The sequence below is a fragment of the Ascaphus truei genome, chromosome 9, assembly GCF_040206685.1.
Source record: "Ascaphus truei isolate aAscTru1 chromosome 9, aAscTru1.hap1, whole genome shotgun sequence".
Taxonomy (NCBI): Eukaryota; Metazoa; Chordata; class Amphibia; order Anura; family Ascaphidae; genus Ascaphus; species Ascaphus truei.
The window spans coordinates 26,599,911-26,743,669 of record NC_134491.1 but is presented as its reverse complement, the minus strand read 5'-3'; the positions used below and the strand labels follow the sequence as shown (position 1 = coordinate 26,743,669).

The following is a 143,759-nucleotide window of genomic DNA, read 5'->3' as shown; positions in this document are numbered from 1 at the left end:
GGGGGAGAGAGAGGAAGGTGGGGAGAGAGAGAGAGAGGGCGGGGGAAAGAGGAAGGGGGAGAGAAAGGAAGGGGAGGGAAGGAAAAGGTGGGAAGAGAAGAAGGGGTGAGAGAGTGGGAGGAGGGAGGTGAGGGTAGAGAGAGATGAGAGAGAGAGAGAGAGAGAGAGAGAGAGAGAGAGAGAGAGAGAGAGAGAGAGAGAGAGAGAGAGAGAGGAGAGAGAGAGAGAGAGAGAGAGAGAGAGAGGAAGGGGATGAGAGAGAGAGGAAGGGGGGAGAGAGAGAGGAAGGCGGTGAGAGAGAGGAATGGCGGGAGAGGGGGAGGAAGGGGAGGGTTGAGAGGACAGGGAGGGAGAGAGGAAAGGGGAGAGAGAGGAAAGGGGGAGGGAGGAAAGGGGGAGAGAGAGGAAGGGGGGAGAGAGAGGAAGGGGGAGAGGAAAGGGGGCGGAGAGAGGAAGGGGGGAGAGAGGAAAGGGGGGAGAGAGGAAAGGGGGGAGAGAGGAAAGGGGAGAGAGAGAGAGAGGAAAGGGGGGAGAGAGAGAGGAAGGGGGAGAGAGGGAGGGGGGAGAGAGGAAGGGGGGGGAGAGGAAGGCGGGAGAGAGGAAAGGGGGGGGGGGGAGAGAGGAAAGGGGGGAGAGAGGACAGGGGGGGAGAGAGGACAGGGGGAGAGAGCGGAAGGGGGGAGAGGAAAGGGGGCGGAGAGAGGAAAGGGGGAGAGAGAGGAAGGGGGGAGAGAGGAAGGGGGAAGAGAGGAAGGGGGGGAGAGAGAGGAAGGTGGGGGATGGAGAGAGAAGGCGGGGGGAGAGGAAGGGGGGAAAGAGAAAGGTGGGAGGAGAAGAAGGGGTGAGAGAGTGGGAGGTGAGGGGAGAGAGAGGGGGGGGAGAGAGAGAGAGAGAGAGGGAAGTGGGGGGAGAGAAGGTGGGTGGGGAGAGAGGGAGATGGGGAGGTGGTGGGGATGGAAGGAGTGGTATGGGGGGAGAGAGAGGACGGGGGGAGAGAGACATGGAGGTGGGGGGAGAGAGACATGGAGGTGGGGGGAGAGAGGGGGACGTGGGGGGCAGAGAGAGACATGGAGGTGGGGGGGAGAGAGAGGGGGACGTGGGGGGGCAGAGAGAGACGTGGAGGTGGGGGTGAGAGAGAGGGGGACGTGGAGGGGAGAGAGACGTGGAGGTGGAGGGGGGGGGGAAGAGAGGAGAGGTGATTTATGAATAATTTAATTCATACAGAAATAAGGATCCCCCAAATTCTCTGCTTCTCTTACCTCTGAATTTTTTGGGGGGGCTCTCCAGGTCCCCTGCGGCCGGCTCCACAACACACCTGTCATCTACCAACCTGTCGGTGAGAAAAGAGGTGGTCTGGTCAGTGAGGTGCTGGTCTTTGTCGTGGGAGATATATAGGATATAGATAAAGACTAAAGACATATACACATATACACACACATATACACATATACACATATACACACACATATACACACACATATACACACACATATACACATATACACACACATATGCACATATACACACACATATACACATATACACACACATATACACACACATATACACACACATATACACACACATATACACATATACACACACATAAGCACATATACACACACATATACACACACATATACACATATACACACACATATGCACATATACACACACATATACACACACATATGCACATATACACACACATATACACACACATATGCACATATACACACACATATACACACACATATACACATATACACACACATATACACACACATACACACACATATACACATATACACACACATATACACATATACACACACATATACACATATACACACACACACACACACACATATACACACACATATACATGCCCACACGTCTTCAAACTTCTCATAGCTAAACCAAATAAAAATACCACTTGTGGTGCATTTACATGTCTAGACAAATAAGAAAAATGCTGCACAACTCAAAATATAGACAAAAAAATGATAGTTACCGGTGCTCCAGTGTTTGTACGAAAGCCTGTGATCAGTCCTGAACAGATGATAATAGGAACAAAGGGCACAACGGGTTTAGAATATCCAAACTCATTTATTGAGCCAACACTGAGTTTGGATATTCTAAGTCCATTGTGCCCTTTGTTCCTTTCAGCATTTACATGTCTAACACAGGCCTGCATCCCTCACTTTCCCCATTATCTCTGAGCATACAATGCTTCTACTGCAGCCAGGGATTCTGGGTAACGACATGCAAAACAGCGCAGTGTCACTATTTACTTCTTATTCGTGTTAACTATAAAATCTGTAATGTAGTGCACTGGTGTGCGGGCGGGCGGGCACACGGCGCTGTGCGTGCACGTGGCGCGCACGTTTCATTTGTATGTTGCCAGCGGTTGACGTGCGCAGCTAGGGGACATGGCTCTGACGTCACAGCGTTAGGCCGCGCTGCGATTGGCTCGCGGCGCCATGTGACGCGGCAACAGCGCGAAAATACAATTTTCTTGTATTTTCTCTGGTCTGCCGCGCCGCTGCTCACGGCCGTGCGCAACGTCTTGACTGCATCAACGTCAGCCTCCCACAGTCAATTATCATTGACGCGCGCACGGTAACGCACGCGCACTATATTACAGACCTAAGAGTATGCCTGCCATAAGCTTATAGGGGTCCATGTTAAAATGGATAAGAAGCAACGAGTTATCCACTGTGAGTGCTCATTTGCATATCATTACCCAGAATCCCTGGCGGCAGTAGACGCATTGTATGCTAAGAGATAATGTGAATGGTAGGTTATATCTAAACCAGAAGCATATATATTAAAGCAATGTATACACACACACACACACACACACACACCTGGCCTTTTTATAAAGTGACTTGATGCCTCCTCTGCAATCCAGTTTAGATTGCTAGTTCTTTGGGTAAAGGATTTCTAATCCTACACACATTGTATGCCAAGGCCTAAACATGTAAATAAACACGCGTGCACCTGCATGTTTATTAAGGGACCGGTCTGGATAGGGCGTGATATCCATCTCCGCCCTGCAGCTGTACAGAAAGGCAGAGACTGTTAGGGGGAGGGAGGTTAATTCATCGGACAATCCTAAACATTGGAAGAACATCTCGTTAGCAGAAAGACCAGGAACTCTACGGGGCCTATTCAGGTAGCTTTGATAAGTGAGTTAACGCTTTCCAAGCGATTTTGCACGTGCAGCAATTGAGAAAGCTTCGATAATATGTCAAAATCGCTTGGAAATGGCTTAACAAGTGTTAGGACTCTGGCTAAGGCATACGGTAGCTCCAAAAATGCCGAAACGTGCATTTTTTTTGCCAGTAACTGCTATTCAAGTAGCTTCAATAGGTGCATCACACCTTAAATCCACACGTTCAGATCTCGCCACCCATCGGATTCGCGGTGTACATTGGAAGGAGACAAATGTATTGTTACTACATAGGATTGAAGCCGGGAGTCTCCGGTGCTGACCCGCATTAATTTCAGCTCCGGAAACCCCTTGCTTCATTCGTATGTAATAAAAATACATTTACAGCGGAGCTTCATTACCTTAGTAGCTAACCGCTAACGGTAACGAAGGCGTTAAATAGCAGTGACCGGTTTGTTGGTGGTAGAGGGGGTGGGTGAAGCTTGTAGTAGCCCAGGGTGGGTGGTTAGGCCTCCGGGAAGGGTTTTGGGAGGGGTTAATTACCTTACCGGTTAGGCCTTGACCCCGCTGCCTACTACAGCGTCCGCTGTGGCGGATGCTGCACGGACGAGAGCCCTCCCCTCAATGGCGCCGGGCCCGCTGCGAGGGGGGGCCGCAGCGCTGGGGCGAGAGCTGCTCCTGCTCTCAATGGAATTGAGAGCAGGGCTCGCGTCGAGCGATACGGCACGCCCCCGGCGGTTCAGCCAATGAGGGCGAACCTGCCGGGTGATGTCATGGCCGCGCCCCCGTCATTCCCCCACCACGCCCCCCCCGGTCTCTCTTCCTGCAGTGAGCTGCAGACCAGGTAATCGGCTGCACGCGCCGCCAATCTCGCGGGCGCGCGTTGCAGCGGAGATACCGGGGCCTTAGCCTTAGCCGCTAAGGTAATGTCCTGTTTTTAATATAAATGACATAGTATTGAAGCACGGGGTCTCAGGACCTGAAGCACATTCATTTCAGGTCTGGGGACCCCCTGCTTCCCGAGTTACAGGCCTCCGTATAGGGTGCCGTTATCTATTGCAAGTTTAATTCTCTTGCGTTGCGTTACCAGGAGATTTAAACTTGCAGGAGATACCGGCACCGCAAGGCCTGTAACTCGGGAAGCAGGGGGTCCCCGGACCTGAAATTAACGCGGTTCAGGTCCGGAGATCCCCTGCTTCCATACTATGTCATTTAAATTAAAATAAAAACAGCACTGTCGCCTGTAAGGGATGTGCAGGGAGATGCAGCTCTCTCTGTGCAGGGAGATCGCCTGTAAGAGATGTGCAGGGAGATTCAGCTCTCTCTCTGTGCAGGGAGATCGCCTGTAAGAGATGTGCAGGGAGATGCAGCTCTCTCTGTGCAGGGAGATCGTCGGTAAGAGATGTGCAGGGAGATGCAGCTCTCTCTGTGCAGGGAGATCGCCTGTAAGAGATGTGCAGGGAGATTCAGCTCTCTCTCTGTGCAGGGAGATCGCCTGTAAGAGATGTGCAGGGAGATGCAGCTCTCTCTGTGCAGGGAGATCGCCTGTAAGATATGTGCAGGGAGATGCAGCTCTCTCTGTGCAGGGAGATCGCCTGTAAGAGATGTGCAGGGAGATGCAGCTCTCTCTGTGCAGGGAGATCGCCTGTAAGAGATGTGCAGGGAGATTCAGCTCTCTCTCTGTGCAGGGAGATCGCCTGTAAGAGCTGTGCAGGGAGATGCCGCTCTCTCTGTGCAGGGAGATCGCCTGTAAGAGCTGTGCAGGGAGATTCAGCTCTCTCTCTGTGCAGGGAAATCGCCTGTAAGAGCTGTGCAGGGAGATTCAGCTCTCTCTCTGTGCAGGGAAATCGCCTGTAAGAGCTGTGCAGGGAGATGCAGCTCTCTCTGTGCAGGGAGATCGCCTGTAAGAGATGTGCTGGGAGATTCAGCTCTCTCTCTGTGCAGGGAAATCGCCTGTAAGAGATGTGCAGGGAGATGCAGCTCTCTCTGTGCAGGGAGATCGCCTGTAAGAGCTGTGCAGGGAGATTCAGCTCTCTCTCTGTGCAGGGAGATCGCCTGTAAGGCCACGTCCATAGAAGGACAGGCCCCGCTGAGCCGTGCGGACGCTCCGCGTTGAGCCCCTGCATCCTCAATGAGGATGCCTTGAGAGGGGGCTCACGCGAGCGTCCGCAGGCGTGCTGAGGCGCTGGATTTTTCAGCCGACAGCCAAAGCTGTTTCTCAGCGCGCTGTCGGCTGAAAACATCCAATCAGCGCGGAGCAGCGTCAACGTCACGGCGCCGTGACGTTTACGTCGGTGCGTCGCGGGCAATTGGCCCAGCGACGTCACTGCCCCGCCTCCCTCAGTCTCCCCCCGCCTCCGATCACGCCCGCTGGCTAACCCGATCGATATGGCAGTGATCTTATCGGAGCCACCTGTCTAGGCTGCTAAGAATTCAGTATTGCCACGGGCTAGGGGTGTCACCGTGACACAAACAGCAGGGGAGGTACGGTAAGGGACATGGCGTCTGCCAATCCCTGGTAGGGTGACATAGGGACACAGCTACAGTATGGGACATTGTAAGTGACTTCACCTAAGCTCATCCCTGGTTCCCTCTGGCAGTGACAAAAAAGGACATCTCTCCCGACCCCCTATCTTTCTCTGCAGGAGACAGGAATGTTGTTACCCTTCTGTGTGGGGCTTAATTCTAGAGAGATACACCCTATCATTATAGAGAGCAGCGTGTTTATTATCAGTACAGTATATAGAGATACACAGCATCAGTATACAGTGTAGCGTGATCATTATCGGCATAGATACTCTGTATCATTATACAGCACAGCATGCTCATTATCAATGAATAGAGATTCTCAGCATCGTTATACAGTGTGACATGTTCATTAACAGTGTAGTAGTGCAGATCCTTAGAATAATTATACAGTACGGCGTGTTCATTAACAAGGTATAGATACCCTTCATCATTATACAGCACAGCATGGTCATTATCAGTGTATAGAAGTACTCAGCATCATTATACAGCGCTGTATATACACCTGCAGTAGGTTGGTCCAGTTAAACAGGACTGACCTGTATCTCCAGGGGGGGAGGGAGGGAAAGACAATTGACCTGCAGGAGCATGGGAAGCACGTGGGGAGGAGTATATATCAGTCATCATAAGCCCTTGTCAATCCCCTGTGGGATGAAGGCCTCCCCAGTGGCCACCTGTAGGTATATAGGTGTACATAATATATATATATATATATATATATATATATATATATATATATATACACAGAGAGAGCAAATGGAAATATATATATATATAGGTATATTGAATTACACTACAGCACGTGCGCTCTCGCTTTTTGTTTTGCATGTGTATGTATAATATATATATATATTCACACAAATACGCCATCCCCTCTCTCTCCCATGGCTCCCAGCACCGCACCCTCTGCGCTTACTGTGCAGTGCGCTAACCAAACATTACCGGATTATTCAGTGTTTACTCAGTGTGCGCCCGCACTGCAGGGAGAACGTCTTACACCTAACCCCCCACCCCCACCCCCCATGCACGCATGCCAGCTAGCTATTTCTCTACTAATCCCACACATGAAGCCTCCTCTACTGACCCACCTAAACATACATAGTACCATTCACTATTCCTTACTGTGTCCCCCTTAAACACAGCATCTCTGCTATTCCTGTACTGACCCCCTCACCCACAGCAGCTGCTATTATTTTACTGACGCCATACACAAACACACACACACACACACACACACACACACACACACACACACACACACTACAGCCCTCTACTATTCCTCTACTGATCCCATACCTACACACTACGCCGTATTGCTATTCCTACCCCTCCCCCCAGCATTCTCTGTTCCTGTACTGACGCCCTCACACACAGGAGCTGCTATTACTCTACTGACCCCATACACTAGTCTCTGCTATTCCTCTACTGAGCCCACACACGCTCTGCACCACTGTAGTATTCTTCTAATGACCCCAGACACAGACTGAACACCTCTGCTATTCGTCTACTGACCGCACAAACGTATGCACAGCACCCTCTGCTATGCCTGTACTGACCCGCACACACCGTATCGGCTGATCTCTTTATATATATATATATATATACACACACACACACACACACACATAACCATACACATACACACATACTACAGCCCACTACTATTCGTCTACTGACCCCCCACACTGCACCTCTCTGCTCTTCCTCTAATGAACCCCCCACACACACAGATGTCACCACGCCTTGCTATTCCCCTACTGACCCCACAAAACATATGCATAGCACCCTCTGCAATTCCTGTACTGACACCGCTACTATTCCGGTGGTGACACTCACCCCAGGGTGCTGATGAAGCCGCACACTGTCCCCTCCGCATACAGAGATACGATGTCTCCAATGTGCAGAAAGCTCGACATCTCGTTCATTGTATCCAGCTTCTCTGGGGTCTTTACTTGCAAGGGTCCTGTGCGGGCGGATCACGTTGAGGGGTCTGTGCAGGGGGGAGCGGGCATCACTCTGACCCGCTCTGTCTCCTGTCTCGTTAGATCTGCCTCTTTCTGTTTCTGACTGCCTCGTGATATGTCACTTTCTGTCTCGGACTGTCTCGTTAGATCTGTCTCTGACTATTTTGTGATGTTTCTTTCTGTCTCGGACTGTCTCGTTAGATCTGCCTCTTTCTGTTTCTGACTGTCTCGTGATATGTCACTTTCTGTCTCGGACTGTCTCGTTAGATCTGTCTCTGACTATCTTGCAATAAGTCTCTTTCTGTCTCTGATCCGGTCTCCTTAGATCTGTCTCTTTTTGTCTCTGTCTAACTGTCTCGTTTTATCGACTTCTTTCTCTCTGACGGTCTTGTTATGTCTGTCTTGTTATGCCTATTTTTGTTTTTATATATATATATACATATATATATGTCTCTGATTCTCTGTTCCTCCGTCTCTTCTTTATTACTCTACTACTCTATCACTTTGTAGCAGTCTCAGTTTCTCAGTCTCTCAGTCTCACTCCACCTCTTTCCCCCTCTGATGGTGTCTCTGTCGCTCTGTCCCTTATCAGACTGTTCCACCTCCTCTCTCTTTTTTTACCTGTACATAACCAGGAAGTTTTCGTCAATGCAAATACAGTACTCATGTAATGCAGACACACCCCTGCACTCTAAGCGCACAGCACTCGTTAACTCATTCTGTCCCTGCAGACAGCCGTGCCCTTTCTATGTGCATATCCATGGGGTACTTGTGTGCGGGTGTGTGGGTGTTAGTTTGTGTGTAGATACATACATGTATCTGTGTGTATATATATATATATATATATATATTTTTTTTTTACATTTGCATATATATATAAATCTGTGTGTATATATATATATATATATATATATTTATATATATATATATATATATATATATATATCACTCCACTGACATCTGGAACTCGTCTCAATGCACAGGAGATGGAGGGATGTGCAAGGGAAGGAATTAGGCACTCACAGGTCTTATCACAGTACGGAAGATAATGTAGTCCCTGCTAAATGTTTTGGTTCTCACCTGAGCGTTTGTCAAGATTAAAGGGCCTATGTACTGACAAATGCAAGTGTTAAAAAGTAATACCACCTTCAGAAAATGTGAGTGCTGAGTGCAGAGGTCGTTATGTGACTTCAGACGTATGACACATGGTGTGGTTTCCAGAGAATTCGGACGCATTGCGTCATGTTAAACGCCTGTCTGATTGATGCAGTTTAAATGAAAACAGAACCATTTGTATTCTTTTATTTAGAACTAGTGTTAGAAAATATCAATGATTAGCACAATATTATTTATAACAGCCTTATTGTGAAAATAATACTTTTTTTTAACTTTTATAATTAAACAACTCTGCTGTGTGAAGTACATTTTGTTGTTGATATATATATAGCAACATTCTGCGCCACGTTGAATTTGGCGGGCAATTGACACAGAGACTAGGTCTGTACGCCAAGCGCCGACCGTGCAGCTCTCTGATGAAGGGGCCCTGACATGGCTCAGAAATGTTGGATACCTATGGATTAAATACCCTTTTTTCCCCATCTTCCTGTAGTGCTGTGCCTCCTTCCCTGGTCATTTGATTTTGGTGAAGTATCATACATATATATACAGTATATATACAGTATATATATATATATATATATATATATATACTGTGTATATATATGTATGTATATATGTATATATATATATATATATACATATATATATATATATATATATATATCATTAATGATCATCAAGGTGATCAAAATACCAGCACAGGGAGTAGAAGAAAAAAGTGTTTCATCCTGAAGAAGGTCCACCTGGGACCGAAACATCGGGATATGTCTGCATGATGGACTGAATAAACACCTTTTTCTTCTACTCCCTGTGCTGGTCTTTTGATCACCCTGGTGATCAATAATGACTTCTATTTTTTACCTTTCCCCTTTTTGTTACATGCATAGGAAGCAGGGGTCTCTGGAACTGAACTGAGTTAATTTCAGGTCTGGAGATCCCATTGGCTCCTTACCGAGGAAGAAAAAACTGTCACCCATCGCGGCTTTCCTATTGGCCAGTGGGAGGCATGGGATTTAAACCTCCAAGATGTACCGGCGGCAGCTTCCCTGCTAAGTATCTCGGGAAGCAGGGGTTTCCCCGGAGCTGAAATAAACCCATCTCCAGGGACCCCCTGCTTCCAATACATGCAGCTGCGGATTTTCAGATCAGACACCGCTAGGCAATTACCTGGTGCCGCCATCCGTACTCTTCGAAATCACAGCATCAAATGACGCTGCAACGTCACCAATTCAACGGCACACAGCGTCTTGTTGCCATAGCAACGCGACGTCATGTTACGTAGAGTTGCCATGGCAGCAAGGCGCCGTGTGCGTGTGATGTAGCGTCATTTGGCGCTGCAGAAAGAAGGCGGAGGCAGCAGGAAGGCGGAGGCGGCAGCAGGTAAGGAACTTCTCATCAGGCAGCGCGGCCGCTGTGTAAATTTTGCCGCCCTTGGCCCGGGCCTAATAGGAAATGCGCCACTGAACACGTTAAAACAAAAAAGGGGCGGGGGCCCAGAGGGAACTGCTACTTTAATTACCAGCCGAGCTTTGCCTTCAAATATCAGCATTTCCCAGCATCCTTTGCTAGCTACGGAATCAGAATTCCTGTACTCAACCAGACCTCCGCTCTGCATAATTTGTGCTGCTCGCTCTAAACCTGGTCTGTACGTGGAATTTATTTGACTGTGTATCAGTCTAGCCTAACAGTGTAGGCTGCGGCTATCGTGAACGCTGGAGAGGGCGCAAGCGTTCACTCAGCTTCCCCGCAGCCTGCAGCAGATGTGTGCCCTGCATGCAGAGGAGACGGGGAGGCGTGTCGGGGGAGGGGGGGGCGTGGCCGTGACATCTATGTGAACGCGCCGCGCGCGCCGTCATGATCACCATAACCGCAGCTTTATGCTTCCGTGGACCGAACACTACCTTCTATGCCTGCCCCAGGGTGTCACTCAAACAGCATTGTGGTGTTTCCAACGTGCCCATGCGCCTACCTCCAGTGCCCCTCTTCCAGATGCCTCTCCTCTATGCCTCCGTCCCCAGGTTTGAAGCAGCGGGTCTCAGGAGCTGAGCTACGTTAGCTTCAGCTCCGGAGACCCCCTGCTTTGCGAGATACTAAACTCCGTAGACCCGCCGGTATCTCTGCGCAGTTTAAAGCTCCCGCGTCACGTGCCAAAAGGCAGTCGCAATGGATGACGTTGCAGCTTCCTATTGGCCCACTGCACGCTGGACTTTTAAACCACCGTATTGCGATTCCAGCCCCTACCGGCAGCACCTTTTGGAGGTACGTATCTCGGGAAGCAGGGGGTACCCGGAGCTGAAATCAACATGTTTCAGCTCCGGAGACCCCCTGCTTCAAACCTATTAATAATGCTTAAAAAAAACCACACACAAAAAAAGTGTCGCCAAGAATGCCTCTTTAAGGGCTTTCCCACGCTTGCCGTACGTCGAGGACACTTGTGACAAGGTTTGTCGATTAGTGTCCTCCGCCGGCACTGTGCGCCCTCCCTCTGCTCTCCCACTGCTCTATGCTGCAGGGCTCTTTTCTTTGTCAGATAGTGACCTCTGCCGGTGCTGTGCAAAGCCCTTCCTTGGCCCGCCCACGGCCGCAGGCCTGCATTTGCTGTGCCCTATTTTAGTGTTACATCCCCTTACTATGACAGAGGAAGGGCTGTGCTGCGGCCACGGGTTCTCACCAGTTTCCTCCAGGAGTTTTCCCCCCTGTCCTGCGGTGCTGCTGCAGGCAAACAGTCAGGCAGAAACTCCGTATAAAAACACCCAGTCTGCACTCAGTACTGTATGTATAGTTTAGCATTATACCTGGTCAGAAAAGGACAGGAATCACAATGTAACAGTATAAATTGTGCAGTGTAATATAAAAATACAGAAAGGCCGGCACACCTGGGAAATCCTCAACGTTTCGAAATACAAACCTTTGTCAAGAGGAAATACAGTCTGCACTATATATATGTAACGGGTATTCCCCCACCCAATCGCATAGAGTGTATGTGAGGGGGAACCTATATGTTACCAGGTGTGGTGCAGTATACCTGTCAGGCCCACAGGAGGTCTGAGCCTCCGCTAGTGAGAGCCTGGGGTGAATCCTCTGGAACGATCTTCTAATTACAGCGCCTCCACCTGTGCAGGATTCTAGGAGTGTGGAATGCCCCCTACACAGGACCCACATATATGAACCACATACACCAAGGTATATATAACACAGGTTTACTATATGGGCAGATAAACCACAATACACATGCCTCAACAATATGACATCAACAGTACATAACTTCAGTATCACCCTGTAACACTACTAAACACAACTATCCACACACCTCGCAGGGCCTTAACCCCACCTCGTATTCCCAAAGTCCTTGTACCCAAAGTCCCAAGAGTCACACAACCCCACCCACGTGTGGGACAGCACTGCCCACTAAGATGAAGTGTATAGGTGGTGCACTTGGTGACTTGGATAATACCTGCCCAGTGCTCCTGCTACCGGGTGCGCAGGTGACCTTTACTTGGAATCCCTTGCTCCAGGAGATGATCCAAGATGCCTCGCCTCAATGGTGGGTGGCTCCCGCATGGAGTGATCCACCTTTATAATGTCTCTTATCCTTGCTAACACAGAGGATGTTATACCTTCACGCAATTCACCTTCACAGCAATTCACCTTCACAGCAATTGCCAGGATAGTTACGTTTCCTGGCTGGACCCTCCCTTGTCTAGGTTCTACAGGACCCTGTCCCTAGTCTAAGGGGAGTCCCTGTAGTAACCACAAGCTGAGGTGAGTAGGGCCTAGCTGGGGGCTAAGGGGAGACTTCTGGCCTAGTGCATGAGGCTACTTTCCTCCCTGCACAAACACACCCTCTCCTCTCTGTGTCCCAGCTCCTAACTGACAATCCCTGTCTGCTCACAACATTGTTGCAACTTTGCAGCATGAGAATCTGTCAGCCTTATTGGCTGTCTGGCTGCCTGTGACCAGGGTGAAAGTGCAGTCCCCAGAGGCTGCTGGGAATTGTAGTCCTTGGTGGCTCTCTTTAACATTGGGGCCGCGTGCGCGCTGTGTAATGGCCTCCGCCGCTGCTAACTGCGCATGTGCGAACTGGGGGATGTCCCTGACTATGGAGCGCCTCTTCTCACTCCCTGTAATGGCTGCCGTATTGCATCTGGAGCTATACTGCGCGTGCGCGAGCTTCCGCGCATGCGCGACCGCACACAAGATGGCGGCGCCCTGTAGCTGATGTCGCCGGGAGCCCCCGGTGACGCGATCACCCCTGCAACTGCCCTCACGCTGTCGCAGGTAAGAGAGAGAGAACCGAATGTCTGAGGAGCCAGAGGGGACCTGGCTACATATACATGCTGTTTTCCTACTTTGGGGGGAGGAGGGGCCTGACGTGAAATTTTGTACCGCTTATTTTTCCAGTGATTATTATCTTTGAGTGTACCACTACCCCTCTTTTGAGTATACTGCGTGCTGCTGTACGCTTTCCTGTCCTGCGTGCAGCCATACGCTTTCCTGTCCTGCGTGCTGCAGTACGCGCTCCTCTCCTGCGTGCAGCCATTCCCTCTCCTGTCCTGCGTGCTGCTGTACGCTTTCCTGTCCTGTGTGCAGCCATACGCTGTCCTGCCCTGCTTGCTGCCGCCCTTCTCCTTTCCTGCGTGCAGCCATACGCTCTCCTGTCCTGTGTGCAGCCATTCCCTCTCCTGTCCTGTGTGCTGCCATACACTCTCCTGTCCTGTGTGCTGCCATACACTCTCCTGTCCTGTGTGCTGCCATACACTCTCCTGTCCTGCGTGCAGCCATACGCTCTCCTGTCCTGCGTGCAGCCATACACTTTCCTGTCCTACGTGCAGCCATACACTTTCCTGTCCTGCGTGCAGCCATACGCTCTCCTGTCCTGTTTGCTGCCATACGCTCTCCTGTCCTACGTGCAGCCATACGCTCTCCTGCCCTGCGTGCTGCTGTACGCTCTCCTGTCCTGCGTGCTGCTGTACACTATGATGTCCTGCGTGCTGCTGTACACTATCATGTCCTGCGTGCTGCTGTAAACTCTCCTGCCCTGCGTGCTGCTGTAAACTCTCCTGCCCTGCGTGCTGCTGTAAACTCTCCTGTCCTGCGTGCTGCTGTACACTATCATGTCCTGCGTGCTGCTGTACACTCTCCTGCCCTGCGTGCTGCTGTACACTCTCCTGTCCTGCGTGCTGCTGTACACTATCATGTCCTGCGTGCTGCTGTACACTCTCCTGTCCTGCGTGCTGCTGTAAACTCTCCTGTCCTGCGTGCTGCTGTACGCTTTCCTGTCCTGCGTGCTGCTGTACACTATCATGTCCTGCGAGCTGCTGTACTCTCCTGCCCTGCGTGCTGCTGTAAACTCTCCTGTCCTGCGTGCTGCTGTACACTCTCCTGTCCTGCGTGCTGCTGTACACTCTCCTGTCCTGCGTGCTGCTGTACACTCTCCTGTCCTGCGTGCTGCTGTACACTCTCCTGCCCTGCGTGCTGCTGTACACTATCATGTCCTGCGTGCTGCTGTACACTCTCCTGTCCTGCGTGCTGCTGTACACTCTCCTGTCCTGCGTGCTGCTGTAAACTCTCCTGTCCTGCGTGCTGCTGTACACTCTCCTGTCCTGCGTGCTGCTGTACACTCTCCTGCCCTGCGTGCTGCTGTACACTATCATGTCCTGCGAGCTGCTGTACACTATCATGTCCTGCGTGCTGCTGTAAACTCTCCTGTCCTGCGTGCTGCTGTACACTCTCCTGTCCTGCGTGCTGCTGTACACTCTCCTGTCCTGCGTGCTGCTGTACACTCTCCTGTCCTGCGTGCTGCTGTACACTCTCCTGTCCTGCGTGCTGCTGTACACTATCATGTCCTGCGTGCTGCTGTACACTATCATGTCCTGCGTGCTGCTGTACACTCTCCTGCCCTGCGTGCTGCTGTACACTATCATGTCCTGCGTGCTGCTGTAAACTCTCCTGTCCTGCGTGCTGCTGTACTCTCCTGCCCTGCGTGCTGCTGTACACTCTCCTGTCCTGCGTGCTGCTGTACACTATCATGTCCTGCGTGCTGCTGTACACTATCATGTCCTGCGTGCTGCTGTACACTCTCCTGCCCTGCGTGCTGCTGTACACTATCATGTCCTGCGTGCTGCTGTACACTCTCCTGTCCTGCGTGCTGCTGTACACTCTCCTGTCCTGCGTGCTGCTGTACACTATCATGTCCTGCGTGCTGCTGTACACTATCATGTCCTGCGTGCTGCTGTAAACTCTCCTGTACTGCGTGCTGCTGTACACTCTCCTGCCCTGCGTGCTGCTGTAAACTCTCCTGCCCTGCGTGCTGCTGTAAACTCTCCTGTCCTGCGTGCTGCTGTACACTATCATGTCCTGCGTGCTGCTGTACACTATCATGTCCTGCGAGCTGCTGTACACTCTCCTGTCCTGCGAGCTGCTGTACACTATCATGTCCTGCGTGCTGCTGTACACTATCATGTCCTGCGTGCTGCTGTACACTCTCCTGTACTGCGTGCTGCTGTACACTATCATGTCCTGCGTGCTGCTGTACACTATCATGTCCTGCGTGCTGCTGTACACTCTCCTGCCCTGCGTGCTGCTGTACACTATCATGTCCTGCGTGCTGCTGTACACTATCATGTCCTGCGTGCTGCTGTACACTATCATGTCCTGCGTGCTGCTGTACACTCTCCTGTCCTGCGTGCTGCTGTACACTCTCCTGTAATGCTGTACACTCCCCTGTCCTGCGTTCAGCCATACGCTCTCCTGTCCTGAGTACTGCCGTATGTTCTCCTGTCCTGCTGTACACTCGCCTCTCCTGCGTTCTGCCTCCTGTCCTGTGTGCTGCTGTACACTCACCGATAATTGGAGGATATAACATTCTTTTGGCCTCTTACCATCTTCCCTACGCATTCTACTTCAGCAAACCCAAGTTGCTAACACAACCTATCGTCTCCTGCGTACTTGCGCAACATATGTGTTTCCATAATGTGTGTGTGTGTCTCTGCATCTCTCCCCACCCCGAACCTCTCTATACCTGCTGGATAAGTGAGACCTGGGTGGGTGGGGGAGGTATGGGCTCTGGAGGCACAGGGTGGGGGCACACAGAGGGAACGCAGAGAAAGAGAGGGGGGCACAGGGACAGAACACAGACAGAGGGGGGCACCACTAGCGGACACAGAGAAGGGGGCACTGGAAGGGAACACAGAGGGGGGAGGGGGAGTGCCAGGATGGGACACAGAGAGAGAAGGGGCACAGGGAGGAGACAGTGGGGTGGGGTGTACAGGAAGAGGTCACAGGGGCAATAAGGTACTCAGGATCTGGGTTACTTCAATAAGAGGTTACAAGGAGATCAGGCCAATAAACATAGATTTTTACTATATAACAAGAGCAGAGTGGACAGTTGGGAAGGGGGAGGGATTATGGTGGAGGATACCCCTGTGGGGGTGTCAGGTGCCCCTCAGCACTTGAATGTACTGGGGGCCGATACCTCCGGGTCCTCAGTAAAAGGCTGAATCTCAGTTGTATCTTCAAGAAACAGCACCTGGGAAAAGAGGGATAGTCTATATAAGAATACTCCTTTATAAGAACACCCCATCATAGGAACAACCCCTTTAAAATAACACTTCCCATCAGGGGCGTAGCTATAGCCCGAGCAAAGCCTGGGGGCCTGCGCTCTTCGGGGGCCCGCTGACAGGGGCGGAGAGCCGGGACATTTGGTCCAGCAGTTTAGCCGACCGACCACTGAAGTCAGGGCCCCCTTCCTCCTCCGGGCACAGCCGCTTGCCTGCGGTGACTTAGGCCTCGGTCCCGCTGCGCTCGGTGGCGCGGGCAGCCACACGCAAGTTCCCCACCAGCAGGGGAATCCTGCGGAGCCGGTCCCGGTCCCCCCTGGCGGCACAGCTTACTACACGCTGTGGCGCGTCAGCCGCTACGGGATACAAGAGAATGGTGATCCCTAGCGTTGACGCGTCACGTGGTGTGGCTGTGAGCCAATGGGGAGGGGAGGCTTCGGGAGGAGGAGAGGCTTCGGGGAGCGGGGAGGAGTGTATGTGTGTGTCTGAGTGCGTGCGTGCCTGTCTGTGTGTGTGTGTGTATGTGTGTGCCTGAGTGCGTGAGTGCCTGCCTCTGTCTGTGTGTGTGTGTGCCTGAGTGCGTGAGTGCCTGCCTCTGTCTGTGTGTGTGTGTGCCTGAGTGCGTGAGTGCCTGCCTCTGTCTGTGTGTGTGTGTGTGTTGCTTTACTTACCCGAGCCGTGGAGGGAGGGGGGGAGAGTAGCGGGTCCCTCCGCTCAAGCCACGCCCCCCCCCCGCTCAAACCTCCCACTCCCGCCCACCTCCCGCTCCCTACAGACCGCATATCGCGGTCTGTGTACGTCAGCGCCCCGCCTGTCTGTAGTGCGGGCGCGCTAACTCTGGGAGCGGGGCCTTAGCTTCAGTCAGTGCTCACAGCACAACATCAAAGCTGGATTGCGAGCTGGGGGGTTGCAGAGAGAGCAGGCAGCAGAGGCTGGGGGCAGAACTGAGGCAGAGAGCTGCACAGCTCTGCACGCTCCTGCTCTCTGTGACATCAGGGGGAGGTAGTTATTCTAATTTGTGTATTGTAAGGGGGTGAATTGTGTGTGTGGTCAGGTCGGAGGGGGAAATGAATGAGGATGGGAGGATTGAGGGATCTGGATTGAGTGTGGAGGGGGGCTTACTGCGTGATAGTAGACGGGGGGAGAGTGTGAAAAGAAAAAGGGGGGAGTGAGGGAGGGGGTTTAAGAGGGGGGAGAGAAATATGTGAGGAGGTGTAAAAGAGGGGGGGGGAGGCTTGCAGGGCCGCCAACACGCTAGGGGGGGGGGGGGGGGGGGGGAGCAATGGAAACTCATCAGTCTACAGAATATGTTCACTCATAATGGGACCCTGAAAAAAATGTTACCTGGGGGCCCACCCATGCTACGCCACTGCTGTTATAGGAACAACCCCTTTAAAAGAACACTTCCCATTGTAATGTAACCCCATCTGGGATGCGCTCTCACACTGCCTAGGGTGACCAGGTTTTGAAAATGAAAAACCGGGACACATAAAAACAATTATTAATACAACAGATGAAATTACTAAAAAAATAATATTATAATGATATTTATCTAACAGTGTCACCATTGATGCTGTATAAGGGCCGTTCTATACTGTGTGCGCGCGTGTATGTGCGAACGCGCGTGCACGTGCCGCATGCTTTCCGTGTATGCTGTGAGTGAAGGTACTGTGTGTGTATGTGTGTGTATGTGTGTGTGTGTATGTGTGTGTAGAGATTGTGAAATATGTATTAAATAATATTTTTAAAATAAAAAAAAAGTAATAAAAATATTTTTTATTTATTTAACTTTGACACACACACACACACACACACACACACACACACACACACACACACACACACACACACACACACACACACACACACACACATTACAGCGCCGGTAGCGGCGCAAAATCATTCATTTCCTCATCTTCTCCCTCGTCGGTCCGCTCCAAGCTCCCTGCCGTGTGCGCGGCCCTATTATAGAATGGCTGGCTATCCTCAGCCAACTAAAACTGCCGCACGCGCCCGCACTATAGAACCAGCCTTATTCATTCTACCTCTTCCCATTCCCTCTCTACCTCCCCCCCCCCCCATTTTCTCTCACCCCCCCAGTCTCTCCATTCCCTCCCCCCCCCCATTCTCTCTCTCCCTTCCGTCCCCCATTCTCTCTCGCCCTTCCGTCCCCCATTCTCTCTCGCCCTTCCGTCCCCCATTCTCCCTTCCCACCCCCCATTCTCTCCTTTTCCTACCCCTTCCCACCCAATCTCTCCCTTCCATCCCCCCATTCTCTCCCCATCCCCCCATTCTCTCCCTTCCCTCCCCCCATTTTCTTTCTCCCTCTGCTCCTCCATTTTCTCTCTCAATCCCCTCCTCTATTCTCTCTCCCCCTCCCTCGTCCATTCTCTCTACCCCCCATTCTCTCTCTGACCTGCACAGACTCACAGCCACTGACCTGCAAAGACAGACACAGACACAGACAGACCAGCACAGACACAGCCACTGATGCACAGACACACAGCCACTGACCTGCACACACCATACACAAAGACTAACCAACACACACACACGCTCTGAGGCACAGCCGCGGGGGGGGGGGGGGGGGTTGCGACTGTCTGGTCACCCTATGTCTGCAGGGTTTTCTGCACAGGGTCTAAAGTCCTGTGTGCTGGGATTTCTGCACAGGGCCAATAATCCTGTCTGCAAAGATTTCTGCACAGGGCCAATAGTCCTGTCTGCAGTGATTTCTGCACAGGGCCAATAGTCATGTCTGAGTCCCTCTCCCTCTCTCCCTCTCATCTTGACTGACAGCAGGCACCTCACTACCGACTCTCACTGCTGAGGCTCCGCTGACACTAACCCCGCCCCCACCCTCTGCAGCTGCAGTCAGACCGGCCTCCGCTCTGTTCCTGCTCTCCTCTCTGCCTGCATTCTTTGCTCTCTGCTGCCCCCCCTGCTCTGATGGCCAAAACCGGAACAGCCACACAAAAACGTGACATTTTAAAGAATGCGGGGCAGCCGGGACAGCCATTAAAAAAACGGGACTGTCCCGGCTAAACCGGGACATCTGGTCACCCTAACACTGCCCCCTGGCAGGTTTCTCTCCAATCTGGTCTGGACATGTAACTATGATGGACATGAGAGCAGCCAATAATAACGCCTGTGGAAGAGGAGGGACTCTGAGGGAGAGGAGCCTTTAGGAAGGGGGGCTGCTATGTTAGATAAGATCTGCGCAGAACTGAGTGCTATCAAGTCCGGTTGAGGTCTGCAGGGAGTGGATGTGGCAGCTGGAGAGAGAGCTGCAGATCCAGACATGGAGCGAGAGATGAAGCGCTGCTGGAGGGGACCCTCAACGGCTATAAAAGAACAGTGGTACTGAAGCTCCCTTTTCGAAGAACAGACCTGCAACAGGGTCAGTACACAACGAACTCCCACGGTGTGCCGGCACCATCACAAGCCAACATACCCAGGATTGGGTGGCTACTACACCCCTGACACTGACTCACACCAGCACAGCATTATTTAGGGATTGTACACTGTGTGTAGTGATCCTCATCTAAAGATCACAAGGTTCTAGCGTCAGTAAGGTGCAAGTAAACTAGTTATATTGTTCATACTGTGTCTGTGCTATTCCTGCTGTCTGACCGTAGGCCACATGTGGCTAAGTAAGTTATTAAGAGGGACTCAGGCCCCAGCCTTGGCTATAGTTATAAGTCTGAGAGCCAAAAGTAGAGCGTTTACAGTAAAACAACTCTTTATAAGAACACTTCCCATTATAATAACAAACCCTTTTTTAAGAACATTAATTTAAGAATACATTTGAAAGAACCGTTCCCATTATGAGAATACACTTCTTTATAAGAGCCTTCGATTTATAAGAACACCCCTCTTATAACAATACCCCATAACTAAGAACACTGCATTTATAACACCCCTCTGAAAAGAACGTTCTCCCTTTATAACAATACCCCCTATAAGGAAACCCACTTAAACTTCCCCTCTACTAAAGACACCCCAATAAAAATAACCCTCTAATAAAAAAAAAGTCTAATAAAAGCATCCCCTCTTATAACAAAAACATTTTGGACCCGGAGACCCCCTGCTTCCCGAGATATTTACTTCGGAAGGGGGTGCTGGTATCTGTGTGCAATTTAAATGTCACGTGGGCCAATAGGAAGCCGCAAGGGATGACATCACGGCTTCCTAGTAGGACGCGGGACATTTAAAGTCACCATATTGATAGCCCCGTCTGGGCTGCTACCGCCCGCCCCCCTCCCCTCTCGCCCCCCCCCCCCCCCCAGCCGCCAATCCAAGGTAAGTATCTCTGGAAGCAGGGGTCCCTGGAGCTGAAATCCAAGCTGTTCAGCTCCGGAGACCCCCTGCTTCAAACCCAATTTAAAAATAAATAGAAATAAAGTGTCGCCAGGAGTGCCTCTTTAAGAAATCAACCTTCAGAGGCACCAGATCTCATAAGCATATATCCTCAATAAGGACACTCGAGGTGAAAGGGCGTCCACATTATAGACTATCTCACCTCTCTGTCTGTAATACTCGTTTCTTCTAGCGTCTGCTCGCTCTTCCCTAGGGGCTCTCTCTGATTATTGTGTCCCACCCTCCACAGCCGGGCACTGCGGGGCATTTTTAGTGCGCTCCTCGCCTTCTGCTCCAGGAGTCCTGGGAACAAATACCATTAGGGTAACTCACCCTAACTCCATCCACTTCCCTGTATAACCGCTCCTTGTAACTCCTATTACCGCATATAACAGGTCCCTATAACTCGTCCTATTGCCTTATATAACAATCCCTATATCTCCTCCGACTGCCCCGTATAACACTCCCTATAACTCCTCCTATTGCCCCATATAACCGTTCCCTATAACTCCACCTATTGCCCCATATAACTGCTCCCTATAACTCCTCCTATTGCCCCATATACCCCCTCCCTATAACTCCTCCAGGATGGGCTGCAGGTGAGCTCCTGCAGGGGAGCCAGGATGGCCTTAGACCCAGGGGTTGGTGGCTGTGAGTTGGAGATGGAAGTAGGAGAGGCTGCAGGCTGCAGCAGTGGTGTAGGCCTTGGTGAGGCTGATTGCAAGGTACAGGAGAGTTTGGAGAGAAAGAAAAGAGCAGAACAGAATCTGCTTAGGAAAAAAGAGAAACGAGCTTTATTGAAGAAGTATAACAGGAAGGTAGAAGAATTGGAAATAGAAAATATTAAATTAAAGAGATGTCGTGGTCGTGAGAGACACGCGCAAGAAGCAAATAAATCATCTGCATGTTGAATTAACCCGGTTGGAGGTTGAGATTGCTAAAATAACAGGGGTTCCAGTCAGACAGAAATGTTCCCTTTTAAAAACTATTGAAATGCTAACCCACAGTGCTGAACAGGGTGCTGAGAAGGGCGCAGAGCGGGGCGCAGAGCAAAATGCTGAGCAGGGTGCAGAGCAAAGTGCAGAACAAGGCGCAGATTCATATTGTGGAAACGGAAGCCAAAACCCCATTAAATGCTCACAAGAAAAGATAAGTTTGGTGACGCCTACAAGAAGTGGGAGAGAAACTAGATCCCAGAACAAGTCTGCAAAGTCTAAAGATAAAACAGAGAATTTATCCCAGGAAAATTCTGATTCAGATCCTGACAGTTTAATTCCACCAACTGCCAAGAAAACCCCAAAGGGTAAAGTTGCAAAAAAAAAGAATGCAAAGGACCGGAAGCTAAAGGTTTCCACAGGAGAAGGTAACAGCCCTGTAATAGGGTCCAAAGACTTCAGGGAAGGGGACTCACCTCAGGGTGTATCAGACTGTGAGCAAGGATCTGTTCCAGAGCTTCCAGCATCCCAGGGGTTAATAGCAGAAGCAGCAGAAGATCTGATTAAAAGACCATTGCATGCAAAGAAAGCAGCAGACACCTGTGATGTGGGGTTATCTCAGACTCCCACGCTGGGAGAAGTTAAAGAAATTACAAAGAAATCTGGAGAGCAGCAAAGCAAGAACCTAGAAACGCTGAGAGGAGATCAGCTGGAAATGGAGTTTGTACCTGAGAGCAGTGAGCCAGAGATCCCATGCTCACATGGACTTACAGAACCACCCCCCTGCTTATTAGCTGGTCCTGGGATTCAGAACTCTGAGAGAGGAGAACAGCAGGTGGTAATTAGCAGCAATGGAGACTGCATTAACCCTGTAGTGCCTGGGAGTGAAGTTAAGGTTGTAGAGACTGAAAGTTCTGCTCCTATCCAAACAGTTCCTGATAGAGTGGCCCAATCAGAAGATGGGGTAAAGCAAAGTAATGGCATCAAGGTAACCCCAGTTCACACAGCACCCCCTTCAGCCTGGAGTGGGAGATCCTTTGTGAGCGCTGTGACCAGAAATGCACAACCTTTAAAAAGAAGGAACGTGGTAAAGTTGAGATATAAGGGCGCAGAGGAGATGAAGCCTGACAGGATTTTTGTATGAAAACATCTATTGAAAGAATCTTTGGGCTTCAGTGCAGATGACATTTACGCACTTATCCATGTTCCAGGTTCATGCGAATACGATGTCAGCTTTAAGAGACCTCAGGCTCTGGACTACTTCTGGACAAAATATGAGAGTCTTAAAAATTCAGAATTATGGAAGTCCTTTGCAGCTATTCCTGTGTCCAAACCGGAAACAAAGTCGGTAACAATTCTCTTCAGACACGAATCAGTCCCAATATCAGATATTCTGATATGGCTTGGTAGACAATGCGAAGTATTGGCTCCACCTACAAGAATTATGGACTCAGAAGAAATTTGGGTTGGAGGTTGGAAGGTGCAAGTCAGACTTTGGCGACATGCCAATGTTACAAAGCATTTGCCCAACTCCTTCTTCATAGGAAGAAAAAAAGGAAATTGTTTTTACTATGGGCAGCCAACCTTGTGCCATAGATGTGGTTCAGCCAGACATTTAAGCATGTCTTGTGATGTTCTAAAATGCAACTTGTGCCAGTCCTTGGGCCATGAGAGGGCAAGTTGTACAAACATCAGATGTAATTTATGCGATAAATTTAGACATTCATACACAAATTGCGCAGAAGCCTGGCATAATATTTCAAAAGTATGGGAGCAGGAAGTGGACTTCGAAGACAATGAAGCACTTTACGACCGGGCCCTGAAAGTTGCAGACAGAATATGTCTGGATCCACCTGCAGATGGGGTTGGTCTGGTTCAGCCTAGGGATGGTGCTTGCTTAGATCCTCCTGGGGACGGAGCTTGTCCTGGACCACCTGTGGATGCAGTTTGCCCAGATACTCTTACAGAAAAAGCAATTATTGTAAGTGTAAACAAGGCCCAGGAAATGTCAGAAGACCCCTTAGAAGGAACCTCCTCAAATCTACTCCCAGCAGGGGAACAATCTGGGGAATCAGATGATCCTACTTTGATGGAAACCCAAGTGAGGGAAAATAATAATAAAGAAAAAGAAAGTGAGCAGATTTGGGCACAGGGAAAAAAGAAAAGGAAGAAGAGCATGGTAAAAAAAACTTGTCCCGCTGGTAAAGTTCCTCAGGTAGCTATGAAAAACCGTTTTTCTGCTCTCAGAAAGGATTGGGGGTCAAGATCTGAGGACTCCGACGATGTAGAGGAACTTTCCTTATCCGAAGAGGAACATACTATGGATGTTTCCAGAGAGACAGACTCGGACATGATCCCACCTTCAGTGACCGTCAAGAGGTTTGGGTCATTGGGGGATAATGTGGGGAAAAAGAAAAAGTAATACCGTGTGGTTTTTATTTTGGTTTTTTTTGGGGGGGGGCGCTTAAAATGTTTGTTCATTAATTAATCCTTTAAAGGTAGCAGCTATTAATGTTATAGTTAAGGCTTTTATTTAGTTTCAATTAAAATGTGTATAAATGGAATGTGAAGTTGCTGTTGAGGAGAAAGGTGGAACAAATGCTGAGTTAATATTGATATAATATAAGTTTGTACATAATGTTACATAATGAGCAGTTTTTGTTTGAAATGGTTTTCTATGAAATGTAATGTTGGAAATTTTTTTCAATAAAAAGAGTTCCTCCTATTGCTCCATATAACTGCTCCCTATAACTCCTCCTATTGCCCCATATAACCGCTCCCTATAACTCCTCCTATTGCCCCATATAACTGCTCCCTATAACTCCTCCTATTGCCCCATATAACAGTTCCCTATAACTCCTCCTATTGCCCCATATAACCGCTCCCTATAAATCCTAACCCTTATAACCATACATATAACACCTATTTGCACAAAGCATCCTTATAAAATAGTAGGGGTTTCAACACTTTTAACATGACAACTGTTTCCCATTAACCTCTTCCCTGCCAAAGACCTGCACCGCCACTGAGATTCTTTGGCATTAATAGGGTGACATTGCCACCTGGGGCTGAAATCTAGTTATTGCATCTCATCAACTTCAGGGAGTGATGCTCTGCAGGGCTCTGGCAGGGCAGGAACTTGGGGGGCGCTCTATTCAGGTTGAATAGAGCGACGCTCTGTAGGTCATTACTCACCCACAGTGTCTGAGTAGGGGATGACAGTGAAGTCTTTGGAGTCCAAGACAGCTGAACTTTGCACTGCGAGCGATATAGTATCGGAGACCTGAGGGAGAGAAAGAGAAGGGGAGGAGGGAGGAGGAAGAGAGAACGGGAAGGAGAAAGAGAGAACGGGAAGGAGAAAGAGAGAATAAGGGGAGAGAACGAGAGGAAACATGGAAAAGGGTTAGAGAGACGAGAAGGAAGAGAGAGCGGTGAGTGTCAGACTTCTCTTCCTCTCTGTGGCCCTCCCTCTATATACAATTATATACACACACCCCAGAGCCTTGTATCCTTCGCTCATTGCACATGTTGAAGAGTTTATTCCAAGAAGACAATGACTTTCTTTCTACTCCGAACTGGGAGGAACCTGCAATAGAGAAGGGGCAATAAGGCACTCAGAAACTGGGTTACTGCAATAAGAGGTTACAGGGGCAATAAGGCACTCAGAACCTGGGTTACTACAATAAGAGGTTGCAGGGGCAATAAGGCACTCAGAACCTGGGTTACTGCAATAAGAGGTTGCAGGGGCAATAAGGCACTCAGAACCTGGGTTACTGCAATAAGAGGTTGCAGGGGCAATAAGGCACTCAGAACCTGGGTTACTACAATAAGATGTACAGGGGCAATAAAGCAGCCTGGAGCCCCTCAGCGACGGGGCACCTGGCCACAGGGGCAATGCTCCCTTCTACCCCCCCACCCCACCCCCCTTCACACCTTTGACGCGGCCAGACCGCACTCTGCTTTCCCTACCCCCTTCCTCACCACGTCAAGCTATGATGCGGGGGGGGGCTAAGCAGATTCAAGGGAGTGCAGGAGCGGGAAAGCAGTCCGCTCCCAGCCAAGAAGCTCCCGCCCCTTTGTTTTGTGCGATACCATGATGGTTGTGTGGTTATAGTGTTATATTGTTGTGTTGTACTTTGATGTCCCCTTTTCCAAAAATATAATAAAAATAAACAAATGAATAATAAAGGCAGAAATTGAAGCAAAGACTTTGATGTCTCGCATGGCTGAGGTGGGCACTCCATGTGGGCATGTGGTGCCTTCGTCACGGCGGCTGTTGGGGGGGTAAGTGCACGTTAACCTTGCCAGCGGGGGCTCTATGGTGCAGAAAAGCCCTGTGGTTGCTGGAGGTGGCGAGTGGGTACGGCTCATTTGTGCGTGATTCCCTCATGCCTAGTCTCACTAAACGGCTGGGCCGGTGGGGCGCACGGCTTGGTGGATCTTGTGGGCCATGGTTTGGGTACCATCGGCCTTTACCCGGGGAGGGAGCGCGCTGGCAGGGTTGGCACTTACCAGCGTTTATTATTTATGTAAATGTAAGTTGCATCTCCAGACCTTCGCTGTGTGTTTATTTATTTATATGCAAATAGTGGGGAGGGAGGGGGAGCTTCCTTCAGGGCTCTGTCAGGTACTCGGGGGCTGGGGTACTGCAATATGAGGTTACAGGGGCAATAAGGCACTCAGGGGCTGGGGTACTGCAATAAGAGGTTACAGGGGCAATAAGGCACTCAGGGGCTGGGGTACTGCAATAAGAGGTTACAGGGGCAATAAGGCACTCAGGGGCTGGGGTACTGCAATGAGGTTACAGGGGCAATAAGGCACTCAGGGGCTGGGGTACTGCAATAAGAGGTTGCAGGGGCAATAAGGCACACAGGGCCTGGGTTAATGCAATAAGATGGTACAGGGCAATAAGGCACTCACCACCTAGGTTACTTTAATAAGGCCTCGGCCATGTTACCTGCTGGCGTGCTGAGGCGCGCTGAGGCTCAGGGAAAGCGGGTGTTTTCCCTGGCCTTAGACAGCGCGCCGTCAGGGGGCGGGCCGGGGGTGGGCCAGTGACGTCACGGAGCTGGTTCACCCTCATTGGGCGAACCGCTCACGTGACTGGCCCTGCGCTCCGGCGAGCGCCAAATTTAAAATTCTGGTAAGACCTACGCTTCCGCGCGCTTGCGGAAGCGTAGGCGAGCCCCTACTAAAGCCGCTCTAATTGCGGCTTTAGGGGCTCAGTGCTGAGCGGGAGCGCGCCTCCGCTAGCAAGCAGCAACCATGGACGAGGCCTAAGAGGTTACGGGGGTAATAAGGCATTCGGGAGTTGGGTTATTGCAATAAGGCACTCAGGAGTTGGGTTACCTTCCAGCAGCCTCTCTTTCTCCTGTTCCTCAGATATATGGAGGGACCTCAGTGCAGTGCTGATCTCTGAGATTGCACCCCCTTCTCCTGGGGTCTCCTCTCCATCCAGCGCAGAGGCAGGCGTCCCCTCTTCTGACCCATCTGCTCCCCTGACAAAATAAAGAGTGTAACCCCTCCCCTGCCAGAGACCTGCAGAGAGTAACTCCATTAACCCATCCATTGCCAGAGATCTGCAGAATGTCATTCCCTTTCCTGCCAGGGACCCGCAGAACATCGCTCCCTTATCTCGTTCTCTGCCGGGGACCTGCAGAACATCGCTCCCTTATCTCGTTCTCTGCCGGGGACCTGCAGAACATCGCTACCTTATCTCCTTCCATTCCATTATCTGCAGAACATCTGTCCCTTATCTCCTATGCCAGTATCTGCAGAACATCGCTCCTTTATCTCCTTCCCTGCCAGAGACCTGCAGAACATCGCTCCCTTATCTCGTTCCCTGCCAGGGACTTGCAGACCATTGCTCCCTTATCTCCTTCCCTGCCTCGGACCTGCAGAACATCGCTCCCTTATCTCCTTCCCTGCCTGGGACCTACAGAACATCGCTCCCTTATCTCGTTCTCTGCCGGGGACCTGCAGAACATCGCTCCCTTATCTCGTTCTCTGCCGGGGACCTGCAGAACATCGCTCCTTTATCTCCTTCCCTGCCAGAGACCTGCAGAACATCGCTCCCTTATCTCGTTCCCTGCCAGGGACTTGCAGAACATCGCTCTCTTATCTCCTTCCATGCCAGTATCTGCAGAACATCACTCCCTTATCTCCTTCACTGCCAGGAACATCGCTCCCTTATCTCTTTCCCTGCCAGGGACCTGCAGAACATCGCTCCCTTATCTCCTTCCATGCCAGTATCTGCAGAACATCACTCCCTTATCTCCTTCACTGCCAGGAACATCGCTCCCTTATCTCGTTCCCTGCCACGAACCTGCAGAACATCGCTCCCTTATCTCGTTCCATGCCAGTGTCTGCAGAACATCACTCCCTTATCTCCTTCACTGCCAGGAACATCGCTCCCTTATCTCTTTCCCTGCCAGGGACCTGCAGAACATCGCTCCCTTATCTCGTTCCATGCCAGTATCTGCAGAACATCGCTCCCTTATCCCCTTCCATGCCAGTATCTGCAGAACATCGCTCCCTTATCTCCTTCCATGCAAGTATCTGCAGAACATCACTCCCTTATCTCATTCCCTGCCTGGGACCTGCAGAACATCACTCCCTTATCTCATTCATTGCCAGGGCACTGCAAAAAATTGCTCCCTTATCTCGTTCCATGCCAGTACCTGCAGAACATCGCTCCCTTATCCCCTTCCCTGCCTGGGACCGGCAGAACATCACTCCCTTATCTCATTCCCTGCCAGGGCTCTGCAAGGCTTTGTCTCATTAACCCCTTCCCAGCTAGGTTATACCAAGCACTGCTTCATTAACCCATCCCATGCCGGAGACCTACACAGTGTCGCTCCATTTACCACTCCCCTGCCTGGGCTCTGCAGAGCGTCGCTCCAGTAACTCCTTACCCTGTATTCTCTCCCTGGCTGGTGAGGGGCGAGGACAGGCTTTGGGGCGTCTCCTCTCTCGGAGAGCTCTCCTGCGCAACGGGGAAGTTTCCCCCTCTGCCCTTATTGCCTTGGGTGCTGGAGCGCAGGGTCAATCGTTGGGGGTGACCGTCCCCTCTCTCTGAGGGGACAGGGTCATATTTTGGGGGGTTCTTGCTCCCCTGCTGACCCGTATGCCCCAAAATCTCAATTAAATGTAGCATCTCCAGGAAGAGGGATGCGTCTGTTTCACTGTCTGTGTGTTGTCAGTAGCTCTGTGTCTCTCTCTCTTTCTCCACCTGTCTCTGTCTGTCTGTCTCGTCAGTTGATAAACTTCAGATTTAAACGGACACAAACTTCAACAGTTTGGAACCCCCTGAATATTCCATATGATGCTGTATGCAGGTATATGGTCAGTATACAATGCACTGCTCATGACATCCCGTTGTTATGGAAACGCGTCGCCACATGACGTCGGAACGCTGAAAGAGGCTGCTGCAAAAAGGTACGTGCCACACTCTTTACTTTTTACCGCACGAGCTCTGATCCCGGCGCCATCTTTAAATGTTCAGGTCCTGCGCAGCCTTGTCAATATCGAAGGACATTTAAAGATGGAGCAGCGGGTGCGGGACTCGGAGCGGCGGCGGCAGCAGCAGCAAAGGACATTGATGAGGACGCTTGCCCACGCGGGGACATTCACGGAGCAGCGACCCGCGATGGCGTGGCCGAGCACCCTCGTCAATGTTTCCTTGCTGCTGCCGCTGCTCCGAGTCCCGCGCCCGCTGCTCCGACGCGCCATCTTTAAACGTCCCTCGAGATTGACTCAGACATTTAAAGATGGCGCCGGGGTCGGAGTGCGCGTGGCAAAAAGTAAAGAATGTTGCACTTACCTTTTTGCAGCAGCCTCTTTCAGCGTCCCGACGTCATGTAGTGATGCGTTTCCATGACAACAGGACGTCATGTCAATAACGCCGCGACGCTGCAGGAGGAGAGGCCACACATTTTTACCCTGCTCAGTCCGGCCCTGTATGTGTATGTGTGTGTATATATATATATATATACTAGCTGAGAGCCCCGGCGTTGCCCGGGATGTTTGTGGTGTGGGTGTGGCATTTGGGTGGGGAGTGGTCCACGCGGCCCATGTGTGGTGGTAGTGCTGCTGTGGCTGTACTGATGGTGATTGTATCGGTGTGCTGATTTGGGAGGGTTTGGTGCTGATGTGGGGGTGCGGATGTGGGTGTGCCGATGGGGGAGGTGCAAAGGTGGCGATGTGTGGGTGCTGATGGTGTTGATGGGGGCTGGGAATGGTGGGGAGCCGAGAATGCCAGTGTGCTGGGGGGGCATGGGATACCGGTGTGCTGATGTGGTGGTGCTGGGGTGTGTGTGTGTATACATGTTTGTGTGTATACATTGTATGTGTGTGTGTGTATACATGTGTGTGTGTGTGTGTATGTGTACGTGTGTGTGTATACACGTGTGTGTGTATGTGTATACACGTGTGTGTGTATACACATGTGTGTGTGTATACACGTGTGTGTGTATACACGTGTGTGTGTATACATGTGTGTGTGTGTGTATACACGTGTGTGTGTATACACATGTGTGTGTATACACGTGTGTGTATACACATGTGTGTGTATACATTGTGTGTATGTATATATTGTGTGTGTGTATACGTGTGTGTGTATACACGTGTGTATACACGTGTATACACGTTTGTGTGTGTGTATACATGTTTGTGTGTATACATTGTATGTGTGTGTGTGTGTGTGTGTGTGTGTACATTTGTGTGTGTACACATGTTTGTGTGTGTATACACATGTGTGTGTATACACATGTGTGTGTGTGTGTATACATGTGTGTGTGTGTATACATGTGTGTGTATACACATGTGTGTACACATGTGTGTGTACACATGTGTGTGTGTGTACACATGTGTGTGTGTGTACACATGTGTGTGTGTACACATGTGTGTGTGTATACACATGTGTGTGTATACATGTGTGTGTGTATACATGTGTGTGTATACATGTGTGTGTGTGTATACATTATGTGTATGTATACCTGTGTGTATACGTGTGTGAGTGTATACGTGTGTGTGTATGTGTACATGTGTGTGTGTGTATGTCTCCATGTGTGTGTGTGTATGTCTCCATGTGTGTGTGTACGTGTACATGTGTGTGAGTATACGTGTACATGTGTGTGTGTGTACGTGTCTACGTGTACATGTGTGTGTGTGTGTGTGTGTACGTGTACATGTGTGTGTGTGTGTGTACGTGTCTACGTGTACATGTGTGTGTGTGTCTACGTGTACGTGTACGTGTGTCTACGTGCGTGTGTGTACGTGTGTGTGTGTGTACGTGTGTGTGTACGTGTGTGTGTGTGTGTGTGTACGTGTGTGTGTACGTGTGTGTCTACGTGTGTGTGTTTGTGTATACGTGTGTGTGTTTGTGTCTACGTGTGTGTGTTTGTGTATACGTGTGTGTGTGTATACGTGTGTGTGTATACGTGTGTGTGTGTATACGTGTGTGTGTGTCTACGTCTTTGTGTGTGTGTCTACGTGTGTGTGTGTCTACGTGTGTGTGTGTGTGTCTGTGTGTGTTTGTGTCCCTGTGTGTCCTTTGGCCCGTGACTCCGCCTCAGGGAAGGGGGGTGGGGGTGGGGGGGAGGTGGTGGGAAGGAGGGGGGTGGGGGGGAAGGGGAGGTGGGGGGGAGGTGGTGGGGAGGGGGGTGGGGGGGAAGGGGAGGTGGGGGGAGGTAGTGGGAAGGGGGGGGTGGGGGGGAGGTGGTGGGAAGGGGGGGGAGGTGGTGGGAAGGGGGGGGGGGGGGGAGGTGGTGGTAAGGGGGGGGAGGTGGTGGGGAGTTGGGAAGGGGGGTGGGGGAGGTGGGAAGGGGGGTGGAGGTGGTGGGAGGTTGTAAGGGGGGAGTGAAGGGAAGGTGGGGGTGGAGGGGAGGTGAAGGGGGGGGGGGGGTGGAGGGGAGGTGAAGGGGGGGGTGGATGGGGGGTGAAGGGGAGGTGAGGGGGGGGTGGAGGGGAGGTGAAGGGGGGGTGGAGGGGAGGTGAAGGGGGGGGTGGAGGGGGGGGTGGAGGGGAGGTGAAGGGGGGGTGGAGGGGAGGTGAAGGGGGGGTGGAGGGGGTGAAGGGGGGGTGGAGGGGGTGAAGGGGAGGTGGGGGGTGAAGGGGAGGTGGGGGGGTGAAGGGGAGGTGGGGGGGGGGGGTGAAGGGGAGGTGAAGGGGGGTGGAGGGGAGGTGAAGGGGGGGTGGAGGGGAGGTGAAGGGGGGTGGAGGGGAGGTGAAGGGAAGGGAAGTGGAGTGAGGGTGAGGGGAGGTGAGGTGAAGGGGGGTGAGGGGAGGTGAAGGGGGGTGAGGGGAGGTGAAGGGGGGTGAGGGGAGGTGAAGGCCGCTCCCTCACCCGTCCGGCCGCTCCCACGTGGATCTGAGGCGGGAGGCAGCTTGTTGTGGCCGCTCCCCCGCTGTGTCCCGGGCGCTCGCTCGCTCCGCTGACTGTAGCGGCGCCGGGGGGGGGGGGTGGAGGGGAGGTGATTTGAAGGGGGGTGAGGGGTGGGTGAAGGCCGCTCACTCACCCGTCCGGCCGCTCCCACGTGGAACTGAGGCGGGAGGCAGCTTGTTGTGGCTGCTCCCGCGCTGTGTCCCGGGCACTCGCTCCTCCGCTGACTGTAGCGGTGCCGGGGGGGGGGGGGGGGGTTTGAAAGCGCGGGAGACACGGGGAGAGGAGGAGGTGCGCGCGGGTGTGAAGGCTGATTTCAGGGAGGAAGAGGCGGAGGCTCCGGCGGGTATGTGAGCCCCCCCCCCCCGGGTTATACATGCTGCTAATGTACACCCCCCCCCTACTGTGTGTGTGTGTGTGTCCCTGTGTGTCCCTGTGTGTGTGTCCCTGTGTGTGTGTGTGTGTGTGTGTGTGTGTGTGTGTGTGTGTGTGTGTTTGTCCCTGTGTGTGTGTGTGTGTGTGTGTGTGTGTCCCTGTGTGTCCTTTGGGCCGTCACTCCGCCTCAGGCCAATGAGAGGTGTGCGGGGGCGGCCCAAGGGACCAATGAGATTTCCCCTAGGGACACCGGACATCCAGCAGGCAGGCAGGCAGGCATGCATGCAGGCAGGCAGGCAGGCATACAGTGCTTTCACTAATATAGTATAAGATATATATATAAATATATAATGCAAAGCAACAACCAGCACCCTGTATTAATGAAAAATCCAGATGCTAATCCCACAGGTAAGAATAATGGAGATATTACCAGATTAAGAGTCCAGTAATGAGGAGACAGCACACCAGGAATGATATTCAAAATGATTTTGTATTGTAGAAAAATACAGGCACCCCAGCCAACGTTTCGGTCTGCAGAGAGCGACCTTCTTCAGGGCGCTGAATATATGTATATATATATATTTTTTTTTTTTGCAAACCCAGTATAACTAGACTCACACGGATCAGACCCAAAAGGTTGAAACAGCTGTCTGTGAGTAGGTTTACTGGCTATGCACCTCTGTAACCCAGGCAGTGCAGAAAACCTGTGTAATGCGGCAGGTATAAGCTTACAGGGATCCAGGTTAGAATTGATTTGAAACAAAAGGTGAGCCTGTGTGGTCATTTGCATATAATTTCCCAGAATCCCTATGTTAGGAGATAATGAGGAAAAGCAGGGTTGCAGACCTGTCAAAGACATGTGAATGTGCTCACAAGTTATATCGGGGAAAGTAGAACAGTAATGTTTCTAAAGTAATAATAAAGACCAAGCCCCCCTGGTTATTATATTGTAGATAGGGACAGGACCCGTTAAGTTAAGATCCCTGAAAGAAGAAATGGAATCCAGAATAAGTAATATAAAGGAATATGGCATGCCATATTCCACTATATATATATATATATATTTATTTTTTTTAAATGCTACAAGTATTTTCTCATAGTACAGAACCGATTAAGAGATGAAAAAAAAACACCTAGGATATTGCTTGAACTGCAGCTTTAGAGTGCAACCCTCTAAACTATCAATACGTTAGTGAGCGATTATGAGGACGTTATCTGTGACACCACGTATAGGGCATAGCCGGCAGACGCTGACAATGCGTCTGACTTTTGGGTTTTAAATTCGTCGCATTTTTAATCTTTTTTCTGCCTAATATCTGCGGGGTATATTTACTAATGCAGAAAGTCAGAGACGCCATCATATTATAGATATTAACGTTACTGCAGCAATACTTGATATTATTCCCTTCCAACACCACTGTCTGCTTTCTTTACGAGTACACTGCTCCGTAATATACATGGTTTGCTACCAGTCTATTCAACTGATGTGCTACTATGTAACCATATGAGACATTTCAGACACAGTCCATTGGGGAGCTGTGAATCAAGACAATTTAGATACAAATGTACCAATGAGAGTATCTACTTCCCAGGCACAACTCACTCCCCCCTCTCACTATATCAGGACACAGGGATCCGTTGTTTGCGGGCACTATTGGGTACTGATTTAGAACTCCGCATAGTTACCTTCTACTATTCACACGATATTGAAGTAGCTTCTAACTATTTGACAGCAAAAGGAACTAATACCTGCGTGATACTAAACGCCAACAGCCCGCGTATCGCTGTTTAGATTGTGTACATCACATCCCCGCAATCAACTAGGGGTTAATAATACCCATTGTGCTAAAGCAGAACAGATAAATAACTATCGATAGGGTAATTTCCCTGTCCTAAACTGGGGAGACTGACAAGGGGATGCCCATATTACCGCAATCACTGGACACACTGACCGTGATGGTGTCTCCGACCACTGTACACAGGAATCCAAATCCAGCACTCAGGTGTTGCCACTGGAAATGGCTGCTGAATCCTAGGCAGCGTACTGTATTTACGATTCATCACTCTAAGCCCATTGTGACAGAAACCAGGGGATGGTAATAAATTCCGTATATAGGGCTCCCAGGATACTAGACAGTTTCTATCCTGTTTGGCCTGGGAGTGCAGCCTTATAATACATACACTCCATCCCACAGTTTGGCAAGCGCTGGAACTGAGGGATGAGAGATCCAGACCAGAGTTTGTCTGCTGCCTGATTTCTGTCACCTGTCATGCTAATTAGGAATCAGGTATGAAAGACTGATTTCCTGTTTGCTCTGGTCTCTCCACAAGAGCCAGGAGGCTGGAAGGCTGCTGAACTACAGAGGGGAGAAGCCTCTTCCCCAAACAGGTTCAATCTTTCTGTTCATTTGTGTAAGACTGCAAAAGTACCTTGTTTTGTTGTTGGGAGTGGAAAAGCCACTTCCAACCCTGAGTCAGGGATATCTAAGTTAAGTTATCGCTCAGGTGAGCAGCTTTTGTTTTGATCTGTTTTCTGTTGTATGCACTGTGGCAGTCTCAGTGCCTGGGACTGAATAAACCAGGCATAGCCTGTTTAAAGGAACAGTACGTGACGCCTCATCATTTTAACCTACCCTAAAAGACCGTGTTCTAAACAGTCCCGGACAAACGACGGAGCCCCGGAGTAAGCCGTTTGTCACATATGGTGGAGAATGCTGGTATGGTGGAAGATGGAAGACGTGGTGGGTGCGCTGGTACGCAATGTCGCTGCCCAGAAAGACGCGAATGAAACCCAGCAACAGCTGTTAATAGCCCAGCAAGAAACTAATGCAAACCAGCAGCAGACGAATGCAGCCCAGCAACAGCTGCTAATAGCCCAGCAAGAGATTAATGCCAACCAGCAACAGGCGAATGCAAACCAGCAAAAGACGAATGAAGCCCTGCAAAACGCGAATGCAAACCAGCAAGAGACAAACCGCTTGCTGAGAGAGGAGCAACAGCGGTTCGCTCAGGGCTTACAGCAGGAACTCGAGATCCTGAGGGGGACTATCAGTAACCTTCCACTGGCAGCGGCAGCCCCAGTTCCGAAAATGACCAGGGCAAGCCACTACCTTCAGAAGATGGGACCCTCGGATGATGTGGAAGCCTATCTTCTCACGTTTGAACGCACGGCACAGAGAGAGGGATGGCCAGAAGCTGAGTGGGCTGGTCTAATCGCACCCTTCCTAAGCGGCGAACCCCAGAAGGCTTACTTTGATCTAGAGCCAGCCGAAGCTAACGTCTATGCAAAATTGAAGTTCGAGATCCTCGCCCGCCTCGGCGTAACCACGGCTGTTCGAGCCCAAAGGTTTCACGCATGGTCCTTCACGATGGATAAAGCCACCCGAAGCCAGATGTATGACCTCATCCACCTCGCCCGGAAGTGGCTACAACCCGAGATCAACTCAGCCAGCCACATCGTGGAACGGTTGGTCATGGACCAGTTCTTGAGGAAACTTCCCTCTGCCTTACGCCGTTGGGTCAGTCGGAGTGACCCCCACAATGCGGATGAGCTTGTGGCCCTCGTAGAAAGGTACAATGCAGCAGAAGAGCACCCGCAACCCACAGTCGTGGAGCAACCCCACTACCCGAGGTTCCAGGACTCTTCCAGAGACGGTAAAAGGGTACCGGGGTTAAGGGGCGCTGAAGAGCGGCGACCCCCTTCACGCAGCACAAGCAACAGTGGTTCGCACACTAAGGGCAATAGCCAACATGGGGAGCCGGGAAAAGGCTCTAAGTGGGACACAGACTATGTACCTAAATGTGTAAATTGTCATGAGAGGGGCCACACAGCAAAAATCTGCCCACTAAATGATGAGCCCATGCAATGCAACAGCGTGGAACCTTATTCGCTGTTGTCCCAATGTATGGGCCCTAGCCCAGAGGACCCCTTGAATAACCATCTGTGGGCATTTGTAAAGGTTAATGGTAAGAGGGTTCGGGCACTTCTTGACTCTGGGAGCATGGTCACACTAGTGTCCGAATACCTCTTGCCCATTAAGAAGAAACAGGGAAACAGTTCACAAAGAGTGGCAATTTGTTGTATACATGGGGATAATCATGAATATTCCACTGTTGATGTTTTTTTTGAAACAGAGTTTGGTTCTTTAGATTTCAAGGTGGGTATTGTACCCAAACTGGCACATGATGTGTTAATAGGGACCGACTTTCCCCATTTTCTAAAAATGTGGTCCCCCGCTCAGAATAGCGCCCAGAGTTCAATAGCGGACCATAACGAAGTATTAGAAGAAACAAATCCTTTCCCTTTTTCAGAAATGGAGGTTGACGAGGGCCCAAATAAGAAGGGGGAAAAGGAGGAGTGCTGTAAAATTCCCTTCCCCATCACTACTTTGGTAGGGAATACCCCAAATCAAGATGTTGAGCAGACACTTACCACCCCAGAACCGGATAAGACCCTCGCTGACCTAGAGGTCAGTCCTGGGAGTTTTTAGAAGGCCCAGTGGGAGGACCCCACATTAGCGGTAGCAAGGGGAAATATACGGGATCAGAATAGTACTCCTGGCCAACCAGATAGGTCACTTGCTTACCCCTACTTCGAGGTAGAGAACGACCTAGTATATCGGGTTGATAAAAGGAAATCAGTTACAACTAAACAATTGTTGGTACCACAGACATTCCGTAACGTAGTATTACACCTCGCACATAGTCATCCATTGGGGGGACACCTAGGGGTGGAAAAGACAAAAGAAAAGGTTCTCCGAAGCTTCTATTGGCCTGGGGTTCTGGCAGAAATTACGAATTATTGTTCCTCATGCCCAGAATGTCAGATCACCGCCCCGTTCAAGGCGTACCGCAGCCCATTGGTACCCCTTCCCATAATAGAGGTACCATTTGACCGGATTGCTATGGATCTAGTAGGACCCCTAATAAAGTCTGCTAGGGGACATCAGCATATATTGGTAATATTAGATTATGCCACCCGATATCCGGAGGCAGTTCCCCTACGTAGCACCTCAGCTAAAAACATAGCAAAAGAGTTAGTAGTTCTGTTTTCCCGGGTCGGGATTCCTAAAGAGATTCTATCTGACCAGGGAACACCATTTATGTCCCAAGTAACGAAAGAGCTATGTAAACTCCTAAAAATCAAGCATCTCAGAACCTCAATCTATCATCCACAAACAGATGGTTTAGTGGAAAGGTTCAATAAAACCTTAAAGAGCATGTTACGGCGGGCGGTTGATAAAGATGGGAAAAACTGGGATTGTTTGTTACCGTACCTGTTATTTGCCATTAGGGAAGTTCCCCAATCATCCACTGGCTTCTCCCCGTTTGAACTATTGTATGGCCGACACCCAAGGGGCTTACTGGATATAGCCAAAGAGACTTGGGAACACGAGGTTACCCCTTACAGAAGTGTAATAGAGCATGTTGCCCAGATGCAGGACCGCATTGCTGCAGTCCTACCCATAGTGAGGGAACACATGGAGAAAGCTCAAGAAGCACAGAGGAATACATATAATAAGGGTGCTAGGGTCAGAATTTTTTCTCCAGGTGATAGGGTACTAGTTCTGGTTCCCACCGTGGAGAGTAAATTCCTTGCTAAATGGCATGGGCCATATGAGGTCTTGGAAAGAGTGGGAGAAGTAAATTATAAGGTAAGACAGCCAGGTAGGAGGAAACCTGAGCAAATTTACCATATAAACCTACTCAAGCCCTGGAAAGATAGAGAAGTCTTGTTAACCCTAGTACCCCCAGGTCCGTCAGAGAATCAAGAAACTGACCCAGAGGTTAGCATAGCTGAAACCCTGTCTGTTCATCAGAAACGAGAGGTTCAGAATTTAGTGAGAAGAAACAAAGAAATCTTCTCTATACGGCCAGGTAGAACTAGCGTAATTGAACATGACCTAGTCTCTGAACCGGGGGTCCGAGTTAACCTTAAACCGTACCGAATCCCAGAGGCCAAAAGAAAGGCTATAAGTTTAGAGGTTAAAAAAATGCTAAAACTAGGTGTAATTGAGGAATCCCAAAGTGGGTGGAACAGCCCTATAGTCTTAGTCCCAAAGCCAGATGGTACAACAAGGTTTTGTAATGACTACCGGAAACTAAACGCGGTGTCAAAATTTGATACTTATCCTATGCCCAGGGTAGATGAACTTGTAGAGAGACTGGGCAAAGCCCGATATCTCACAACCCTAGACCTAACAAAAGGGTACTGGCAGGTTCCCCTCACAGAAAGGGCAAAAGAAAAGACAGCCTTCTCAACCCCAGACGGCCTCTTTCAGTATAAGGTGTTGCCTTTTGGCTTACATGGAGCTCCCGCCACATTCCAAAGAATGATGGATAAAATTTTAAAACCACATGCTCGGTATGCTGCCGCCTACCTGGATGATGTGGTAATCCATAGTGAAGATTGGCAATCCCACCTTCCAAAGGTCCAAGCTGTGCTTGACGCAGTCCGGTCTGCTGGACTAACTGCTAACCCCGCTAAATGCACTATTGGTCTGGAGGAGGCCAAGTATCTGGGATATTCTATTGGCAGAGGTTTACTCAAACCCCAAACACTCAAAGTGGAGGCGATACAAAATTGGCCAAGGCCAGTTACAAAAAAACAAGTAAGGACCTTTTTGGGGTTAATTGGGTACTATAGAAGGTTTATTCCCAATTTTGCAACTAAGGCAACCCCACTAACTGACCTCACAAAAGCAAGAGGACCGCTAATGGTAAAGTGGTCCCCGGAAACCGAACAGGCCTTTAGAAGCCTGAAAGAAGCTCTCTGTGCCCAACCAGTGTTGGTCACACCTGACTTCTCCAAAGAGTTCGTAGTCCAAACCGACGCATCTGAGGTAGGGCTGGGGGCGGTACTCTCCCAGGAGTCTCAAGGTGAGGAGCACCCCATCCTTTATTTAAGTAGGAAACTAAATCCCCAGGAGAAAAATTACTCCATAGTAGAGAAAGAGTGTCTCGCAATAAAGTGGGCTGTAGAGACGCTCAAATACTATCTGTTGGGGAGAAAATTCCGGTTGGTCACAGATCATGCACCCCTTACCTGGATGTGTCAAAACAGGGAAAAGAATGCTAGAGTGACCAGGTGGTTCCTAAGCCTACAACCCTTTAAATTTTCTGTGGAACACAGGTCAGGGCACAAACATGGCAATGCTGACGGGTTGTCAAGGATGCACTCCCTAATATCCATGGTCGCTCATCCCTCGAGGTCTGAGCTGGGGGGGAGGATATGTGACAGAAACCAGGGGATGGTAATAAATTCCGTATATAGGGCTCCCAGGATACTAGACAGTTTCTATCCTGTTTGGCCTGGGAGTGCAGCCTTATAATACATACACTCCATCCCACAGTTTGGCAAGCGCTGGAACTGAGGGATGAGAGATCCAGACCAGAGTTTGTCTGCTGCCTGATTTCTGTCACCTGTCATGCTAATTAGGAATCAGGTATGAAAGACTGATTTCCTGTTTGCTCTGGTCTCTCCACAAGAGCCAGGAGGCTGGAAGGCTGCTGAACTACAGAGGGGAGAAGCCTCTTCCCCAAACAGGTTCAATCTTTCTGTTCATTTGTGTAAGACTGCAAAAGTACCTTGTTTTGTTGTTGGGAGTGGAAAAGCCACTTCCAACCCTGAGTCAGGGATATCTAAGTTAAGTTATCGCTCAGGTGAGCAGCTTTTGTTTTGATCTGTTTTCTGTTGTATGCACTGTGGCAGTCTCAGTGCCTGGGACTGAATAAACCAGGCATAGCCTGTTTAAAGGAACAGTACGTGACGCCTCATCATTTTAACCTACCCTAAAAGACCGTGTTCTAAACAGTCCCGGACAAACGACGGAGCCCCGGAGTAAGCCGTTTGTCACACCATATACACCTAGGAAAGAGATGTTGATGTAAAGCACAGCCACGAATTCCAAATCAGCATGGGACCGGAACAAATGATACAGGTGAACACTCCAATCTTGCAACAGGTCAGGTTTATTGCATGGTGGTGCAGCAAAAATAGGACTACACGAACGCACCTACGCGTTTCATGCACAAGGCACTTTATCAAGGCCTATCACCTTATCCGATGCTCCTCTCTTTCATCCCCCCTTACGGCCTGATCAGCTGCTACACAATGTCTTCCGTAACCAAAAGCAGCTCTAAAACAAGAAAATAACTTCCCAACGCGTTTCACTGAAGAAGTGCGCGCATGCGCATGAAACGCGTTGGAAAGTTATTTTCTTGTTTTAGAGCTGCTTTTGGTTACGGAGGACATTGTGTAGCAGCTGATCAGGCCATAAGGGGGGAGGAAAGAGAGGAGCATCGGTCTAGGAAACCCTGCGGTGTGTGACGTCACATCCGCCCGGAAGTTCCGCATTTGGTGCGACTCACCATCCACCCCTAACACGAGGGAACTCTTGGAAAGGAGCTCCGGTCACCATCTCTAAGGAGCATCGGTGCGATTTCCATCTGTACTGCCTGTTTACATCTATTGTCCTGTAAGTAGGGTTTCACTTTTACCCCTCTGGACCTCGGTGCTATTCCCTTTACTCTCCGGATACCCAGCATTTTTTGTTGTCATTAAATAGCTTTGTGTTAAGTTTATAGCCTTGCTAGTGTTGTATTGTTTGTGTGTCATATCTGTTGTGTGTTGTTAGTCCTGATGCCTTTGTCAACATTGATTGGCATACTGCACCATAATTTGTTTTGTTGTCTTTTTTCCACATATTGCACTGCTGTATGGTGAGAGTCGTCTGTTCACCCCTTCATTGCTTGTTCACCTAAGGACACTTTTGGGATTCTTCACTGAATGGTTTGGATTTTTATTTGATTGACATTTAATTAACGGACTTCCTAGTGGCCGGTAATCCTTTTTTTTCCATGTTCTGCTGTCTGACTGTACTGTCAGTATTTGCCAGGCTGCCTGTTTTTCATTGTTATTTATCTAAGTACATATTTATATTACTTTTTAACGTTGTTTTACACCGTCTTTTTTCGCCAATGCAACTACAACACACATCACTGTGAAATGCTCAAAGAACTATATTGGTCATCACTTGAGTCTAGGCGTAAAGTTCATCTCTCCTGTCTTGCCTTCAAATACTTTCTGGGTAAGCTACCTGTTTACCTGAACAAGCTCCCTTTACTGGGGGGGAGTGGTAATAGTTCTACCGTGGGAGATCACCTTCAGTTCCTGGAGCCTATGGCAGATGGAGTCCCTGCACTGCTAAAGAGATATGTGGGGTATGAACCCCAGAAGCCTTGTCCTGTGTCCACACTACCATCGGTGGACGTCTCAGCCCTCCTGTTACCAGCAGTTATATGCACCATACACGGTAGTAAAGGACAAAATTCACACCGGGTGGGGGAAATACCGTTACATTTGGAGGCGATGCTGAGATCTGTAACAGGACAGGCTAACAGCAAAACAAAGTTGGAAGTAACAAGGTACGCTTCCAGAACAAGTGCTAATGAAGGAGAGAGGCTAGGTATAGTGTCCAAGGGGAGCCCGGCATACCATAACCAGGGACCAATTTCCCCGCCATGGAATTATGACTTAGACTGCCCTATCAGGTGAATGATTTGGAGACAAGGGCTATTGCTCTTCTAAGTTGTCCTGAGGCGGGTAGTCGGCTTGCCTAAAGGGGGTTCTTTGGTTAACTGTCCCAGAAACCTTTGGAGAGGATCCGCGATACTGGCAGCCGAGTAGGGCGGCGTAAGAGTACTGCAGAGGGAGTATATTAGGAGGGGTGCCTGATGTACAAGGTGCCTGAACCTCCGCTAGAAGAAGCCCAGAGTACTACCAGCCATAGCCAAATCATGGAACCACAGAGTGCTTGGAATGGATTGTAATTGTGTGCAGCGTATCGAGATGGAGCTTTGCTAGCCTGGGGTACAACTTACTCTTGGTAGACTGCTAATCTATGTGCTGTGAGGACCCACGAGGAACGGATTCCTGTCGGAATCGCGGTCACTTTGTGGTCTGTGAAGGGATTGTGACCAACATGGAGGTTCCCTCTGTTCGGGAATGCGCCACGTGAGTTACATGAGCTAAAATGGTGGCTCCCGGCAAGGCTGGAGAGCGCACGTGTTGTCCGCAAACAGGCTGTACGTGAACTTTTTGCACAATCCTGCAGGGATCAGGCACGAAAGCCAGAACCCCACCCAAGCGATGTGACTGGCTCAGGGGGAGTCAGTCACGCCCTATCCACGTCACCGGGTGCCCCTCTAAACTCCACCAGAGGGAGGGGACATACCATCAGCCAATGCCTAAAGACTTTGGAGAATAAGGGAGGTACCGGATGTAGCGGACCGCACCCTCAGTTCTTCGGAGCCTGGCGAGTGAAAGGAGTGAGCTATCCTTTGCTCTTGTGTCCGTGTGTACAGAAAAGACTGAATATGTTTGGTTATATGGACTTTGACCACTACAGACTACCAGGAGGACTCTTGGTGGTAACAGTGGAAGGGAAGAGGTACCTTCGATGCCTCTGTCCCAAGTGCGACTTTCCAGGCGGCGAACTAGTCTGGGGAGCCCAGTATCCCCGCTGCGGAGCACGTTACCTGAAGCCCACGCTGCTGCGGCCTAAGGAATTCGCAGAGAAGGATGCGACCGACCCCAATACCTGGGTAGTCGATCTTGCTGCTACCAAGCAACAATCTACCTCAAGTATGGAGGCTTCGGAGGGCCTGTGCGGCCAAGATGAGACCCAAGGGGATCCGAGATTGCTGATGACTATCGAGCAGGCTGAGACGGAACCAGACCCGGTCCACGCAAAGGATCACCTTCAGTTCCTGGAGCCTACGGCAGATGGAGGCGCAGCACTGCTAAAGAGATATGTGGGGTATGAACCCCAGAAGCCTGGTCCTGTGTCCCCACAACCATCGGCAATCGATTCAGCTCTCCTGTTACCAGCAGGTATATGCACCATACACCGTAGTACTGAACAAATCTCCCGCCGGGTGGGGGTATCACCGTTACACATACATAGTAATAAAAGCAGCCGGCTGTACTGACAGCCGAAATGGCGGCTTATTTTTTGGCTACAATAAATCTTTTGAAAATCCAAAGTGCTGTAGTTCTTTTTTTTCTCTGAAATCTACAAAACGGAGAGTCTTCCCATACACTAGGCGCACCAGTATCACTATCCCGCCTTTGTTTTTTTTAATTGGTGTGGAACATTTCCAGTATTTTGTATTGTGCCCTCTGTTCCTGCTTCTTGTGACAGTCTCTCCAATGTCACTGTCCTGTCTCTTCCTGTGACAGTCCCTCCATCGTGTCACTGCTTTGCCTCCTCACCTCTGATGTTTCCTATGGCTGTCCCTCCACTGTGTCACTGATCTGTCTCTGTCCCCTCTGCTCCTTCCTGTGACTGTCACTCCGCTGTGTCACTGCTGTCTCTGTCCCCTCTGCGCCTTTCTGTGACTGTCCCTCCACTGTGTCACTGCTTTGTCCCCTCACCTCTGATGCTTCCTGTGACTGTCCCTCCACTGTGTCACTGATCTGTCTCTGTCCCCTCTGCTCTTTCCCTCCACTGTCACTGCTCTGCCCCTTCCTGTGACTGTCCTTCCGCTGTGTCACTGCTCTGTCTCTGTTTCTTCCTGTGACTGTCCCTCCGCTGTGTTATTGTCCCCTCTGCCCCTTCCTGTGACTGTCCCTCCGCTGTGTCACTGCTCTGTCTCTGTCCCCTCTGTCCCTTCCTGTGACTGTCCCTCCGCTGTGTCACTGCTCTGTCTCTGTCATTCTGCCCTTCCTGCTCCTCACTGTTTATTTTCTCTTTCACTTTCCCTTGTGTTTGTGGCTGCCGCTCCTCCTTGTCCCGTCTCTGTCATTGTCATCTGTCCGTGACCGGGCGCTGTCCCTGCATTGCCCTGCTGCTGCCAGCCATCTTTGGCTGTGAAGTGGTTAAGGTATTCGGCACAACCCCCTTGTCTGCCCCTGGGAGGGACCGAGGCGGATAACATTTCCTCATCACTTTGCTGAGCTCCAGCCTCGCGGCTCCCCTGACAGGGAGAGGAATCCCGAAGTGAGGGTGAGTGGGGATCGGGGAGAGGGGGATCGAGTGTCAGCTCTTGGGCTCAAACCGTGCGTGACCTGCAGAGTTTCGCGCCTTTAACCTCACCCCTGCCGGAGCCCTGCGGAGTCACGCGCCTTTAACCTCACCCCTGCCGGAGCCCTGCGGAGTCTCGCGCCTTTAACCTCACCCCTGCCGGAGCCCTGCGGAGTTTCGCGCCTTTAATCCCTGTCCCTAGCAGAGCGTCACTCCAATAATAACTCTCCCTGGGTGGAGCCCTGCAGCGCGTCGCTCCGTTAACCCCTTACCTGCCAGAGCATCGCGTCACTAGGTCACTTTAATGGACGATTTTCCCACCTTTTTTGGGGGTTAAGGAACCTTAAGTGAAATTCTGAGGAACCCCCAACCCTTTTGAATAGCAACTCTGCGATCATTGTAAATTCTTCTGTATTAGATACAATTTTCAAATGCCCTGAAAATGGCAGGAAATCTATTGGGGAGCCCGAGGGTTCCTAGAAACCTTGGCTGAAAAACACTAATCTAGGGCGGGGTTGAGCAAACTTTTTTCTTTGCGCCCCCCTGCCCGCGCACCCACCCCCTTCCCTCTTACCTTCTCTCCGGCATTGGCAGCGCCATTTGACGTCACAACGTCATGTGACGACGTGGTGTCATTTGCCAGCTGAGAGCAGGTAAGAGGGAGTTAGGCCACGTCCATAGAAGGACAAGCAGCGCTGAGCCGAGCCCCGGCATCCTCAATGAGGACGTCTTTAGAGGGCTCACGCGAGCGTCCGCAGGCGTGCTGAGGAGTTGGATTTTTCAGCCGACAGCCAAGCTGTTTTTCAGCGCGCTGTCGGCTGAAAACATCCAATCAGCGCGAAGCAGCGTCAACGTCACGGCGCCGTGACGTTGACGTCGGTGCGTCGCGGGCGATTGGGCCAGCGACGTCACTGCCCCGCCTCCCGATCGCGCACGCTGGCTCGTCTGCAAGTCCATGAAATCGCACAGGCTTCAGCAGGCGAGCCTCGGCGTCAGCGCGCCTCAGCACTGCTCCCCCTCTATGGACATGGCCTTAGAGGCTTCGCGCTCCCCTGGCATTTAATTTAAATGTTGTGGGGAAGAGCGCAGGGCCTCGGTAAGCGCCGCGCCCCCACCCACCCAGAAAATCTCTGGCGCCCCCTGATCAAGGGGATAGCACCTCCTAGATAGAGACCTGGCCAGTCTTAGCTGGGGGGAGTGGCTTAGGTAGGCTGTATGTAATAGGGTTAGATTTAGTTAATTAGGAATAATCAAACTGATCACAAACTGGATGGCAGGAGTTCTGACTGTTGGGTGCAGAGCCCACGTGGGGTTTGTCGGTCTACTGGGCCAAAGGACTCCCATAGACACGGGAAGAACAGGTTAGGTCTTAGACGAGGGACCATGAAAGCATAGACACCTACTTTGTCTGCTGGAGAAAGGGACCCATGTCCACCTCAAAGGTCAGTCATCTGCCTCTGGGAAGCCACTCCCCACAGAAGCCTGTGCTCCTGTGAAGTGGGTATCTGGGAACCAGGGAGAAGTTACTGTCTGCAGCCAATGTTCAATAAACATTATACAAAAGCGAAGCCCCATGCGTCCTCATTGTATGAGACCTTCTAATGCCACGCGACTTGAATCATCACTCGGTAGCACTGGAGGTAGTGACCGCACCCCAGCTCTCCGGGTAGAAGAAGGTCCCTGTGAGGACCGAAACGGTACATTGTATGGACCTCTAACTACACTTTTTTTCTTGCTACTTACCTGCGTGGTGCTGCATCTTTATCCAATCTAATCCCATTATATTTGTCACAGTTCCAGTTTTGGGTGATGTACTTTATTAATTATTCCTATGCATGCACACATCTGAACATCCTAATTGATAAACTCGACTGAGATGAGCCTAGTTTTTCACTTTGTTATATATATATATTTGTCTGTATTTATAATGGAGGTATTGTGAGGTCAATAGCATGAAACATTTATTTAGCACTCCGAGGGTTAAACAGAACAGGTTTATCTCCTCTGAAACAGCAGCAGTAAATAGTTGGGGTGTGTGTGGTGTCTGTGGGAGTATGTGCGTGCATATTAATGTGTATTTGAAAGCCTGGTCTGTAGAGACCAGGGCTTTAGGGGAAATAATCTTAATCTACATGCCCTGATTTCTCTCTGCCGTTCTCGCCCTTCTAACCCCAGACCCTGGCTACATTTCCACACGGGCATGCTGTTTTCATGCACTCGTTCAGCCTCTGGAAGACTTCCGCACTACAAATTTATGCTATCCTGTTTCAACTCTGCCCTCTCTCAAGATAAACAAACCTACTTTTCTTCACTAATCAACACGCACAAGTCTAATCCACGACGACATTCTCTGTCTTTGACTCCCTACTCAGACCACCCTCTTCTCTCTGTTCTTCTTCCTCAATCTCACTTCAGGACTTTGCCGACCTATTTCAAGGAAAAGATGGACATCCCTTCTGTTTCCTCCTACTATCCTACACCTGTTCCTAACTCACCTCCTGCCTTCCTTGACGTTTTCTGCTGTCACAGAGGAGGATGTGTCATTGCTGATCTCCTCTTCTCCCTCTACCACCTGTCTTCTTGACCCCATTCCCTCCCATCTCCTAAAACCTATTGCTCCTACTATAATCCCTATGCTGATACACATTTTTAACACCTCCCTCTACTCTGGTACCTTTCTATCCTCCATCAAATATGTTACAGTTATACCATTACTCATAAACAGCAAGCTTGACCCTACCTGGCTTTCTAACTATCGTCCTGTCTCCTTCCTGCTTTTTGCCACTAAACTCCTTGAACGTCTTGTATTCTCTCGCTTGCTCCATTTTCTCAACAGCTATTCTCTCCTAAACCCTCTACAATCTGGGTTCCGCACTGCTCACTCCACTGAAACAGCCCTCACTAAAATAACTAATGACCTCCATGCTGCCAAAGACAGAGGTCATTACACTCTGCTCATATTACTCAACCTCTCTGCAGCATTTGATACTGTAGACCACCCTCTTCTCCTTCACATTCTCCATACTCTTGGTATTTGTAATAAAGCTCTATCCTGGATTTCCTCTTACCTCTCCCATCATACTTTCAGTGTCTCAGGGGTTACTAAAATTAGCTTGCTGGGGTTCTGTGTGTTGTTTGTTAACTGCTGTACAGACCAAAGTTTCTGAATGTCTCTGATATATCATCCAGGATGGCCCTCCGCCGACTTAAACTTAACATGGCAAAAACATAGCTACTCATATTTCCTCCCAACCCAGGCCCTACTACCTCATTCCACATTACTGTTGGAAGCACTATCATTCACCCAGTAGCACACGCACGCTGCCTACGGGTCACACACTCGACTCCTCTCTCACATTCTCCTCTCACATTCAAAAGGCAGCTAAAAACCTGTAGTTTTTCCTCCGCAATATTACAAAGATACGCCCTTTCCTCTGTTGCTTGACTGCTAAAACGCTGACACAGACCCCTATTCTCTCCTGTCTGGATTATTGTAACCTCCTGTTGTCCAGCCTACCTGCCTCTCACCTGTCTCCCCTACAATCTATCCTAAACGCTGCTGCCAGAATCACTCTACTCTTTCCTAAATCTGTCTCAGCGTCTCCCCTGCTGAAATCCCTCTCATGGCTTCCTATCAAATCCCGTATCACACACTCAATTCTCCTCACTTTTAAAGCTTGACACTCTTCTGCCCCTCCTTACATCTCAGCCCTAATTTCTCACTATACACCATCCCGACTCTTGCGTTCTGCTCAAGGGTGTCTTCTTTCTACCCCTTTTGGATCTAAAGCCCTCTCCCACCTTAAACCTTTCTCACTGACTGCCCCACACCTCTGGAATGCCCTTCCCCTCAATATCCGACAAGCACCCTCTCTGTCCACCTTAAAGACCCACGTTAAAACACACCTGCTTAAGGAAGCATATGAGTAGCTCCATGACTGATACAGTTCTTTACACCTCATACATGAAGCTTGGCCCCCTGCAGACGCACTTACCAGAATGCCCTCCTACTGTCTCTGTGTACGTCCTTCCTACCTACCAATTAGATAGTAAGCTCTTCGGAGCAGGGACTCCTTTTCCTAAATGTTACGTTTATGTCTGAAGCACTTATTCCCATGATCTGTTATTTGTACTATTTGTCATTTATATGTTTGTCACGTGTATTACTGCTGTGAAGCGCTATGTACATTAATGGCTCTATATACTGTAAATAAAGACATACATACAAATAAAAGGGAATTTGTACCTGGACTGTGACTATAGGTGGAGTAAATGGGATTTCTATAAGGAATGGGGAGTAAATGGGATTTCTATAGGGAGCGAGGCTATAGGTGAAGTAGTTTTTTTAAAATATGTATTGGGACTATATTGAAAGTAAAATGGATTTCTAAAGGGACTGGGCTTTACAGTAGGAGAAGTATAGGGAATTTCTATAGGGACTGGGCAATATGGGAATTAAAAGGTTTTTCTATATGGATTGGGGCACTAGGGTAAGTAAAATAGATTTATAGAGGGACTGCGCTATACAGGAAAAGTATAGGAAATGTATGTAGGGACTGGGCTGCAGTGGAAGTAAAGGGGATTTCTATAAGGGGTTGGGCTGTAGGGGAAGTAAAGGGGGATTTCTATATGAATTGGAGCTATAACGGAAGTCAAATGGATTTGTATTGAGACTGAGCTAATGGGAAATTAAAGGGGATTACTATAGGAACTGGGGCTATAGGGGATGTATGGGGGCTATTACAAGCTTTTACTCTTCCCCCTCTTCCAGGAGCACACCGACCCCTCGCCCCCCCCACCTGTCTTTCCCCACATCATGGCGTCCGGGGGTAACGGAGAGACAACGGAGGAAGAGGCCGAGCTACAGGTTGATGGTGAGGGAATATCTAGGACAATACACCAAGTCTGGCACCTCTAGTACTAGATGGGGATATAGAGGCTGGCACCTCTAGTACTAGATGGGGATATAGAGCCCTGCACCTCTAGCACTAGATGGGGATATAGAGGCTGACACCTCTAGCACTAGATGGGGATATAGAGGCTGGCACCTCTAGCACTAGATGGGGATATAGAGGCTGGCACCTCTAGCACTAGATGGGGATATAGAGCCTGACACCTCTAGCACTAGATGGGGATATAGAGCCCGGCACATCTAGCACTAGATGGGGATATAGAGCCCGGCACATCTAGCACTAGATGGGGATATAGAGCCCGGCACCTCTAGCACTAGATGGGGATATAGAGCCCGGCACCTCTAGCACTAGATGGGGATATAGAGCCTGGCACCTCTAGCACTAAATGGGGATATAGAGCCTGGCACCTCTAGCACTAGATGGGGATATAGAGGCCGGCACCTCTAGCACTAGATGGGGATATAGAGCCTGGCACCTCTAGCACTAGATGGGGATATAGAGCCTGACACCTCTAGCACTAGATGGGGATATAGAGCCCGGCACCTCTAGCACTAGATGGGGATATAGAGCCCGGCACCTCTAGCACTAGATGGGGATATAGAGCCCGGCACCTCTAGCACTAGATGGGGATATAGAGCCTGACACCTCTAGCACTAGATGGGGATATAGAGGCCGGCACCTCTAGCACTAGATGGGGATATAGAGGCTGGCACCTCTAGCACTAGATGGGGATATAGAGCCTGGCACCTCTAGCACTAGATGTGGATATAGAGCCCGGCACCTCTAGCACTAGATGGGGATATAGAGCCCGACACCTCTAGCACTAGATGGGGATATAGAGCCCGGCACCTCTAGCACTAGATGGGGATGTAGAGGCTGGCACCTCTAGCACTAGATGGGGATATAGAGCCCGGCACCTCTAGCACTAGATGGGGATATAGAGCCCGGCACCTCTAGCACTAGATGGGGATATAGAGCCCGGCACCTCTAGCACTGGATGGGGATATAGAGCCTGGCACCTCTAGCACTAGATGGGGATATAGAGCCCGGCACCTCTAGCACTAGATGGGGATATAGAGCCCGGCACCTCTAGCACTAGATGGGGATATAGAGCCCGGCACCTCTAGCACTAGATGGGGATATAGAGGCCGGCACCTCTAGCACTAGATGGGGATATAGAGCCTGACACCTCTAGCACTAGATGGGGATATAGAGCCCGGCACCTCTAGCACTAGATGGGGATATAGAGCCCGGCACCTCTAGCACTAGATGTGGATATAGAGCCCGGCACCTCTAGCACTAGATGGGGATATAGAGCCCGGCACCTCTAGCACTAGATGGGGATATAGAGCCCGGCACCTCTAGCACTAGATGGGGATGTAGAGGCTGGCACCTCTAGCACTAGATGGGGATATAGAGCCCGGCACCTCTAGCACTAGATGGGGATATAGAGCCCGGCACCTCTAGCACTAGATGGGGATATAGAGCCCGGCACCTCTAGCACTAGATGGGGATATAGAGCCCGGCACCTCTAGCACTAGATGGGGATATAGAGCCCGGCACCTCTAGCACTAGATGGGGATATAGAGCCCGGCACCTCTAGCACTAGATGGGGATATAGAGCCCGGCACCTCTAGCACTAGATGGGGATATAGAGCCCGGCACCTCTAGCACTAGATGGGGATATAGAGTCTGGCACCTCTAGCACTAGATGGGGATATAGAGCCCGACACCTCTAGCACTAGATGGGGATATAGAGCCCGGCACCTCTAGCACTAGATGGGGATATAGAGCCCGGCACCTCTAGCACTAGATGGGGATATAGAGCCCGGCACCTCTAGCACTAGATGGGGATATAGAGCCCGGCACATCTAGCACTAGATGGGGATATAGAGCCCGGCACCTCTAGCACTAGATGGGGATATAGAGCCCGGCACCTCTTGCACTAGATGGGGATATAGAGCCCGGCACCTCTAGCACTAGATGGGGATGTAGAGGCCGGCACCTCTAGCACTAGATGGGGATATAGAGCCCGGCACCTCTAGCACTAGATGGGGATATAGAATCCGGCACCTCTAGCACTAGATGGGGATATAGAGCCTGGCACCTCTAGCACTAGATGGGGATATAGAGCCCGGCACCTCTAGCACTAGATGTGGATATAGAGCCCGGCACCTCTAGCACTAGATGGGGATATAGAGCCCGGCACCTCTAGCACTAGATGTGGATATAGAGCCTGGCACCTCTAGCACTAGATGTGGATATAGAGCCCGGCACCTCTAGCACTAGATGTGGATATAGAGCCCGGCACCTCTAGCACTAGATGGGGATATAGAGCCCGGCACCTCTAGCACTAGATGGGGATATAGAGGCCCACACCTCTAGCACTAGATGGGGATATAGAGCCTGGCACCTCTAGCACTAGATGTGGATATAGAGCCCGGCACCTCTAGCACTAGATGGGGATATAGAGCCTGGCACCTCTAGCACTAGATGTGGATATAGAGCCCGGCACCTCTAGCACTAGATGGGGATATAGAGCCCGGCACCTCTAGCACTAGATGGGGATGTAGAGGCCGGCACCTCTAGCACTAGATGGGGATATAGAATCCGGCACCTCTAGCACTAGATGTGGATATAGAGCCCGGCACCTCTAGCACTAGATGGGGATATAGAGCCCGGCACCTCTAGCACTAGATGTGGATATAGAGCCTGGCACCTCTAGCACTAGATGTGGATATAGAGCCCGGCACCTCTAGCACTAGATGTGGATATAGAGCCCGGCACCTCTAGCACTAGATGGGGATATAGAGCCCGGCACCTCTAGCACTAGATGGGGATATAGAGGCCCACACCTCTAGCACTAGATGGGGATATAGAGCCTGGCACCTCTAGCACTAGATGTGGATATAGAGCCCGGCACCTCTAGCACTAGATGGGGATATAGAGCCTGGCACCTCTAGCACTAGATGGGGATATAGAGCCTAGCACCTCTAGCACTAGATGTGGATATAGAGCCCGGCACCTCTAGCACTATATGGGGATATAGAGCCCGGCACCTCTAGCACTAGATGGGGATATAGAGCCCGGCACCTCTAGCACTAGATGGAGATATAGAGGCCGGCACCTCTAGCACTAGATGGGGATATAGAGCCCGGCACCTCTAGGACTAGATGGGGATATAGAGCCCGGCACCTCTAGCACTAGATGGGGATATAGAGCCCGGCACCTCTAGCACTAGATGGGGATATAGAGCCCGGCACCTCTAGCACTAGATGGAGATATAGAGGCCGAAACCTCTAGCACTAGATGGAGATATAGAGGCCGACACCTCTAGCACTAGATGGGGATATAGAGCCCGGCACCTCTAGCACTAGATGGGGATATAGAGCCCGGCACCTCTAGCACTAGATGGGGATATAGAGCCCGGCACCTCTAGCACTAGATGGGGATATAGAGGCCGACACCTCTAGCACTAGATGGGGATATAGAGCCCGGCACCTCTAGCATTAGATGGGGATATAGAGCCCGGCACCTCTAGCACTAGATGGGGATATAGAGCCCGGCACCTCTAGCACTAGATGGGGATATAGAGGCCGACACCTCTAGCACTAGATGGGGATATAGAGCCTGGCACCTCTAGCACTAAATGGGGATATAGAGCCTGGCACCTCTAGCACTAGATGGGGATATAGAGCCTGGCACCTCTAGATCTGGCACAAGGATATAAAACCTGGATTTTCTAGGGCTGGCATAGGGAATACAGAGCCTGGCACTTTTAGGGCTGGTGCAGGGAACACAGAGCCTGACACCTCTAGGTCTGGCCTAGGGATACAGCATATGGCACCTTTAGGCTCTTATGTATTCTTATGAGGAGTGTTTTTATAACTGGGATCTTCTTGTTGCACAGAGGAGCAGGTGAGGGAGCAGACAGAAGACGTGTTCCTGAGTTACACCTATCACCTCTCACACCTTGAGAGGGTGGAGAGCGAAAACCCCGGCCCCCTGAACCCTGAAATTGAGGAGGCGAGACAGGAGCCTGGCAGGTACCAGTCTGGGGTAACTGCAAAGGAGAATAAGGCACTCTGGAGCTGGGTTACTGCAATAGCAGGTTACAGGGGCAATAAGGCTCTCTGGAGCTGGGTTACTGCAATAGCAGGTTACAGGGGCAATAAGGCACTCAGGAGCTGGGTTACTGCAATAGCAGGTTACAGGGGCAATAAGGCACTCTGGAGCTGGGTTACTGCAATAGCAGGTTACAGAGGTATATAAGTCAATCAGGAGCTGGGTTACTGCAATAAGATGTTTTAGGGGCAATAAGGCACCCAGCAGCTGGGTAGCTGCAATTAGAGGCAGGGGCAATAAGGCACTCATGAGCTGGTTTTAACCTCTTCCCTCCCACAGTACACTGGACCGGGTGGGACATCAGTTGGCAATTATCGGGGACGACATTAATCGGCGATACGAGGACGAATTTAATAACATCTTGAGGACCCTGAACCCCAACCTTGAAAATGCCTACGACTACTTCAAAAAGATTGCGTCCAGGTAACCTGTGTGTCTGTGCGTCAGTACTGGGATAACCAAGGTTGCTGTGTGAGAAAGCTTAGTACAGAAATAGCAGAGGGGCCTGTGTGTGTGTCTGTGCGTCAGTACTGGAGAAGCCGAGGGTGCTGTGTGTGTGTCTGTGCGTCAGTACTGGAGCAGTAGAGGGTGCTGTGTGTGTGAGAAAGCTTAGTACAGAAATAGCAGAGGGGCCTGTGCGTGTGTCTGTGCGTCAGTACTGGAGTAGCAGAGGGTGCTGTGCGTGTGTCTGTGAGTCAGTACTGGAGTAGCAGAGGGTGCTGTGTGTGTGGTGGTCAGCGCCTTAATAACAGGGTGCTGTCTTTTTGTAGAAAGGAAGTACAGGAATAGCAGTGGGTGCTGTGTATGTGTGGAAGGCTCGTACTGAAATAGCGTACTGAAATAGCGGGGGGTGGGGGGGTTTGATATAACTCTCTGTTCTCTCTCCTGCCTCCCTCCTCTCTCTATGGGCCAAGGCCTCAAACTCCAGCTCCAGGTAATCACAGCACCCGCAGTCTTTTTCTACTTCTTCCTCTCGTTGTTGTTTCCCTCCCCCTTATGTCTCTTTCCTTATTGTCACGGTAGCTTGTGACAGGTTGTAATTTACACCAAAACTATATATAAATATATATATACCTGGGTTTGAACTGGGACGAGACTTAGATATGATAAAATGTAATTTATTCCTTGATAAAGGTGAACACAACAGATTATACAAATAACAGGCAAAATATAGACACTTACGTAGAATGGAAATGATGAAGCAGTCACAGCTGGACTGGCAGTTCATACAGCACTCTTCATAGTCATCAAGACACCAAAGACATGAAAAGACCTCTGGCAGGAAGACAGTGCATAGCGTTTCTCTCAGCAAACAAGATGGTATAGAACAGACTGAACACTTGAAGAACTTGCAAAACAACATGGATAAAAGGGTGGCTCTGACTTATATATCATTTTAACCCTTGCATCCCAGCTTACGGCGCCGTGCCGTCTAGTAAAATCCCCTTTGAAGCTTTTGAAGCTGACTTTGGGCTTCCAGGGTCCAGTGTGAAAAGTTACACTTACTCTGGTTAATTCCTTTTGTCCGTTGGGCCAAGCATAAGCAATTAGCCACTTAGCCTTTGATGACGAGGCTTGTAAATTCTGGCATTCCTGCTCATTATCATAGCAGGGGGTTGCAGTTTCTCAGAACTCAACCAAAATTTCATATTTACTGCAAATCACCTCATAACTTGAGTTCAGTAATACATACAGTCAGGTGAGATATATTAATACATTCCGTCCCACCTGACGCTCGCAGAGAGACCGAACATTACAGTGTAATATGAAAATTAATAGAGATATTAATATCTGGCAGCCACTAAGGGCCAGATATTAAGTGTTTGTAACGGTTGGTGGCGGGGAAGTCCCACGAATACAAATATGTAATTCTTATCCTTTTCAGCCAAGGACATCTCATAATATTCTTATATTTAATAAGGTTACTCCTTTTGATTCCCTTCTTGGGTAGCTCCACCCCTACCCCCATCAATAAAACCTTTTGAAGTAGGCTTGTAGCTTCTCGCATAACCAACTAGGTAATTACCTGTTGATCCTTCCTGGGTCTTGCATAGCAATTCCCCTGTGAAGCCAGGCTAAATTCTAGCAGGATGTCCTATTTAGCATCCAACTGGCCAATTCACACCTCCCTTTTGGATATGCACTTCCAGAGAGGAAGCTTGCATATCAAACGTGAATAGACTCATGAGTCAAACCATTTGGTCCTGGTACGCAGAGGTAGTTAGCATTTGGCCTGTAAGACTGCAAAAAGTCACTTTATCCAAAATATATGTTCCTCTTATGACAAAGTTATATTTTTAATATGTGTGTACTTGGGGGGTTCCCCTTATGACCCAGTGGGTGTGTTATGCAGACACTGATCCCGCAACAATACATTTACACAGGGGAATAAGCATTTTCATGTTATTTAACAAGGGTTAAGTCACAGTTCTGGGCCTCAGCCCAGTTAACCCCTTGTCTCCCTGGCGAGGTTGGAGGGGGCTCTTGGGGGGTAACCCCGTTAATCCCGGGCCAAACCCTCACTATCGTCACACTTATCTCTCCCCCCCCCCTTTTTATCTCTCCCCTTTTTTTTCTCTCCTCTTTCTATGCACCCTTTCCTCTATGTTGACCTTTCTCTTTTTCTCTCTTTTCATCCTTTGCTACATTTCTCGCTATATTTATTCCCCCTCGTACTTTATTTTTTCTCTCTTCTGTGTTCTCTCTCTCTCTCTCTCTCTCAAACATCCCTCTCTTTCCATCCCTCTCTCTTCGTCCCCCTATCTTTTCTCTCCATCTCCATCCCTCTCTGTCTCTTGCCACCCCCCTCCTCTCTCTTCCAATGCCTCTCTTTCTCTCCATTCCTCTCCATCCCTCTCTCTCTTCCCATGCCTCTCTCTTTCTCTCCATCCCTCTCTGTCTCTTGCCACCCCCCTCCTCTCTCTTCCCATGCCTCTCTCTTTCTCTCCATTCCTCTCCATCCCTATCTGTCTCTTGCCACCCCCCTCCTCTCTCTTCCCATGCCTCTCTCTTTCTCTCCATTCCTCTCCATCTCTCTCCATCCTTCTCTGTCTCTCGCCAACCCCCCCCCCCTCCTATCTCTCCCCATCTTTCTCTCTTCATCTCACTCTTTTTCTTTCCCTCTCTCCCTCTCCAATCCACGTCTCCGGCCCCCATCACTCTGTGGTGCACCGAGCAAGCCTGGCGACCATCACTAATACTTCCACCGCCTCTCTTGCAGCCTGTGCGAAACGGGGATGAACTGGGGCCGGGTGCTGACTCTCTTGGGGTTCGGTTACCGGATGGCGGTTTACGTTTTCCAGAAGGGACATCGCGGATTCCTCCGGAAAATTGCCAAATGCCTGGCTAAATTTGTGTTGGAGAGCAGTATCGCACGGTGGATAGTAGGGAACGGGGGCTGGGTAAGTAATGTTGGGCAGGAAGGGGGCTGGGAAAGTGAGGGGGAGAGAGGGAAGGTGGAGGAGGAGAAGAGGACAGGGGCTGGATGAGTATAGGGGGAAAGGTCGGAGAAGCTGGGTAAATGAGGAGGAGGGAAGTTGAGAGGGGGCTGGATGAGTGAAGAGAAGGTCTAGGTGTGTGAAGCAGTGAAAGATGGGTAAGTGGGAATGAGTGATGAAGGGGGGATGGGTAAGTGAGGAGAGGGGTAGGGTGTTTAGGTGAGTGAGGGTGCAGCAGGAGGTAAAAGGAGACAAGTGGGGGGGGGTGAGCTTAGTACAGGAATGTGGGGGGTGTTGTCACCTACTTGTCACCCTGCTGACTTTCACCCCTCCCCTTTATTTCTGTTTGTCTCAGGTGAATACACTCAAATTGTCAAATGACAGCTTCACATATGTCGCCCTGGCCATGGCTGCGGCCCTTATTCTGCAGTTCATGCTGCGACGTTTCTCCTGATCCCGCCCACTCACAGGCTCCGCCCCTGAAGAGCCAAATCTGTGTGTGATACTCCACCTCTGAAGGGAAGAACCCGAGCCTGTGACTCCGCCCCGAATCTGGGCACCCCCAGGGAATGGGCTGTGACTCCATCCATGAGGTGTAAGACCACCCCTGAAGATCAGGTTCTGCTTGTGTGACCCCCCACCCCAAACTGAATAATTAGTAACCCCACCCCCAAGGCGCCTGTAGTTTGTTTACGCCCCACCTCTGAGGAGTCCTCAAGCAATAACTCACCTGCAGCCCCACCTACAAGGAGTCACTGTTGTATAACCCTACTCCCCGGTGCCTCTTAAAGCAGCAGTTAAATATATTCTTACCTGATGGATGCCTCAGAGCTCATCCATGGTCTGTGGACTCTCGGTTCCGGAGATATTTGTACGGGGGGGGGGGGGGGGTGGTGGTGTTTGGGCACACAAAAACTACAAGTATGGCTACTGGACTGCAAACATGGTGGTGGGTACATATTCTGTTGGGTCCAAAAGTGATGGGTCCAAGGGGGCCCCTGGTTCAGGTAAGAGAAGAAAAACCAAGCAGCGTGGAATGCTGCTTTAACATTACAGTCTCGGGGAATGAGGGGTTAATGATTACGTAAAGCCTCAGGTCATGTATAGGGAGACAGCATGGGGTGCACTCTCTGGAGCACTCTCTCACTGCCGCAGTCTCAGATCTGTCTCTGCACGTCACTCGCAAGAGACAGCACAATAAATTTCTATATTTTACAACTCGCGAGAGTCCTGCCGGTCTGTCTGTCTCTGCCGCTCTGGCAGTCAAGGGGTTCCTGGGGGGGGGGAGATGTCTGCCAGATAAAAGGTCAGCGGGGGAGTATTACAACTCTGCATGTCTCTGGCAGTTAAGGTGTTATTGTGTGGCATGTTCTCGCTCTGCAGGTATCTAGTAGTGAAGGTGTTAATGGGAGGAGTGTTCTTGCTCTGCAGATATCTAGTAGTGAAGGAGTTAATGGGAGGAGTGTTCTGGATCTGCAGGTCTCTGGCAGTGAAGGTGTTAATGGGAGGAGTGTTCTTGCTCTGCAAATATCTAGTAGTGAAGGAGTTAATGGGAGGAGTGTTCTGGATCTGCAGGTCTCTGGCAGTGAAGGTGTTAATGGGAGGAGTGTTCTTGCTCTGCAGATATCTAGTAGTGAAGGAGTTAATGGGAGGAGTGTTCTGGCTCTGCAGGTCTCTGGCAATGAAGGTGTTAATGGGAGCAGTGTTCTTGCTCTGCAGATATCTAGTAGTGAAGGAGTTAATGGGAGGAGTGTTCTGGCTCTGCAGGTCTGGCAATGAAGGTGTTAATGGGAGGAGTGTTCTGGCTCTGCAGGTATCTGGCAGTGACAGGGTTAATGGGGATAGTTCTGGCTCTGAGCGTTTTTGCTAATGGCCTTTAAATCATCTTGTTTTCAGGATGCTAATCACCATGATTAAACTCGTTAGCAGCTAACAAGGTACTAATCCCCCCGGGACCCCTCTCACTGTGCATGAAACCTCATCAATATGCCGACCTCTAGGACTAGACCGTTATAGTGTAGGGATACCGAACATGGCACCTCTACCCCAACGCTCGCCCTGAAATAGGGGATTATTAGCATACAGGTTTGCCCCATATATAGGATATACAATAAGGCACTTGGGATTGACACCATCGGTTAGTATCGCTCACAAGGGTGATTGGGAAAGCAATAAGGCACTTCTATTTATATCAATGTCGGTTCACTAGGGTCGGTCAGTGAATGGTAACCCACTTCATGAATGCCTTATTGCCATGGTACAGGGGATGCAGAGCTTGGCACCAATAGGGTTTGTACAGAGATACAAAGCCTGGGATGTCTAGGGCTGGTATATGGATTCAGAGCCTGGCACCTCTAGAACTAGACAGTGCAGGGTTACAGAGCCTGGCACATCTAGAACCGGTACAGGGATTCAGAGCCTGGCACATCTAGAACTAGACAATGCAGGGTAGAACTAGACAGTGCAGGGTTACAGAGCCTGGCACATCTAGAATCGGTACAGGGATTCAGAGCCGGGCACATCTAGAACTAAACAGTGCAGGGTTACAGAGCCTGGCACATCTAGAACCGTTACAGGGATTCAGAGCCTAGCACATCTAGAACTAAGCAGTGCAGGGTTACAGAGCCTGGCACATCTAGAACTGGTACAGGGATTCAGAGCCGGGCACCTCTAGAACTAGACAGTGCAGGGTTACAGAGCCTGGCACATCTAGAACCGTTACAGGGATTCAGAGCCTGGCACATCTAGAACTAAACAGTGCAGGGTTACAGAGCCTGGCACATCTAGAACTGGTACAGGGATTCAGAGCCTGGCACATCTAGAACTAGACAGTGCACGGTTACAGAGCCTGGCACATCTAGAACTGGTACAGGGATTCAGAGCCTGGCACCTCTAGAACTAGACAGTGCAGGGTTACAGAGCCTGGCACATCTAGAACCGGTACAGGGCCTGTCATCTCTAGGGCTGGCACTAGGGAATACAAAGCATTGCACCTTGACCTCTATGGCAAGTATAAACAACCTCACAGACTGATAGGACAGGAACCCTCTCCCTGAAGGATCCCTGTGATCAGTGTGTGTTGGGATGGGGGGGGGGGGGGTAATTATCTGTATTTTTAATTCCGATGGTCACTATATACAGACAGGGCAAGAGTTGTGTGAAAGGGGGATGGAGAGGAGAGGGGGACAAGGGAAAGGAGACTATGTACTGGGGCTATATGGGAAGGATTTCTAAAGGGACTTGGGCTAAAGAAGAATATTACATATATAAACGGAAGGGTTCATTGGATAAGGGGCAGCCTATTAACCCCTTCCCCACCAGGGTCACATTAAAGGGGACGCCCTTTCCTCCAGCCACTGCCCTACAAGGACACAGAGAGAGTGCCCGCTCTGCAGATAAGCCTCATTCCTCAGATAAGCCAGAAAGAAGACAGGAGCCTGGGAGAGGGTGGGATACCAGACACCCTCCAATCCCCTACCCCTTGACATCCTGGCACCCTATAAATTATAGGGGATTATTAGAATGCAGGTTTGCGCCATATATAGGATGTACGTTATAATAAGGCTCTCAGGCTGGGTACCATTAGCATTACTCAGAAGGGTCATTGGTAAAGAAATAGGGCACTCTGGTTATATCAATGTATGGTTGCATGCAATGGCCAGCTAAGTGTAACCCACCACCTGAGTGCCTTATTGCCATGGCACATTATGCATTGCATCAAATCTTATCAGCTTATAAAGGTGTATATAAATATTCACATTTATATAGAGAACTACAGTATATGTAAAGATTATTGTTTTGAGTATATATCAGACCTGCGTATACAGTGTGTATTCAGACAGACCTTCATTGCTCTGCATATAATACACACCGCACACACTGCTCTGCGTTTAAGACAATCACACAGATACACACTGATCTGCACAATACACACACTCTGCTGTGCATATAACACACACTGATATGCATAATACACACACTTCTCTGCATATAACAGGTGCACAGTGCTCTGCATATAACAGACAGCTGCCCTGCAGTCACTTGGCACTGAAGGGGTAAGTCGGTGACAGAGTGGGGGACGTCCATTCCTCAGCGGTCACCCTGTCACTGTCACTCCCAGGTGCCATATTTAGATCCCAGATAACACTACCCCACCCCAGGCCCTCTCTCTCTCCAATCCAGCCCCCTGTCTCTATCACTCTCATACAAGCCCCTCTCCTCTGTCTCCTTTTTCTATTACACCTTCCTTTCTCCCAGACTCTCTCCCCCTCTTCTATCACACACTTACAATGGCAGAGAAGCAAAGTACATCGCAGCCCCCCCAAACTCCCCAGAACCCCCCCCAAACTGAAGACACCCCAGAGGTGGGTGAGGAGGAGGTCGAGAAGAAGGAGCAGGAGGAGCTGCCCCCCTTTGAGATAGTGGAAGGGTAAGTACTTGGGGAAGGGGGGGGGGGAGGGGGTCAATCTACAAAAAAGTTATTCCCACTATTAAGGAAATCACCTCACAGCCCCTAACCCCCGGTATAAGAACACCTCACAGCCCCTAACCCCCGGTATAAGAACATCCCACAGCCCCTAACCCCCGGTATAAGAACATTCCACAGCCCCTGACCCCCGGTATAAGAACATCCCACAGCCCCTAACCCCCCGGTATAAGAACATCCCACAGCCCCTAACCCCCTGGTATAAGAACATCCCACAGCCCCTAACCCCCGGTATAAGAACATCCCACAGCCCCTAACCCCCCGGTATAAGAACATCCCACAGCCCCTAACCCCCTGGTATAAGAACATCCCACAGCCCCTAACCCCCCCGGTATAAGAACATCCCACAGCCCCTAACCCCCGGTATAAGAACACCTCACAGCCCCTAACCCCCAGTATAAGAACATCCCACAGCCCCTAACCCCCCCGCCCCGGTATAAGAACATCCCACAGCCCCTAACCCCCCCCCCCCCGGTATAAGAACATCCCACAGCCCATAACCCCCGGTATAAGAACATCCCACAACCCCTAACCCCCGGTATAAGAACATCCCACAACCCCTAACCCCCGCTATAAGAACATCCCTCAGCCCCTAACCCCCGGTATAAGAACGTCCCACAGCCCCTAACCCCCGGTATAAGAACGTCCCACAGCCCCTAACCCCCGGTATAAGAACGTCCCACAGCCCCTAACCCCCGGTATAAGAACGTCCCACAGCCCCTAACCCTCGGTATAAGAACCCCCCACAGCCCCTAACCCCCGGTATAAGAACATCCTTCAGCCCCTAACCCCCGGTATAAGAACACCCCACAGCCCCTAACCCCCGGTATAAGAACCCCTCACAGCCCCTAACCCCCTGGTATAAGAACATCCCACAGCCCCTAACCCCCGGTATAAGAACATCCCACAGCCCCTAACCCCCGGTATAAGAACATCCCACAGCCCCTAACCCCCGGTATAAGGTCATCCCACAGCCCTTAACCCCCGGTATAAGGTCATCCCACATCCCCTAACCCCCGGTATAAGGTCATCCCACAGCCCCTAACCCCCCGGTATAAGATCATCCCACAGCCCCTAACCCCCGGTATAAGAACATCCCACAGCCCCTAACCCCCCGGTATAAGAACATCCCACAGCCCCTAACCCCCGGTATAAGGTCATCCCACAGCCCCTTACCCCCCATATAAGGTCATCCCACAGCCCCTAACCCCCGGTATAAGAACACCCACAGCCCCTAAGAACATCCCACAGACCCTAACCCCTGGTATAAGAATATCTCAGAGCCCCTAACCCCTGTATAAGAAACCCCTTTTATAAGAACATCTCAAAGCCCCTAACCCTTTTATAAGAACATCCCACAGCCCTTAACCCCTGTTATAAGAGCACCCCCATTTTAAGAACATCCCACAGTTCCTAACCCCTCGTATAAGAACACCCATAACCCCTATCCCCTAGTATAAAAGACCCCATTTATAAAAACATCCCACAGCCCATAACCCCCTGTATAAGAACATCTCACAGCCCTTAAACCGTTATAGAAACACCCCCCTATTAAGAACATCTGGTTCTGATGTTCCCCTTACTATGGTGGAAACACCTGTTATAAGAACAGCCCCAAACCCCACTTATAAACCCCCCCCCCCCCCACCCCCACCCCCACCCCCACCCCCACCCCCGATAAGAACATCTTACAGCCCTGATATTCCCCTTAATATGGGGGGAGGGGGATGGGTAGCTCTTATAAGGACACCATCTTAATGAGCACATCTCACCGCCCTGGCGGGCCCTTAACCCCTGTAATGAGAACTCCCCTGTTATAAGAACTCAAGTCTGGAATTGTGATGCAGCCAATGCCACAGTGGAAGGTCTTGCTCTCTGGCCTAAAGTTTTTCCCTGGCTCTCTTCCCTGTAATGTTTATAGGGTTCCCATAACAGAGACAGCTCTGACCTCTCTCCAGTTACACACACAGCCGGCCAGCAAACAATAGCTCAAGATTTCTGGGTTATGTCCGCACCTCCCTCCCCCCAAAAGCTATTACTGGTTCTGGAATCACTGCTCCTGCAGTAATATAATCCTACACAGATCTGAACCTGTGAATTCATAAAGGAAGAGGATCTGTCTAATAAAGTATATTGTGTGTGTAAGAGGGGGATCTGATTAAAGTGTTTGGGGTAACTTCTCCCTCTCTGCTAGCACTGGAACCTGCACTCCCGTCTCCCATGCCTAACACTGTACCCTACACTCCTCCCTTTAACACTACTCTGTGCGCTCCCCTCTTGCACTGCCAACACTGTGCCCTGCACTCTGATCTTCCTCTGCCAACACAGCACCTTGCGCTCCCCTTTGCCAAAACTGCACTCCCCTCTTCCAACAGGCTACCTGTGCTCCCCTCTTCCAACAGGCTACCTGTGCTCCCCTCTTCCAACAGGCTACCTGTGCTCCCCTCTTCCAACAGGCTACCTGTGCTCCCCTCTTCCAACAGGCTACCTGTGCTCCCCTCTTCCAACAGGCTACCTGTGCTCCCCTCTTCCAACAGGCTACCTGTGCTCCCCTCTTCCAACACTACACCATGCGCTCCCCTCTTCCAACACTGCAACCTGCACTCCCCTCTCCATCAGCCAACTCTGCACCCTGCGCTCCCCTCTTCCTCTTCCAACACTGCACCTTGAACTACCCTCTTCCTCTGCCAACACTGCACATTGAGCTACCCTCTTCCTCTTCCAACACTGCACCCGGCGCTCACCTCTTCCAACACTGCACCCTGCGCTCAGCTCTTCCTCTTCCAACACTGCACCCTGTGCTCACCTCTTCCTCTTCCAACACTGCGCCCTGCGTTCCCCTCTTCCAACACTGCACCCTGCGCTCACCTCTTCCTCTTCCAACACTGCACCCTGCGATCCCCTCTTCATCTGCCAACACTGCACCCTCACTCACCTCTTCCAACACTGCATCCTGTGCTCACCTCTTCCAACACTGCACCCTGCGCTTACCTCTTCCAACACTGCACCCTGCGCTTACCTCTTCCAACACTGCACCCTGCGCTCACCTCTTCCAACACCTCATCCTGCGCTCACCTCTTCCAACACTGCATCCTGCGCTCACCTCTTCCAACACTGCATCCTGCGCTCACCTCTTCCAACACCTCATCCTGCGCTCACCTCTTCCAACACTGCATCCTGCGCTCACCTCTTCCAACACTGCACCCTGTGCTTACCTCTTCCAACACTGCACTCTGCGCTTACCTCTTCCAGCACTGCGCCCTGTGCTTACCTCTTCCAACACTGCACCCTGCGCTTACCTCTTCCAACCCTGCATCCTGCGCTCACCTCTTCCAACACCTCATCCTGCGCTCACCTCTTCCAACACTGCATCCTGCGCTCACCTCTTCCAACACTGTATCCTGCGCTCACCTCTTCCAACACCTCATCTTGCGCTCACCTCTTCCAACACTGCATCCTGCGCTTACCTCTTCCAACACCTCATCCTGCGCTCACCTCTTCCAACACTGCACCCTGCGCTTACCTCTTCCAACACTGCATCCTGTGCTCACCTCTTCCAACACTGCATCCTGCGCTCACCTCTTCCAACACCTCATCCTGCGCTCACCTCTTCCAACACTGCACCCTGCGCTCATCTCTTCCAACACTGCATCCTGCGCTTACCTCTTCCAACACTGCACCCTGCTCTCATCTCTTCCAACACTGCACCCTGCGCTCACCTCTTCCAACACTGCACCCTGCGCTCCCCTCTTCCAACACTGCATGCTGCGCTCACCTCTTCCAACACTGCACCCTGTGCTTACCTCTTCCAACACTGCATCCTGCGCTCACCTCTTCCAACACTGCACCCTGCGCTCACCTCTTCCAACACTGCATCCTGCGCTTACCTCTTCCAACACTGCATCCTGCGCTCACCTCTTCCAACACTGCACCCTGCGCTCACCTCTTCCAACACTGCACCCTGCACTCACCTCTTCCAACACTGCATCCTGCGCTCACCTCTTCCAACACTGCACCCTGAGCTCACCTCTTCCAACACTACACCCTGAGCTCACCTCTTCCAACACTTCACCCTGAGCTCACCTCTTCCAACACTGCACCCTGCGCTCACCTCTTCCAACACTGCATCCTGCGCTTACCTCTTCCAACACTGCACCCTGCGCTCACCTCTTCCAACACTGCACCCTGCGCTCACCTCTTCCTACACTGCACCCTGCGCTCACCTCTTCCAACACTGCACCCTGCGCTCACCTCTTCCAACACTGCACCCTGCGCTCACCTCTTCCAACACTACACCCTGCGCTCACCTCTTCCAACACTACACTCTGAGCTAACCTCTTCCAACACTGCATGCTGCGCTCACCTCTTCCAACACTACACCCTGCGCACACCTCTTCCAACACTGCACTCTGCGCTAACCTCTTCCAACACTACACCCTGCGCACACCTCTTCCAACACTGCACCCTGTGCTAACCTCTTCCAACACTGCACCCCGCGCTCACCTCTTCTTCTGCCAACAATCCACCCTGTGCACCCCTCTCCATCTAACACTGCACCCTGCTCTATCCCTCTCATAACACTGCACTCGCCTCTCCCTCTGCCAACACTTCACCCTACGCTCCCCTCTTGCTCTGCCAACACAGCACCTTGTGCTTCCCTTTGCCAAAACTGCACCCTGCACTCCACTCTTCCAACACTACACCATGCGCTCCCCTCTTCCAACACGGCTACCTCTGCTCACCTCTTCCAACACTGCACCCTGCGCTCACCTCTTCCAACACTGCACCCTGCGCTCACCTCTTCCAACACTGCACTCTGCACTCACCTCTTCCAACACTAAACCCTGCGCTCACCTCTTCCAACACTGCACCCTGCGCTCACCTCTTCCAACACTGCACCCTGCGCTCATCTCTTCCTCTAACACTGCACCCTGTGCTCCCTCTGCCAACACTTCACCTTCGGTACCCTATTCCTCTGCCAACATGGCACCATGCGCTCCCCTCGTCCAACACTTAACTATGCGCTCTCTCTGCCAAAACTGCGCTCTTTTTGCCAAAACTGCACCCTGCACTCCCCTCTTCCTACACTATTACCTGCGCTCCCCTCTTCCTACACTATTACCTGCGCTCCCCTCTGCCAACACTGCCCCATGAGCTAGCTCTGCCAAAACTGCAGTGTGCGCTCCCCTCTTCCAATACTGAGCCCTGCGCTCCTTCTGCCATCACTGCACCCTGCGATCCCCTCTCCATCATCCAACACTGTACCCTGCGCTCACCTCTTCCAACACTGCACCCTGCGATCCCCTCTTCCAACACTGCACCCTGCGCTCACAACTTCCAAAATGGCACCCTGTGCTTACCTCTTCCTCTGCCAACAATGCACCCTGCGCTCACCTCTCCCTCTAACACTGCACCCTGCTCTATCCCTCTGTTAACACTGCACTCCCCTCTCCCTCTGCCAACACTGCACCCTGCGCTCCCCTCGTCCAACACTGAACCCTGTGCTCTCTCTGCCAAAACTTCTCTCTTTTTGCCAAAACTGCACCCTCCACTCCCCTCTTCCTCTTCCAACACTATTACCTGCGCTCCCCTCTGCCAACACTGCCCCATGAGCTAGCTCTGCCAAAACTGCAGTGTGCGCTCCCCTCTTCCAATACTGAGCCCTGCGCTCCTTCTGCCATCAATGCACCCTGCGATCCCCTCTCCCTCATCCAACACTGCACCCTGCGCTCCCCTCTCCCTCATCCAACACTGCACCCTGCGATCCCCTCTCCCTCATCCAACACTGCACCCTGCGTTCCCCTCTCCCTCTTCCAACACTTTGCCAAGCATTCCCCTCTTCATCTGCCAACACTGCACCCTCACTCACCTCTTCCAACACTGCACCCTGCGCTCACCTCTTCCAACACTGCACCCTGCGCTCACCTCTTCCAACACTGCACCCTGTGCTTACCTCTTCCAACACTGCACCCTGCGCTTACCTATTCCAACACTGCACCCTGCGCTCACCTCTTCCAACACTGCACCCTGTGCTTACCTCTTCCAACACTGCACCCTGCGCTCACCTCTTCCAACACTGCACCCTGCACTCACCTCTTCCAACACTACACCCTGCGCTCACCTCTTCCAACACTGCACCCTGCGCTCACCTCTTCCAACACTGCACCCTGCGCTCACCTCTTCCAACACTGCACCCTGCGCTCACCTCTTCCAACACTGCACCCTGTGCTCACCTCTTCCAACACTGCACCCTGCGCTCACCTCTTCCAACACTGCACCCTGCGCTCACCTCTTCCAACACTGCACCCTGTGCTTACCTATTCCAACACTGCACTCTGCGCTCACCTCTTCCAACACTGCACCCTGTGCTTACCTCTTCCAACACTGCACCCTGCGCTCACCTCTTCCAACACTGCACCCTGCACTCACCTCTTCCAACACTGCACCCTGTGCTCACCTCTTCCAACACTGCACCCTGCGCTCACCTCTTCCAACACTGCACCCTGCGCTCACCTCTTCCAACACTGCACCCTGCGCTCACCTCTTCCAACCCTGCACCCTGCGCTCACCTCTTCCAACACTGCACCCTGCGCTCACCTCTTCCAACACTGCACCCTGCGCTCACCTCTTCCAACACTGCACCCTGCGCTCACCTCTTCCAACACTGCATCCTGCGCTCACCACTTCCAACACTGCATCCTGCGCTCACCTCTTCCAACACTGCATCCTGCGCTTACCTATTCCAACACTGCACCCTGTGCTCACCTCTTCCAACACTGCACCCTGCACTCACCTCTTCCAACACTGCACCCTGCGCTCACCTCTTCCAACACTGCACCCTGCGCTTACCTCTTCCAACACTGCACCCTATGCTCATGTCTTCCAACACTGCACTCTGCACTCACCTCTTCCAACACTGCACCCTGCGCTCACCTCTTCCAACACTGCATCCTGCGCTCACCTCTTCCAACACTGCATCCTGCGCTCACCTCTTCCAACACTGCATCCTGCGCTTACCTATTCCAACACTGCACCCTGCGCTCACCTCTTCCAACACTGCACCCTTCACTCACCTCTTCCAACACTGCACTCTGCGCTCACCTCTTCCAACACTGCACCCTGCGCTCACCTCTTCCAACACTGCACCCTCACTCACCTCTTCCAACACTGCACCCTGTGCTTACCTCTTCCAACACTGCACCCTGCGCTCACCTCTTCCAACACTGCACCCTGTGCTTACCTCTTCCAACACTGCACCCTGCGCTCACCTCTTCCAACACTGCACTCTGCGCTCACCTCTTCCAACACTGCACCCTGCACTTACCTCTTCCAACACTGCACCCTGCGCTCACCTCTTCCAACACTGCACCCTGCGCTCACCTCTTCCAACACTGCATCCTGCACTTACCTCTTCCAACACTGCACCCTGCACTCACCTCTTCCAACACTGCACCCTACGCTCACCTCTTCCAACACTGCACCCTGCGCTCACCTCTTCCAACACTGCACCCTGCGCACACCTCTTCCAACACTGCACCCTGCGCTCACCTCTTCCAACACTGCATCCTGCGCTCACCTCTTCCAACACTGCATCCTGCGCTCACCTCTTCCAACACTAAACTCTGCGCTTACCTCTTCCAACACTAAACTCTGCGCTCACCTCTTCCAACACTGCACCCTGCGCTCACCTCTTCCAACACTGCACCCTACGCTCATGTCTTCCAACACTGCACCCTGCGCTCACCTCTTCCAACACTGCACCCTGCGCTCACCTCTTCCAACACTGCACCCTGCGCTCACCTCTTCCAACACTTCACCCTGCGCTCACCTCTTCCAACACTGCACCCTGCGCTCACCTCTTCCAACACTGCACCCTGCGCTCACCTCTTCCAACACTGCACCCTGCGCTCACCTCTTCCAACACTGCACCCTGCGCTAACCTCTTCCAACATGCACCCTGTGCTCACCTCTTCCAACACGTCTACCTGTGCTCACCTCTTCCAACACGTCTACCTGTGCTCCCCTCTTCCAACACTGCACCCTGCGCTCCCCTCTTCCAACACTGCACCCTGCGCTCCCCTCTTCCAACACTGCGCCCTGCGCTAACCTATTCCAACACTGCACCCTGCGCTCACCTCTTCCAACACTGCAGCCTGCGCTCACCTCTTCCAACACTGCACCCTGCGCTAACCTCTTCCAACATGCACCCTGTGCTCACCTCTTCCAACACGTCTACCTGTGCTCACCTCTTCCAACACGTCTACCTGTGCTCCCCTCTTCCAACACTGCACCCTGTGCTCCCCTCTTCCAACACTGCACCCTGCGCTCCCCTCTTCCAACACTGCGCCCTGCGCTAACCTATTCCAACACTGCACCCTGCGCTCACCTCTTCCAACACAGCACCCTGCACTCACCTCTTCCAACACTACACCCCATGCTCACGTCTTCCAACACTGCACTCTGCGCTCACCTCTTCCAACACTGCACCCTGCGCTCCCCTCGTCCAACACTGCACCCTGCGCTCACGTCTTCCAACACGGCACCCTGCGCTCCCCTCGTCCAACACTGCACCCTGCGCTCCCCTCGTCCAACACTGCACCCTGCGCTCACCTCTTCCAACACGTCTACCTGTGCTCCCCTCTTCCAACACTGCACCCTGTGCTCCCCTCTTCCAACACTGCACCTTGTGCTCCCCTCTTCCAACACTGCACCCTGCGCTCCCCTCTTCCAACACTGCGCCCTGCGCTAACCTATTCCAACACTGCACCCTGCGCTCACCTCTTCCAACACTGCACCCTGCGCTAACCTCTTCCAACATGCACCCTGTGCTCACCTCTTCCAACACGTCTACCTGTGCTCACCTCTTCCAACACGTCTACCTGTGCTCCCCTCTTCCAACACTGCACCCTGTGCTCCCCTCTTCCAACACTGCACCCTGCGCTCCCCTCTTCCAACACTGCACCCTGCGCTAACCTATTCCAACACTGCACCCTGCGCTCACCTCTTCCAACACTGCACCCTGCGCTCACCTCTTCCAACACAGCACCCTGCGCTCACCTCTTCCAACACTACACCCCATGCTCACGTCTTCCAACACTGCACTCTGCGCTCACCTCTTCCAACACTGCACCCTGCGCTCCCCTCGTCCAACACTGCACCCTGCGCTCACGTCTTCCAACACTGCACCCTGCGCTCCCCTCGTCCAACACTGCACCCTGCGCTCCCCTCGTCCAACACTGCACCCTGCGCTCCCCTCGTCCAACACTGCACCCTGCGCTCACCTCTTCCAACACGTCTACCTGTGCTCCCCTCTTCCAACACTGCACCCTGTGCTCCCCTCTTCCAACACTGCACCCTGTGCTCCCCTCTTCCAACACTGCACCCCCCTCTTCCAACACTGCACCCTGCGCTAACCTCTTCCAACACTGCACCCTGCGCTCACCTCTTCCAACACTGCACCCTGCGCTCACCTCTTCCAACACTGCACCCTGCACTCACCTCTTCCAACACTGCACCCTACGCTCATGTCTTCCAACACTGCACCCTGCGCTCACCTCTTCCAACACTGCACCCTGCGCTCACCTCTTCCAACACTGCACCCTGCGCTCACCTCTTCCAACACTGCACCCTGCGCTCACCTCTTCCAACACTGCACCCTGCGCTCACCTCTTCCAACACTGCACCCTGCGCTCACCTCTTCCAACACTGCACCCTGCGCTCACCTCTTCCAACACTGCACCCTGCGCTAACCTCTTCCAACACTGCACCCTGTGCTCCCCTCTTCCAACACTGCACCCTGTGCTCCCCTCTTCCAACACTGCACCCTGTGCTCCCCTCTTCCAACACTGCGCCCTGCGCTAACCTATTCCAACACTGCACCCTGCGCTCACCTCTTCCAACACTGCACCCTGCGCTCACCTCTTCCAACACAGCACCCTGCGTTCACCTCTTCCAACACTACACCCCATGCTCACGTCTTCCAACACTCCACTCTGCGCTCACCTCTTCCAACACTGCACCCTGCGCTCCCCTCGTCCAACACTGCACCCTGCGCTCACGTCTTCCAACACTACACCCTGCGCTCCCCTCGTCCAACACTGCACCCTGCGCTCCCCTCGTCCAACACTGCACCCTGCGCTAACCTCTTCCAACACAGCACCCTGCGCTCACCTCTTCCAACACGTCTACCTGTGCTCCCCTCTTCCAACACTGCACCCTGTGCTCCCCTCTTCCAACACTGCACCCTGCGCTCCCCTCTTCCAACACTGCACCCTGCGCTAACCTCTTCCAACACTGCACCCTGCACTTACCTCTTCCAACACTGCACCCTGCGCTCACCTCTTCCAACACTGCACCCTGCGCTCACCTCTTCCAACACTGCATCCTGCACTTACCTCTTCCAACACTGCACCCTGCACTCACCTCTTCCAACACTGCACCCTACGCTCACCTCTTCCAACACTGCACCCTGCGCTCACCTCTTCCAACACTGCACCCTGCGCTCACCTCTTCCAACACTGCACCCTGCGCTCACCTCTTCCAACACTGCATCCTGCGCTCACCTCTTCCAACACTGCATCCTGCGCTCACCTCTTCCAACACTAAACTCTGCGCTTACCTCTTCCAACACTAAACTCTGCGCTCACCTCTTCCAACACTGCACCCTGCGCTCACCTCTTCCAACACTGCACCCTACGCTCATGTCTTCCAACACTGCACCCTGCGCTCACCTCTTCCAACACTGCACCCTGCGCTCACCTCTTCCAACACTGCACCCTGCGCTCACCTCTTCCAACACTGCACCCTGCGCTCACCTCTTCCAACACTGCACCCTGCGCTCACCTCTTCCAACACTGCACCCTGCGCTCACCTCTTCCAACACTGCACCCTGCGCTCACCTCTTCCAACACTGCACCCTGCGCTAACCTCTTCCAACATGCACCCTGTGCTCACCTCTTCCAACACGTCTACCTGTGCTCACCTCTTCCAACACGTCTACCTGTGCTCCCCTCTTCCAACACTGCACCCTGCGCTCCCCTCTTCCAACACTGCACCCTGCGCTCCCCTCTTCCAACACTGCGCCCTGCGCTAACCTATTCCAACACTGCACCCTGTGCTCACCTCTTCCAACACTGCAGCCTGCGCTCACCTCTTCCAACACTGCACCCTGCGCTAACCTCTTCCAACATGCACCCTGTGCTCACCTCTTCCAACACGTCTACCTGTGCTCACCTCTTCCAACACGTCTACCTGTGCTCCCCTCTTCCAACACTGCACCCTGTGCTCCCCTCTTCCAACACTGCACCCTGCGCTCCCCTCTTCCAACACTGCGCCCTGCGCTAACCTATTCCAACACTGCACCCTGCGCTCACCTCTTCCAACACAGCACCCTGCACTCACCTCTTCCAACACTACACCCCATGCTCACGTCTTCCAACACTGCACTCTGCGCTCACCTCTTCCAACACTGCACCCTGCGCTCCCCTCGTCCAACACTGCACCCTGCGCTCACGTCTTCCAACACGGCACCCTGCGCTCCCCTCGTCCAACACTGCACCCTGCGCTCCCCTCGTCCAACACTGCACCCTGCGCTCACCTCTTCCAACACGTCTACCTGTGCTCCCCTCTTCCAACACTGCACCCTGTGCTCCCCTCTTCCAACACTGCACCCTGTGCTCCCCTCTTCCAACACTGCACCCTGCGCTCCCCTCTTCCAACACTGCGCCCTGCGCTAACCTATTCCAACACTGCACCCTGCGCTCACCTCTTCCAACACTGCACCCTGCGCTAACCTCTTCCAACATGCACCCTGTGCTCACCTCTTCCAACACGTCTACCTGTGCTCACCTCTTCCAACACGTCTACCTGTGCTCCCCTCTTCCAACACTGCACCCTGTGCTCCCCTCTTCCAACACTGCACCCTGCGCTCCCCTCTTCCAACACTGCACCCTGCGCTAACCTATTCCAACACTGCACCCTGCGCTCACCTCTTCCAACACTGCACCCTGCGCTCACCTCTTCCAACACAGCACCCTGCGCTCACCTCTTCCAACACTACACCCCATGCTCACGTCTTCCAACACTGCACTCTGCGCTCACCTCTTCCAACACTGCACCCTGCGCTCCCCTCGTCCAACACTACACCCTGCGCTCACGTCTTCCAACACTGCACCCTGCGCTCCCCTCGTCCAACACTGCACCCTGCGCTCCCCTCGTCCAACACTGCACCCTGCGCTCACCTCTTCCAACACGTCTACCTGTGCTCCCCTCTTCCAACACTGCACCCTGTGCTCCCCTCTTCCAACACTGCACCCTGTGCTCCCCTCTTCCAACACTGCACCCTGCGCTCCCCTCTTCCAACACTGCACCCTGCGCTCACCTCTTCCAACACTGCACCCTGCACTCACCTCTTCCAACACTGCACCCTACGCTCATGTCTTCCAACACTGCACCCTGCGCTCACCTCTTCCAACACTGCACCCTGCGCTCACCTCTTCCAACACTGGACCCTGCGCTCACCTCTTCCAACACTGCACCCTGCGCTCACCTCTTCCAACACTGCACCCTGCGCTCACCTCTTCCAACACTGCACCCTGCGCTCACCTCTTCCAACACTGCACCCTGCGCTAACCTCTTCCAACACTGCACCCTGCGCTCACCTCTTCCAACACTGCACCCTGCGCTAACCTCTTCCAACACTGCACCCTGTGCTCCCCTCTTCCAACACTGCACCCTGTGCTCCCCTCTTCCAACACTGCACCCTGTGCTCCCCTCTTCCAACACTGCGCCCTGCGCTAACCTATTCCAACACTGCACCCTGCGCTCACCTCTTCCAACACTGCACCCTGCGCTCACCTCTTCCAACACAGCACCCTGCGTTCACCTCTTCCAACACTACACCCCATGCTCACGTCTTCCAACACTCCACTCTGCGCTCACCTCTTCCAACACTGCACCCTGCGCTCCCCTCGTCCAACACTGCACCCTGCGCTCACGTCTTCCAACACTGCACCCTGCGCTCCCCTCGTCCAACACTGCACCCTGCGCTCCCCTCGTCCAACACTGCACCCTGCGCTAACCTCTTCCAACACAGCACCCTGCGCTCACCTCTTCCAACACGTCTACCTGTGCTCCCCTCTTCCAACACTGCACCCTGTGCTCCCCTCTTCCAACACTGCACCCTGCGCTCCCCTCTTCCAACACTGCGCCCTGCGCTAACCTCTTCCAACACTGCACCCTGCGCTCACCTCTTCCAACACTGCACCCTGCGCTCACCTCTTCCAACACTGCACCCTGCGCTCATCTCTTCCAACACTGCACCCTGCGCTCACCTCTTCCAACACTGCACCCTGCGCTAACCTCTTCCAACACTGCACCCTGCGCTCACCTCTTCCAACACTGCACCCTGCGCTAACCTCTTCCAACACTGCACCCTGTGCTCCCCTCTTCCAACACTGCACCCTGTGCTCCCCTCTTCCAACACTGCACCCTGCGCTCCCCTCTTCCAACACTGCGCCCTGCGCTAACCTATTCCAACACTGCACCCTGCGCTCACCTCTTCCAACACTGCACCCTGCGCTCACCTCTTCCAACACAGCACCCTGCGTTCACCTCTTCCAACACTACACCCCATGCTCACGTCTTCCAACACTGCACTCTGCGCTCACCTCTTCCAACACTGCACCCTGCGCTCCCCTCGTCCAACACTGCACCCTGCGCTCACGTCTTCCAACACTGCACCCTGCGCTCCCCTCGTCCAACACTGCACCCTGCGCTCCCCTCGTCCAACACTGCACCCTGCGCTAACCTCGTCCAACACTGCACCCTGCGCTAACCTCTTCCAACACTGCACCCTGAGCTCACCTCTTCCAACACTGCACCCTGCGCTCACCTCTTCCAACACTGCACCCTGCGCTCACCTCTTCCAACACTGCACCCTGCGCTCCCCTCGTCCAACACTGCACCCTGCGCTCCCCTCGTCCAACACTGAACTATGCACTCTCTTTGCCAAAACTGCACCCTGCACTCCCCTCTTCCTACACTATTACCTGTGCTCTCCTCTGCCAACACTGCCCCATGAGCTAGCTCTGCCAAAACTGTAGTGTGCGCTCCCCTCTTCCAATACTGAGCCCTGCGCTCCTTCTGCCATCACTGCACCCTGCGATCCCCTCTCCATCATCCAACACTGCACCCTGCGATCCCCTCTCCATCATCCAACACTGCACCCTGCGATCCCCTCTCCATCATCCAACACTGCACCCTGCGATCCCCTCTCCCTCATCCAACACTGCACCCTACGATCCCCTCTCCATCATCCAACACTGCACCCTGCGATCCCCTCTCCATCATCCAACACTGCACCCTGCGATCCCCTACCCCTCAGCCAACACTGCACCCTGCGATCCCCTCTCCCTCATCCAACACTGCAGCCTGCGATCCCCTCTCCATCATCCAACACTGCACCCTGCGATCCCCTCTCCCTCATCCAACACTGCACCCTGCGATCCCCTCTCCCTCATCCAACACTGCACCCTGCGATCCCCTCTCCATCATCCAACACTGCACCCTGCGATCCCCTCTCCATCATCCAACACTGCACCCTGCGATCCCCTCTTCATCTGCCAACACTGCACCCTGCGCTCACCTCTTCCAACACAGCACCCTGCGCTCACCTCTTCCAACACTACACCCCATGCTCACGTCTTCCAACACTGCACTCTGCGCTCACCTCTTCCAACACTGCACCCTGCGCTCCCCTCGTCCAACACTGCACCCTGCGCTCACGTCTTCCAACACTGCACCCTGCGCTCCCCTCGTCCAACACTGCACCCTGCGCTCCCCTCGTCCAACACTGCACCCTGCGCTCACCTCTTCCAACACGTCTACCTGTGCTCCCCTCTTCCAACACTGCACCCTGTGCTCCCCTCTTCCAACACTGCACCCTGTGCTCCCCTCTTCCAACACTGCACCCTGCGCTCCCCTCTTCCAACACTGCACCCTGCGCTAACCTCTTCCAACACTGCACCCTGCGCTCACCTCTTCCAACACTGCACCCTGCGCTCACCTCTTCCAACACTGCACCCTGCACTCACCTCTTCCAACACTGCACCCTACGCTCATGTCTTCCAACACTGCACCCTGCGCTCACCTCTTCCAACACTGCACCCTGCGCTCACCTCTTCCAACACTGGACCCTGCGCTCACCTCTTCCAACACTGCACCCTGCGCTCACCTCTTCCAACACTGCACCCTGCGCTCACCTCTTCCAACACTGCACCCTGCGCTCACCTCTTCCAACACTGCACCCTGCGCTAACCTCTTCCAACACTGCACCCTGCGCTCACCTCTTCCAACACTGCACCCTGCGCTAACCTCTTCCAACACTGCACCCTGTGCTCCCCTCTTCCAACACTGCACCCTGTGCTCCCCTCTTCCAACACTGCACCCTGTGCTCCCCTCTTCCAACACTGCGCCCTGCGCTAACCTATTCCAACACTGCACCCTGCGCTCACCTCTTCCAACACTGCACCCTGCGCTCACCTCTTCCAACACAGCACCCTGCGTTCACCTCTTCCAACACTACACCCCATGCTCACGTCTTCCAACACTCCACTCTGCGCTCACCTCTTCCAACACTGCACCCTGCGCTCCCCTCGTCCAACACTGCACCCTGCGCTCACGTCTTCCAACACTGCACCCTGCGCTCCCCTCGTCCAACACTGCACCCTGCGCTCCCCTCGTCCAACACTGCACCCTGCGCTAACCTCTTCCAACACAGCACCCTGCGCTCACCTCTTCCAACACGTCTACCTGTGCTCCCCTCTTCCAACACTGCACCCTGTGCTCCCCTCTTCCAACACTGCTCCCTGCGCTCCCCTCTTCCAACACTGCGCCCTGCGCTAACCTCTTCCAACACTGCACCCTGCGCTCACCTCTTCCAACACTGCACCCTGCGCTCACCTCTTCCAACACTGCACCCTGCGCTCATCTCTTCCAACACTGCACCCTGCGCTCACCTCTTCCAACACTGCACCCTGCGCTAACCTCTTCCAACACTGCACCCTGCGCTCACCTCTTCCAACACTGCACCCTGCGCTAACCTCTTCCAACACTGCACCCTGTGCTCCCCTCTTCCAACACTGCACCCTGTGCTCCCCTCTTCCAACACTGCACCCTGCGCTCCCCTCTTCCAACACTGCGCCCTGCGCTAACCTATTCCAACACTGCACCCTGCGCTCACCTCTTCCAACACTGCACCCTGCGCTCACCTCTTCCAACACAGCACCCTGCGTTCACCTCTTCCAACACTACACCCCATGCTCACGTCTTCCAACACTGCACTCTGCGCTCACCTCTTCCAACACTGCACCCTGCGCTCCCCTCGTCCAACACTGCACCCTGCGCTCACGTCTTCCAACACTGCACCCTGCGCTCCCCTCGTCCAACACTGCACCCTGCGCTCCCCTCGTCCAACACTGCACCCTGCGCTAACCTCGTCCAACACTGCACCCTGCGCTAACCTCTTCCAACACTGCACCCTGAGCTCACCTCTTCCAACACTGCACCCTGCGCTCACCTCTTCCAACACTGCACCCTGCGCTCACCTCTTCCAACACTGCACCCTGCGCTCCCCTCGTCCAACACTGCACCCTGCGCTCCCCTCGTCCAACACTGAACTATGCACTCTCTTTGCCAAAACTGCACCCTGCACTCCCCTCTTCCTACACTATTACCTGTGCTCTCCTCTGCCAACACTGCCCCATGAGCTAGCTCTGCCAAAACTGTAGTGTGCGCTCCCCTCTTCCAATACTGAGCCCTGCGCTCCTTCTGCCATCACTGCACCCTGCGATCCCCTCTCCATCATCCAACACTGCACCCTGCGATCCCCTCTCCATCATCCAACACTGCACCCTGCGATCCCCTCTCCATCATCCAACACTGCACCCTGCGATCCCCTCTCCCTCATCCAACACTGCACCCTACGATCCCCTCTCCATCATCCAACACTGCACCCTGCGATCCCCTCTCCATCATCCAACACTGCACCCTGCGATCCCCTACCCCTCAGCCAACACTGCACCCTGCGATCCCCTCTCCCTCATCCAACACTGCAGCCTGCGATCCCCTCTCCATCATCCAACACTGCACCCTGCGATCCCCTCTCCCTCATCCAACACTGCACCCTGCGATCCCCTCTCCCTCATCCAACACTGCACCCTGCGATCCCCTCTCCATCATCCAACACTGCACCCTGCGATCCCCTCTCCATCATCCAACACTGCACCCTGCGATCCCCTCTCCATCATCCAACACTGCACCCTGCGATCCCCTCTCCCTCATCCAACACTGCACCCTGCGATCCCCTCTCCCTCTTCGAACACTGCACCCTGCGATCCCCTTTCCCTCATCCAACACTGCACCCTGCGATCCCCTCTTCATCTGCCAACACAGCACCCTGCTCTATCCCTCTGCTAACACTGGACTCCCCTCTTGCTCTGCTAACACTGCGCCCTGTGCTTCCCTCTTCTTCTACCAACAGTATACCATGCGCTCCCCTCTCCCTGTAACACTGCACCCTGCACTCCCCTCTCCCTCTAACACTGCACCTTAGCCTCCCCTCTCCCTCTAACACTGCACCCTAGCCTCCCCTCTCCCACTAACACTGCACCCTGCGCTCCCCTCTCCCTCTAACACTGCACCCTGCGCTCCCCTCTCCCTCTAACACTGCACCCTAAGCTCCCCTCGCCCTCTAACACTGCAGCATGCGCTCCCCTCTCCCTCTAACACTGCACCCTGCGCTCCCATCTCCTTCTAACACTGCACACTGCGCTCCCCTCTCCCTCTAATACTGCAGCATGCGCTCCCCTCTCCCTCTAACACTGCACCCTGCACTCCCCTCTCCCTCTAACACTGCACCCTGCGCTCCCCTCTCCCTCTAACACTGCACCCTGCACTCCCCTCTCCCTCTAACACTGCACCCTGCGCTCCCATCTCCCTCTAACACTGCGCCCTGCGCTAACCTCTTCCAACACTGCACCCTGCGCTCACCTCTTCCAACACTGCACCCTGCGCTCACCTCTTCCAACACTGCACCCTGCGCTCCCCTCGTCCAACACTGCACCCTGCGCTCCCCTTGTCCAACACTGAACTATGCGCTCTCTTTGCCAAAACTGCACCCTGCACTCCCCTCTTCCTACACTATTACCTGTGCTCTCCTCTGCCAACACTGCCCCATGAGCTAGCTCTGCCAAAACTGCAGTGTGCGCTCCCCTCTTCCAATACTGAGCCCTGCGCTCCTTCTGCCATCACTGCACCCTGCGATCCCCTCTCCATCATCCAACACTGCACCCTGCGATCCCCTACCCCTCAGCCAACACTGCACCCTGCGATCCCTTCTCCCTCATCCAACACTGCAGCCTGCGATCCCCTCTCCCTCTTCGAACACTGCACCCTGCGATCCCCTTTCCCTCATCCAACACTGCACCCTGCGATCCCCTCTTCATCTGCCAACACAGCACCCTTATTATCCCTCTGCTAACACTGGACTCCCCTCTTGCTCTGCTAACACTGCGCCCTGTGCTTCCCTCTTCTTCTACCAACAGTATACCATGCGCTCCCCTCTCCCTGTAACACTGCACCCTGCGCTCCCCTCTCCCTCTAACACTGCACCCTAGCCTCCCCTCTCCCTCTAACACTGCACCCTAGCCTCCCCTCTCCCTCTAACACTGCAGCATGCGATCCCCTCTCCCTCTAACACTGCACCCTGCGCTCCCCTCTCCCTCTAACACTGCAGTATGCGCTCCCCTCTCCCAATAACACTGCACCCTGCGCTCCCCTCTCCCTCTAACACTGCACCCTGCGCTCCCCTCTCCGTCTAACACTGCACCCTGCACTCCCCTCTCCCTCTAACACTGCACCCTGCACTCCCATCTCCCTCTAACACTGCAGCATGCGCTCCCCTCTCCCTCTAACACTGCACCCTGCGCTCCCCTCTCCCTCTAACACTGCACCTGCGCTCCCATCTCCCTCTAACACTGCAGCATGCGCTCCCCTCTCCCTCTAACACTGCACCCTGCGCTCCCCTCTCCCTCTAACACTGCACCTGCGCTCCCATCTTCCTCTAACACTGCACCTGCGCTCCCCTCTCCCTCTAACACTGCACCCTGTGCTCCCTCTCCCTCTAACACTGCACCCTGCGCTCCCCTCTCCCTCTAACACTGCAGCATGCGCTCCCCTCTCCCTGTAACACTGCACCCTGCGCTCCCCTCTCCCTCTAACACTGCACACTTCGCTCCCCTCTCCCTCTAACACTGCACCCTGCGCTCCCCTCTCCCTCTAACACTGCACCCTGCGCTCCCCTCTCCCTCTAACATTGCATCCTGCGCTCCCCTCTCCCTCTAACACTGCACCCTGCGCTCCCCTCTCCCTCTAACACTGCACCCTGCGCTCCCCTCTCCCTCTAACACTGCACCTTGCGCTCCCCTCTCCCTCTAACACTGCACCCTGCGCTCTCCTTTAGGGGTTTATTCTATATTTGCCAGAGCAGCCAATCCGTCTATTGTTGGGCAAAATTGCACATTGAAATCAATGAGGAATTTGTGTCGAAAAACAGATTGGTCACTTCGGCAACTTCAGAATAAGCCCCATAATCTGTGTGAGGGGGAGACTGTGGAGGGATGGGAGGGGTTAATTAAGTGACAGATGATAAGAAAAGCCCCAGGCAGAGCTAAAAATACCCCCCAAATAGTTGTGACAGAGAGAGGGTACAGTGACAGATGCTGCCTGCAGGGTGACACCGTGACACAAAAGGGACCAATGGGACATGGAGTCTCTGTCTCCCCACGCAGGGTGACACCGTGACACAGACAGCAGGGAGCTATGGGACATTGAGTCTGTCCCTCCCACCACAGGGTGACACCGTGAATGGAAGTTACACGCAGTGACACACATCCCCCTCTCTTCCCCACCCCAGAAGCCGCATCCCCGCCTCCTCCTTCAAGTTCCAATTCAAGAACGTGGAGTACAGCTCCGGCCGCAACAAGACCCTGCTGTGTTACACGGTGGAACGCGCTGGGGGCCAGGTGTATTCTGGCTACCTGGAGGACGAGCACGCCTTCTCCCACGCAGAGGAAGCCTTCTTCACCACTGTTTTGCCGCAGTTCCTCAGTGCCGGCCCTGTCACCGTCACCTGCTATGTGTCGTCCAGTCCGTGCGTATCTTGCGCGGCCAGCATCGCAAAGTGCCTGAAACGCAGCAAGGCTCTGCAGCTCCGCCTGGTGCTGGCACGGATCTTTCAGTGGGAGGAGCCGGAGATCCGCGGAGCCCTGCGGGGCCTGCGCTCCGCGGGCTGCGCCCTCAGGATGATGCGGAGCACGGACTTTGCTCACTTGTGGAAGAACTTCGTGGAGCCCGACGCGCCAGTGGATGGAGAGGAGGGGGTGGTGGAAGGGGAGGGCGGGCAGGTAGGAGGCGAGTTCGGAGTATTCATTCCCTGGGAGGATTTAGAGGAGAACTCCCGGTATTATGAGGAGAAGTTGGCTGAGATTCTGCGCTGAGAGATAGCTGTGCTGCCCTGCGGGGGGGGGGGGGGGGGCAATTCATGTTGGGGTGGGATGTTATTATTAGGACGGTTTAATTTTGGATGCTTAGACCTTCATATATCACTCTTCTCCCTCACTGTCTCACACTCCATCCTCAATACTCTCTCGCTTTCTCCATCTCCATCCAAGTCTTACTCCATGTCTTCACTGTCTTCTCCTAACTCATCCCTGCCACTTCTCCCTCCTTAGTTTGTCTCTCTTATCTTTGGCCCTCCCTTTTTCTCTTCCCCTTTATATTATAGCTTTCAATAATCTTCTCTCCCTCTCTCTAATACTATCAATTATTTCCCTCAAAGATGCTCTTCCCTTCTTCTTTTCCCCCTTTCTTTGTCCGATACTTGTCTTCCTCCTCCCTTCTCTCATCCTTCCCCCTTCTCCCTTCTCTCTCGCCTTCTTCCTATCTTTCTACCCCTCTTTCCTTCTCTTTCTCTCCCCCCCTCCCTCACACTATTTTAACCCCAACTAGGCCCCCCTCTCTAGCTATGAAAACCTCACTCAGATCTCAACCCAGCGGGACACACAGGTGTTAAGTTATCACACTGCGAAAATACCTAATGCCCACAGAAGGTGGAAATACTGTGTCCGGTAGCCCCACGCACCCAGATATCCTTGCCCTTTCCATCCCTTCGGTTTTTCTCTTCCGGGACTTTAAAATGGCTGCTCAAGCATTCATCATGTAGCGCTGTGTATTACTTTGTTTTGTTTTTGTGTTGCGGTTGCTTTACAAATGGCCGCATTAGCTGCCTTTTCTTCCAATGTTTTTCCAGAATTAAAAAGTGTGTTAAATATTTTTAAATATGTATTCCTTCCTTGTGTACACCTGGGATGAGGTCTCTGCTTAAGGGGGGCAGAGTGGGGATGGGGGAGGGGCTAAATTTAACCCTGCCTCCTAATACTGAACACACCGCATAATACAATGATATAGAGTAACTCTACAAACTGATAATGACCACGCTGCGCTGTAAAGTGATGCTGAGTATCTATACACTGATAATAAACATGCCACATGGTACAAGGATGCTGAGGATCTCTATACACTGATGATGAAGATCCTGCTCTGTATAATTCTGTGGAGTATCTACAAATGACAAACCACTACTCTTTCTATGAACCTCTCCACTTTTACCCTATGCCCAAAATATCCCAACTCTCCATCGCCGATTCTCAGGCAAGATACCAATTACATTAGTTGTTCTAGATCAAGGGTAGACTACTTTAGTCCTCATGGACCACCAACAGGTCAGGTTTTCAGGATATCCCTGCTTCAGCACAAGTGGCTCAATCAGTGGCTCAGTCATAATGACAGAGCCACTGATTAAGGCACTTGTGCTCAAGCAGGGATATCCTGAAGACTTGTTCGTGGTCCTTGAAGACTGGAGTTGTTATAGTTGGTTGGAATGAGGTTATAGAAACAATATTACAGTACTTGTATGAATAGACACTTTGTGAATTACTTTATGTACCAGCTGGTACTATTTTAGGAAAAAAACACATCAGACAAAGCTTAAGATACATTTTAGTTTATTATTATAAAGTTTCCTTTATCACTGATGAATAAGGCATTAACTGTAAAAGATACTGTTCTGTTCTCTGTGATCCATCGGCAAAGGGTTGGGGATCCTTACAATGCATCTGATCTCAAACGTGAGTCTCTAACTCTATTCATATATCTCCATCTCTCCTTTCTTCACCACTTCTCAGTTCACATGAACTCCTTTCTTACCTGCGCCCTCTGACACCACACAGCAATACCCCCTGCACTAAAACACACCCCTACAAATCATCCTCACACATTCTCTTCTATCCATGCTTCTCCTCCTTGATCTGGGGATATCTCTCCCAATCCTGGTTCCTGCCTTATTTCTACTTGCTCTCATCCTTGCCTCCCACATACAACTTCTAATCCTTCTGGTGTCAACCCCTCTAACCTCATACCCATCCCCTGCCACCCTCCCTCCTCTCTCCCTTTCTCCTGTGCCCTTTGGAATGCTCGCTCCCTCTCTAACAAGTTCCTCTCTGTGCATGACTTCTTTCTCTCTCACTTTTCTCGCTTCTCTTTGCTATAACTGAGACCTGGCTCACTCAGTCTGACTCTGCTCTGGAAGCTGCCCTCTCTTAGGCTGCGTCCATAGAGATGGGAGCAGTGCTGAGCCGCGCTGATGCTGAGGCTCGCCTGCTGAAGCCTGTGCGATTTCATGCACATGCAGGCGAGCCAGCGGGCACGATCGGGAGGCGGGGCAGTGACGTCGCTGGGTCAATCGCCCGCGACGCACCGACGTCAACGTCACAGCGCCAACATCACGCGCTGTGACGTTGACGCTGCTTCGCGCTGATTGGATGTTTTAAGCTGACAGCGCGCTGAAAAACAGCTTTGGCTGTCGGCTGAAACATCCAACTCCTCAGCACGCCTGCGGATGCTCGCGTGAGCCCCCTCTAAAGGCATCCTCATTGAGGATGCCGGGGCTCAGCACGGAGCGTCCGCACGGCTCAGCGCTGCTTGTCCTATGGATGCAGCCTTATGGTGGCCTTTGTTTCTCCCACACTTTGCGCCCTGATGGCAGGGGTGGAGGCGTGGGGCTCCTGATCTCCTCTCTCTGCCGCTACCGTACCCTTACTATTCCTCCCTCTCTTGCTTTTCCCTCCTTTGAGGCTCACACGGTCCAGATTTACTCTCCTCTCCCTGTCCATTTGGGGGTCATCTATCGCCCACCTACCTCTACTATTCCCCCTTCTGTCTTTCTCACTTTGAACCCTCGCTCTCTGTCTTTCTTTCTCTCCTCAGACTCCCCAGTTCTTCTCCTGGGGGACTTGCACTGCCTCATTGATGATCCCTCTGTCGCTTGGGCCTCCCGCTTTCTCTCTCTAACCTCTTCTTTTGGCCTTCAACAGTGGACTGCAGCCAGCACCCACATGGATGGCCACCACCTAGACCTGGTTTACACTAATAACTTTTCTCTCTCTGATTTCTCCTTTTCCCCTTTCATCTCTCTGACTATCATCTCATTTTCTCTCTCTCACTTCTCCCTTTCTCCATCTCGATCTACCCCTCGTCTCTGCAGAGACCTGCCCTCTATTATCCTTCCAGCTTTTGATTCCACTTTACGCTCCTCCCTCTCCTCTCTCAGCCCTGCTCCAGACCAAGACAACCTGGTCAGAAACTACAACTCTGCCTTATCCTCCTCCCTTGTTCTACATGCCCCGCGCTCTCTCTGCTGTTCTTGCCCTTCTAACCCCAGACCCTGGCTAAATTCCCACACGCGCATGCTGTGTTCCTGCACTCATTCCTCTGAACGCCTATGGAGGAAATGTCACACTATCGCAGACCTCTTTCACTACAAATATATGTTATCCCGTTTCAACTCTGCGCTCTCGCAGGTTAAACAAACCTACTTTTCTTCACTAATCAACATGCATAAGTCAAATCGATGCCACCTGTTCGCTGTCTTTGATACTCTATTCAGACCACCCTCAGCTGCCTCTTCTTCTTCCTCCACCTCACCTCAGGACTTTGCTGACTATTTCAAGGAAAAGGTGGATTTCATACGTCAGGACATTCCCTCTGTTTCCTCCTCCCATCCTACACCTCTTCCTAACTCTCCTCCTGCCTTCCTTGACTCTTTTTCAGCTGTCACAGAGGAGGATCTGTCACTGCTGATCTCCTCTTCTCCCTCTACCACCTGTCTTCTTGACCCCATTCCTTCCCATCTCCTAAAACCTCTTGCTCCTACTATAATCCCTACGCTCACACACATTTTTAACTCCTCCCTCTACTCTGGTACCTTTGCCTCCTCCTTCAAACATGCATAAGTCATACCATTACTCAAAAACAGCAAGCTTGACCCTACCTGTCTTTCTAACTATCGGCCTGTCTCCCTCCTGCCTTTTGCCTCTAAACTCCTTGAACATCTTGTATTCTCTCGCTTGCTCCATTTTTTCACCACCTATTCTCTCCTAGACCCTCTACAATCTGGCTTCCGCACTGCTCACTCCACTGAAACAGCCCTCACTAAAATAATCAATGACCTCCATGCTGTCAAAGACAGAGGTCATATTACTTGACCTCTCTGCAGCATTTGATACTGTGGACCACCCTCTTCTCCTTCACATTCTCCATACTCTTGGTATTCGTAACAAAGCTGTATCCTGGATCTCCTCTTACCTCTCCCATCGTACTTTCAGTGTCTCTTTTGTTAACACCTCCTCCTCTATCAATCTCTCTGTGCGGGTATCCCAGGGCTCTGTCCTGGGACCTCTCTCCTTTTCTCTGTACACACTCTCTCTAGGTGACCTAATCACATCTCTTGGGTTCAAATATCACCTCTATGCTGACAACACACAAACACGTTTAAACCCTGACCTTATGCCTGCTGTACAGACCAAAGATTCTGAATGGCTCTCTGTGATATCATCCTGGATGGCCGTCCGCCGCCTTAAACTTAACATGGCAAAATCAGAGCTCCTCATATTTCATCCCAAACCTGGCCCCACTACCTCCTTCCACATTACTGTTGGAAGCACTATCATACACCCAGTAGCGCAAGCACGCTGCCTACGGGTCACACTTGACTCTTCTCTCACATTCTCCTCTCTCATTCAAAACGTATCTAAAACCTGTCGTTTTTTTATCCGCAATATTACAAAGCTACGCCCTTTCCTCTGTTGCTCGACTGCTAAAACGCTGACTCAGGCCCTCATTCTCTCCCGTCTCGATTACTGTAACCTCCTGCTGTCCGGCCTCCCTGCCTCTCACCTGTCTCCCCTACAATCTATCCTAAACATTGCTGCCAGAATCACTCTACTCTTTCCTAAATCTGTCGCAGCATCTCCCCTCATGAAATCCCTCTCCTGGCTTCCTATCAAATCCTGTATCTCACACTCCATTCTTCTCACTTTTAAAGCTTTACACTCTTCTGCTCCTCCTTACATCTCAGCCCTAATTTCTCACTATGCATCATCCCGACTCTTGTATTCCGCTCAAGGATGTCTTCTCTCTACCCCCTTTGTATCTAAAGCCCTCTCACGCCTTAAACCTTTCTCACTGACTGCCCCACAATTCTGGAATGTCCTTCCCCTCAATACCCGACAATCACCCTCTCTATTCACCTTTAAGACCCACCTCAAGACACACTTGCTTAACAAAGCATATGAGTAGCACCGTGGATAATACTAGACACCTGATACATAAAGGTTGGCCCCTTGGAGATGCACTTACCAGAATGCCCTCCTACTGTCTCTGTACCTTCTTCCTACCTACCAATTAGATTGTAACCTCTTTGGAGTAGGGACTCCTTTTCCTAAATGTTACTTTTATGTCTGAAGCACTTATTCCCATGACATGTTATTTGTATTATTTGTTATTTATATGATTGTCACGTGTATTACTACTGTGAAGCTCTATGTACATTTATGGCGCTATGAGCTATATTAATAAAGATTTACATATATACATACATACATGCTATTAGAGCGGTTTAGGGATTCTTACAATGCATCTGATCTCAGATGCGGTGTTAGAGAGAGTTGGGGTTCCTTACAATGCAGCTGATCTCAGACACGCTATTAGAGAGTGTTGGGGTATCACAGAACTGCACAATATAATTATAGGGTTCCTAAACCACAAAATGTGGAAAACAGTGCTCTAGGGTGAATAAGGGGCAATGTTGAAACAAAAGGTAAAGTGGGCTGCTCATTGTGGGATGGAGTATCCATCAGGTTGGAGTATGGTCAAGCCAGACATCTGATGCCATTAAGGTTTGGGGGTGTGGATGTTAGGGGGTGTTAGATAGCATTGAGATTGGTCCCGCCGCAAAGCTGGTCCCAATAGGGTTGGTGGTGGATGTTACGAGTATGCAAGATAGGCTTCCTTGAAAAAGTGAGTTTTCAGAAAGTTTTTAATTGTCTTTAAGCTGGGGGAGAGTCTGATGGTACATGGTAAGGAATTCCAGCGAGAGGGGGTGTTGGAAATGAGTGCAGAGGTATAACTAGGGAGACATATATTGGGGAAAAGAAACATTTTATTCAGCCCGTAGCTTCAAACAATACATGTTTAAGGAAGCATACAAATAAACAAATCAAACAGCAAGGGCTGGCTCACACTTCCCAGTCCCTATCTGCAGGGCTGGGAGCTAAGGCCCCATGCCAACCTCTGATCCCAAAATCCAAAGAGGCACCTGTAAGCAGGGGGCTCTTTATATCAGTCTCTGGGTCTGAGTTGGTGTCCATGGACCGCTGTGTCCAGGAATAGAGGGTTTGGTTTCTTGGGATCTCTGCTTGTGAGCACACACCTCCGCTGTGCTAGAGATCCATGCAGTTTGTGCAGCACACTTTTACACCTGCCTGATGAGCCAGCTGGAGATTGGTTAATTGACTCTAGCTACAACTAACCAGCTCCCTGCTGGACTCATCAGTTACAGACAGACAACCGGGGAAAGGCCCAGTCACAGGGGGCAACAGGAGTCTTGTAGGCGGGAGTGAGAGGAGGTAATAAGGCAGGAGGAAGTGGATATTATGGGAACAACGTAGGGAGCGTTTAGGGCTATATTTGGAGATGAGGGTTGGTATGTAAGGGGGGCAGCATTGTTGTGAACTTTAAATACATTAAAAATCATTAAAAAGAGCATAAAGAGTGAAACAATGCAGTAAGTATGATCTAATACTACACAGCTGTTTTTTTTTTGTTTTTTTTAAACCACAAGGTTTGGAAGGTAATACTGCTTCAATATCAAGTGTAATAAAAGTTATGTTCTATTATTTTTTTGGGGGTGGGGCGGGTAGGTATATATGAGTTCATTGTAAAATATATATATTGGAATGAAGTAAACAGACAGATTCTTGTTGCCGCACTCTTAAAGTGCCCCAATTAGTAGCATGATTAGTGTATAGACATGAAAATTACTCTAATGAAAAAATAATATTAAATAAATGGTATGTAACACTAACAGAGAAATAAAACGTGTGTGTGTGTGTGTGTGTGTGTGTGTGTGTGTCTAAACTTATACTTTAATCATTGTATTGAAGTATCCACCAAAAAATGTATAATGTGAAATTAGTTAGAAGACAGCTAGTTGAGAACACTAGCTGTTTAAAATCAGTGTATTATATTAGGCTGCGGCCAAGCTAGCACTGAGCGTGCGGCGCTTGCCGAGTTTAGTTTGCGCAATTTAAATTGTCCCATCCCCATGCACGCTCTCTCAAGCTTTGCGCTTGGGGAGACAAAACAAAAGAGAGTTTGAAGCGCGCTCAACAAGCCCCCGGTGGCCCCACGCCCACGCTTGCAAAATAGCCAGGACACTCGGCGCTCATGCTTGGAGAGCTGGTGGCGTCACTGATCTCAAGCATGCGCGCGGTCAGCGCCAGCGGGTCCGCAGCCTTATTACAGAGACCGTTGGCTAAAACCTAGAAGTCCATTAGTTATGCTCTGCGGGTGCGTGTGGCATCAGCACAGAGGGAAGAGTTGTACTTGTCTGATCTATTCCAGCACCAGGCGGCTCAGCGGGACGTGGTTCTTAGTGCTGAGGAGATACTTGTGATTTATGACCTTATACTAATATGTTTACAATAGACTTTAGAGAGCCTACCCTTCGAAGCAATCCTTTTTCCGACCAAGGATCGCTGGAATAGATACCATACAAGTGTATTATGAATCTAAACACCAGCTCTGGCTGTTGCCATCTTGTTTTGCAGCAATAATATGAGCCCATTTTAAAATACAGGCTACTAAGCAATTCATGTTTTAAACTGCTACATGATACTGTAATAACACACTGTGATATAACATGATGCTGCATATCTCCATACAATGAACATATGGTGCAGTATTATTATACTAAGTATATCTACACACCGATAATGAACATGCTGTGCTGTTTAATGATTCAGAGTAACTATACACATACAGTCTGCTTTCCGCGCTCGAGCTGTCCAAAATCTTCTATTGAAGTCAATCACCCCTTGCTGCTGTGTGTGTGGTGCACCCCCCCAAAACGCTCCTAAGAAGGGGACTCCCAACAGGAGACCCCAAAAGACAAGAAAATATACACACAAAGCGCACTGAGGATGAATGTAAACCCAATAATGGGACTGGATGTATAACCATAAAATAGAACCTCCAATTAGAAATGGACAGTTAAAATGTTTTAATTATAATAAGAAGTCTAAAAGACCACACACATAAAAAATGCACACAATACAAACGGTTCAAATTCCGCTCTAGTGCTGCTAAATACACACACACACACACACACACACACACACACACACACACACACACACACACAATAAATACACGGTAAACAAATAACACACGTATATGACAAATATACAGACCCACTGGTCACAGAAACTACACAAAAAGCAGTGATACTCCACATATAGAAACAGAATACCAAAAGCTGGGCAGGGGGCTGTTTTTGGGGGACAGGCACTCACCATAGAAGCGCGAGCTGGAGCCACTCGAAGACGCTAAATTGTCCGGACCGCGCCAGCCACGGAGATAACAACACAGCCCGCACTTCCTGGTTCTCTGCCACTGCCTCAGCCAATCAGCAAGCGCGTTAGTGACCTCTCGTGACCTCTACGCGTTTTGCAACAACGTGCTTTATCAGGAGACACGTTACAGTCACCCACGCGCTTAAATCAGAAATAGTAACCAATCAAATGGTCAGTTCCTCCCTACGGCATGAATGACAGCCTGTTAATTAATGGCTGTCAAATACATAATGCTGGTTAAACACAAACAGCTATGGTATACCAGTGTATTTCACTTTATACGTCTTCTTTGTGGCTGATGAAGTGACCTGTTTATCTGCCTTAATATGATTACAGGCCTTGCATTTGTCACATTTAAACTTGCCTACAATTCCCAAGCGGGACCTGATGTCACTGTGCGGTTTATTCAATGGTGGGACTTGGCTTGGGGCTAACAGACCCTTTAAATTTTGCGCTCGTCTGAACACAACATCTGGTTTACATTTTAATAAAGGACCCAATATAGGGTCCAACTGGAGAACCCTGACACGATGGACGCACTTAATAACACATTTATATTTTGTGGATCCCAATTGAGCAGAAAAAGTTGAGCAAAATAAACCGAGATTTATTCCCTTGATAGGCAAACACACGACAACTGCAGAATACACTTAATAATTACACTTACTGGTATAGAAACAGGGGATAATGTCCAGAAAGGTGCAAAGCACCAGAAGATTGTCTTTTAAAATGTAGTCCTTTTGCAAGGGCATAAATTGCCAGCCCCAATCCTTCTGTGAATGTGCAGTCTTTTCTGGTTCTTTGGGGTTCGTTCTGGAATCCCCAGGGCTAACGAAATCCTGAAGCATGGCAAGTTTCCTTGTTGCGATGTTTTTAACCCCTTGCATTCTGGAATCGTAGCCGCTGTACTTAGATCTTATCCGCTTGAAGAAATCAGGTAACAACAACAACACAGGAATGATGGTTACAGGCCTCTTTAAGGACCCTTGGAGTTTTACATTAGCCTCATCCCATTGGCAAGGAATTATCTTCCTCCTATCAGAACCTGCCATGTGACGTGGGAAAATCCAACAGCCAGCCCAGGCAACTCTGAGCATGCTCAGTAAGCAGCTTGGTAGCACTGCTGAGTAAAAAGGGGCCACTCATTTCTGGGGACGCAACGTCTGGAGTTTGGTCCCAAGGTGTGAAAATCCAGGATGAGTAACAGGATCTGCTACTCAGAAACATCCTGATTAAGTGACACTTTAAGACTCTGGGGTCTTTCATCCCCCAGACCCATAGGCATCGCCTCAACCGGGGGTTCATGTATGCATAACATTTGTTCCTTAATGCATTACAAAGGCAGGCAGAAAAAATAGCATCCTGCTTGTACATTTTAAAACCGCAACAGAAAGGCACTTCATCAAAAATATATGTTTCCCTTATGACAAAGTTATATTTTTAATATGTGTGTGCTTGGTGGGTTACACTGAGGCTGCACACCAAAAAGCAGGGTTCTGGCTCACTCTGTTTCTAAATTAGCAGTCTTAATGGAACGACTCCTGTTATTCAACACTACAGGTAGAGACTAGCCTGCAAAAAGGGGACAACAATGCATAGAGGGGAAAATGGTACATGGGAACAGCATATAAAATTAACCCCTTCATCCCCAATACTAAATAGGGGTAACCAGCTGAGCACACTGCCTTTATTAATGCGCTGATTACGCCCATTTTCATCACAACCCCCCCAGTGTTTTGACAAAACTCGCTTAATTGAACTGTGAGCCCCGTTAAATTGCGTTATAAATGTTGGTGTTTTTGGTTCCCCCTCTTTTAACACCTGTCTTTTGTAGTGCATTGGAAAGAATTAAATCCCCATCATATTCCTTCCCAATGAATCTATCTTTAAGGAAGCCAGCTTGCTCATCAAAGTCTTGCTCTCTAGTGTTATTCCTTTTCAACCTTAAAAATGGATTGAACGGAATATTATTGATCCATCTGCTATCATGGCAACTGCTGGGATGCAGATATGAATTGACATTCGTTGCATTAAACTGAGTCTTGGTATGAATAGACCCATTTTCAATAAAGATTTCCAAATCAAGGAAGTTAATAGTGCGTGTACTATACTCACCGCTAAACTTCAGATTATAATCCTTGTTGTTAAGGGATGAAACGAACTCCAGACATGTGGCTTCGCTACCCTCCCACACAATCACAATATCGTCAATATATCTCCTCCACAATTTGAGCTGTGGAGGAGACCTGCCCATAACAAAAATGGACTCCTAACGCCCCATATACAGATTGGCAAACAATGGGGCGAATGTGGTGCCCATCGCTGTGCCAAGGATTTGCAAATAATACTTAGAATCAAACATAACATTATTATGACACAAAATAAACCTAATAGACTATAAAATAAAATCTATTTGGGAACAGGGTAGTGTTTGGACTAACATAAGAAAATACTCCACTGCCATCAATCCCTTCACGTGAGGTATGCTGGTATATAGAGCCTGGACATCCAACGTGGCCAGCCTATATCCCTCACGTCACTGAAAGTCATTTAAGACTTGTAGAACCATAGTGGTGTCCTTAAGATGTGACGGGAGTGATGTGACAAGTGGTTGTAAATAAAAATCAACATAAAGAGACAAATTAGATGTAATAGAGTTGATGCCTGAAATAATTAGGGCGACCAGGAGGGGGAAGTGAGAGACTTGTGAATCTTGGGTATATCATAAAATATGGGGACAGTGGGTGTCACAATATAAAGAAACTCAAATTCAGCCTTGGTGAGGATACCAGTCGCGTAGGCCTCTTCCAAGAGCCGTTTCAGAAGTGCAAGGTAAATTCTCGTGGGGTCCATTCCCAATCTGCTGTAAGAAACTTCATCTGCCAATAATCGATTGGCTTCCTTATAGAAGTCAAGTGTCCAATAAAACTACCCCCCCCCCCCCCCACATCCCCTTATCTGCTGCTCGTATCACAATTTCCCGATTGGATTGTAATTCCTTAAGACACCTTTTTTCTTTTGAATTCAAATTGCTAAATGACCTATCAGACCTTCTAGCACAGACTTCTTTTAAATCTCGCTCTAGTAATTTTCCAAACAGGTCAACATATTGACCTCTGGAAAAGTAAGAAAGAATACCGACTTTGGTCTAAATCCTGTGTAAATACTACTTGTGGTGCTCACACCATTTTTAAGGTAGAGCCTTTTTATTTTTGATCCCACTTTGTTTTATATTGTCATAATATGAATGACAATATTGTAACTTTTGATTTTGCTTTTTGTATTGGTTTTTATTGAGCATTGCTTCAATTGTGGATACACTGGTGTACCATAGCAGTTTGTGTTCAACCAGCATCATGTATTAGATAGCCATTAATTAGCAGGCTGTCATTCCTGCTTTAGGGAAGAGCTGACCATTTGATTGGTTACTATTTCTGATTTAAGCGCGTGGGTGACCTCTAACATGACCTCCTGACGCAGCATGTTGTAGCGAAACGCGTAGAGGTCACTAACGCGCTTGCTGATTGGCTGAGGCAGTGGCAGAGAACCAGGAAGTGCGGGCTGTGTTGTTATCTCCGTGGCTGGCGCGGTCCGGACAATTTAGCGTCAGCAAGCGGCTCCAGCTCGCACTTCTATGGCAAGTGCCTGTCCCCCCTATACAGCCTTCTTCCCAGATTTTGGTATTCTGATTTCTACATGTGGAGTACCACTGCTTTTTGGGTAGTTTCTGTGACCAGTGGGTCTGTATATTTGTCATATACGTGTGTCATGTGTTTATAGTGTGTGTGTATTTAGCAGCACTAGAGCGGAATTTGAACCGTTTGTATTGTGTGCATTTTGTGTGTGTGGTCTTTTAGACTTCTTATTATAAATAAAACATTTTAACTATCCATTTCTAATTGGAGGTTCTATTTTATGGTTATACATCCAGTCCATTATTGGGTTTACATTAATCCTCGGTGCGCTTTGTGTGTATTTTTTCTTGAGTAACTATACACTGCACCCCTTAGATTGTAAGCTCTTTGGGGCACGGTTGCACTGTGTGTCATTTACCTGTTGCTTTTATCTCCTTTGTTAATAATTAATTTACCTTGTATTGTAACTTCGTAAAGCGCTGCGTACAATTTTAGCACTATATAAATGAACATGCTGCTGCACTGCTTAATAATGTTGAGTATCCCCATAACCTGATAACACACCACACTGTATATTAATATAAATTCTGATTGCAAAAAGTTTAATATCCATAGGAAAAAAATCAGGCAAAAAACACCACCTTTTATAATCTATTACATATTGAAATCACTCAGAGGATATATACAACGTGCCACTTACACACTGTATATAGCACGCTAAAAAAATATTGCACTATGTCATACAAGCCACATATATACAGCTATATAAATTAATATACTAAATAAATGGTGGCTATCCCATATTTTGATATTTAGCAGTACCCACCTTGCATGGGATAAGAAAGTCATCCCCACATACCTTTTAGGGTGGAAATGTCAGTATATAAAACAAAGGTGAGAATCATGTCACACCCGTGACTAAATTCTCATGTAATATAACCTCATTAACGGCCCATGTTTCCACCATAACCTTATATGACAGATTTTGGGTCATATTTCTGTAGTACAGTAAATAAAAATACTACTTGTGGTGCATTCGCATGTCTCAGACAGGCCTGTAACACTCTTTCCCCATTTTCTCTTAGCACAGTGCTTCCACGACAGCAAGGGATTCTGGGTAATGACATACACTGTGCTCATTTGCGTCACGCTTTACTTCTTATCCATTTTAACATGCTACCTACATATAGGGGGCGAGTAGTTACCCACCGCCTATAACTCAGACTCAGAATGACAGAGTGGGAAAGAAAGTGGTGTTGTCCACGTTTCCATAGCTGGTCTCCCCCAGCATCAAATTCTCTGCTGACGGAAGGGTGGCCAACAACATGTAAGACTTGGTTTCTAAGATGAGGGGGATAGCTACCCTGATGGGGCAGATTGGTTGACATAATAAAGGGGGAGAATTACTTGGTTACCAAGATAGGGAGGTAGAGTGGCTACCAAGTTGGGGCAAAGGGAAGTTACCAAGATAAGGGGAGGCGGTAGGAAGAAGCTACAGTATGGTTGTGTCTTCCTGAGTCCCATAATGTGACAGTGATAAACAGTCCCAAGGTCCCTGATGGGGATAGGGCACCTCGTGGTCATATGGAGTAGACTGTGATGATGATGTTGGTGTCTGTGAAGACTTTATCCAGGAGACAGGATACTTGGTCCCACTCCAGACGGTCCAATCCACAGCCTATCCTGAGAGAGGAGGGGAAGAGGAGAGTGAAATAGGAGGAAGAGAGTGCGAGGGAAAGAAGGGGGAGAGAAGGAGAGCAAGGAGAGGGAAGTACCTGGGAATTGAGAGTGCCGTCACATTGTGTGACACACAGTGACACTTCATGGCTTCCAGGCTGTTAAACAGATCCTCATATTTTGGCTTTCCTGAAGCTTTATCCTTGGTAATCTGGAGAAGGGTAGGAGAGAAAAAAGAGAAGAGAAAGGGAGAGGAGAAAGGGGACGGGAAAGGGAGAGAAGGGAAAGGGAACAGGAAAAGAGAAAAAGGGAAAAAAAAGGTGAAAGAGAAGGGGAGAAAGGAAAAGGTGAACGAAAAGAGGGGACACCTCACAGAGGAAGGAGCTTCTTACCCCCCCACACCCTACAACTACAGAGCATTATCCTTCCTCCTACAAGCTCTCACCCATCCCTTTCCATCAGCTCTTGTGCGTCCCGTCTCCCTCCTCTCTCTCGTCTCCACACCCCGTCCCCCTTACCAGATAGTAAATAAATCTTCCTTTATCCTCCAGAACAGCAACATCTCCTTTCTTCTTATCTAGAAAAGACACAAAGTGATGTGACCGTTATCACCTTATGGTGGGACGGACAGACTCCATGTCCTACAGTTCCCCATCAACTGTGTCACCCGGTGGGGGGGAGGCAGACTCACTTTGGCTCTTCAGCTCCTCCACTCGTTGGAATCTCTTCTTGAACTGCACAGCGATACCAGCTCCCATACGGCAATCTGTGCTGATGCAGTGAGCCAGGGAGTCTGTGAGGCAACAGCTAAAGAGGTCACCGCGGACATAACGGATCTAGAGAGAGACAGGAGAGACAGTCTATAGATCCCAAATCCACCTCTCTCTTTTTTGTCAATGGAAGTTATTTTATTATTGGAGACTTTAACAATTGTTTAGCACAGTCTTATTAAATAAGAAATTACACGACATTGAAGAGATTCATTTACATGGCCAAATTCATTTCTATGATCTTTCCATCCATTTTGCTTACATTCGCTGGCTGGTGAGGCAATCTAAGATGCAGGGACAGTACAAATAATAAATATATATATATATAAAATTTAAAAGCATCTCATCACAAGCAATCCCTCCATGTAATAAATAGGGTGGCTGATAGTTATTAGCAGGAGGTAGCAGATTTGAGATATGCTATCAAGTCTTGTCTTTCTCCTTTCTTCTTTATGCCAGCGAAGATCATTTTCGTGCCTGGGATATACTTCTTGGGATTTTCTAGGTACTCCATCAGGGTATCCTCACCCCAAATAATACCCTTGTTTTTGTTCGCATCAGTGTAAGAAATGCCTGCAGCCTGACCAGTCTTGCGTCCAATCAGGCCAGGTCCAACCTTGTGCTTGCCCCCGTTCCCAACAGTGTGGCACTGAGAGTATTTCTGGACAAAGATCTTCTTGCCTTTCTCAACGTCACCCATTGTTATGGCTCGCTGTGTCTGTCCGGCACTCTCTCGCAGGTGTTTCCCTCTCAGCTGTCCGCGTGCTGCAACCATCCACCTCTCTCTTTACCAACTTGTGTGACGGTCAGACTCCATGTCCCATAGCTCCATTCGGTCACCTTGGGAAAGGGAAGAATAGACTCCATCCTATACCTTGATTCTAAAAAGCCTAGTGTGCCTACCGCGTGGTTTATTTACACCCCACCTAACAAACTGAGACGACACAGTTTTGTGGAAGTAAAATTGGCCACAGCTTTATTGTTTTAACAATACTTGAAAATAACTGTCAGCCATAATCTTAGTCCTTTGTCATCCCTATTCTCGGTATCTTCCGCCGGGAGCCCTTCTCCAACCGCCCTAATCTACTGTCCACCGAGAGAGACACTCTCGACCGCTACCGGGAGAATACTCTCAACCGCCACGTCATCCGTTCACCCTAGGTCCCCCTATCATGGCTGCCTGGGCCTACCCGCATAGGATAGAGCCCAGCTAGCTAAGATTGGTGCCAGGGGTACGGCGCCCGACTGCCTGTGTCGGTGCCTCCAGCCCACACAATCTTTTCAGGGGGACCGTTACCTGGGGCCCATCCGCATCGGATGGAGCCCCATTTCGGGTCTTTACGGTGTCCCTGCGTTGACTGGTCTGACAGTTCCGCCGAAGCTGTGACAATGGATCTGATAACAGATTCATAAGATATGGTTAGACATAACACAACATTACATTCTTACTGGGATGGGCGGGAAAAACAAAATCACCGAGCAGCTCCTGCAATCCTGCGAGCTCAGGGTTTAAATAGCCCGCGCGAGTCCCCCTTCCCGTTGGCGCGCACAAATCTAGTAAACCACCGCATGTACCCCCTAGAGGCACAGCAGCCCTTATGTCGGTGACTGCCCCATTTTGGGACCTCTCCCTTTCTGTGTCACCCTACTGTGGGTCAAACTTCATATCTCATAACTCCTTTCCGTCTGTGTCAACCTTGGGAGGGAGGAATAGGTTGTGTCCCAGGGCTCCCTTCTATCTTGATCACCCTTCAGAGAAAGAGGCATACACCATGTCCCACAGCTTCCTTCTGTCACAATGGGGTGGGGGGGACAGACTGTGTCACAGAGCTCCCTTCCGTGGGGCGTGGGGGAGAGAAAGAGGCATACACTTCATGTCCCATTGCTTCCTTCTGTCACCCTGGGGTGGGGGGGCAGACTGTGTCACAGAGCTCCCTTCTGTAGGGCGTGGGGGAGAGAAAGAGGCATACACTTCATGTCCCACAGCTTCCTTCTGTCACCCTGGGGTGGGGGGGACAGACTGTGTCACAGAGCTCCCTTCCGTAGGGGGTGGGGGAGAGAAAGAGGCATACACTTCATGTCCCATTGCTTCAGCCTGTCTCACCCTTGGTTGGGAGGGATAAACTCCATAAAATAAAAATAAAAAAAGAGTATAATTTCAGCCCTGGTGCATTTCCCACTGCCCTCCCCTCCCCCCACTTACTCTTTCCGAAGGGGAGGACATGCCTCTGCTGCTCTTTAGATTCACTTTCACTCTGTTTATCTGCAGCACAAAGAGAGAAAAACGGCACGAGGTCAACATTTTCCCAAAACCCCACCACCATTTCTTTCCAGGGGCTCATTAAAGAAGGCCGACCCCTTAACAACCTTAAATCACCCTAATCACTGCAACCGAACGGCCAGCCTCGTTCCCGCGGGTTAAACCCTAACCCGAGACAGACAGGCGCGCAGTGGGACTGGAGCTTTAAACTAGGGATTCGTACCACTGCTTTCCTTTTACACAAAATGCTGACATAAAGCGGCACAAAGTGCGTGTGTGTGGAGGGTGAGCAGACAACATAAGGAAGCACTGTGACGCCCACCCTAATAAGGGATGGGGGGGGGGGGGCGTGGCACCGCCATATTACCGTGTGCCGGGCTGTAGCAGGGTGCAGGGTTTCCCCAGACATTGCTGAAAACAATCCACAGCAACTAGGAAGTGAGGAGGCTGAGGCCACGCCCACCGGGGGGTTAACCCTTCAACCACGCTGCTGCCAAACACACACGCACGCGCGCACACTTTCCCTTTATGTGTCAATTATATTAGTTTAATATACCTGATATAAATGTGGTAATGTTATATATATTTATAGAGCATTTTCTGTATGTAGGTGCATATGTATATATATTTATGTAGCATTTTTCTGTATGTAGGTGCATATGTATATATATTTATGTAGCATTTTTCTGTATGTAGGTGCATATGTATATATATTTATGTAGCATTTTGCTGTATGTAGGTGCATATGTATATATATTTATGTAGCATTTTGCTGTATGTAGGTGCATATGTGTATATATTTATATAGCATTTTCTGTATGTAGGTGCATATGTATATATATATTTATGTAGCATTTTCTGTAGTAGGTGCATATGTATATATATTTATGTAGCGTTTTTCTGTAGTAGGTGCATATGTATATATTTACTTTTCAATGTTTATATGTAACATACATTTATTTATCTGTAATACATGAACACATTTGGTTTCTCAAGTATATGTAGATTATAGATATTCTCAATATACACACCATACATATTTGCATGATATGAAAAATGGTAGGCAGATAGATGCGTAGATTGAGGTTGCGCTTATAGTACTGGCGACGGCGCACAGTGCCGTCACTAGTACTTCAAGTCCGCGACGGCGCTATGCAGTGACATGGCGACCAAAATCGCTGAAGCCAAGGATTTTTGTCTTGGTCAGCGACGGCAGCGTGACGTCAGTGTCACTTGAACCGTTCAGCCAATGAGAGCGAACCGCTTGTGATGTCATGGGCAACGCCTCCGCCGCGCACCTGTTGCGCTCCCGAGGTCTCCTGCACCTCAGGGCAACAATCGCTATGGCGACGTCACGCGGTGGTGTCGCCGTAACCATTACTTTAAACTCCGCCTAACGTGACCCTCCCTGCCCGGCTCCCTAGGGCGGTTACATGGAGGTGTTTGCCATCAGCATAGATTCCCCTTGTCTCAAGGTGCTGGATGTGGTTGGCTGGGCAGTAGAAAAGATGGGTGCCAGCAGTTTTTATAGTACGACTGCAATCTTTATTCATGTTCCCGGGCTTGGGGACACTGCAGTCACAGTAACAATAAGATTGACATGGTTGAACTTTATTAAATCCATACCGCTATCACTCGACACATTTCTTCCCTCGGTGCCCACTCAACACTCATGTGAGTTACATTTACTTGCTACTGTTCTGAGATCATTATGTGGACTGGGCCCCCCTTTTTAGCAATATCTTATTGGTCCCTGTTACTGCAGGCCCCTGCTCAGATCCTGGCCTGTTCTGTGTAACCAACAGACGACAGAGAAGCCCAATGCTACATGCAGCATGACAGAAATACACAGTAAAATACTTATATATTCTCTTGAAATAGGGTCATTTAGTTTAACCCGTTGGCCAAAGCGTTGTAAGCTTGCGAGCCACGTCAAGGCAGACACCTGTTCGCAAGGCCTAACAATATATATTTATATATATATAGTGGTGTGAAAAAGAAAGTACAGCCTCTTTGAATTCTATGGTTTGACATATCAGGACATAATAACAATCATCTGTTCCTTAGTAGGTCTTAAAATTAGGCAAATACAACCTCAGATGAACAACAACACATGACATATTACACCGTGTCATGATTTATTTAACAAAAATAAAGCCAAAATGGAGAAGCCATGTGTGAAAAAGTAAGTATACCTTATAATTCAATAGCTTGTAGAACCACCTTTAGCAGCAATAACTTGAAGTAATCCTTTTCTGTATGACTTTATCAGTCTCTCACATCGTTGTGGAGGAATTTTGGTCCACTCTTCTTAACAGCGTTGCTTCAGTTCATTGAGGATTGTGGGCATTTGTTTATGCACAGCTCTCTTAAGGTCCAGCCACAGCATTTCAATCGGGTTGAGGTCTGGACATTGACTGGGCCATTGCAACACCTTGATTCTTTTCTTTTTCAGCCTTTCTGTTGTAGATTTGCTGGTGTGCTTGGGATCATTGTCCTGTTGCATGACCTAATTTCGGCCAAGCTTTAGCTGTTCAACAGATGGCCTCACATTTGACTCTAGAATACTTTGGTATACAGAGGAGTTCATGGTCAACTCAATGACTGCAAGGTTCCCAGGTCCTGTGGCTGCAAAACAAGCCCAAATCATCACCCCACCACCACCGTGCTTGACAGTTGGTATGAGGTGTTTGTGCTGATATGCTGTGTTTGGTTTTCGCCAAACGTGGCGCTGTGCATTATGGCCAAACATCTCCACTTTGGTCTCGTCTTTCCGAAGGACATTGTTCCAGAAGTCTTGTGGTTTGTTCAGATGCAACTTTGCAAACCTAAGCCGTGCTGCCATGTTCTTTTTAGAGAGAAGAGACTTTCTCCTGGCAACCCTTCCAAACAAACCATACTTGTTCAGTCTTTTTCTAATTGTACTGTCATGAACTTTAACATTTAACATGCTAACTGAGGCCTGTAGAGTCTGAGATGTAAGTCTTGTTTTTATTGCAATTTCTCTGAGCATTGCATGGTCTGACCTTGGGGTGAATTTGCTGGGACGTCCACTCCTGGGAAGATTGGCAACTGTCTTGAATGTTTTCCACTTTTGAATAATCTTTCTCACTGTAGAATGATGGACTTTAAATTGTTTGGAAATTGCATTATAACCCTTCCCAGATTGATGGGCAGCAACAATTGCTTCTCTAAGATCATTGCTGATGTCTTTCCTCCTTGGCATTGTGTTAACACACATCTGAATGCTCCAAACCAGAAAACTGCTAAAACTTTGATATGCAGGCTTATAACGCTTTGGCCAAAGGGTTTAACTAAATAACCAAGTAATCATTATTATTATTTAAGTATTTGAACTTTGTACTTATTACCATATATGTTTTGTCAATTTGATGTAGCATTGGGCACCCTGTCTTTTGTTGTATACAATTCCCAACTCTTTTTTTACATAAATATATATTCATGATGTGGTGGGTGTAGGAGTTTGAGCTAGCTGGGAATGTGTGTTCAAGCAATGCTTTGCTCCTGTGGCATCCAAGGAGTTAACGTCTTTCCAGATGTAATACCAAAATATCACCACTGGGTGTCATTGTCTCCTTATGTCCAACTTCAGGAGGGTTGTTACTTGAGTAATCAGTAAAGTTCGGTCCCACAGGAGCTATGCTCTGACTTTACTCCGAGTCCAAGGGGTTAACCGAGCAACAATCTGCAAGTCTCTGGCAGGGAAGGAACAGGAAGATCTGCAGTTCTCTGGAAGAGGAGGGAGTAACAAAGTGATGCTCTGCAGATCTCTGGCAGGGGAGGGGTTAAGGGACAAAGGTCTACTGGTGTCTGACAGGGGAGGGGTTAACAGGGCGGTGCTCTGTAGGAAAGGGGTTAATAGAATGACGCTCTGCGGGTGTCTGGCATTGGAGGGTTAAAGGAGTGAAGTTCTGCTGATCTCGAACAGCCGCCGAGTTCACTCTGTAGGGCTGTGGCAGCAGTTAACAGAGCAACGCTCTGCCGGGCTGTGGCAGGGAAGGGGTTAAAGAAGCGATGCTCTGCCTTTACAACTGTACACGTAATAAATAATGGAGACATTTACTCGGCCACGCTGACTGTAACCAACTTTTAATGATAGCGTTAGCAATTAGAGAGAGTCAGGGTAGGGGGATCACAGTCCCACTAGTTTTTAATTTAACATAGAACTCTTTTTTTTGTATTCTTTCAAATTTTCAACAGATATTCAACACACCAAAACACAATGTACAAAAGCTCCAGCAACAATAACATACAACTCTTATCCCCCCCACTGCCAGAGGAGCCAGCCATACTGGCAGCGAAGGGGTGAAACCAAAACGTTGATGTCCATCTGTCCAGCAGAGAGAGCGAGGGAGGGAGAGAGCATGGAGGAAGCAAGATAGAAGCGGGAGAGGTGGATATATACATAGATACAAAAGTCCAGGAGGTAGAGCAGTCCCTGAGGAGTTGGGAGGGGTGACTCCCTGTTTCACATAGTCCTGTAGTTTTACACCTGGCTGATAATCTGAGCCTCGTCCGGGTCATACCACTGCAGGGGGGTGCCCTCAGCTGTCCGGCGCAGCACCTGCCTGGGGGGAAGCTGCAGGGACAAGGAGGGGAACAGGTTTGGAAATGCAGATAGTGGAGGAAGACATATACACATACTTATATTACATAGTTACAGTTAAAAAAACAAAGACATGTCCATCGAGTTCAACCTATGTTAAATTTAATCGTCATAGATGCTCATCCTATACGTGTATTCATATTGACCCAGAAGAGGCAAACAAAAAATCGTAGGGAAATATTAGCCAATTATGTCTCATAAGGGGGAAAATAAATTCCTTCCAGCCCCATAAAATTCTTTTTTTTATGGAGCGGTGCCCAAAAATGTAACAATTCCAAAGTGCGGGGGAACCGTTTCAGGCGAGGAGAATCCTGCTTGTGTCGCCAACACAACACACACAAACACATTCTTCAAATTACAGGTCTCCTGTAGGACAGAGATACATAGAGCTCTACTCACAAGTTCATAATACAATTCTCCATCTAAGGCTGAGTCCAGGCTCCTTGCTTGCTCGCTGAGGCGCGCTGAGGCTCAGGGAAAGCGGGTGCTTCCCTGGCATGGCGGTTGCTTACCGCACGCGCCGTCAGGGGGCGGGCCAGTGACGTCACGAAGCTGGTTCGCCCTCATTGGGCGAACCGCTCACGTGACCGGCCTGTCGCGCCGGCAAGCGGGGGAATTTTAAATTCCCCTAAGACCTGCGCTTCCGCAAGCGCGCGGAAGCGCAGGTGAGCCCCTACTAAAGCCGCTCTAATTGCGGCTGTAGGGGCTCATTGCTGAGCGGGAGCGCGTGTCAGCACGCTTCTGCCAGCAAGCAGTAAACATGGCCGAGGCCTAATGTGGCAGCCAAGAACAGTGGAAAGACAACGTCTCAGGTCCCATATGGACTTTTCACCAGGTTCTGTTCTTGGCTGCCACATTAAATGGAGAATTCCATTATTAACTTGTGAGTAGAGCTCAACTTTATATATCTCTGTCTTAGAGGAGACCTACACTATGAAGACATTGTTTGCCCAAAAATGTAATCCATGTTCGAGGTGTAGTTTTACTTGAGATGTATACAGTAGCAATCTCAAGGGATGACCCAGTGTCGTTTGTACTGTCCTTGGAATGTATAGTTCCCTTGAAAGTTCTGTGTATTGACCCGGAATATATTTGTATATAGTTATCATATCCCATCTTAGATAGCTAATTTCTAATGTAAACAAATCTAATTTAGATATCCTCCTCAAAAATCAGACCTTCATCACCCTTTATTTGTGGAACTTCTATGCACTTTTCCCAGTGCGCGCGCGCGCGCACACACACACACACACACACACACACACACACACACACACACACACACACACACACACACACACACACACACACACACACACACACACACACACACACACACACACACACACACACACACACACACACACACACCTCCCTGCAGGGTGAGGTGTCAGTGGTGGTGAGGGTGCAGTGCAGGCCTCAGCATGAAACAGCAGGGATATGTCTATACAGGAGATGACCTAGAGTACACACTTGTATATATTACACAAACACTGCTGTTGCACATATACATACATGCAAACACTGAGAAACATACACACACACACACATATATATATATAGAGCACAATAAATGAGTTCTTCAGTATTAGGTATATATATATATATATATATATATATATATATATATATATATAAATGTAAATATTACTGTGTGCTCATCTGCATGTCTTAGACAGGTCTGCAACCCCGCCTTTCCCCATTATCACCCAGCATACAGCACTTCCACTGCAGCAAGGGATTCTGGGAAATGACATGCAAATGAGCACACAGTGCCACTTTTTGCTTCAAAAACCATTTTTAACATGGTTCCCTATAGGCTTAAGCTTGCTGCATGGTCACAGCTTTGAGCACAGCCAGGGTTAAGGTGCATACCCAGAAAACCCACCCACAGACAGCCGTTTCTACCTTAATGGGTCTCATCAGTGTGGGGTTGATTAACTGGCTATGCAAAGAAGCTAAAGGATGGGCCAACCTGCTTCTCCGTATGTGTGTGTGTGTGTGTGTGTGTGTGTGTGTGTATATATACAGTGTTCGACAAACCTATACATTTGCTCGCCCCGGGCGAGTAGATTTTTTTGTGTGGCGAGTAGATTTTTTTGGTGATTTGTCAACCACTATATATATATATATATATATATATATATATATATATATATATATATATATATATATAATACTGAGTTAAGTTATGGTGAGTGACACTGTGTGCTCATTTGCATGTCATTTCCCAGTATCCCTTGCTGCAGTGGAAGTGCTGTATGCTGGGTGATAATGGGGAAAGGTGGGGTTGCAGACCTGCCTAAGACATGCAGATGAGCATACAGTTATATTTGTATATATATATATATATACACACATACACACACACACACACGGAGAAGCAGCCACTGTTTTCAATGAACCGTGAGCAAGAAGGGGGCGCACCATGGGTTGCAATAGTTTGGGCTATATCTGTGTGTGTGACATATATATATAGGCCCGACCCCCCAGAAACCCCTTAATGAGACAGTACATTACCGGCACTCTCTGCGTCTTTGAGCGGAACAGCTGACTCTGGGATGCCCCGCTGCGCAGCCTTATTGCCCCCTGCCTGTCCAGCGACCTCGGCCGCAGAACATCACCCCCTCTCATCCGCGCCCTGACATGCCACCACTGCAGCTCCTCCGTGACCTCTGACCTCGAGGGTCCTCCCCTCCCAGCATGCTCCTTGAGGGAGGGCGCACGGGTCATACTAAGCCCCTCCTCCTGCGGGGCAACGGGGCAGAAGGTCAGCTTGTAGGAGGGGGGCGGGCTGGATGAATCAGAGTGATTGTCGGAAGAGAAGTATATAGGATTGGTCAGGTTGTATATAGGATTGGTCAGGTTGTATATAGGACTGAACGGGACAGCGAAGCTGGTCGCACGCCGGCAGGAGGAGCGACCCCGAAGCTCGGACAGGTCCTGCGCACTCTGCACCCTGCGGGGCATCAAATAACAGTGTGTTAAATAAAACCCTCGTATAATCCTAATGATTAAATCCCGCAGATAGAGGTCAGGGCATTCCCTCTATATAACACCAGAGTGTTTATAAAACCCTTAAAGGATCCTGATTTTTGAACGTTTACCCTAATAATTGGAGCTTTATGTTGGGGTTATTAAAAATGAAACAATATAAAGAGACGTATCCCAATGATTAAATTCAAGCAGACTAAGGTCAGGATGTTCCCTAAATATAACACCGGGGGGGGGGGGATCCTGATCAGAGACATTTATCCTGTTGATAATGAGGGATTTATATATGAGGGGTTATTTCAAAAAAGTTATTAAAAAGGTAGAGATGTATCCCAATAACCAAGGGGTGCTCAGGACAATCCCTGTATGTGAGACTGGGGCGTGCATTAGGCCCGGACATAATCCTGATATTGGGAAGGTTACTGTAATGATAATGGGGGATTTATTCAAGGGCTATTAAAAAAAAGCCAAACAGGGAAGAGACGTATACTAATAATGAAATCCCGCAGACAGGTCATGTCTTTCCCTCTATATAACACCGGAGGAATTCTCTCTGTATAACGCTCTCACCTCATAGACGGGGAGATCCCCCTCTTGCTGCTGGTTTCAGGAGTGCTGTGCATACTCAGTGTCACTATATTCGCCGAGGTGCAGTTAAGACGGCCACCTCCTACGGGTGCTTCTTGGGGACTGGGTATGGGGGTGGCAGTGGGACTGCTACAGGAGAGAGGTCACGTTAGGTGGGTCAAAGGTACCTTCTGTCCGTGTCACTGTGTCACCCTGCAATGGGAGGGACAGACTATGTTCCTTCGTTCCCGTTCTGTCTGTGTCACCCTGCGGGGCGATGGACAGACTACATATCCTATACAGTAGCTCCTCTTCTGTCTGTGTCACACTGATGTCCCATAGCTTCCTACAGTCTGTGTCACTCTGAAGGAGGAGGGACAAACTCCATGTCCAATAGGTTCTTTCTGCCTGTGTCACCCTTCATAGAGAGACAGATTCCTGTCCCATAGCTCCCCTCTGTCTGTGTCACTGTGTTAGGCTGGGGCCATGGTGCCTTCTCCCGTGCGGAGGCTGAGGGAAAGCGGGGGCTTTCCCTGGCCTTAGCGCAGTCTGTTCGCCTCCGCACGGTCTGCAGTACCATGGCACCAGCCTTACCCTGCATGGGGATGGACACACTGGATGTCACTTGTTACTGTGTCACCTGCTGTTGCTCTCTGAGTCACACGCCCCCCTCCTGGGCTTCTCATAGGGCAGATCCAGACTGGATTCCATCCACGGGCTATTCTGTAGGGGGGATTTCTCAGGGTCACTCTCGCACCACAGGGGACACAATCCCTCCAGGGTCTGTGGAGGGAGAGGCCGGATGACAGACGAGGGGGTGGCATGGGTCAGGCGCTGGGTGTCATCTGTAAGAGAGAGCAGGGGACATTCATAACCAGGGAGCGAGAAATAGCGGTGCCCAACAAATGTCACTACCCCCCTCCCCCCAATCTCTCTAGTGCTCCACATTCCCTCTACCTTCACCCTCCCTCTACCTTCACCCTCCCTTTCTCTCTCACCTCCCCACCCCACCCCCACAATCTTACATTTTCTCTCTTTCCCCACTCCTCTCTCTCCCTCTTCCCCCGCTCCTCCCTCTCTCTTTTCCCCGCTCCTCCCTCTCTCTTTTCCCCTCTCCCCCCCCCCCCCCCCCCGCTCCTCTCTCTCTTCCGCCACTTCTCTCTCTCTCACCTTCTTCCAGTATTGTGATATCAGACAGGGAGCTGGATTCAGATACACTGCTGTCTAAAGAGGAAGACCAGAGTCAAAAACCTGCAGATCATCGCTCCCCTCACCCCGCAAAATGTTGCTCTCCCTCTCCCTACAGTGTTGCACCCCCGCACTCCGCATGCAGAGCGTCACTCACCCTCTATCTCTCCCCGAAGTATAGTTTTCCCCCTCCCCTGCAGAGCATTGCTTTCTCTCCTTTACAGACAGAGCGTCACTCTCTCTCTGCAGAGCTTCGCTCCCCCGCTCTTCACACAGAGCGTAACTCGCCCTCCTTCCTGCAGAGTATTGCTTTACCGCCTTCTCCCCACAGAGCATTGCTCCCCATAAATCTCCTCGCAGAGCATTACTCCCCCCTCTCTCCTGGCAGAGCATCATTCTCCCTCTCTTCCCCCACAGAGCATCGCTCACTCATCCTCATACCTGGAGAGCATTAATCACCCTCCCTTATCCCCAAAGAGCATCACCCTACTTCCCCTGCAGAGCATCACTCCCTCTCTATAGAGCATTGCAGCCCCTCCTTTCTCCCCCGCTCTTTCCTCTCCCTCTCCACCAGTCGCCCCCCCTCCATCTCACCGTCTCCTCGTACGCCCCGTCCTTGGCTGCGCTCCTGGCTTAGCCTCTCCTCCAGCCCGGTGAGTTTCCGCTCGGCGGCTCTCAGTGCTGCCTTCCTCTGCCGCCGGACTGGTTTGGCGAGAGAATCCTCCCGGTAGAGACGCCTCGCAGCCTCCGTGATCTGCAGCTGCAGAGCTAAATCCCTCTCCAGATAGCTGAGCGGATCCTGGGCGGGGGAGAGTAACGGACAGATGGGGGGAATGAATGACAGGGCAGTGACTTACTGGTGGAGGATTGAATGACAAGTGAGTGACTGACAGGTGTGGGGGGGCGGGGGCGGGAATGACAGGCAAAAGGCTGACAGGCAAGTGATTGACAAGCAGGGGGAGTGAATGCAAGTGATGAGAGTGATTGATGGACAGGTCAAGAGAGTGATGGATAGGACAGACAGACATATATATCATCATCATCATCTTCTTCTTAGCCCTTATCGATCCAATGCTGGATGAAGGCCTCCCAAATTATCTTCCAGGTATTGCAGTTACACACTTCTCTTCTCCATAATGTTCCAACAGATTTTCTGATTTCATCCTCCCATCTTATTTGGTCCTTGTCTTGGTATTTTAACGTCCCTTGGAATCCAGTCGCTTGCCATTTTTGTCCAAAGATGGTCATTTCTTCTTGCGATATGTCCGGCCCACTGCCATTTTAATCTCTTCACCCTTGTGATGATGTCATATACTCTTGTTTTGAACCCATTCATTAATTTTCCTGTCTCTTCAGGTAATACCCAACATAGACCTCTCCATACTTCTTTGAGTTGTCGGAAGCTTCCGAATTATCTTTGCATTTAGGGTCCAAGTTTATTTATTTATTTATAAAAATGTTTTACCAGGAAGTAATATATTGAGAGTTACCTCTCGTTTTCAAGTATGTCCTGGGCACAGAGTTAAGATGACAAATGGTTACAGATACAGTTACATTAAGTGAACAGGGTATACATTATATACAAGACATTGCACGCACAGTTAGAGATAATATATATTATAGACGTATGTAGCAGTTACAGACCAGAATAAAATGTGAGACAGCCTTAGTTCTGAAAGAACTTAGACTGGTGGCGGCTGTCACATCCATATGTGAGTAAAGGAAGAATACACTGGTCAAAAACTTCACTCCTGAAGCACAGTAGAAGGTTCCTTTGAAAGATTGTCTTCTTTCTTCCAAATGCGTCCCATCCCATCTGCATTCTCCTATCAATTTAATTCACAAGGTTCCCATCCATTGTTACTTGCCGGCCAAGGTAAACGTAGTCTTTGACTTCTTCTAGTTGTATTCCATTTATTTCGATCTTTGCAGAGTTGACACATTTGTTGAATATCACTTTGGTCTCGCTGAGATTCATATGCAAGCCCCTTTCTTTCTTGCTTCAGAGAGTTCTCTGATTTGTTGCTGGAGGTCTTCTGGACTTGTGGTAAAAATAACAGTGTCATCTGCAAATCGTAGGCGGCTCAAGTATTGGACTTGGATGTGGTCCATTCTGTTGTATCCATTATATATATATATATTACAGGCATACCCCGCTTTAAGTACACTCACTTTAAGTACACTCGCGAGTAAGTACATATCGCCCAATAGGCAAACGGCAGCTCGCGCATGTGCCTGTCATCACGCCCTGAACAGCAATACCGGCTCCCTACCTGTACCGAAGCTGTGCACAAGCGGGGAGACTATAGAGCCTTTACAAATGCGTTATTTACATCAGTTATGCACGTATATAACGATTTCAGTACAGTACATGCATCGATAAGTGGGAAAAGGTAGTGCTTCACTTTAAGTACATTTTCACTTTACATACATGCTCCAGTCCCATTGCGTATGTTAATGCGGGGTATATATATATATATATATTGGTCGACAAATCACCAAAAAATCTACTCGCCACACAAAAAAATCTACGCTTATAGGGGTCCATGTCAAAATGGATTTGAAGCAAAAGGTGGCACTGTGTGCTCATTTGCATGTCATTTCCCAGAATCCCTTGCTGCAGTAGGAGCACTGTATGCTGGATGATAATGATGAAAGGCAGGGTTGCAGACCTGTCTAAGACATGCAAATGAGCACACACCAATATATACATACCCCCCCCCCCCCCAATAACATAATGCAGATACATATATACATACACACACACCACGTTATGCTGTGTAACAATGGCAGGTGGAGCACAGGATGTTTTTCCAGACACACACCTCTATTACTATCAAACACGCCCCAGTGGTAGCAGTGTCTCTGCTATTCCCAGGGGAAGGGCAGATGCTGACATCTGGGTCAATAGGATGCAGGGGTGTTAGGAGTATCCCAAAATACACCCTAATACTGCCCTTCTCCTAGTTTTGTACTGAACCCACCACACACAGCTCTATCACTGCACCCCTATCCTGCCCTGCAGCCTCCTCTGCTATTCCTGTACTGCACCTTGAGCTCACACTCACCTCTCCCCGGGGCAGAATTGTTCGCTCATCCAATGAAAAAGCGGCCCCCACCCTTCTCCGCACTTTCGGGGGGGTCTCCCCTTGTTTGAGGGGGTACTCTCTGGGCAGGACACCGGTCAGTTCCTGGGGGTGGAAATGGAGAGGTTAATGAAGCGGATGTAGTGCAGGTCTCTGGCAGGAGAAAGATTAAGGGGTCACTGCAGGAGTTTGGTGACCTGACCTGAGCAGTGAGGAGGTGAGAGGGTGGGATGGGGAGAGGAGAGGAGGAAGGGGCAGAGAGGGAGAGGAAGGGGGAGAGTGGGAGAGGGGATAGAGGGAGAGGAAGGAGGATAGAGGGAGGGGAAGGGGGAGAGAGGGAGAGGGTAGAGGGTGGGAAAGGGGGATAGAGGGAGGGGAAGGAGGATAGAGTGAGAGGAAGGGGGAGAGGGAGGGCCAGAGATGAAGGAGGGGGAGAGAGAGTGTGTGAGACGTGAGATAGAAAGGGGTTAGGAAAAGAGCGTGAGAGGGGGAAAAAGAGAGATGGGGCAACAAAGAGTGAGAGTGTCACTGCTTTAGCCAATAAGGTTGAGCGTTGGTCCATGGTACTGCTCTCTGATTGGTGGGGAAGCCAGGGGGGGATAGAACTTACAGCCTCACGCACGCAGAGCCGGCGCAGCTCATCCAGACAGTTCTGCACTCTCTGCTCCAGCGAGCGCTGCTGAATCCGTACTGCCTGCGTCAACTCTCGACACCCCGGGGACAGAGTATCCGGACCTAGGGGAGAGAGAGAGTGTGAGGGGGGGAGAGGGGGAAGAGAGAGTGTGCGGGGGGGAAGTGGAGAGAGAGTGTGATGGGGGAGAGAGAGCGTGTGAGGGGAGAGAGAGAAAGTGTGAGTGGGGTAGAGAGAGAGTGTATGCAGGAGAGAGAGTGTGTGTGACCGGGAGAGAAAGAGTATGAGGGGAGATAGAGAAAGTGTGAGGGGGTAGAAAGTGTTCACACCTCGGGGGGTGAGGGATTTGAGAGAGATAAAGAGAGCATCCGGGCCTGTGGAGAAAGAAAATATGTGTTAGAGGGTGAGGGGGGCAGAGGGAATGAGGGGATGGGACAAAAGAGGTTGGTGTTTAGGGGTAACAGAGATGGAAAGAGCATGAGGACCTTGGGGAAGAAAAGGTGTTGGAGAGGGTGTGTGAAGAGGGGAGAAAAAGAGAGGGATGGAGTTTCCTGACAGAGGGAGGGAGAGAGGGTGAGGGAGAGAAAGTGGAGCAATCTGTATTGTGTATTGTTTGCAAACACTTTAAACACCTTGCACTGTGAGAAGCTCATTAAACAAATCAGGGAAGGGGTTATATGGCTGAGCGCTTTCACAGGCATATCATACATACATTCATGGGCAGGACTTGGGATTTCATATGATTCAACCTCAGCTTCCCATGCAATTAAAGAAACAGATCTGACCCTATAACGCACCCCGTAAACCCTTTGAGGATTTAACAGGGGATTCAAACCTTTGATGTCCCCATACAAAGGCCCCTCCTTGACCCCATCCTATAACAGCAGCCCTAATATACACAGACAAACAGAAAGCAGTAAGACATTCAACGCCCTCCAGCTCTTGCTATTTAATCAAGACACCCCCTCTCTGCTATCCTTATAGACTTTAATAGGACCCCCCCCCCCCCTTACATACATTAGTAAGCCTAAAATGTTTCATACAAGTCTTTTATTGGGGCACTTTCAACAGAACAAAACAAGCAAAACGTTGTCAACTAATTATTATTATTCCATTCAAAAATCTGAAATCAATACATTTCCAGTACATTTTGCCATTATGCACAGTCTTACCTTTATAAAATATCTTTTTTAGACATGTAAGTCAATTATACAACAGAGTTTGATGTTAACACCAGCTGTCTTATTGTGAAAAAACATCTTGCATTGCTTAGATGTTATATACATACATTCTGCATTTATCACAAAGATATCTTACTGAATCTTTCCAATGTGGAATCTAAAAGTCTCCAGTGACAAGATGTTGGCATCTTTAAAAACGTTGCTATTATTTCCCATACTTCCTCACTGAAAGGGCATGTCAACAGAAGATGCTCCATTGACTATAATGTGTCCCCACACACTTCCCTCGGCCAAGCTCTGCCAATTATATTCCTAGCTCTAAAGTTGGCTCGAACACACATTCTGCCACGGAAACACAACCATAACACATCCCTCATATGTACTGGTACTCCATAATCATTCATTATATCAATGGCTTTCTTTACCTCTAGATGTGACAGTCTTGCAGTTGGATTTGTGCCCCAAAGGAAGGTTTAAGTGTTCTGATATACAACGGTATACTGTATATAAATATATATCTATATCAAAAACAATCATTGGATTTTTCCAATTTAACTAACATCATTACATGTTGTATATCATACCAGGAGACATTATTTTTGTACCTTATGGTCGCCCTCAGTGAATTCTCCACTTGACTGCCCTCTCTCACATAAAGATACAAAATTTAGCACTATTCACTTCAACTGTCTCTTACCAGATAACAGCATCATTCAAACTTGTTGTTCTTTTGATTTTACGACGATCAGAAAATTCGGATTTACTCTCAAATACGATGTTTAAACTCTCTTGTTTGTCTATATATCCAATCTATTGGGCTTGCACATTTTCCTTTACAACACATAAAAACACATTTATTAGGAAAATGCTATTTCCCAAATAGTTCCCAAACGTGTACACACGCTTTAAGCAAAGAAACCCGTCAGCGTTATTTCAGAGGTAATATTTTCTGCAACATTCAGGCGTCTAAGGGCTGTTCTATTCAGCGCAGCACGCGCCCGGCACTATAGAACGTGCCTAAGTCCCTACTGGGGAGATATTGCTAAAGGAGCTGATGTCTGGACATAGCTTTGTTTGAATCCAGAGACCAGGTTGTACAGATATTTAGAAAGGTTCTCATTTTAGTTGGTGACATTCTTTTGTCCCCGTGTGGACCCCGTCTTTGAAATGACACGGCAGTGTAGCTGTTTCCTCCTCACTGAGCTCCACAAGATCTTCTGTGGAAAGACTTATTGTCTCACTGAGCTCCTTTTTCTTTAAGTATCTTTTATTCTTCTAGGTGGCTTGCAAGGATAATTTGCAGCGTTTCCTTGTTAGACGTATCCTTTTCTTTTCCAAGCCCTCTTTGCAGCCTTATGATCTTCATTTCCATGCTGAGCACGTTTATATATTCGGTTTTGCTGCTTTATACAATTCTTCTGATTTATCCGTCACATTCTTTTCTCTCGAATTCCCAGCATCCATAATATCGGGCAGACCGGCCAAAGTCACAGCCGCTCGTTTTCTTAGCGGCCGCAGCCCAGCTACTTCCACTCCCACCTGGAAGCTCATCACAGCACGTCCTCACTCCAGCAGGCTTTAATAAGACCACCTAGTTATCCCATAGATGTTGGAGTGGTTCAGTGAGTAACGGCACTGACTCTAAAATCAGGGACCTTTGTTCAAATCCCAGTGTCAGCTCATTGTGAGCAAGTCACTTTATCTCCCTGTGTCTCTGACATCAAATACATAGAATGTAAAAATCCTATATAGTACTATGCTGTAATTGTGAAGCGCTTTGAGTTCCAGTGGGAGAAAAGCACTATATGAAATAAATTGTTGTTGTTCTTGTTGTTGTTATCTTCACCCTCTTACACAGTTACCCCCATAGACGTCAATATGATCACCCACTAAAACAGGGGTGCACAATCTTTCCCACCTGCTCTCCTTACCTCCTCGCGCCCCCCTCCTTCCTTATGTTCGGCGTCAAATGACACTGCGGGGTGACGTGACTGGCAACGTGATGTCACGTGACCCGCGGCGTTGCCAAAGACCAGGTAGGAGACATTGCAGAGGCCTCAAGCGATCCCCCAACATTTAATTTAAATGCAGTGGGGAAGAGCCTCTGCAACTGCTGCGCACCCCTGAAAAAACTTGCGCACCCCTGCTCCAACACATACCAGTAACCTTTTATATTTCTTTAATGGGATCACCCTCTTACACAAATCAGCTGCCCACATAGGCTTTAATAGGATCACCCTATAAATGCCATGGTCCCCGTGTCACCTGGTTGGATGATGTAATGTGTCTCTCTGTCACCGGATTCCTCTTTCTTCCCCATGGTGCGGGACACGAGGGGTTAACTAAATACGAAAAAAAATGAAGGGTTAAAAAATGCCTGGTATACAGAGAACAACAATATACCACGCTGTGTTGGTATGTAGGGCTCGGCAGTGAAGGCTTAGGGGTGAGGGATATTCTGTCTCTGCAGGTCTCGGGCACTGAAGTGGTTAATATGGGGAGTGTTCTGGCTGTGTGGGCTTCTCTGTCAGGGGATTTTAGGGCGCTAAGTTCTGACCTTTGCTCTCCCCCCTGTCTGTCTCTTCCCACTTCTACCTGTGACTCACCTCAGACTGTCTCAATCAGATCCTGTGTGACTCTCCATGAGATATTCAGGACACTCACATCTATATGCCCAGGACATACTTGAAAACGAGAGGTAACTCTCAATGTATTACTTCCTGGTAACACATTTTATAAATAAATATATCTCTGTGCACCTAGCCCTTAAGGCTCGGTATCACTGCACTGTCTAGTCTTAGAGGTTCCAGTCTATTTATCCCCTGCCCTAGCGGTACCCTTGAAGAGTTACGTGAAAGACAATAGTCACACACACACACACAATGACATGTATACACAGCACAGGTACAGAGTGGGCAGCAGCAGTGCCATCCACCCTCACACACACACAAACACACACACACACACACAAAATCATGACATGTATACACAGCAGGCAGCAGCAGTGCCACCCACCCTCTTACACACACACACACACAATCATGACATGTATACACAGTAGGCGGCAGCAGTGCCACCCACCCTCTTACACACACACACACACACACAATCATGACATGTATACACAGCAGGCAGCAGCAGTGTCAGCCTCCCTCTTACACACTTACACTACTACATGATGACATGTATACACAGCACAGATAAAAAGCGTACAGCGGCAGTGCCAGCCTCCCTCTCGTTGTCCCTTACCTGTGTGGAGGACCACGAGTGGCGATAGGCTGAAGGTGCCGCGCTGGGACACGCAGGGTGCTGAGATTGGTATGAGAGGAAGCTGAGAGTTACCTGTCTGTACCTGAGCAGAGGGGAGGAGTGCAAGGGGGGGGGAGAGGAAGGGAGGCGGGTGGCACTCCACACACTACCAGTCATAAACACACATGCATACTATCCATACACTGACACACACACACAATCATACAGAGTCACACTTATACACAGACATACACACATAAACAAATACACAAATTCATAAACACATTCACACACAGACATCCACAGTGACACTCCAGAGACCCACAACTGTATGCATGCCCCCGGGCCTAACAGCTGCTGAGAGGGGGGACTGTCCCCTCTCTGTGACAAACACAGATTAGTGTTACCTGACAAGAACACAACCTCCCCAATAACACACACTGAGCTATGGGGGAGGTGGCCGGGCTCTGTAAATCAATCTGGCAGTAAAGGGGTTAATGACAAGAGTGCATAGGGATGGGATGCAAGTTTTGGTCCCGGGACCTTCCCCCTCCCCTCTTATCAGCAGATGGCTGCTGTTTATTTAGGACAAGCAGTTACCTGGGGGATGGGGGGCGGTCTCCTGTCACGTTCCCCTCCCCACAAATTCCTAAGGCATCAACAGAAAACCATATGCCCCTAGGCATGTTCCCAAACATTAGCAAACACCCCGCACCTCACAGCCCCGGTCTTTACAGGCTATTCTGTACTTCTCCTGTTGCCCATTCCTCCCCAACCCATGTAGTAGCCCAGCTCCTGAGTGCCTTATTGCCCCTGTAGTTAAGGGGTTAATGCTGCGATGTTCTGCTGCGTGGAGGAGGGGGTGAGGGGAGGAGCAGCAGATCTCTGTTGATCTTTGGGTTTGACGAGAGCACTCGCACCCACTTCAGGGTGTCAGCACCAGGCCAGCCTGTCTGTCAGGGGAGGGGTGTGTGGGAACGGGGGCAAGTATAGGGAGGGGCAACAGACATCCTCCTATGTCTTACCCTGTTAATAAATACCTTCCTGACCCTGTCTGTAACCTCTTATTGCAGTAACCCAGCTCCTTAATGCCCTTGTAACCTCTTACTGCAGTAACCCAGCTCTTGGGTGCCTTATTGCCCATGTAACCTCTTACTGCAGTAACCCAGCTCTTGGGTGCCTTATTGCCCATGTAACCTCTTACTGCAGTAACCCAGCTCTTGGGTGCCTTATTGCCCCTGTAACCTCTTACTGCAGTAACCCAGCTCTTGGGTGCCTTATTGCCCCTGTAACCTCTTACTGCAGTAACCCAGCTCTTGGGTGCCTTATTGCCCATGTAACCTCTTACTGCAGTAACCCAGCTCTTGGGTGCCTTATTGCCCATGTAACCTCTTACTGCAGTAACCCAGCTCTTGGGTGCCTTATTGCCCCTGTAACCTCTTATTGCAGTAACCCAGCTCTTGGGTGCCTTATTGCCCCTGTAACCTCTTATTGCAGTAACCCAGCTCTTGGGTGCCTTATTGCCCATGTAACCTCTTACTGCAGTAACCCAGCTCTTGGGTGCCTTATTGCCCCTGTAACCTCTTATTGCAGTAACCCAGCTTCCAAGCACATTTTCACATTAACCAACCTCTGTTATTAACAATCAGGAGCCCAGAGGGACGTGACAATCCTGTTTGTAGGAAACCGTGACCTGTTTTGGGGAAAGCTGCAGAGCAAGTGAAGCTGATGCAGCCTCTGGAGGGGTGGGAGCTGGTTTTAGACACAGCCCCTGCATGCAGCCGGCTCACTTTCCCTCAGCTTCCCCAACATTTTATTGTAAGCTCTTGGGGATACGGGAAATCTTATTAAAAACATGACCTACCTTAAAAATGCCTGTCTTCCCCTGCTACAATGTGTGCATGTCCTGCAACTTTTAGGGACATCTGTCCTAGCAGAAACCCCCACCCCCCTGTGAGAAGGGAGGGGACAGTTTAACAATTGGATTCCCTCACCCCACTGTTTAACCCTCTCTAATCCTCTCCATGTTCTATACTGGACAGACAGAGAGAGCACAGGATACAGTGTTAGCAAAGAGAGGGGTGCAGTGTTAGCAGAGAGAGGGGGGTGCAGTGTTAGCAAAGAGAGGGGAGCGCAGGGTGCAGTGTTAGCAGAGAGGGGAGCGCAGGGTGCAGTGTTAGCAAAGAGGGGAGCGCAGGGTGCAGTGTTAGCAGAGAGGGGAGCGCAGGGTGCAGTGTTAGCAAAGAGGGGAGCGCAGGGTGCAGTGTTAGCAAAGAGAGGGGAGCGCAGGGTGCAGTGTTAGCAGAGAGGGGAGCGCAGGGTGTAGTGTTAGCAGAGAGGGGAGCGCAGGGTGCAGTGTTAGCAGAGAGGGGAGCGCAGGGTGCAGTGTTAGCAGTGAGGGGAGCGCAGGGTGCAGTGTTAGCAGGGAGGGGAGCGCAGGGTGCAGTGTTAGCAGAGAGGGGAGCGCAGGGTGCAGTGTTAGCAGAGAGAGGGGGGTGCAGTGTTAGCAGAGAGAGGGGAGCGTAGGGTGCAGTGTTAGCAGAGAGAGGGAGCACAGGGTGCAGTGTTAGCAGAGAGGGGAGCGCAGGGTGCAGTGTTAGCAGAGAGAGGGAGCGCAGGGTGCAGTGTTAGCAGAGAGGGGAGCGCTGGGTGCAGTGTTAGCAGGGAGGGGAGCGCAGGGTGCAGTGTTAGCAGGGTGCAGTGTTAGCAGAGAGGGGAGCGCAGGGTGCAGTGTTAGCAGAGAGGGGAGCGCAGGGTGCAGTGTTAGCAGGGAGGGGAGCGCAGGGTGCAGTGTTAGCAGAGAGAGGGGAGCGCAGGGTGCAGTGTTAGCAGAGAGGGGAGCGCAGGGTGCAGTGTTAGCAGAGAGGGGAGCGCAGGGTGCAGTGTTAGCAGAGAGAGGGAACACAGGGTGCAGTGTTAGCAGAGAGGGGAGCACAGGGTGCAGTGTTAGCAGAGAGAGGGAGCACAGGGTGCAGTGTTAGCAGAGAGAGGGAGCACAGGGTGCAGTGTTAGCAGAGAGGGGAGCGCAGGGTGCAGTGTTAGCAGAGAGGGGAGCGCAGGGTGCAGTGTTAGCAGGGAGGGGAGCGCAGGGTGCAGTGTTAGCAGAGAGAGGGGAGCACAGGGTGCAGTGTTAGCAGAGAGAGGTGAGTGCAGGGTGCAGTGTTAGCAGGGAGGGGAGCGCAGGGTGCAGTGTTACCAGAGAGAGGGGAGCGCAGGGTGCAGTGTTACCAGAGAGAGGGGAGCGCAGGGTGCAGTGTTAGCAGAGAGAGGGAGCACAATATAAATATCGGACATTTCATAGCAAACTATATCAATGTTAATTGAGACCCTTCCCTCTCTGCCCCATCTGTGTCCCCTCTGCTCCCTCTCTGCACAGACACACAGACACAGACACACACACACACACACACACACACGCACGCACGCACGCGAAATTCCTGTGTCCTGGAAGCGGACCCCTCCTTGTGTCACCAAGGGGGAGGGGGACAGAGGAATGGGAAGTGACAAGCAGTGGGCAGCTGCGTGTTTTTAGGGGAGGGAGTGGTCACTATAAATACTGTCAAACTTCTGGAATTAGAGCAGCAACCTGCTCCCTCCCCAAAGCTTATATAATGTACAGTAACTCATATAACGTTAGTATCTTGCCCCCTGAGCATATCTCGTTACAAAAAAAAAAAAATTTCTAGTGTTAAAAATCATGATTAATCTCTAGCCTGTAAACTGCACTGGGCTCTGGTGAGAGCTCCCTTTTACAGCGGCAATCCACAGCGTTCATTTTTTGTCCTTATTCTTTTACGTTGGATTGAAGCAGGGGGTCTCCGGAGAGCCGAACCCCATTCATTTCAGCTCTGAGGCCCCCCTGCTCTTAGAGATACTTATGTTACTTTCCTTGCAGTTTTACTCCCAGTGCAGATGGAATGGATACATTATGTTGCCTTTTTTCCTTCCAGTCTGTCACACCCCTGGTTGCCCTGGCAACATCTCCAGTCCTCCAAGTTAATGGGGTTTCCCATTCCCCCCTGTCCCTGCTGACAGTTAGTTTGGCCTGACCCCTATCCCTGTGTCACAAGCAGTACCCACTGTCTTTACTGCCTGACATTGGCAGAGTGAGTAAATTTATGTTACACCCCTATGGCAAGGCCAATTCTTTTCACCTGCCCTTAATTTCAAGGCATCCACAGATATACACCTTTCCAACACAAACATCTTACTACAAGAGCCTGTTTTTATTGCTGTCTTCCTAAATAAAGTGAAGCAAATATACAGTACAGGACTTGTTGTGCTTTGGAAAGAGGGCTGAGTTGAAGCTAGCTGGGTTCATTCATACCCTAGACATGACCCGGGATCCAGAATACACTAAATACTGTGACAGCAGTACCCTATCCAGATTATTGTATCGTATTGTATGTCTTTATTTATATAGCGCCATTAATGTACATAGCGCTTCACAGTAGTAATACACATGGTAATCAAATAAATAACATAATATAAATAACAGATCATGGGAATAAGTGCTTTAGACATAAAAGTAACATTAAGGAAGAGGAGTCCCTGCCCCGAGGAGCTTACAGTCTAATTGGTAGGTAGGGAGAACGTACAGAGACAGTAGGAGGGAGTTCTGGTAAGTGCGTCTGCAGGGGGCCAAGCTATATGTATCATATGTTCAGAATATCCACAGTGCTATTCATATGCTTCTTTAAGAAAGTGTGTCTTAAGGTGGGTCTTAAAGGTGGATAGAGAGGGTGCTAGTCGGGTACTGAGGGGAAGGGCATTCCAGAGGTGTGGGGCAGTCAGTGAAAAAGGTTTAAGGCGGGAGAGGGCTTTAGATACAAAGGGGGTAGAAAGAAGACATCCTTGAGCAGAACGCAAGAGTCGGGATGGTGCATAGCGAGAAATTAGGGTTGAGATGTAAGGAGGGGCAGAAGAGTGTAAAGCTTTAAAAGTGAGGAGAAGAATGGAGTGTGAGATGCAGGATTTGATCGGAAGCCAGGAGAGGGATTTCAGGAGGGGAGACGCTGAGACAGATCTAGGAAAGAGTAGAGTGATTCTGGCAGCAGCATTTAGGATAGATTGTAGGGGAGACAGGTGAGAGGCAGGAAGGCCGGACAGCAGGAGGTTACAGTAATCAAGACGGGAGAGAATGAGGGCCTGAGTCAGAGTTTTAGCAGTCGAGAAACAGAGGAAAGGGCGTATCTTTGTTATATTGCGGAGGAAAAAGCGACAAGTTTTAGAAATGTTTTGAATGTGAGGGGAGAATGTGAGAGAGGAGTCGAGTGTGACCCCTAGGCAGCGTGCTTGGACTACTGGGTGAATGATCGTAGTTCCAACAGTAATGTGGAAGGAGGTAGTAGGGCCAGGTTTGGGAGGAAGTATGAGGAGCTCTGTTTTAAGAAATCATATAAACCACAAACATTGCAAACTCTGCAAACATATATACAAGGATCCCACAGCCAGTCGCAACCATGGAACACTCAATGTTAAAGGATCATACTGCTGCACATCCAGGAATGTGGTGTATATGATTCAATGCAACAAATGTGACCAAGGATGCTACATTGGGGAAACCAGACAAAAACTTCAGGGCAGAATGAATATGCACAGACACTCTATACTCCACCACGAAGAAGGAAGATACTGCTCACCTGTGGGACATCATTTCTCACTACTAGATCATTCCATAAATGATTTAAAAATCTAAATCCTAAATGGAATGTTTAAACGCTCCCAAGAACAGAAAACATTTGAACTCAGAATGATAAGACTCTTTAACACCAAAACAAGAGGACTTAATGTGTATATATATGGGGTTTCTCACACACTATTAGGCTAAGGCCCCGCTCCCAGAGTCAGCGCACCCGCACTGCAGACAGGCGGTGCGCTGACATACACAGACCCCGATATGCGGTCTGTAGGGAGCGGGAGCCGGAGCGGGAGGTGGGCGGGAGTGGGAGGCTTGACAGGGAGGGGGGGGCGTGGCTTGAGCGGAGGGACCCGCTACTCTCCCCCCCCCCCTCCCTTCACGGACTCGGGCTGGAGCTGGAGCTGCTGAGGGTAAGTTTAAACACACACACGCAGGCACTCATACATACACACACACACACACACACAGGCAGGCAGGCACTCACGCACTCATACACACACACGCACGCACACACAGGCAGGCACTCACGCACTCATACACACACACACACAGACAGAGGCAGGCACTCACGCACTCAGGCACACACAGACAGGCACGCACTCAGACACACACACAGACAGGCACTCACCTGCTGTCACTCCACACTCCTCCCCGCTCCCCGAAGCCTCTCCTCCTACCGAAGCCTCCCCATTGGCTCACAGCCACACCACGTGACGCGTCAACGCTAGGAAACACCATTCTCTTGTGTCTCCTAGCGGCTGACGTGCCACAGCGTGTATTCAGCTGTGCCGCCAGGGGGGACCGGGACCGGCTCGCGAGGATTCCCCTGCTGGTGGGGAACTCGCGACATGGCCGCCCGCGTCAACGAGCGCAGCGGGACCGAGGCCTTACAATTGTTTGTAATTAACCTGCCTGCCTCTCTGCCAATGTTCTTATCCATAACTTCCCCCCCTCCCACCCCCAGCATCCCCTCCCCCTCCATGATATTACTTGTCACCGTTTTATTACCCTTCCAATTTCTTCAAACATCCCTTTGTCACCCGTCCTTATCTAAATCTGTGTTTTTCTGCTTTCCAAACCTCTGTTGAAGCCATAGATTCCTTTGTAAACCAGTATTGCCGACCTGAGGAAGAGAGAACTCTTGAAAGCTTGTCCTATGACATAAATTGTTATTCCAAATAAAAAAGTTATTCCCTAATACAGAAGAACTCATGTATATCGCAACTGGACTAACACGGCTAGTTCCGTTTTGATTTATTTATTTATATATATATATATTTATTTATATGTGTGTGTGTGTGTTTTAAGTTATGGTGGGTGAAAAAGGAAACTTAAACCTCCTCCGTATTGCATATAGCAAATAAAAAGATCACTTGTGAGCACATTCACATGTCTTAGGCAGGTCTGCAACCCTGCCTTTCACCATTATCCCCAGCATACAGTGCTTCCACAGCAGCAAGGGATTCTGGGAAATGACATGCAAATGAGCACACAATGTGTCACCTTTTGTCTGAAAAACCAAAATGGTGCAGCCATGTTCACTGCAGCTGGAGGGGGAGTTGCAGCAGGATGCCGGGAGTACCATGCCGCACCAAGTAAGGGAATTTTTTACATTTTCCCCGGGTTGGCCTTCAGTAGAACGTGGCAACCCTGAGTGGCGGCCGCACAGGACATCTGAGCAGGGATCTCAGCAGCAGCGGGAATCGGAGTGGCGACATGTCAAGTGGCTAGGTGTCCTGGCGGTAAGTTGTTCAGCGGCGGACAAACGCTCCATTCCGCTCTTCCCACGCTGGGCCTCTCTCTTCCGCCAGTGTGCGCTGGAAGCTGGGCCCCACTTCCGGGCGTCCCCAGCTTCCAAAGCTGACTGGAGGGAGAGAGAGGCCCGGTGTGGGAAGAAACAGGCAGCAGCTGGAGAGAGCCGGGGCCCAGCGACGGCAAGCAGAGGCCCGGCAACTGAACACAGAAGTTGGGCCTTACCTCTGGCCGGGCCCAACTTCCAGTGCCGGCCGGGTGCCCGGCAACCACAGGGCCTAGGGCGCTTGTCTCGGCTCTTCCCCCCCAGTGACGGCCCTGGGAGTGATCACTGGGTGGTTCACTGCAAATTATCTGAATGCAAAGTTGGCAAGAAGAAAACTGATTACAAAGCAGAGAAAAACATCGTCAGTAACCTCAAGAACAACGGCAGAGAATTTCAACTAGAACTAAAAAGTCACTTCAGCTTGCTCAAAATGCATGGAGACACTTTACCAAACAATTATGACGAACTTATGACAATTGTAGTAGCTGGAGGAATCACGAACAAAAAACAGGACAAGAAAATATCAGATGAGACCAAACAATTACTCAGGAGACGACAAGAAATGAAGCAATCCCAAGACGTAAGAACAAGAATTGAATATGCAGAGCCGTGCAAGACAGTCCTCGTTTTACAACGCATGGCTTATCCAACGCTATGCAATGCAGACCTATGTTCATTTTTACAACGCCAAAACGGCTTATCCAACGCTCTTACGACGCTTTGCAAAGTTATTTATGTGTATATAATATATATTATATATAATATTTATTTGTATATAATATAATATATATATTATTATATATAATATAATAATAATATAATATATAATATAATAACATATTATATTATTATTATATTATATATTATGTTATATTATATATATATATATATATAGTACAGTATTTACACTATATAATTTATGTGTGTGCTGCATATCTTATTGCCTGCATAAAATATTTGGTGTATTTTAGTGTAAAAAATGCCTTCAGGAATGGAACCTTCATTTAAACAGTGTTCCTATGGGAAAACGTGTTTCGCTTTAAGATGTTTCGCTATCCAACGCCATTTTGAGTAACGCATTGTGTCGGATAACCGAGGATTGCCTGTAACTGAAGATAGAAGAAAATGTAACTGTGATATGGTGAAGAAGACTATTGAAGATAATTAAAGCTTAAAAAAAGACGAAGCAACGATTTATGATTGGGAAGAAGCAAATAATTGCACTTAAACAAGACAATGAATCAACAATAAAAGACAGTGCACTTATAATAGAGAGTGATGAGAACTTGTACATGAAATTGTACAAGAACAGAGATAACACAGGGCATAATCCACAGGACGAGTGAGAAGAAACCCCCAAATGATGTACCATGTGTCCGTCCAGAAGAAGTGTCAAAAGCAACAAAATCCATGAAGAATAGGTAGGTTCCCGGGATGATAGAATTACAACTGAAACCTTGAAAGACGCTTGGGAAGAAGTGGAGAAAATCCTTGTGAAACTCTTTACAATGCTGCATGAAGAACAGGAAAATTCCAGAACAATGGAGTAATGCCGTAGTTATCTTCATTCACAAGAAAGGACACAAAGACAACCTTGAAATACAGACCAATCAGTCTACGTCCAATCACTTACCAGAATTGTATGAAGACACTCACTAATCGGCTGCAACAGGCCCGGGACTTTGCCCAGTTTGGAAAACACGCAGGATTTCGCACTGGATACAACACAATTGACCACATCTAAGTCATAGAAGAAGTGATTTCCCAAAGTAATTCATACAATTTACCATTCAGCTCAGGATTCGTAGATTACGAAAAAGCATTTGATTCTGACAACTCCTCAGTGGTTCTAAATGCATTAAGAAGACAAAGGGTTGAAGTAGCATCCATTGATATTATAAAGCACATTACGAGAATGCCACATAAACCATTAACTTACATGAAGATAAGCAATAATATTGTTATTTTTGCCTCACATTCTGGAAGACCTCCAGCAAAAAATTGGAGAACTCACCAAACCAAGTAAGAAAATGGACCTCCATAGGAATCTCAAAATGACCATATCTATATCTATATACAGGCATACCCCGCTTTAAGGACACTCACTTTAAGTACACTCGCGAGTAAGTACATATCGCCCAATAGGCAAACGGCAGCTCACGCATGCGCCTGTCATCACGTCCTGAACAGCAATACCGGCTCCCTACCTGTACCGAAGATGTGCGCAAGCGGGGAGACTATAGAGCCTGTTACAAATGCGTTATTTACATCAGTTATGCACGTATATGACGATTGCAGTACAGTACATGCATCGATAAGTGGAAAAAAGGTAGTGCTTCACTTTAAGTACATTTTCGCTTTACATACATGCTCCGGTCCCATTGCGTACGTTAATGCGGGGTATGCCTGTATACAAAAAACAAGGGCAGTTGGCACACTGTAAACTACTGATCCACTGATGCTTATCCCATATGCACACATGAAATGAATATTTACCAGATGTTGGTCCGGGAAACAGAGACAGCACACAGCCAGGTAAGTACAAAAAAACTGTATTCACATAAGAAGTACATGGCACTGCATCCAACGTTTCGGTCAGCAGAAAGTGACCTTCCTCAGGGATGTGTCTATATATATATAGCGGTGAGGTAGGCAGGGTAACAAGCACGTTTAAAAAGGAAGTATAATTAGGCCCGTGAGTATAATCACCTGATTAGGATCAGCCAAATATATAGTACACAGATGGTAAACAAGGGTAAACAAAGGTGATTCTACTCACGGGCCTAATTATACTTCTTTTTTAAGCGTGCTTGTTACCCTGCCTACCTCACCACTCCCAGTAGAAGGCTCTTGGCCGAAACGCGTAGGAGCGGGTGCAGTAGGCAGGACCCCCTGGTTTGTCCCCCTCTAGGGACACGTATACATGTTCTGAGCTTTTGCTCCATGCTTCCTCCATGATTTTGCTGTGTGTCTGACATTTGGTGAAGTATGACAATTAGAATTTATAGTTATGAGGTGTGTCTTTTTAGGCTGTATATCCTTTGGCCCTATCATATAACCTTGCACTGTGTCACTCGAGACTTTCCCAGAGATTTAGTTGGGATTACTATGCTTTGACTCTATGTGATTTGACCTTTTGGCCATAGCCACTTCTGCTTTGGCTTCTTGTCTGTATTAACTACTCGCCTTATCAGGTACACTAAAGTGCATTGTCCGTCAGATTTCACATGATCTTTTTTCCTAATTGGAATTTATTGTTGGAGGATACATGCTAAGTTCTGTACGTACAAGGGATCCATGCCTTGTTTTAATATTTCTCTGCTTTCTTTTATCCTTGTTCTGTGACAGTTGTTTAATAAAGATATTGTGAATTTTGTACTTTGAATAGGTATACTAGAGTGCTTTTGTTTGGGGCTTTTCCTCCTCCCACTATATTCATTGGCCCATATAGCACCACCTACTTATCATTGCATATTGATTTACAAGTCGGTATTTAGTAACATTTATTTATCTTGTGGATGCGGGGTCTGCTCTCTCTCTCAAAAAAAAAAATATATATATATATATATAATAAAAAAATAAATAGATGATACCGTTCTGTGGCTAACGAAATGCTTTTATTTGTGCGAGCTTTCGAGATACACTGATCTCTTCTTCCGGCGATGTTACAATGAATGAAGCAAGGATTACTTAAAAACAGTGTCTCTTGGAATGTTATCTGTGCTGGTCCTTCCCCCGGTGTGGATGAGATTTATGGCTGGAGGTGTCAAAGGGTAACTGAAAGCAAGTGAAGAAAGAGTGTGTATGTGTATCAGTGTGAATAAAAATGAATGGAGAGCCCACAGTATAAACAGTGCTCTACACAAGGTGTGTGTGGAGTGAGAAGGGATATAAATGGTGTGGGTGGGTGTGGAAATGTGAGAGTTTGTAGCACAACTAAAAGTGTGTGTGGATACTATGTGGTCCCTATTGGTGTATAGGGATGGAAAAATAAGGAGTATTAGTATGTGTGAGAGACAGCTGTGTGTGCATACATATAGCACAGTATGTACATACATGGCCTTTAGCGCTCATGGGAAGAGAGTTCGCTAGTGTCAGTAATGACTCATAAAATTTCGATCTCTGTTTAGGCCACTGCTATACACTTAGTTAAGTTATGGTGGGTAAGAAAAAGTGACAAAAACCCTCCACTGTTACGCACATAGCAAATGGAAATATTACTGTATACTCATTTGCATGTCTTAGACAGGTCTGCAACCCCGCCTTTCACCATTATTACCCAGCACACAGCACTTCCACTGCAGCAAAGGATTCTGGGAAATGACATGCAAATGAGCACACAGTGACACCTTTTGCTTCAAAACCATAAACATGGTTCCCTAAAGGCTTAAGCATGCTGCATGGTCACAGCTTTGAGCACAGCCAGGGTTAAGATGCATAGCCAGTAAACCCACCCACAGACAGCTGTTTCGACCTTAATGGGTCTCCTCAGTGTGGGGTTGGTCATACTGGCTATGCAAAAATGAAGCAGGGATAGGTTTTACCACACTTAGGTTAAGATATTGGGGGTAAAAAAAGTGACAAAAACCCTCCACAGGGGTGTTCATACATACACATATACACACACACACACACACACACACACACACACACACTTGTAGAGAGATATTTCATACAATTAACAGTATTTTATTGGGATCCATTATCTTTAAGTGGTGCCCTTTATCGATGATATATATATATATATATATTTATATATATATACACACACACACATATATATATATATATATATATATATATATACACTGTATATATGTGTGTGTGTGTGTGTATGTTAGATAGAATCCTATTCTGTCTCTTCCAATGTGTGTGTTCCTGTATATACATGTGTGCACATGTATACTGTGCTCTCTCTCTCCCTGTATATGCTTGTGTGTGTGTGTGTGTGTGTTTATATATATATATGTATAATTCCTTGGTGTTTATCTTGGAGTGACTCATTATGAGTTTTATGTCTCACCCACATCCTTCGGTGCCCATCCCATCTGTGATAAGCAGAGAGTGCAATGTTCTGCAACTGCCTGTTGGTGATGAGCAGATGGTGCAATGCTCTGCAGACCACAGTTGCCAGACTGCGATAAGCATACAATGCTCTGCAGATCTCACATGCCGTCTGTCATAAGCAGATGATGCAATGCTCTGCAGACCTGGGATGCCCATCTTTGTAAACTCTGTCTCGTGAACCTTTGCCCTTCATCCTCACCCCATATCTGTCTCTCACTTTGACTTTAAAACCGTCTGAGGTTTAACGTCAAAAGATGAGTCATTACAAACTGGCACCACGATTATCTGGAATCCGGGGGTTCACCATGTATAACATAGGCCTGTTCCTATAATCTGGGGTCAGGAGGCCATCATACAATGCATAAAAACAGAACTGCCAGCGCCTGTCCCAGATAATCTGCATACACAATATATTAGATGGCGCTCTAACACTATACTTCAGTGCAAATAACAGTGATAAACAAATATAAATTATAAACTTCACCGTGCAAAAAAATAAAAGTAAAGACACTCAAACCCTTCTGGGACTGTTTCAAGGTCCTCAAACGAGATAGTGGAATGGAGTCAGGGGAGCGTCAATACCTGAAAAATATACAAACTACCATAGTGTATACTGTTTGGCAATATAAATGTGGTAATGCTCCAAGGAGCAAAAGGCTATTGGATAAGGAACATGTCCATAAACAACAGAAGGGAGAAATAAATTCCCGAAGAGAGACAACAGAGCCAAAGATTAAAAAACCATATAAATTTATCCGGAATGGTTAAAATCAAGCGTAACCCTCAATACAACACCCTGAGGGAGACAATATCCAGCTGATGTTCCGGTGGTGCCAACTGTACCCGTGTAATTCGGCAGTGACGTATCGGCATCTAGCTTGCAGCTCCGGTGACGCCAACCACATCCGTGAAACCCGGAAGTGACGTATCGGCATCCAGCTTGCAGCACAGGACGAGTACCGGTGGAGAAGGCGGACGCGCTGGAGGTTCACGAGGTCGCGACTCGGTGTATCATCTTTACCTTTAACAACGCCCGTTTTACTCCGGTATCTTGTAAGCCTTGATTTTAACCATTCCGGATAAATTTATATGGTTTTTTAATCTTTGGCTCTGTTGTCTCTCTTCGGGAATTTATTTCTCCCTTCTGTTGTTTATGGACATGTTCCTTATCCAATAGCCTTTTGCTCCTTGGAGCATTACCACATTTATATTGCCAAACAGTATACACTATGGTAGTTTGTATATTTTTCAGGTATTGACGCTCCCCTGACTCCATTCCAGATAATCTGCAGTTAGAAGGTCACCCTACATTTGATATAAACCCAGGACTTTCTAACTGTGTCCCTTATAATCTGGGGTCAGGAGGTCACCCTACATTCAATATAAACCAGGACTGTCTGAGCCTGTCCCTGATAATCTGGAGCCAGGAGGTCACCCTCACAGAGAGAGGACGTGCTCTGCTCCGCTCCCACTAGGGGCCCAGCCTCTGACCCAGGAGGAAGTGCAGGTAGCAGGGCTGAAACTCATAGGAAAGTGAGTGGATGTCGCCGTAGCTCAAATATTATGGACGCTGAAATTTGAGAGAAAAGAATGTTACGGATAAATCAGAATAATTGTAGAAAGCAGCAAATCCGAATACATAAATGTGCTCAGCATGGAAATAAAGATCACAAGGCTGCAATGCAAGATTGGAAAGGAGAAGGATACATCTAAAAAGGAAACCATCTTTAATAATGACAGATACTTCAAGGAGCGTTTCCTCCTGCTCGCTTTTTCTTTCCTCCCCCTGTTTTTTTTCTCCTTGTGAGAAGCAGGGGGTCTCTGGAACAGAACCGCGTTAATATCGGACCCACTGGTTCCTTTGATAGTTACAGGGGGAAGGTGCCACCAGTAGCATCCCCTCCAGGGGAAACAAAATGGCGTTTAAATCTCCCCCGTTACACGGACCAAAAGGGAAGCCGCAACGTCATCAACTGTGGTTTCGTATTGGCCCGCGTGACGTGGGCATTTAGACAAACAGGAAGTAACCAGCAGCATCTTCCCGGGTTTGCCATTCATGGAACCAGGGGACCCCACAGCTGGAATAACCGGGCGGCCAAGGGCTCCTTTAAAGAAAAAGCTGAGAGAGCTTAGTGCAAGGAAGAAAAAACCCAGTTCCATAAGGCAGACCAGAAGCCGGGAGGAAGGGCGCGGGGATAAAAACACTACATCGGCGGAAGACAAAAAAATAGCAGAAGCTGCACAAAGAAAAAGGTGGATAGGGGGGAAAATAAAATGAGTACACGAGGAGACTGGGGGTGTGCAGGAAAAGTGTTCTGATACAGACCTTAGCAAAAGGTTAGAGGAATACACCCCTAGCGATGCTAACCAGGAAAATGTCCATGTAATGAATATGCAATGTATAGCACTAGGCTTCGTTTCCTTCCAAACCAAACAGCTTAATTAGCCCAGAAATCCATGTTCCACAATGTCTGTGATAAGCATGTGAACCACTGCATAAGTCTCTTATGAACCACTATTTGCAAACACCCAATAGTCTTGTTAGTAAGGTATGTCTTATATGGGTGTACAGTATGTGGAAAACTTGAAACTTGATTGCAGTTGAAGTCAAACGCAGATAAGTAGCATGTTGTAAGAAAGTTACTCACTCATGACCATGTGGAGATCCGGGCGCTGTCGGCGTGCTCCTACCGAATGGATACAGCGTACAAGAGGTTGTGAGAGGCGGTGCAGCTGCCTTGGAGGAAATATATGAACCAGAACTGCAAAATCTTCTAGGTACAAAAATGTATTGTTGGCACATTTAAAAACATATTAACAGTGTTGATCAAAAAAGAGAATTTTGATCAGAAAGGCAACCCTTTATACACAGCACTCTAATCATATGTAGTATATTTGTGGACATATAGGATTTGTCCTGCAAAATTACTGCGTCAGCAGGTAAGTGCTGTCAGAATCACCGTAGAAATCAAAAATCAATAAAATTTTATTATGTCTATATTGACGTTAAAAACACAAATGCAATATTAAAAATCCCCATATTGATGTGGCTGATATGAATATGGGTGTTCACGCGAAACGCTTAAGAGTGTACTCTTACTGTTTTTAAATGTGCCAAAAATACATTTTTGTACCTAGAAGATTTTGCAGTTCTGGTTCATATATTTCCTCCAAGGCAGCTGCACCGCCTCTCACAACCTCTTGTATGATACAGACCTTACAATGAAAACAGATCCAAGAGAGAAGACAACTTTTGCACCTTTTGGAAGTTTTGCAAACAATTAAGAGAGATAAGCCAGGGGAGAGTGAACATAGCACAGGAAGACAGGAGGGGAATGTGTTACCTGTGACTAACACAGAGTCTGCAATCAGAGATTTTGAAGATGCTGTTAAATCAGAAAATCTAAACTCCAGTGTTTAAAAAACAACTGTATCGGATAATGGGATACAGGAAACACCTGTGTCGGATAATGGGATACAGGAAACACCTGTGTCGGATAATGGGATACAGGAAACACCTGTGTCGGATAATGGGATACAGGAAACACCTGTGTCGGATAATGGGATACAGGAAACACCTGTGTCGGATAATGGGACACAGGAAACACCTGTATCGGATAATGGGATACAGGAAACACCTGTGTCGGATAATGGGATATAGGAAATACCTGCATCGGATAATGGGATACAGGAAACACCTGCATCGGATAATGGGATACAGGAAACCATTGATTACTTCTGTGACAGGGTAAATAAAAGCCACCAGTTATATGCCTGGAAAACCTATGTCTAGTCTGCAGTGCAGCACTGACTAGGTTAACTTCAGCTGGGAACCTCAGGACAATTAGTTGGATCCCAGCTGCCTAATCAAGGTGTGTTAAAACCCAAGCTATAGACACATGGATCTTGGTTGTTGATGAGAGAGGAGTAAGCTGCTGCTAAAGAGATTTCCTGATACAAGGTCTGATAAACAAAGTAACTGAATTATAAATTGTCTCCTGCTTAGAAAAGGGATTGCTGTCTGAGTTACACACCGTCTGCTAAAGAGAAACTGTTTCGTTTTGTTTTTGCTGAAGAAAAGCTATTTTTGTTTTGTGTGTTGTATATCTGTTAAGGCTAAATAAATAAGCCTTGGCAAGAAACCCACGTGTGTAGTTGCATGTACTCTGCAACAACTTCCCACACTTAATGTTACCTGAGGTGGACATAAGACTCAGTGTGCACAGCAAAGCTGCTATAGAGAAACAGAATGGAAACACTCATGTATTACCTGAAACTCAGTAGGAAATAATATAAACTATTCCAAAACAAACCTGGAGTCACTAACGTCTGTGGTCTCCTTTGAAGAACATGGTCTCCTAGCTACTGATCTGTTAGTCAATGGTGGAGATGACACCACTAATGCATAAAATGGAGAAGAACCAAGTACCAGTAACCAGGCATGAGGCGAGAGGTCTGGGAAACGATCCCGAGCATATTAAAAACACTAATAGAAGATTTTCAAACATCTCAAAGCCAGCAGGTGAAATGCTAAGAGGAAGAAACGCTGTGAGGATTAAATTCACAGGTCCAGAGACAGACATCCCAGACAGGTGCTTCATTGGATGATATTTATTAAAAGACTTTGGGCCTCATGCAGTAAGCGTTGATAAGGGATTTATCGCCATTTTATAGGCAAAATTGGGTTTGAGATTCAGTAAGCGCCGATAAGTGCTTGATTTCGCCAGGTTTCGGAGCCGATTATTTTGTTATGGCCAGTCGGCTGCCGATAAGTCTGTTTTCGCCACTGATCGCCACTTTTTTAAATCGGCTGGATTCAACAAAAAAAAACAGCTTATCGGGCCTGATCGGCACTACGAAATTGAGATGTTATGGCCAATTTCTCCCGCCAACTAAAGTTGGCAGTTTGGAGGGGAGAACGATCGCTAAGGCTGCCGGAACGGCACTTAGAAAAAAAAAAACTTCTGTACATCAATGGAGTCAATGGAGCGGGGACGTATAACAGTATAGTACTGTTTACGTTCTATTACTCACAATACAAATGTCATTTGCATTACAGTGTGGGGGCATTCCCTGCATTGTGTCACAGCTGACGTGTATTATTTGCATAACATTATACTTTTACATGTTTTCAGCATTTGCGGGTCACATTACTCATCATGTGATGATGTGGCAAGGGAAAATACTATACTCAACTCTTAAAGGAGAACCTCACATCATATCACACATTTTAATGAACTGAGCGACAATTATTTACATGATGTTACACATGTCACACATGTCACACATACACAGTATATTCATCTTCCTTTACATTACACAATGCTAGTAATGTGTCACGCATCTTTAAACGTTCATGTACATCTGTATTCTCATGTTTACATATACTTTTGGGTCCTCCCTATTTTCATGACGTCACTTATTGGACGCTCAATCACATTGCATGTTTACATTGTAACCGTAGCATTACAAGCACTTCAACCTAACTTATACACACATGTACAGTAATTCAGCATTGGGACACCTTGTAAACTCATTCTATACCAACTATCCTCATTACAGAAATGCATGCATATGCACACGACTATTCATTGTTGTCAACATGTCACAATAACATGGCTAATTACACATGTTACACACAACTTTTCCCACGTCAATCTCAGCCTTTTTGTCTAATTACATGACTGACTGTTGCGTTCAGAAGTTTTACATGCATTGCACATGCAACTATTTATTTGCAAGCAATGTTTGTACAAAGCTTCACGTCACATCATTGGCAAATATCATCATTCCCTGCAGAATACACACAACAAATACTTATAACAAGAACTGCACACAGCTTGCCACAGAAGTACTTTATTATGTTAATGTAACACCTTGCATTTTACTATGTCACCTGACATCATCACATACCTATTTAAAGGACGCCCATTACCTGATCATTCACAGCTACTCATTTCATAATGTTGAGATTGTTTAGGAGACGGAGGAACATTCTTTTCTATGACATGCTTGATGATGAAGACAATCATATAGGGCAAGGGAGGGACACACCGAGGGACAGTGACAGTGACAGGGACAGTCACGCGGATACGACAGAGACAGGGAGAGGGACAGGAGATCAGAGGAGAAGACAGAGGAGACAAGTTGTGCCTCGTCCGCGTCTGTACAGGGAGAGAACCCTGTTAGATGGGATGAGTGAGGAGGAGATTGTAAGTCGCTATCGTTTGAGTTCAGCAGCAATCTTAGCTCTTTATCAGGAGTAAGGGGAGATTTAGATTTTTTCACAGCCAGAGGTCGTGCAGTCCCTGGGCTTGTTAAAATGCTGTGCTCATTACATTATCTTGCTTCCGCGTCATACCAGACAACTGTGGGCATAGTGGGCGGGGTCTCGCAATCTACATTCTCGCGGGCCTTGACCCAGTTTCTCTATGCACTCAATAGACGCGCTAGGAATTATATTCATTTTCCTACAGAGGCGACAGAGTGGCTGGAAGTCAGGACTGGCTTTTATAATATAGCAGGGATACCATGTGTGCTGGGTGCAATCGATTGCACACATGTTGCTTTGATTGCACCTAGTCAGAGTGAGCATGTGTACCGCAATCGTAAGCACTACCATTCACTCAATGTACAGGTGGTATGTGATGCGACGATGAGGATAATGCATGTGGTACCCAAATTCCCTGGTTCCAGTCACGATTCCTCTATCCTGAGGAACTCTTCAGTCTTCCATGCGTTCGAAGAGGGACATTTTGAACATGGTTGGCTGCTGGGTGAGTACACATTTACATGTTATAACACAAAACACTTTTTTATTTAGGAATGTTGGCATTGTACAATTTGATCACTAATGTCAGCTTATGTGTGCTACATTCATTATAGGTGACTCAGGATACGGAATTAGGCCGTGGCTCTTGACTCCGGTGCTAAACCCTCAAACTGAAGCAGAGGAGAGGTACAATGCAGCCCATATATCTACAAGATCTGTTATAGAGAGGACATTTGGCCTACTCAAGACCAGATTTAGGTGTCTGGACAGAACTGGTGGGGCTCTTCTATACAAGCCTCAAAAAGTGTCTGATATTATCCTTGCCTGTTGCATTTTGCACAATGTTGCACTCAGGCACAATGTACAGTCAGACCTAGCTGAGCCTGTGGTAGACGAGCATCCCACCCATGTAGCTGCTGAAAATGAACAAACAGCCAGTGGTGGCCAGACACGCCAGAATCTCATCAATTCATTTTTTTCTTGTAAGTAAAAACATATATGTTCCAAGTTCTACTTTTATACTTACATTATGTTATCTTAACAATAATGTTTTTTTATATACCCTTCTGGTAGGACACAGATGAATATGGGTTGCACACCTTTCTTCTCTCTGCTGTGTGCACAAAGGGATGTGGCACCGGTATGTTATTGTTGCACAGGTTATATAATCCCTCTTCAATTTTACTTTAGTTGTGTGTATGTGAATACAACTGGGGTAACAAAGCACTAATATTTTAGCATTGTGTAGTTCCTTATGCTAACACAATACACATATTATACCCATACTCATTCATGCTTCTAGTATGCTTACATACAATGTTATTGGTGCAGTGTAACATGTACATCCATATGATGTGTACACCAGCCTGATTTACATTTTGAATGTCATGAAATATACATGGTGTTGCACATTTAACACCAAATACACACTTTGCTGTGTTGTTTACGGTACTGAAGATGGCATGTCAATGTTTGCAATTTATATATTGTTCCTTTGCATTATAGGTATATCTCCAGTATGACTGATCATGGTATGTATATTTGCTGACATCTCTCATAAGATGTGCCTACATCAATCTTCCTATAATTATTTGTAGTAAAAACCCAACATATTGGTTTAAACACAAATGTTACATATATGTACTTTCTGTATCATGTATATGCATTTAGCTACTCTTGAGCTTTCATGTGCATTGTATTAGAAAATGATTACTCACATTTCATCACATTTTATGTATGTTTCCTTATAAATTCCATTAATGTAATATAGAGGTGTTTGGAGACAAGGGGATAACTGTAGTTATTTCTTTACTTACGGGAGATCATTCATCACGGATGAAATTGACTGATCATAAAACTCCATGCATGAATGCCTGCAATCACAACAATGCGTACTACATCTTATATTTAGCAATGTTGGTGTTTTGTAATGCTAGGAATTAATAGTCAACATTAATTTAAATTTGTGACATGTGTATGTATAAGTCACACGTGTGTGGATGTGTCCTACATGTACCAAGTGTTAAACTGTTAACAGAGAAGACAAATTTGTCGCTAATGTTACTGTCATTTAGCATTTATAATTTACCAATATGACAATGTTGGTAATATTTTTGGAATATAAATCACGTCACTTCATCATTATCATGATGATAATTATCAAGTATTCTCACAATTGTAACGTCAATCACGTGCACATTAGCATAGACACACTTTTTAAGACAACTGTTTGTGTCTGTATCAATTTGTGTAGGATCCATGTATAACACCGACAAATGATAACACCAGCTTTATTATGGTAGCTTATATCATCATATTGACTATACTATGTATTTTTATAACGTTTAATAAACACAGTAAACTATAGTTAGTTAGGTTAATGAAATATACACAGAAACGTACTTCATTACATGATGTTGATGTCATATTCAGAACTTCATGCATTGTAGGGGACCACAACATCTGGCCAATAACATTATTTGCTACAGTCCCAAACCATTTTATCAACATACCCATGTAACAAGAGATTTTTAACAATAAATGGCTAGTTGGTTGTAAGTGTCCTTTACATTGGGAGAAGGAGTGGCTCAGTGAGTAAAGACACACACTGGCACTGAGAGTTTGAAGCAGGGGAGTCTGGTTCAATTCCCGGTGTCGGCTCCTTGTGACCTTGGGCAAGTCACTTTATCTCCCTGTGCCTCAGGCGCCAAAAAATAAATAGTAAGTTCCACGGGCCAGGGACCTCAGCCTGAAAAATGTGTCTGTAAAGCGCTGTGTACAACTAGCAGCGCTATACATGAACATGCTCATATTATAATTATTATTACTCTTATTATTATTGTTACATAGTTTCGACAGTCATACGTTCCATTACACAATAGAATACACAAATGTGTTAGCAGAGTGGGAATGGTTGTTATATATAAAACACACCATGCCATAAAATGATAGTAGTCATTAAAGAACACTCAATAAAAATTCATGAGGCACTATTTTGCAACATCATTATGTTAATTAAGTGCTTATGAAATATAGGCATAAGGGTATCACATTTTTAATTGTTTGTTAATAAGCGCTGCAAGCAATATAAAATTAGTTCCATATGTAGTATAGTAGTCGGTGACTCCTCCTCACAATCATCTCATATAAAGGTAGACTCTTCTGAAATCATACATTGATCCGATTGTATCTTCCCTGACATCTCTGAAATACAGCAAACACATGATGGTCAAATATGGCACCTTACTATATATGTATCCGTGACAACGCGTTACACAGCTCTATATGATTGTGTACATACACACGTCACTCACTTATATGTTAGAAGTACAAGTGTACATCAGTATGTAATGTTTCTTTAAATTTGTAGCAGGCATAACTATGTATATGAAGTGAACGTTGCCTGTATACTGAAAAATGTGCGCGCACATCTTAGTGTGCGCACGCACTTCACGCTTGGCTGCACTAACTGTTAGCGCATGCGCAAAACAAAGCGTACGTTGTGCGTTCAATACATCTTGGAAATACCATTAAACATAAAATCTTTATTTCAAATACAATGAATACGAAACTACATTCGTTCTAAACGAGTACATCTGTATTCTTTTTAAACAGACGTGTTTGGACAGAAAGGACGGCCGATAACACAATGCGCAAATGCAATACGTGTGACGTCATGTTAAACCAGCGTGAAACGCACGCTAACACTCCTCCCACTCAATTAACATTCGGCTAACGCCCAGTTGACGCCTACAAACACTGAGCCGCACACATGACACACTGCAGTTACCGTTACTATAACAAAACATGACAGCCAATAGGCTTTGAGGCGCGCACGTCGCTTGGGGGCGGGACTTACATCCGTAATCCTTTTTAAGGACGCCTTGGGCCATGACAAGGGTCCCACGTCATACGTGGGGGACCCGCTTTTAAATGTTGCATGATAACAAAACAGGTATGTGTTATAGTTATGTTAAAATGTTGCTAATATGGTTAAAGGGATAGGAAAGTACGTATATTTATTCCGTCAGCAATGTGTACTACTCTTTCAGGTTATACTATATTGTATTCGGCAACAATTTCTTTGTGATCGCTACATGTTATGCAGTCTGCAATGTTACGCTGTATCCACGCATTGAAAGGGAAAATGGTGGTTAAAAAAAAAAAAAAAACATTTAAACGCACAGTCAACGCATAACGGTTGTTATATTTACCATTCTTCTAGAATTAACTCTTCGTCTGGCTGCAACTGCTCGCTCCAGAAATGCAAGGCATTTTCATCCACGCTTGACCCACCCGCTGAATCCAGTATGACACACATCTCCTCCATGAAGCGCTCATAGGAATCGCCACTGCTTTCTTCAAACAATTGGTCGGGAGGTAGGTTCATTTCTTCGGGTTCCCATTCCAATGCATTTTCAGCTGAAAGGCTTGGTACATAATCATAGTACTTTTGTTGTTGTACAATGTGGGTTTCAGGAATGGAGGGTGCAGATATTGCAGCAGGTATCGATTCACACGGAACAGTAGTAGCGGATCCATTGCTATTGGCATTAGGAATAAATATGCCTTTCACAACAATATATGTGCCCTCTTTCAGGGTAAAATGCTTTTCCTTTGCAATCTTCCAGAAACCATAGGTGTGTTCTAGCTTATCCTGCACACGTTCAAAAAAGTCATTAGTTGATAAAGTGAATCTTATTGAGGAATTAAAATTCCGCGCATGCCTACGGACTTGGTAATAAGGATATTTAGCTCGAATCAAATCATAGATTTGGCGTGTGCTTGCTTTGTGTCCGCGACTGTTCAAAATTGCTTCTGAAACCATGTACTTATAACCTAAGAGGGGATTCATATGGTTAACGAATTCATCAGCCATGTCAGAGTAGCACAAAAGATGTGTGCAGTTCTGTCTTCTTTGCTCATCAAAATGATTCTGCTCAATGGCTAACAAATTCCTGTATTTCGTTTTCAAAGTCAACAAAAGTAACTACTTTTACTCCTTATTTCAAACGCCAATTGGATGTGTCCTTTTAATTGGTTTAACTTTAGTGGTTAGTGATAGGCGAATGTGGGAAAAACATGTATCATTTTTTTATCTCGTTTGTGAAAACATTCCTACACTTTTATTTCAGTAACATTGAGTTTTCTAGAAAAATAACAAAGAGCACTGTGTGAAAATAGTGCTTAGACAGCCATATCAGTAAATACACACACCTGCAAAATGAAATGTTTTTTTCCCACATACATTTCTGTGTGTATTTGAACTTCTGGTTAACTACCTGTCTGCATGAGTTTAAATACGTGTGTATCTATATATATATAAATATATCTCTCTCATAAAAATATATATTTATATATATATAAAGTGTATATTGTACTATATGTATAGTGTGTGTGTGTGTGTGTGTGTGTGTGTGTGTGTGTGTGTGTGTGTGTGTGTGTGTGTGTGTGTGTGTGTGTGTGTGTGTGTGTGTGTGTGTGTATATATATATGTATATATGTATATATATATATATATATATATATATATATATATATATATATATATATATATATATAAATATTGTTTTTTTTTTTTTTTTTATATTGCAGGAGTACACACAACATATTGATGGCAGTAAGTAGGCCTTGTATGAAACCTATTTAAATGGTGATAAACATGAGTGAATTAAGTAATAAACATTTGTTTGCACCCAATAATGTTAGAGGCTCACACTTAGTATATTTGTCAAACATTAGGCCTGTATTATTAAAATAGTGTGTTTTCACAAGGAAGCATGAAGTGTATGTTTTTTGTAAATACATCTATACCAGTTTAGATAGTACTATATATACACACACACACACACACACACACACACACACAGTGTGTGTCTGTGTGTGTGTGTGTGTGCATATATCAATACATACTACATATATTTTAGTATAAATTCAGAGATGTTCTTGAAACAAGAACACATAAATGATTAAAGGACAACATTACAATGGCCACCAAAGGTAAGTAATATTTAACACAAAATCCTGCTGTACACGTACAAGAAAGATGTTTGCAGTTAAATATGTGCTTTTATAATTGCATGAAAATAATATGCACATGCAATGATTACATCAATTAACACACCCAAATGCAATGTTTTGCTGCAAAGTCAATGGCAGCTTCTCTAAACTTAGCAACTGGCTCCTGGTGGACCATTACTGAACAGACGATTAAAACATAAATATTTATAACACTATTCATTAATTAGGAGTGTTAACATTTCCAAATCTTCACGTGTACAAGAACATACTTGAAAGTTTGGAAACAACACAGTCTTCAGCATACATACAATAGTAATTAGATAATCTGAAGTCAACAAAACAAGGCCAAAGACATATTTTCTGAATTATAACATTTATTTTTTTTGTTCCTTTTGCGAGCGAGTAACAGGCCTGCTTGTTGTCTCTTGAATTTTCCTTTTTCTTTTGCCACCAACTTTAGGCACAACAGAGCCACTTTGAGTGGCCTCTGGCACTTCACGGGAAGGGCTTGTGGCCAGTGACTCACCTACAGGGCTTTTGGGCAGTGATTCACCTACAGGGCTTTTGGGCAGTGACTCACCTACAGGGCTTTTGGGTAGTGACTGTTCACCTACAGGGCTTGTGGCCAGTGACTCACCTACAGGGCTTGTGGCCAGTGACTCACCTACAGGGCTTTTGGGCAGTGATTCACCTACAGGGCTTTTGGGCAGCGATTCACCTACAGGGCTTTTGGGCAGCGATTCACCTACAGGGCTTTTGGGTAGTGACTGTTCACGGACAGGGCTTGTGCCCACTGACACATGTGAGCAAGTTGGTAGACACTGCACAAGTGATGGTTGGTCTGTTTCATGTGTGTCTTGTTTTGTTTTTGTCGCCTCCTTTGTAGGTGTCTGCTGCTGAATTTGTACAGATGGCAGCGGTAGGATGTCATCAGGAACCTGCACAGCAATGTCTGCTACTTGACCGGTAACATTTGGGCCTGGTGAATGAATATCAGATGAATGTGGTGAAAACTGACCTGCATGAACAGATCCTGCCTGTGAAGTGTTGAATTGTGGTACATTAGTCATTCTCCAGTAATTAGCTTGTGTTTGCTGAACAACTAATGCTTCGAATGAGGTGTTGATTTTTTGCAACTGTTTAGGCACTTCAATGAAGACTCTGTGGAGATGTGCCAATTGTGAAACTGTTTCTTCTTGCAGTGCAATCATCCTTTCCAGCACTGTCATCAGGTCAGAATGGCGACGATTTTCTGCTTCCACAATTTTTCCCTCAGAAGCTACAATTGCATCATATGTGGTATTTGCTGGACGTTTTGGCGGTAAAACAGTTTCAATTGGAACCTCTTCATGGTCACTTGCTTGTATTTGTGTGTCTATGGCGGCGGCGGCGGCATCATCATCATCATCATCATAATCCTCTTCATCATGTTCTACAAATAAATGTACACATTATTAAATGGCATGTTAATCTCTGCTGTGTTACTATGTAATTCTACTGTGTCAAAAGAAACAACTAACATGTTTCCATACGTTTTATAACCTCACATTAAAAACTACCTTGACTTAAGAATAATGTTTGGACTCAGTATGAAATATGAGTGAATGAAAACTTGCTGTAAACTCACAACTCCTACATGATAGTTAACATCACTAACACAATACATGTTGGCTTACACTTCATTTTCACATACACTAAGTAATCGTATTTAAAGAACATGTGCAAAACAATTAATGAACATGACAACATAACATATAGAAGAGCACATATTATATGGCCACCAACTGATACACTCACCTTCTAGGTGTGTTGAGCTGGCTGACCCAGGTGAAGACACTTGTTCCCTCTCAGGTGACACATGTCCTTCAGGGGCAACTATATATAACAATAACATAAGTTTTACATTTACATGTGTAAATATTGAACAAACAGTTATTGTATGTTCTGTATTTATGAGTACCTAACAGCATCATTTCCTTAACCCAAAATGTGTGTGTGAAAGTGAACATAAATAGTTGTAATAACAATGTACATGCCTGCGTACTTAGAACTTTTGAGTTCCCTAACATAAAACATACTATGTTTCTGCAGTAATGCGTGAGGATAAATAGATTAAATTTGTACATAAAAATCATATGTTGTGTAGTGATATCAGTATCATAATGTACATAACTATCATGAGATGACCATTCACAATGGTTATCATGAAGGTGGTCATATTGCAAAAAGTGTTGTTTTTGGTAGAGGATATGTGTGGTACATTAATAGAAGATGTGGCACACCTGAATGTGGCTGTGACTCAACAAGACAACACATGCTGTGTGTGATAATGTGTCGTTGATAGTAGTTCAACTATAGATATGAGTGAACTAATGTGTGACGTACGCTTTGATAAGTAATGAGTTGTTGGGGCATTTAGTAGCTAAAGTGAAGCTTTCAAATGAGTGTGATTAACTTCAGTTGTGCTAGTCAGGTTGTAAGAACGGTATTCCCTTCCCCAAAAAGCCTAATCAGCCACACCTTTCAATTACTTGAAACAGGTGAAAATGGTGTGAACTAAGTTGACCCTAAAATGAGGCTGTAATTAGTGTGTGTGCTGAACCCCACCCCCTCTGTTGAAGTGTATGCTGTG

At 48.9% G+C, this 143,759-nt stretch overlaps 7 protein-coding genes across 18 annotated transcripts in view; 2 read left to right on the top strand and 5 right to left on the bottom strand.

Annotated features, from left to right (window-relative positions):
• The window catches only part of ITPR3 (inositol 1,4,5-trisphosphate receptor type 3), an 84,273-nt gene extending 74,309 nt beyond the window's left edge, over nucleotides 1-9,964 (bottom strand). Inside the window, exons 1-3 of the mRNA XM_075615390.1 lie at nucleotides 9,952-9,964; nucleotides 7,538-7,664; nucleotides 1,260-1,330 (exon numbers count right to left, since the gene is read on the bottom strand). Of these exons, the coding sequence (XP_075471505.1) occupies nucleotides 1,260-1,330; nucleotides 7,538-7,664; nucleotides 9,952-9,964 (211 nt within the window). The remainder of the gene's footprint in view (nucleotides 1-1,259; nucleotides 1,331-7,537; nucleotides 7,665-9,951) is intronic.
• Nucleotides 9,965-16,120: 6,156 nt separating this feature from the next.
• LOC142502696 (uncharacterized) lies at nucleotides 16,121-28,898 on the bottom strand. The gene is made up of 6 exons (XM_075614017.1): nucleotides 28,549-28,898; nucleotides 26,984-27,132; nucleotides 25,129-25,220; nucleotides 24,830-24,917; nucleotides 20,863-21,002; nucleotides 16,121-16,312 (listed from the first exon to the last, which is right to left on the bottom strand). Exons 1-6 carry the CDS (start codon nucleotides 28,788-28,790, stop codon nucleotides 16,229-16,231), a joined length of 795 nt encoding a protein of 264 aa, XP_075470132.1. The 5' UTR covers nucleotides 28,791-28,898; the 3' UTR covers nucleotides 16,121-16,228.
• Nucleotides 28,899-43,915: 15,017 nt separating this feature from the next.
• Nucleotides 43,916-58,111, top strand: BAK1 (BCL2 antagonist/killer 1). Its single transcript, XM_075614018.1, has 6 exons — nucleotides 43,916-44,398; nucleotides 49,188-49,290; nucleotides 53,240-53,375; nucleotides 53,734-53,877; nucleotides 56,675-56,855; nucleotides 57,247-58,111. Exons 2-6 carry the CDS (start codon nucleotides 49,233-49,235, stop codon nucleotides 57,343-57,345), a joined length of 618 nt encoding a protein of 205 aa, XP_075470133.1. The 5' UTR covers nucleotides 43,916-44,398; nucleotides 49,188-49,232; the 3' UTR covers nucleotides 57,346-58,111.
• Nucleotides 58,112-61,019: 2,908 nt separating this feature from the next.
• On the top strand, nucleotides 61,020-82,773 carry APOBEC2 (apolipoprotein B mRNA editing enzyme catalytic subunit 2). The gene is made up of 2 exons (XM_075614005.1): nucleotides 61,020-61,320; nucleotides 81,350-82,773. The coding sequence occupies exons 1-2, from the start codon at nucleotides 61,181-61,183 to the stop codon at nucleotides 81,930-81,932; spliced, it is 723 nt and encodes a 240-aa protein (XP_075470120.1). The 5' UTR covers nucleotides 61,020-61,180; the 3' UTR covers nucleotides 81,933-82,773.
• Nucleotides 82,774-94,680: 11,907 nt separating this feature from the next.
• On the bottom strand, nucleotides 94,681-99,314 carry OARD1 (O-acyl-ADP-ribose deacylase 1). Of its 3 annotated transcripts, none has more exons than XM_075614002.1 (6): nucleotides 99,174-99,314; nucleotides 98,750-98,809; nucleotides 96,468-96,612; nucleotides 96,295-96,353; nucleotides 95,875-95,987; nucleotides 94,681-95,782 (listed from the first exon to the last, which is right to left on the bottom strand). In XM_075614002.1, the coding sequence occupies exons 1-6, from the start codon at nucleotides 99,213-99,215 to the stop codon at nucleotides 95,680-95,682; spliced, it is 522 nt and encodes a 173-aa protein (XP_075470117.1). In that variant the 5' UTR covers nucleotides 99,216-99,314; the 3' UTR covers nucleotides 94,681-95,679. The 3 variants fall into 3 exon arrangements, with proteins under 3 accessions (XP_075470117.1, XP_075470118.1, XP_075470119.1); XM_075614003.1 differs by lacking the exon at nucleotides 99,174-99,314 and adding an exon at nucleotides 98,914-99,053; XM_075614004.1 differs by lacking the exon at nucleotides 99,174-99,314 and adding an exon at nucleotides 97,228-97,386 and having other exon boundaries at nucleotides 98,750-98,805.
• A 3,586-nt stretch (nucleotides 99,315-102,900) lies between these two features.
• Nucleotides 102,901-118,378, bottom strand: INAVA (innate immunity activator). 10 transcript variants are annotated; one of them, XM_075613993.1, is made up of 12 exons: nucleotides 118,194-118,377; nucleotides 116,330-116,389; nucleotides 115,346-115,422; nucleotides 112,229-112,273; nucleotides 111,879-112,003; nucleotides 111,251-111,373; nucleotides 108,777-108,981; nucleotides 108,165-108,218; nucleotides 107,635-107,839; nucleotides 106,998-107,144; nucleotides 105,954-106,392; nucleotides 102,901-103,406 (listed from the first exon to the last, which is right to left on the bottom strand). In XM_075613993.1, the coding sequence occupies exons 3-12, from the start codon at nucleotides 115,398-115,400 to the stop codon at nucleotides 103,314-103,316; spliced, it is 1,491 nt and encodes a 496-aa protein (XP_075470108.1). In that variant the 5' UTR covers nucleotides 115,401-115,422; nucleotides 116,330-116,389; nucleotides 118,194-118,377; the 3' UTR covers nucleotides 102,901-103,313. The 10 variants fall into 10 exon arrangements, with proteins under 10 accessions (XP_075470108.1, XP_075470109.1, XP_075470111.1 ...); XM_075613994.1 differs by lacking the exon at nucleotides 116,330-116,389 and having other exon boundaries at nucleotides 118,194-118,378; XM_075613996.1 differs by lacking the exons at nucleotides 116,330-116,389; nucleotides 118,194-118,377 and adding an exon at nucleotides 117,045-117,527.
• A 23,123-nt stretch (nucleotides 118,379-141,501) lies between these two features.
• On the bottom strand, nucleotides 141,502-143,021 carry LOC142503229 (uncharacterized). Its single transcript, XM_075615389.1, has 2 exons — nucleotides 142,925-143,021; nucleotides 141,502-142,559 (listed from the first exon to the last, which is right to left on the bottom strand). The coding sequence occupies exons 1-2, from the start codon at nucleotides 143,019-143,021 to the stop codon at nucleotides 141,502-141,504; spliced, it is 1,155 nt and encodes a 384-aa protein (XP_075471504.1).
• Between the last annotated feature and the right edge of the window lie 738 nt (nucleotides 143,022-143,759).

Coding starts and splice junctions, on each gene's coding strand:
- BAK1 (XM_075614018.1), top strand. CDS start 49,233: ATGGCGTCCGGGGGTAACGGAGAGACAACGGAGGAAGAGGCCGAGCTA. Junction 53,878..56,674: donor TTCAAAAAGATTGCGTCCAG/GTAACCTGTGTG, acceptor CCTCTCTTGCAG/CCTGTGCGAAACGGGGATGA. Junction 56,856..57,246: donor TAGTAGGGAACGGGGGCTGG/GTAAGTAATGTT, acceptor TGTTTGTCTCAG/GTGAATACACTCAAATTGTC.
- OARD1 (XM_075614002.1), bottom strand. CDS start 99,215: ATGTCTGGGGAAACCCTGCACCCTGCTACAGCCCGGCACACG. Junction 96,613..98,749: donor TGTCCTCCCCTTCGGAAAGA/GTAAGTGGGGGG, acceptor GTCTCTCTCTAG/ATCCGTTATGTCCGCGGTGA. Junction 95,988..96,294: donor GAAGATTTATTTACTATCTG/GTAAGGGGGACG, acceptor ACCCTTCTCCAG/ATTACCAAGGATAAAGCTTC.
- LOC142502696 (XM_075614017.1), bottom strand. CDS start 28,790: ATGCTACATTTAATTGAGATTTTGGGGCATACGGGTCAGCAGGGGAGC. Junction 21,003..24,829: donor CCCCTACTCAGACACTGTGG/GTGAGTAATGAC, acceptor ATTTGTTCCCAG/GACTCCTGGAGCAGAAGGCG. Junction 16,313..20,862: donor CGAGTATTACAGACAGAGAG/GTGAGATAGTCT, acceptor CTCTTTTCCCAG/GTGCTGTTTCTTGAAGATAC.
- LOC142503229 (XM_075615389.1), bottom strand. CDS start 143,021: ATGTTATTGTTATATATAGTTGCCCCTGAAGGACATGTGTCACCTGAG. Junction 142,560..142,924: donor CAGCTCAACACACCTAGAAG/GTGAGTGTATCA, acceptor ATTTATTTGTAG/AACATGATGAAGAGGATTAT.
- INAVA (XM_075613994.1), bottom strand. CDS start 115,400: ATGGGGAAGAAAGAGGAATCCGGTGACAGAGAGACACATTACATCATC. Junction 108,219..108,776: donor ACGGGGCGTACGAGGAGACG/GTGAGATGGAGG, acceptor CTTCCTCTTTAG/ACAGCAGTGTATCTGAATCC. Junction 103,407..105,953: donor CAAAGACGCAGAGAGTGCCG/GTAATGTACTGT, acceptor TTGTCCCTGCAG/CTTCCCCCCAGGCAGGTGCT.
- APOBEC2 (XM_075614005.1), top strand. CDS start 61,181: ATGGCAGAGAAGCAAAGTACATCGCAGCCCCCCCAAACTCCCCAGAAC. Junction 61,321..81,349: donor CCCTTTGAGATAGTGGAAGG/GTAAGTACTTGG, acceptor TCCCCACCCCAG/AAGCCGCATCCCCGCCTCCT.